The sequence below is a fragment of the Thamnophis elegans genome, chromosome 8 (genome assembly GCF_009769535.1).
Source record: "Thamnophis elegans isolate rThaEle1 chromosome 8, rThaEle1.pri, whole genome shotgun sequence".
NCBI lineage: Eukaryota > Metazoa > Chordata > Lepidosauria > Squamata > Colubridae > Thamnophis > Thamnophis elegans.
Genome location: NC_045548.1, coordinates 76,512,701 through 76,646,801, shown reverse-complemented (window position 1 = coordinate 76,646,801; position 134,101 = coordinate 76,512,701). Strand labels below are relative to the sequence as shown.

Below are 134,101 nucleotides of genomic sequence, written 5' to 3'. Positions count from 1 at the left end.
TTTCTTTGCTCTGAATCATCAATGCTTTCTTTTCCCCAAGTCCCCTTTATTGATGAGAAGTTGGCATCTCGGGTGAGCTATGGAGCTGGAAACACATAATAAATCAGGTAAACTAATTAAATTGAATGCATTTCACCTATTCCTTCAAAGTAGGAACAAGCCTGGTGAAAGGACAAGGCCATAAAAAATAGCCAGATGTTTCTGAGATGTAACAAAAAAATCTTGATGGATTGGTCTCTTCTAAAGATGAGGTGCTAAGCTGATGTTTTTCCAGCCTTTTCTGAATATTCTGGATGAGGAACCGGGGTTTTTTTGATGCAAAATATGTGCTCCTGCTAACTAGAGGAGAGGAGTAACTTAGAACTGAAGAGAAATTTCCAAACCATGAGAACAAATAATGAATGGAATGGATTTCTCCCTTCCAATTCTTCTGTTATTCTGCTGTAGGAAGTTAGCCCCCATGCCTCTCCTAGGAAAACGAGACATTTTAGGAAGTATTAAAAGGCAGAAATATTACATTTCCCTGAATTACAAATGGAGAAACGTGTTTTTAAGGCAGGAAGCAGACTCATTCTTAAGAGCCCCCACCCTCCTCAATAGCCCAATAGTGCAGGTGTCCGCACTTAAGAGATAAAGAGATAGCTAGGTCTATTCATAGGCAAATGCCCTCATTCAAGATCCAACAAAGGTAAGATTAGCCCTCTACTGATCTAGCAACAGATCTCACCACATGGCAACTGGGAAGATTACATCACCCAGCAAGATTCAACCAACCTTGGGACTCAAGACATTACAAAGTTACTCCTGCATGGTCCCATGGGAGTCTGGCAACCAATTAGAATACATTTCTTACCCAGGAATAGGAAGCTCCAAAGCGGGGCGCAAGAGGGTATAAATCTCTCTCTCTCTCTCTCTCTCTCTCTCTCTCTCTCTCTCTCTCTCTCTCCTCTCTCTCTCTCTCTCCCCCTCCCTCCCTCCCTCCCTCTCTCCCTCTCTCCCCCTCTCTCTTCTTGGCCCAAGACCTCAAGCCACGTGATCCTGTCCACCATTAAACCACCTTTCCAAGCAGCCTCCATGTTTCCAGTGTCTTTTTCCCCACTTGGAGCTGAACCCAGATGGGCATTTCTTCCAACACTGCTTAAGGCCTAAACTTTCTGCTCAGTCTTGGGGATGCAAACTGGAAGCCTACGGAGAAAATTATGGAGGTGATCTCCAATTCTCCTTCTTTCCCCCGGATCCTAAACGGTGCCTAGAGAAGGAAAAGCCATTCACGGTTTGTGTTGTTGTTGTTTTAGAGAAAGTCTCTGAGTCAGTTGTAGACAAATTATGTTGTCCAGCCAGACTCATCCTATTTTTCTTAATGATCTGGGAGTGTTTGGTTGGTTGGCTGTCTGCTTAATTTCAATTTTAAGAGTTGCCTTGGGGGATCCCCAGGAGAAAGCGGGGATTAAACCAATAACTGCGATCAATAAACAGAATAAAATGATATGAAATAAACTTCGGAAGTTGTGGAGCTTCATCCCTGGAGGCTTTCAAGAAGAGACTGGATTGCCATTGGTCAGAAATGCTGTACAGTCCCCTGCTTGAGCAGGGGGTTGGACTAGATGACCTACAAGCTCGCTCCCCACTCTGTTAATCTGTTAAATTCTTTCATGGAAGCCGCAGCAATAATTGCAACTAAAATAAAATCCCAGGTTCCTGCCATCAAAGTAAGTCTCATTAATCACCTCCCTCTGCCAAGGAATCAATCCCGACACCAAATGCTCCGCCTGGCCGCCATTCCTAGTCAGGTGATAAGGGGAAAGAAGAGGCAAAATACATTTATCTCAATTAACAGGGATGAGCTGTAAATTATAGGAATTTGCCTTCGCCCCCTCACTGGCAAGGATGTTTTCTCCCCAATTACTTTTCAAGCCGCCATTTATTCCATTAAGAGGTTGACAACAAAACCTGCCCTCTTTTGAGCAAGATTAAGCCACGGGGCATCTCAAGCCAGAGGGTGGCGTGTTTAGCCCACCCAGCCACCCCAAAGGCACCAGGCGTTGGGATTAATGATGCAGGTGACACGTCACTGGAGAAGATAGGCTCAAGAGCCAGAAAGATCGCGACAGGCGTGGACACTGGGGCCAAGGGTGGGCTGCTATGGATTCAGGAGAAACTGTAGCTAACGTTGGGGCTGGTTTGGAGAACCTCCAACTCTCACCCCTGGCTGAGAAGCAACTTAGAACTGAGGAGAAATTTCCTGACAGTTGGAACAATTAATCAATGGAACAAATTGCCTTCAGAAGTTGTAAATGCAACTTAAAAAGTTTTTAAGAAGAGAGTGGACGGCCAAGGTGGCGCAGTGGTTAAATGCAGCACTGCAGGCTACTTCAGCTGACTGAAGTTCTGCAGTTCGGCTGTTCAAATCCCACCAGGCTCAAGGTTGACTCAGCCTTCCATCCTTCCGAGGTGGGTAAAATGAGGACCCAGATTGTTGTTGGGGGCGATATGCTGACTCTGTAAACCACTTAGAGAGGGCTGAAAGCCCTATGAAGTGGTATATGTCTAACTATTGCTATTCTGTTCTATTCTATGTTCTACATTCTGTTCTATTATATTCTACTCTACTCTACTTTATTCTATTCTATTCTGTTCTACATTCTATTCCATTCTACTCTATTCTACTCTAATCTACTCTACTCTAGTCTAGTCTATTCTTCTACATTCTGTTTTATTCTGTTCTATTCTGTTCTACATTCTATTCTACTCTATTCTTCTACATTCTGTTCTAGTCTGTTCTGTTCTACATTCTATTATATTCCATTCTATTCTACTCTATTCTATTCTTCTACATTCTGTTCTATTCTGTTCTGTTCTACATTCTATTCTATTCTATTCTTCTACATTCTGTTCAATTCTATTCTGTTCTGTTCTACATTCTATTCTACTCTACTCTACTCTTCTACATTCTGTTCTATTCTACTCTATTCTATTCTTCTACATTCTGTTCTATTCTATTCTACATTCTATTCTATTCTATTCTTCTACATTCTGTTCTATTCTTTTCTACATTCTATTCTATTCTATTCTTCTACATTCTGTTCTATTCTACATTCTATTCTATTCTACTCTATTCTATTCTTCTACATTCTGTTCCCTTCTGTTCTGTTCTGTTCTACTCTATTCTATTCTACTACATTCTGTTCAATTCTATTCTATTCTGTTCTACATTCTATTCTATTCCATTCTATTCTACTCTATTCTATTCTTCTACATTCTGTTCTATTCTGTTCTGTTCTGTTCTACTCTATTCTATTCTATTCTTCTACATTCTGTTCAATTCTATTCAGTTCTACTCTATTCTATTCTTCTACATTCTGTTCTGTTCTGTTCTACTCTATTCTATTATATTCTTCTACATTCTGTTCAATTCTATTCTGTTCTGTTCTACATTCTATTCTATTCTACTCTATTCTATTCTTCTACATTCTGTTCTATTCTATTCTGTTCTGTTCTACATTCTATTCTGCTCTACTCTATTCTGTTCTAAATTGTATCGGTCTCCTGATGACTCACTTGATGAGCCACACAATTTATGGCCATAATTCGAAGCTTAATGATAGTCGTAAGCCAAGGACTGGCTATACTTGGTTATATCAGATCCCTTTCCGATGCTGTTCTGAACATCTATTCCTGGAATAATTTTAAAAAACACCAGAATTTTCAATCATGGGAAAAAAGGGACTAGAAACCCCAGGACGGAGTGAGGTGGGGTGTATTTTATGAATTTAATAAAAAGGCCAATGTGTTTGGGCTTTAATAAAAGTGCTTTTGGAGCTCTGTGAGATAATAACTTTAGCCTTTCAGTATCACTACAGAGATTGCCGTAACAGAAACAGGGAAATTATTGTCTCGAAGATCCCTGCAACCAGTTTTGTGATTAAACATTTTTGACCTCGGTGGTCCCTAAAAGAGGCTTTTATTTAGTCACAAATCTTAATAAAAGCATTTTTAATTCAGCACTGTAATTTGAAAGGGCCTCTCACAAGTTGATTTCACAGGGCTTCTGCAGGAAAAAAAAAAAGGAGAAACTCCAGCATGCAGCAACAGTAGGAAAATAGCAAAATGTCTTTCCTGTCCTTATGGAGGAGTTACAAGCGAACAGGATAATAGGGTTAGAAGGGATCTTGGAGGTCTTCTAGTCCAGCGGTCACCAACCGGTGGTCCACGAGGAAATGTTAGCAGTCCGCAGAGAAATTATTTGCATTTTTTTATATTGCACTGAATCAGGGGTCCTCATAGTACGGCCCCTAGGCTGGATACGTGCAATGAACGTTTGTGATGCTGCAGAGAGTCTCCCCCTTTGGGGTCTTTTTATGTGGGTCAGAGAGGGGGCAGAAATTCCAACTTGGGGTCTGCTTCAGCCTCCTGGTATGGGAAGCACAATTTAAGTTAAGGTAAAAGTTAGGTTCAGGGTAGGTTTAGGTTTAGGGTTAGGTTTGGGTTAGGTTTCAGGGTTAGGTGTAGGGTTAAGGTTGAGGTTAGGGTTAGGGTTAGAGTTAGGGTTAGGGTTAGGGTTAGGGTAGGGTAGGGTTGGGTTAGGTTCAGGGTTAGGTGTAGGTTAAGGTTAGGGTTAGGGTTAGGGTTAGGGTAGGTTTGGGTTAGGTTCAGGGTTAGGTGTAGGGTTAAGGTTAAGGTTAGGGTTAGGGTTAGGGGTTAGGGTTAGGGTTAGGGTAGGGTTTGGGTTAGGTTTCAGGGTTAGGTGTAGGGTTAAGGTTAAGGTTAGGGTTAGGGTTAGGGTTAGGGTTAGGGTTAGGGTTAGGTTAGGGTTAGGGTTAGGGTTTGGGTTAGGTTCAGGGTTAGGTGTAGGGTTAGGTTTAGAGCGCACTTCTGTCGGCACGCTGTTGTCGGCGCGCTTCTGCGCTCATTCGTCGGTGCGGTTTAGAACTCCCGGTTTTTTTGCCGCAGTTTCTTCAGGCGCGCTTTTGTCGGTGAACCGGAGAAGGGTGCGTGCTAACTTTTTGCTGGTGCTTTTTTCCAAAAGCAACTGGACTTCGTTTTTCCTTGAAGACATTTCACTTCTCATCCAAGAAGCATCTGAGAAACTCCGCGGTCTTCTGACAAGAACTCCATGGATGACCCATAAATCTGATGCTTCTCCAGATCGTTCCTCTCTTGTCGCGGAAAGAGCCAGCGGCCTCCCAGCTCCTGGCTTAGCCCGAGACGGACTTCTTCTTGGAAATCTTTTTTTCCCTAAAGCCCTTCCGGGTAATGAGAACATCCATTCTGCAGACAAACAGCCTTCTGACACGCTAGGAAGTATCAGAAACTCGTCTGCAACAGTAATGATGTGAGCCTCCTTTTTTTTTTTTTGGCAAGCGAGAGTTAACGGGCTTGGAAATTTACCATAAGACGATTCTTTCCTTCCTTCCTCAGGCCTGCCACCTCGACATCCCTCAAGTTTCCCTTCCAGCATCCACAGGAAAATAGGAGATATCACACGGAGCTATCCTGAACGTGGCCCACTAGCGCCCCCGAGTGGGCGAAGGGGAGAACTGGAATTCCCAGTAAGAGAATTAAATGTTCTTTTTTTCCAAGGTGGGTTTTTCTCCTCCCCAATTGGGAGGAAATTTGTAGCCGGAGAGTCAAAATTTAGCACACAGGTAGTCCTTGACTTACAACAGTCATTTAGAGACCGTTCGAAATGACAACATCCCTGGAAAAGGAAACTTACGACAATGGGGGGGCGGGCTGCTGCCAGGCATTAATGCTGATTCGGTGTGCAAAACAAAATTTTTGCACGCACAGGTTAAAAAAAGGAAGAAGAATTAATTTCTGCATTGAAGATTGTTCTGGGCATGCGCAGAACCGGAAATCAAGATGGTGCCGCCACCAATATAACCAGTTCAGGGGCGTGGCAGACCGAGTTACTACCTCCTCGGCCGACCCGGGCCAAACCGGTAGGAACCCACCTCTGCTTACGACCATTTCTCACACATACGACCATTGCAACATCCCCTACGATCAGGTGATCAATATGCAGAGGTTTGGCAACTGACTTGCACTTATGACGGTCGCAGTGTCCCGGGGTCACGCAATCCCCCTTTTGTGACCGCCGGCAAGAAAGGTTGTCAAACGGGGCAAAACTCACTTAACCAATGATGCACTTAGCGACAGAAATGTCGGGGCTGAATTGTGGTCGTAAGTGGAGGACCAGCTGTGTCTGGAAGGGACTAAATGAAGAAACCCCAGTTTGAGCACACTGATAAAGGATAAACACAACAGTTCGGTGCAAGCACTACCTCATCTTACGACCACAATGGAGCTCAACATTCCTGAGGTTAAGCGAGACATCGGTTAAGTAAATTTTGCTCCATTTTACGATCTTCTCGCGCAGAGTTGTTAAGTGAATCGCTTTGGTGGCTAAGTTACTGACCCGTTTGTGAAATGAATCTGGCTTCTCCGTTGACTTTACTTTGAGAAGGTCGCAAAAGAGGATCACGTAACCCCCCAGGACACTGCAACCGTCATAAAGTATGAACCGGTTGCCAAGTATCTGAATTTTGATCACATGACCATTGGGATTCTGCAAGGATTCTGCTTTCTGACTCATTTTAATATTCAATGTATTAAGGAAGAGAATATTTATCACTCTGGGTTAAATTATGGGGTCATTGGTGCTCTCTGAGCTTGTAGGTTCCATGCAGATGTTTCATGACCCAACTAGGTAACATCATCAGCACTTGAGGGAGTGAGGTTGATGGAGAGGAGTAGGAGGAGGAGGAGGAGGAAGAGGTGGTGGTGGTGGTGGTGGTGGTGGTGGGTGTGATGGAGGAGAAGGAGGACTATGGGGGTCCTTGGTGCTCTCTGAGCTTGGTGGTTTCCTTGCAGTCATTTCAAGACCCAACTAGTAACATCATCAGCACTTGAAGGGAGTGAGGTTGATGGAGAGGAGGGCATTAGGCACCTGTTGTGGCCCAGCAGGAGCCGTTGGAGCTGCCACAGACTCTGACAGCGAGGGGCCCTATGAGTCAGCTCTGGAGGACGTGGGAGGACCCTGGACAGGGTTTCCGACTCCGAGCAGGGCGCAGAGAGGCTGGTTGGTCATAAGGAGCGCCTGAGCCTTGGAACAGTGGGGAGGAGACAAGGGAGAGTGATCCAGACGCCAGTAGTGAGTTGTTCTGGATGCCCGGCACCGGAGAAGCTAATAGGCGTCAGGAACAATTACGCAATTACAGGAGGTAATTGCACTCAGCTGGTGGTCATTAGGCTCCTCTCCAGACTATAAAAGGAATGATTGTGCACACGCCCTTTTGCAGGAGTCAACGTAGTCACTTGAGCTGGAGAACTCTTGGGTGCTAGCTTGGCAGGTTAGATTGCTGCCAAGGCCGGGACTATGCTGGATTGCTGGCAACATCTTGCCTGTGCTGGATTGCTGCCAAGGTCCTGTCTGTGTGTCAATAAATCCTTGCAGTATCTTTGTCTCGACGTGCTTGGTGTAGGACGATGGGGGTCAGAACAGGCATTCTACCCAATTTTGTGGCATGTGCAAATTTTGAATCCATGTTCCCTCCACTTTTTTTTCTTAGTCATTTATTCAAATTTTAAAATCAGCAATGTTCCAATATTTGAGGGACTGCCAGAGAAAGGAGGGGGGTCAAACTATTTTTCAAGGCACCAGACAAGGAATAATGGATGGAAATTGACCAAGGAGAGATTCAACCTGGAAATAAGGAGGAATTTTCTGACAGTGAGAACAATCAACCGGTGGAACAGAAGTTGCCTTCGGAAGTTGTGGGAGCTCCAATAGTGGGTGTTTTAAAGAAGAGATTGAACAATCATTTGTCAGAAATGGGGTAGGGTCCTCCTGTTGGTGCAGGGAGTTGGACTAGATGACCTACAAGGTCCCTTCCAACTCTATTTCTATTCCCCGTCTCGCTATTCCGATTGTCTTTTTAAAAATGAACACTAGTGTGTCCAAGTAGATAACTTTCCACTCTCCAAAAAAACCCAACCCCCGATTATATTCTGAAATGCTACTTTTTTTCCTCCAGATCAGATTCCCCGCATTTAAATCGCACAAAGCAACATACACAGAATGAATGTTACTTTTGAGCCTCTGTGTATCAAACTCTAAATCTGCAAACCTCCAGGCTAGGATGATGTCCATTTCAAAGTTGCAAGAGTGTCTTCTCCTAGACCACAGGGCTGGAATAGACCTTGGATGTCTCTAGTCCAGCCCGCTTGTTCAAGCAAGAGAACCTATACCATTTCGGAGAAGTGACTGTCCTATCTCTTCTTTAAAACTTCCAGTGTTGGGGGCATTCACAACTTCTGGAGGCAAGTTGTTCCACTGGTTAATTGTTCTAACTGTCAGGAAGTTCTCCTCGGTTCTAATTGCTTCTCCCATGGCTGAGTTTGAGAACAAGAGAAGCAGGTTAACGCTACCCAGAAAGTTTACCTACAGAAGAAAGGACCTGAACTAAGATCTTGGAATAGTGCATTCAGTTTTGGTCACCATGATGTAGAAAAGATGTGGAGACTCCAGAAAGAGTGCAGAGAAGAGCCAACAAAGAGGATTAGAGGACTGGAGGCTAAAACATAGCAAGAACGGTTGCAGGAACTGGGTACGTCTAGTTTAATAGAAAGAAGGACTAGGGGAGACATGATAGCATCTTCCAATATCTCAGGGGCTGCCCCAAAGAAGTGGGAGTCAAACTATTATCCAAAAGAACCTGAGGTAGAACAAGAAGCAATGGGAATTCTACCAGATATGGGATAAATTGGTATAGGTGGATGAAAGAAAGAAACCAAAATCAATGAAGGAATATAACAAAACGCAAAAAATAATAGCTATGAGTAAAATAAGAGGGTTAAGAATGGTGAAATCCAAATGAAATACAATAGAAGGGAAATAATATAAGGTGAGCGGTATCGATTGGTGATTCCTATTATAAAGAACAGGAAATTCCTGTTCCTATTGTACTGTATGATTACAAGTATAGAGCCGAGGTGGCGCAGTGGGTTAAATGCAGCACTGCAGGCTACTTCAGCTGACTGCAGTTCTGCACTTCTGCTGTTCAAATCTCACCGCTCAGGGTTGACTCAGCCTTCCATCCTTCCGAGGTGGGTAAAATGATGACCCAGATTGTTGTTGGGGGCAAATATGCTGACTCTGTAAACCGCTTAGAGAGGGCTGAAAGCCCTATGAAGCGGTATATAAGTCTAACTGCTATTGCTATTGCTAGTTGTATAATGTGGGGTACGTCTAATTTTTGTGTGTGTGTGCGTGTATTTTACATGTTTGTTAATAAAAATCTTTTTTAAAAAAAAAGAAGAAGCAATGGGTGGAAACTAATCAGGAGATAAGCAACTTAGAACTTTCCTGACAGTTAGAACAATCATCATGGGACAGAAGTTGCCTCCAGAAATTGTGAATGCTCCAACAGTGGAAGGTTTTAAGAAGATGCTGGATAACCATTTGTCTGAAGTATTGGAGGGTTTCCTGCCTAAGCAAGGGGTTGGACTAGAAGACCTCCAAGGTCCCTTCCAACTCTGTTATATATTAAAAGATGGCTCCAAAATATCCATAAGGGCGTTTCGTTGGGACGGCTGAGATCACATGGCTGGGGAAGAAGCCCACTTTCTGTCGAGGGGGTCGTTAGCAACTTTCTGTGTCTCTGGCAGATTTTTTTTTATTTTTTGCAAAGGTATCTCAGGCCCCCTTGCTCATTCCAGCTTCTGCACCACCTCCGAGAGAGCGCACTGCTGTAAACAGACTCTCTCTGGGGAGCCTCGAGCCATCTCAGGCTGTGGCAGGCTGTGCTCCGGTCCAGGAATGACGTCATTCCAGGCTCCCAAGGGCTGTGCAAGGAAGACCCAGCTGCTGGCTAATCTGTCTTCCCATCCGGTGCTTTCTTGGGATAACCCACCCGAAGAATTCAGAAGGGGCCTTTAAATAAACCCCGTGTAACCTACACTGTGAGAAGCTCTTCTTTTTTTAAAAAAATTAAAAATAAAAATTAAAAAAAAGATAAAACTCTCCCTCTGCCAGCACGCAGACACTCAATACTTTCCCTGACTTAAGAAAAATCTCCTGAGCCAGGAGTTGGATCTGGTGAGAGAACGATGGGATTGGCAGGAGTCACCGGGAGGGTCATCTAGTCTGACTCTCTCTGCGGGGGTGCAGGAAAACCAGTTGAAATCATCCTTGTCCAGCCTCCTCTTAAAAACATCTCAACCAGATAAGAGTTGGAAGGGGACTTAGAGGTCTTCTAGTCCAAGCCCCCTGCTCAAGCAGGAGGCCCTATGCCAGTGATGGCTACCCTTTTTGCCATCATGTGCCAAAAGCAGAAGGAGTGCGGGGCCGTGTGCACGGGTGTGCCATCCCCCTGCGCATACGCGCATGACACACAAACATACCCCGGTGCCATAGGTTAACCATCATGGTACTCTTCCATTTCGAACAAGAGCTTGTCCAGTCTCTCCTTTAAAAAACTACAACTTCTAGAGGGAAAAAGTTCCACTGATTAATTAACAGAATAAGAGAGGTGGAAGGAACTTTGGAGATAGCAGTTAGACTTATATACCGCTTCATAGGGCTTTCAGCCCTCTCTAAGCGGTTTACAGAGTCAGCATATCACCCCCCCACAGTCTGGGTCCTCATTTCACCCACCTCGGAAGGATGGAAGGCTGAGTCAACCTTGAGCCGGTGAGATTTGAACTGCAGATAACAGTCAGCTGAAGTGGCCTGCAGTACTGCACCCTAACCACTGCGCCACCTCTTCTAGTCCAGCCCTCTAATTAAGCAGGACATCCCATACCATCCCATACCAATGGCTGTCCAATCTCTTTTTTAAAACTTCCAGTGTTGGGGCAACCACGACTTCTGGAGGCAAATAGTTTCACGGATGAATTGTTCCCACTGTCAGGAAATTTCTCCTTAGTTGCAGACTGCTTCTTTCCTTGGTTAGTTTTCCTCCATAGCTTCTTGTCCTGCCTTCAGGTGCTTTGGAGTTTGAGTTTGAGTTTTATTGACATTTATATGCCGCCCACTCCCTTGGGACTCTGGGCGAAAATAGGTGGATATTGATAATAGCCCCTTAGATATTGGAAGACTGCTATAATGTCCCCCCACCCCACCCTAGTCCTTCTTGTCTCTAAACTAGCCATACCCAATTCCTGCAACCATTCTTCATATATTTTGAATGTCCCTTCCTCCCGCTTTTTTATTGTAAGCCGCCCTGAGTCTCTTTGAGAGTGGGCAGCATACAAATTAAATAAATAAATCAATAAATCAATCATATATTTTTGTCTCTAGGCCAGTGGTGGGATTCAGCCAGTTCGCACCTATTCGGGAGAACCGGTTGGTAACTTCCTAAGCAGTTCGGAGAACCGGTTGTTGGAAGAAATCTCCTTTGTTTTTCCCCACTTTACAAGGCTAATCCTGTAAGGAAGGCAGGAAGGAAACATTCTGGTGTTGTTTCTAGCCTCATCTTTATTGCCCTGATTGCAGAAACTGCCTTTCCGGTTCACCCTTATTACCATTGTAACAACTAAAGCGAAGCGCCCATCGACCTGAGTGACATTGACTTGGCCACGCCCACATGATCACATGACCACCGAGCCCCGCCTACCCAGCTGGTCATTAGGGCAGAGAACTGGTTGGTAAATTATTTGAATCCCACCACTGCTCCAGGCCTTCCATCGTCTTAGTTGCTCTTCTTTGCACTTTTTCCTACGTCTCCTTAGGTTGGCGGCTCTCCGAGGGAGGGCCTTCTCTGTAGCTGCACCGGCCTTGTAGAACGAGCTCCCTGCAGAGATCCGGACCCTCACCACCCTCCCGGCCTTCCGTAAAGCAACCAGACTTGGCTGTTCCGGCAGGCTTGGGGCTGTTGATTAACTTCCAGCCCCATTGATGGAATGGATGTTGTGTTGATTTTAATTCTGTAATTTTAATGTTTTAAATGCTTTTACTTGTTGTGAGCCGCCCAGAGTCCCTAGGGCAGTGGTTCCCAAACTTGGCAACTTTAAGACTTGTGGACTTCAACTCCCAGAATTCTCCAGTCAGCTCTGCCAGCTCCAACGGATCCTGCCGGGCCACAACAGGATTCACACTCAGCTCAAGAGTGGATCTTCCTGCCTATGAAATGAAAATTTAAGATGCACTAATTAAAGACACGGGAACAACACAAATGGGCAAATCGGGGTTGCTGAACAACTAGGAAAAGTAAAGTTGGGTCTTGAGAAAATGCTTTTGAGATTGAAAATGCTCTGGATTGGAAAAACAGCAGGCCAAGCCTTCAACGCCCTGATACATCTGCCCCCAACTTTTTATATAAGAATATTATGGCGACTCATTAAAATTTAGCCTTCTTTTTCCAAGAATTCAGTCTTAAGAGAATTGGCATGGGATAAAGGCTCTCCAGATTTCTTCTTCAAGCAGCAAGTGATATTTTAAATCTTTGTAATGCCAATGATCTTTTTTTTTAATGTTTTAACTGTTCCCATCAAAGTCAATAGTAATGGTGCGTTTATGAGGCTCGTAAAACGTTTCTCGTTGGTTTCTCAAACTTCACTGCGTGCAAAACTAGGAAACCCCAATGCATTAAGTTACTTAGTAGAGAGAAACTGGCATTATTCATTTATCTGTTAATATACATAGGTTGTCCCTTCAGATGGAAGGGAAGGGAGCCACTTGGGAGATTTATCTGTATCCAAGTGGCCTCAATGACTCAAGGAAAAGAATGCAAATGACCAGCTGTCTGCAAGGAGTATCAATCCTCCATTCTCTACCATCCAGTCAGAGCTGAAGAAGCTTCTGGGATGAGAAAGCAAAACGCCTTCAAAAGGAAAAACCAGAAAGTCCAGTTGCCTCCTGAAAAAGCACCGTTGGGACAACCATGAGCTGGATGACTGAGAATCTCTATAGATCTTTAGCTATGCAATTTGGGATGAAGACCCTTGGAATGGTGTGGAAGTAAGAATGGATTTCCAGATGAAAAAGATTGCAGGCTACAAGAACCATTTGCGCCACTCAGGTGACCCTGAAGAAACAGATAAGACCGCCAAGTGGCCTCAGGGGCCCTCTAAAACAGTGTTTCTCAACCTTGGCAACTTGAAGATGTCCAGACTTCAACTTCCAGAATTCCCCAGCCAGCATTCGCTGGCTGGGGAATTCTGGGAGTTGAAGTCCGGACGTCTTCAAGTTGCCAAGGTTGAGAAACACTGCTCTAAAAGGATGCTAATGATCAGCTGTTTGCAAAGAGTATCAATCCTTCAAATTCCCACCATGCAGTCAGAGCTGAAGAAGCTTCTTGGATGAGAAGTGAAATGTCTTCAAAGAAAAAAAACAAAACAGAAAGTCCAGTTGCCTCTTGGGGGAAAAAAAAAGCAACCTTTTGGATTACAGCAGGCGTGGGCCCCTCTGTCCCCTTGAGGACATGCGGGCTCAGGGATTCTGGGAGTTGAAGTCCACAGGTCGACAAAGGGCCAGAGTTGCCCCATCTCTTGACCTACAGTAGGAAGTTGCCAAGAATTGACATTCAGGGGATGGCACTTAATTGATCTAATCAATTGCTATTCCTCCAGGCTGTGGAAGGAAACTTGGGTCTATGAGAACATTTAGAATAGAATGGAATGGGAATAGAATAGAAATATGGGAACAGAACAGAATAGGAATAGGATGAAGAATGGAGTGGAGTGGAAAAGAGTAGACTAGTCCAGGATATTCTATATATTCTAGAATATTTGTGGCTATTTGCATTCTTTTTAGAGTCGTTGAGGCTACTTCTTTATATTCCTTATTCTATTCTATTCCATTCTATTCCCTATTCTATTCATTTCTATTCCATTCCCAATTCTACTTTATTCATTTCTATTCTATGCTATCTAGATGTACTGTAGGACACGCGGCCCTCGTTATCCACCCAGGCTCCCTCAAGCCACGAAAAAGTCCACGCCGGACGCAAAGCTGATTTCCCCAACAGGGATCACCCGAAACGACCCCTCCCCGGCAACCCACCCGCCACAAGGAGCCCGCGAGCGCCCGGTTGCAAAAGCAGAGCCGCGCCCTGCGTTACTAGTCTAGGATATTCTATATATTCTAGAATATTGTGGTTATTTGCATTCTTTTTAGAGTCGTTGAGGCTACTTCTATTCCTTATTCTATTCTATTCCATTCTATTCCCTATTCTATTCATTTCTATTCCATTCCCAATTCTACTCTATTCATTTCTTTTTAATTTTATTTTTTATTACATAGACAACATCACATGACAATAGGAAAAAAAAAACAATGGGAAAAGGAGAAGAAAAAAAGGGGGGGGGAACCCTATCATCACATACAATATACCTGGCTCATACTACCACATGTGGTGGACTTGCACTGAAGCTAAAAGATACTGGACTAAAATCCACATGAGCCGAGGTGGCGCAGTGGTTAAATGCAGCACTGCAGGCTATTGCTAGATCAGCAGTTCAGCGGTTCAAATCTCACCGGCTCAGGGTTGACTCAGCCTTCCATCCTTCCGAGGTGGGTAAAATGAGGACCCAGATTGTTGGGGGCAATATGCTGACTCTCTGTAAAGCGCTTAGAGAGGGCTGAAAGCCCTATGAAGCGGTATATAAGTCTACTGCTGCTGAAGCGGTATATAAGTCTACTGCTATGTGGTTGGAGAAAATGACACACAAACAAATAGACTGTAAACCAGAGGTCTTTTTATTGGGAATCATACCAGAAACCTACAACAAAGACTTAAAATATCTGATTGTAAATGTGTTAACAGCAGCCAGAATTGTATTTGCAAAAAGTGGAAATACTCTATTCATTTCTATTCTATGCTATCGAGAAGTACTGTAGGGCACGTAGGACACGCGGCCCTCGTTATCCACCCAGGCTCCCTCAAGCCACGAAAAAGTCCACGCCGGAGACGCTAACCCTCTAAACCGGACGCAAAGCTGATTTCCCCAACAGGGAATCATCCGAAACGACCCTTCCCCGGCAACCCCCCCCACAAGGAGCCCGCGAGCGCCCGGTTGCAAAAGCAGAGCCGCGCCCTGCGCTTCGGGGCAACCCTGACCCCCGCCCGCCGCATCACGTGACCAGCCCGCAGCCGGACTCGCTCCCGTCTGGCAGGCAGGCAGGAGGGAAGGAAAGGGGCGTGGCCGGGGAGCCCCCCACGCCCCCTCTCTGTCTCTCGGGGCGGGACCGAGTTCCCGGACCTAAAAAGAAAGAGGCGCACTCCGATTGGCCGCTCAGGCTACGCCGGCTCTGGCGCGCGCGCCCGCGTGCGCGGGGCCCGATTGGCTGCTTCGCTCGCTGTGCTCTGGCGCCCCTCCTCCCGCGGTGGAACGCCTTTGCCTGCACGCGCTTGCGCACGCGCTCCTCCTCTCTCTCGCTCTCTGGCTTTTTTTTTTTTTTCTCCTCTCGCTCTCACTCTCTGCCCCCCCCTCTCCTCCTCCCACCTTCCGCCCGGGCTTTGCACGCGGGAGGCGCGAGGTCTGCGCTGCTGCTCCGGATTTGCAAAAAAAAAAAAAAAAAATCCCCCCAAATTTCCAAAATACGGGTAAGGCTGCTCGTGGGGAAAGGCGCGGGGAGGATGCATCCCACTCACCCACCCACCCACGCGTGGAGGGGAGGGGGCACCCCGGCTTTTCTTTTCTATCCCCCCCCCCTCCCCGAGAAGCGTGCATGGCTTCAGCTGCTTCAAGGCGGGGTGGGTGCAAGGCTGGGGTTGCAAAAGCCCGGGGTGCACCCGGGAAGAATGACCGGGGGAAATTGGGTGGGTGGGTTTTTCTTCTTCTGGGAGGTTTGCATGCATTGCACGGTTGGGGTTTTTGCTTGGGCCTCGCCCTTCTTTCTGCGGGGGGTCCGCGAACCCGGGGGGGATTTGCAAGCGGGGCGGGGGGGGTAGACTCTGCGCGGTTGCAAAATTAAATTAAATATAAAATAAACATAATCTCTTCTCCCCCCCCCTCCCTCCTTTCGATTGCACCGAAAGGCCTAACCCGGATTTTGCATTGCACCCGCCCGGTTGCTGCTTTGGCATTCTGCGGACCGATCCTTGGAGCGGCTCCTGGGTGGGGAAGGGGAAGGAAGGGCGAGAGACCCGAACCCGGGGAGGGGTGTGTGTGCAGCAAATGCCGGATTTGCAGAATCTTAATTGTGCACGTGGGTGCAAAACCTGGCCCCGGGTCTTGCAGGAAGACCCCCGATTCCAAAGCCCATCGGGCTGAGCAGCAAACCCGGTTTACAACCACCCCCCCCCCCCAGAAGCGACCCCGGCAGGCTAAGCCTGCATCCGTTGCATTCAGACTAGACGAGAAAGCTAGGATGATCGGAATCGTGGTTTATTATTTTGCATGGATTTCTTTCTTTCCTACTTTTTTTCTTCCTTCTCTCTTCTTTTTTCTTTCTTTCCTTCACCTTCCTTCCTTATTTCCTTCCTTCCCCTTTTTTCTTTTTCCTCCTTCGTCCCTCCCCATCATCTTCCTTTCTCTCTCTCTCCTTCCTTCTTTTCTCTTCCATCTCTTTTTCGTTTTCTCTTTCTTTCCTTCATCTTCCTTCCTCTTTTCTTCCTCATCCTCCTCATCCCTCTCCATCATCTTCCTTTTACTCTTTCCTTCTTTTCTCTTTTTTTTTCTTTTATTTTCTCTTTCGTTCCTGCTTTTCTTTCCCTCATCTTCCTTCTTTCTTTCCTTCCTTCCTTACTCTTTTCTTCCTCATCCTCCTTCATCCTTCCCCATCATCTTTCTTTCTCTCTCTTCCTTTCCTTCCTTGTCTTATGCCGGGTGGAGTCAACCCCGGGGCTCCAAGAGGCATTGCAGGGAACAAACCACCTTTAAGCCCACTATGGTTGTGTGAATGCATCCCATTGTGGGTCATTTTCCCCTGGGAAACCAGGGGGAAATGGCCAGATGAAGGGATTTGAATCTAAATGAGTGAGGGGTCCACCTTATTGTTGGAAAAAGAAGATGCTTGGGGGTTTCCTGGTTCTTGAGGTTGGGTCTAGAATGGAGCAGAATTTGGAAAGAAGGGTCCACCAATCAATCAGAATAGAGCTGGGAGGGATCTTGGAGGTCTTCTAATCCAGCCCCCCCTGCTCAAGCAGGAGAGCCTATATATATCATTTCAGACATGTCCAGTCTCTTCTTCCAAATCCTTCAGTGATTGGAGCACCCACAACTTCTGGTGTCAAGCTGTTCCACTGGTTAATTGTCCTCACTGTTAGGAAGTTTCTCCTTAATTCCATGTTGCTTCTCTCCTTGATTGCCCCACAGGCGCTTTTTCAAGAGGCCACTGGACTTTTTGGTTTTTTCCCCGCTTCTCATCCAAGCAGCTTCTTGGATGGGAAGGAAAACGTCTTAAGAGAAAAACCAGAAACTCCAGTGGCCTCTTGAAAAAGCATCTTTGGGACAGCTGTGATTTGAATGACGGAGAATCTCCATAGATATCTCTCTCTGATTAGTTTCCAACCATTTCTTCTTATGTTGCCTTCTGGTGCTTTGGAAAATAGGTTGACCCCCCCCCTTCTTTGTGGCAGCCCCCCAAATACTGGAATACAGCTATCATGTCCCCCCCGGTTCCACCACAAAACCGCGTTCGACTAAAGCACGCTCGATGAAACCGCGTAACTGACGTCATCACAGCGCGACAACAGCGCAGAAAAAAAAGCACGCTGTAAATGCTAAAGCTAAAATTAACCCCTAAACCTAATCCTAACCCTTAGCCTAACCTTAACCTAACCCTAAACCTAACCCTTACCTTAACTTGAATCGGCTTGCTTTTAAAGCGCTATTTAAAGCGCCCTTTTTTCTCCGCGGTCGCTGTTGTCGCCCTGCTGATGACGTCAGCGACGCGGTTTAATCGGGCGCGCTTTAGTGGAGCGCGGTTTTGTCGTGCCACGGTCCCCCCCTAGTCCTTTTCTCTAGACTAGGTACCCCCAAATCCTGCAACTGTTCATCGTATGTTTTAGCCTCCAGCCCTCTAATCATCCTGGTGGTTCTTCTCTGCACTCTTTCTAGAGTCTCAACATCATTTTTTATAGTGTGACCAAAACTGGGTGCAGTATTCTAGGTGTGGTCTTGCTAAGGCTTTATAAAGCGGTACTAAAACTTTACATGATCTTAATTCTCTCTTGTTTATACAACTGAGGATTGTATTAGTTTTGGTGGCAGCGGCTGCACACAGCTGACTCAGTTTTAAGAGCTGTCTAAATTTGGAAAACTACCAATTTCGGGGAGGCGTGAGACTTTGCTGCAACTCAAGGGCCTTTCATCATCTTAGCTGCTCCTCTCTGCACTTTTTCCAACCTCTTTTTAGTAACAAGGTGGACCAAAACTGGATGCAGGAGTGGCCTTACTTAAGGTTTTATTGAAAACCGTTGCAAAAGATGGATTTAACAACCGGGGTGTGATCTAAAACTTTACTTTGCTTAGTAGCAGTTTGTGGGAAGCCCCCTTCCGTAGAAGGATGAAATATTTTGAGGGATATTTAAAAAAAAAAAAGCATAGTGACAGTTTTGAGGTCTAAAACTGTTTTCCAAGCTTGGTTACTTTAAGATGGGTGGACTCCTGGCTGGGGGGATTCTGGGAGTGCATCTTAAAAGTAGCCAGGGTAGAAAACACTGCTTTAAAACATATATTTTTTCCAGAGTGGGTTTGCAGGATGGTCTAGAGATGGTATTATCACAGCCAATTGGCCTCGAGGCTGAGTTGAAGCTGAAGCCACGCCTCTGGGCTCCTCTCACTCCCAGTTTCAATGCAGTATGCGCTCCCGAGATCCCGAAAATGAGTCACAATGGAGACACCTCCACCCCCCAATACTGTCTATCTAACCTAGGATGGGAACTGGCCCATCCTGCAAATGCCTCTTAAAATAACAGTTCAGGTAAGACCAACTGTCATTTTCCAGAGTGAGTTTGCAGGATGGTCCAGAGATGGTATTATCACAGCCAATTGGCCTCGAGACTGAGTTGAAGCTGAAGCCACGCCTCTGGGCTCCTCTCACCCCCAGTTTCAACACAGTATGCGCTCCCGAGATCCCGAAAACGAGTCACAATGGAGACACCTCCACTCCCCAATACTGTCTATCTAACCTAGGATGGGAACTGGCCCATCCTGCAAATGCCTCTTAAAATAACAGTTCAGGTAAGACCAACTGTCATTTTCCAGAGTGGGTTTGCAGGATGGTCCAGAGATGGTATTATCACAGCCAATTGGCCTCGAGACTGAGTTGAAGCTGAAGCCACGCCTCTGGGCTCCTCTCACCCCCAGTTTCAACACAGTATGCGCTCCCGAGATCCCGAAAACGAGTCACAATGGAGACACCTCCACTCCCCAATACTGTCTATCTAACCTAGAATGGGAACTGGCCCATCCTGCAAACACCTCTTAAAATAACAGTCCAGAGATGGGACATACCCAAGTTTCGTCCCAAGGATGGGCCCTCACTGATCCGGCAGGACCTGTTGTAGGACCCTGCGGCCGAGCGCCGTGTCGGAAGATGCGAAGGCATCCAGCCTGTAGTGCCGGATGAAGGGCGACGGGGATGCCCACGTCGCTGCCCTGCAGATGTCTTCTATAGGGACCTGGGAGGCTCAGGCCACCGAGGTGGCCACACTCCTAGTGGAGTGGGCCGTGATGCCGGCCGGAACCGGCAAGTTCTGCGTCTCGTAGGTGAGGGCAATGGCCAGACGGATCCATTGGCTAATGGTGGACGGGGAGACCCTCTTCACTAGTGACGAGGGTTGGAAGGATACAGACAGAGCCTCAGACCTATGAAACTCCGCCGTCCGCCTTAGGTAAATCTGTAAGGCCCTTCTTACATCTAAATGGTGCCAACTGTGCTCCTGCTCCCTGGTCGGGTCTGGGCAGAAGTCTGGAAGAACCACCTCCTGCACCTGGTGAAAGACCATGTTTACCTTTGGCAGGAAAGCTGGGTCCAGGCACCTTTCTTGACAGTCTGACCTCCCACCCCCTCTATCTATCTTATCTATCTATCTATCTATCTATCTATCTTATCTATCTCATCTAACAATCCATTCATCTATCTATCAATCATCTATATCATCTATCTAGCTATCTATCATCTAACAATCCAGCTAGCTAGCTATCATCCATCTATCATCTAGCTAGCTATCTATCCTCTATCTAGCTATCTGTCATCTAACAATCCATTCATCCATCCATCTATCTATCTATCATCTATATCATCTATCTAACAATCCATCCGTCATCTATCTATCATCTAACAATCCATTCATCCATCTATCATCTATCTATCTATTCTCTATCATCTCACAATCCATCTATCTTATCTATCTATCTTATCTATCTCTCATCTAACAATCCATCCATCTATCTAACAATCATCTATCTATCATCTATCTAGCTATCTATCATCTAACCATCCATCCATTTAGCTATCTAGCTATCTATCAATCATCTATCTATCATCTATCTAGCTATCTATCATCTAACAATCCAGCTAGCTAGCTAGCTAGCTATCATCCATCTATCATCTAGCTAGCTAGCTATCCTCTATCTAGCTATCTATCAGCTAACAATCCATCCATCCATCCATCATCTATCTTATCTTATCTTATCTTATCTTATCTTATCTTATCTATCTATCTATCTATCTATCTATCTATCTATCTATCTATCTATCTATCTATCTATCTATCTATCTATCTATCTTGCAAGCACGAAGGCATCAGCCCTTGCAAAAGAGGCCTGTAGTTATGACATGGCATTTCGTAGAGTTGTCTGTGGCCTTTAGACATGCACAGAACGGGGCGCGCATCATGTAACTTTTTAATATGTGAATGTTGCACTACGTAACTTTTAAATACAGGAATGCACCGGATAATCTTTGCAGGCCTGTAGAGAAGGAATTCAAAACTTCCTTGGAGCTTTAGTCTTCGGCCGTTTTTTGGTCATTAAAAGAGTTTTAGGAGAGCCACGCTCTGGGATCAAAGGCAGAACATTGCTTCGGCTGTGTGTCTTCCTGGGATCAAACATCTGTTCCACATCTGTGGTGTTATCCTGGGGGGGGGGGAGACAGGTAGCGCAAAGACAGGTGGTGTGTTTACAGCTCATGCGTCTTTTTAGCCACTGAAGCTGCACTAAACAGGTCCTCAAGTTACGACTGTAATGGAGCTTGCCTAAAATGGTCAGTATTGATAGCGGTTGTTAATCGAGTCATCCAAAGGGAGTGATCTAATTTTATGAGCATTGTTTTTGACGTGGTTGTGAATTATTCGATGGTTTGCTAGGAGATGCTTGTGCAAAAAAACAAAAAGCAAATTCCTGGGGGTTGTTTGTGTTTTTTTGCAAAACCGTCATTAAATGAGATAACGTGGCCGCAGGATGCCACAAATGGCTACAGCTGTGGTCTTGGTGGCCAAAGTGCAGCCATGAAGGTGGGAATCCAGCCGTCAGAATTTTGAATCTGGGTTCTAAGGGCTCTCGGAGAGGTTGGTCGTAAGTTGAGGATTATCTGTACACGACAGGTAATCCTTGAGTTACGATCACAACGGAGCCCAAAATTTATGTCGCAAAATGAGACACCTGTTAAGTGAACCTTGTCCCATTTTACGATTTTTCTTGCTGCGGTTGTTAAATGAATCACTGCTGTTTTGTAAGTTGGGAACTCGGTTGTTAAGTGAATCTGACATTGCTCGTCGGAAGATCGCAAAAGGAGATCACACGACCATGGGAAACAGCAATGGTCATAAGTATGAACCAATTGCCGAGAGTGAGTTTTAATCATGTGACCACGGGGAGGCCGCCACGTCATAAGTGTGAAAATAGTCATGAGTCACTCCTTGCAGTGCCGTTGTAGCTTTGGACAGTCACTGAGTGAACTGTTGTAAGTGGAGGAGTTAACCTGTATTTCAAGCCCTTATTATTGGCCGGATTAAAAGTACGCCATCAAAGCAAAGTTGGATCGGTTCCACTTTAATTTGTTTTTTTATGGATCCATTCTCTGAGTTTGGAACGATAATTTAGCCGTTTAGGCTGCTTTGGGCCTTAATAGTTTGTATAAAATTCCGAATTTAATAGTGTTTAGCCCAATTCTTAGATGATACCTAAATTAAGAAAGAGGTATTAACCTGCGAGGATCTCACCATATTGATCAGGGAGATTCATTATGGCCTTCAGCTTGTTAGTCCTTGAGTTACAACCATTCATATAGAATAGACTAGAATATATTACAATGCAATACAATATAATGCAATAGAAAGGTGGGTAGGTAGGTAGGTAGGTAGATGGGTGATAGGTAGGTAGGTAGATGGGTGGTAGGTAGGTAGGTAGGTAGATAGATGATTGATTGATTGATAGATAGATAGATGATAGATAGATAGATGATAGATAGATAGATAGATAGATAGATAGATACATAGATAGATAGATGATAGATAGGATAGGATAGGATAGGATAGGGAAGAATAAAAAACAATAGAAGAGAATAAAATAGAGAAGAATAAAAACAGTAGAATTGAATGATTGATGGATGGATGGATAGGATAGGGAAGAATAAAAAAGAATAGAATAGAGAAGAATAAAAACAATTGAATGAAGGATGGATGGATAGGATAGGGAAGAATAAAAAAACAATAGAATAGAATAAAATAGAGAAGAATAAAAAACAGTAGAATTGAATGAATGATGAATGGATGGATAGATGGATAGGATAGGGAAGAATAAAAAGCAATAGAAAGAATTCAATTCTTTATTGGCCAAATGTGATTGGACACACAAGGAATTTATCTTTGGTGCATATACTCTCAATGTACATAAAAAAACAAGATACATTCGTCAAAAATCATATCCCTTAATGATAGTCAGCGGGTACAAAGAAGCAATCAGATCATACTAGGAAACTATAAATCGTAAGGATACAAGCAACAAAGTTACAGTCTGTAGTCATAAGTAGGAGGAACGATGAGAAGACTAATAGTAATAGTAATGCAGACTTATGGGGACACGGTGGCTCACTGGCTAAGATGCTGAGCTTATCAATCAAAAAGCTCGGCAGTAAGTTGAGGTCAATTGAGCCCAAAATTTCTTTGCTAAACGAGACAGTTAAGTGAGTTTTGCTCCATTTCCTGACCTTCTGTGCCACAGTTGTTAAGTGAATCACTGCAGTTAAGATAAGTTAACCTGGTGATAAAAAATTGGGCCAAAGAAACAGATGGTTAAAAAAAAAAGATGATGGTGAACATGTCGATTTTAAAGAATGAACTGTTTTTATTAGGTATAATAGCAGACCAATTAGTTAAGAAAAGTATGTATTTAATACTACATGTTGTAACAGCAGCGAGGATTATATTCGTGCAACATTGGAAAAACGAAGAAAAACCACAAGACGAGATAATTAAGATACTAGATTGTGCAGAAATGGACAGATTGACATTGAGAATTAAGCAGAAAGAAGACACAATACTATCAAACATGGAATTTCTTGTACCAGTGGTTGGGGAAAAGGGGTGGAGATTAAGAATATAATTAGCATTGTTAAGCAAATTAATAGGGGATGCAATGGCTCAGTGGCTAAGACGCTGAGCCTGTCAATCAGAATGGTCGGCAGTTTGGCTGTTCGAATCCCTAGCTCCCCCTAAGGGAGTGAGCTCCCGTTACTCGTCCCCGCTTCTGCCAACCTAGCAGTTCGAAAGCACGTAAAAAAAAATGTAAGTATAAAAATAGGAACCAGCTTTGGTGGGAAGGTAACTGAAGGTGCTAAATGTCTTGAATATGTCACATTTGCTAAGTGAATCACTGCAGTTCTTAAATGAATAACATGGTTGTTAAATGAAACTGGTTTCCCCATTAACTTTGCTTGTCAGAGGTCGCAAAAAGGGGTTAGGATACTGCAACCGTCATAAATGTTAGTTGTCAAGGGGCTGAATTTTGATCACTTAACCATGGGGATGCGGCAATGGTCATAAGTGTAAAAGACGATCATAAGTCACTTTCTTCAGTGATGTAACTTAGAACGGTCGCTAAATAAACTTGTAAGTCAAGGATTATCACTAGTTTCCAATTGGTAAATCTTAACTTTGTCAGTTGTTTATTTCGTCAGTTTCTCCGAATTTTGATCCCTTGACCGTCGGGATGGTTGTGTGAAATACGGTCATAAGTCATTTTTTTCAGTGCTGTTGTGACTCCGAACAGTCACTAAGTGAATTGCTGTAAATCAAGGACTACTTGTAAACAAGTAGGTGGCTTCTTCGAGCATTGCCACCATACTTTTTCACCAGAAAAAGTTTCTTCTCAACTGGGAAGTTGGTTTGGTGCGTCCAGATTTTCGCTCTTTAAATTACCTAGCTAAAATCTTGATTCCGATCGGCAGGAATGTTATTCCCCCCACAATTCACTTCAAATGCCGGTTTAATTGTAGTCTGTAAATTCTTAATTAGGTTTCGGGACACACCTCTGGAAATCAAGATTGAGATCTCCGTGCAGCCACCTGGAGATCCTTATTGCGGTGAAATGAATCACACAAATACAGTTTAGACTTGTGGCCCCGAACTGCACCCTCGAAAGGCCCAATTTGGAGTTAGCCTCCGGTTGTTGTCACAGCTGATGTGGGGCTTGGTGTGGCTGTTGTATCAAAAACAGCCTCCGTGGACCTAACCCATTGTGATTCACTTAACAACCAGATTCCCAATTTAGGAACTGCATTGATTCACCTAACAACTATGGGAAGAAAATTCGTAAGATTGGGGCAAGAATTCGCGGAACAACAACTATGAGGAAAAAAATTTGTCAGATGGGGCAAAATTCACTGAACCAGATGTCTCATTTAACAACAAATGGTAGTCTCATTTAACAACAAATTGTAGTGAATGGCAGCTGGTTAATTCATGATGATGTCACTAGCTGGATGTGTGATGCTTATTTATATTCTCATATAACAGATTATAATAATAGATCAAGGCAGTTCTTGAGTTATGACCAATATTGAACGCAAAATTTATGTTGCTAAGTGAAGCATTTGTTAAGTGAGTTTTGCTTCATTTTACAACCTTTCATGCCACATCTGTTAAGATTGTTACAAACGGTTGTGTCCTGCAAAAGGACTCCTCCCAAAGTTTCTTCTTATATACTCTCTTGGGAGGAGCCAAGCCACAATCACCTGGGCTTGATTATCTCTTATGAGTCTGTCTCCATAACCGCTGCCTCTGTTTCTCCACCCTATGTTGCCTGGCATCAGGGACAAACTCCCTTTGATCTTCCCCACTGCTCCATGCCTCAGGTACCTCCTGGTGGCCAACCAGCCTCTCTGGTCCCTGCTTGGAGTCTGAACCCTGCCCAGGGTCCTCCACATCTTTCAGAGCCAACTCATAGGGTCCCTCGCTATCGGAGTCCATCGGCAGTTCCACGGCTCCTGCTGGGCCACATCACATAACCATGGAACATGATGACCTTGGAGACGGTGTCTTTCTTGCGGAAGATCTCCAGATGTTCACCCTTAGGTTGGATATCTTATAGATCATCGCATATCTCACACATCACCTCTTTCCCATCTCAGATTCCATTTAACGTGGGAATTGCCTCGTGGGCGCCCATATCTGCAGTGCCGGTCACATTTCACTGAGGGCATCTCTGGATTTTAATCTAGGCTTCTTCCATGCAGAAGAATGCTGAGTATGAAGGAAAATGTCCCTCAAGGCCCAACAGCCCACATGTTTTCCAGCACCAATCTTGCAGCCAGATCACAATGCTTGGAAGATAAAAGAGTGAAAAAGCTTGTCGAATGACGCACGTCAGATTCAGAGCTGTCATATCAGGATCTAACCAAATAAAATGTTATCCATCCAACACAATTTGACTTGATGTAGAGAAAAGTAAGGTCTTGCACTTAGGGAGGGGAAAAAACCCAATGGACAGGTACAGAGGAGGTTAAATTTGACTCTAGAGTAGTAACTGCGCGAGGGATCTTCGAGTCTTAGTGGATAACCAGTTAAATATGAGCCAGCGGTGTGCGGGTGCAGCCAATGCAATCCTAGGTTGCATTAGCAGAGGGATAGTACCAAGATCACGTGAAGTGTTAATGTCAGTTTATAATGCGTTGGTAAGACCACACCTAAGAGTATTGAATCCAGTTTTGGTCACCATGCAATTAAAAACTTTGGAAAGGGTGCAGAGAAGAGCAACTAGGATGATTGGGAAGCTGAAGGTTAAAACATATGAAGAATGGTTGCAGGAATTGAATACATCTAGCTTAACGGCAAAGCTAGGCAGCATCCTAAAAAGCAGAGACATCACCCTGCCAACAAAAGTGTGTATAGTCAAGGCTGTGGTTTTCCCAGTTGCAATAGATGGCTGGGAAGGTTGGACTATAAGGAAGGCTGAGCGCCAAAGAATGGAGGCCTTTGAACTCTGGTGCTGGAGAAGACTCCTGCATTGAGTCCCTTGGACTGCAAGGCGATCCAACTGGTCAGTCCTAGAGATCAACCCTGACTGCTCTTTAGAAGGCCAGATCCTGAAGAGGAAACTCAAAGACTTTGGCCACCTAATGAGAAGGAAGGACTGACTGGAGAAGAGCCTCATGCTGGGAACAATGGAGGGCAAAAGAAGAATGGGACAACAGAGAATGAGGTGGCTGGATGGAGTCACTGAAGCAGTCGGTGTGAGCTTAAATGGACTCCAGAGGATGGTAGAGGGCAGGAAGGTCTGGAGGAACATTGTCCATGGGGTCGCAATGGGTCAGACACGACTTTGCAACTAACAACAAGAAGTTTAATGAAGACACTAGGGACAACATGATAGCAGTGTTCCAATATTTGAGGGGCTATCACAAAGAAGAGGGAGTCAACTTATTTTCCAAAGTACATGAAGGCAGGACATGAAGCATCGGATGGAAACTCACCAAGGAGAGAAGCAACTTAGAAGTAAGGAGAAATTTCCTGACAGTGAGAACAATTAGCCAATGGAACAGGTTACCTCCAGAAGTTGTGGGATGTGAAGTTACTGGAGGTTTTAAAGAAGAGATTGGACATCCATTTCTTTGAAATAAAATAAGGGTTTCCCGCTTGATCAGAGGGTTGGACTAGAGGACCTCCAAGGTCCCTTCCAGGCTTTATTCTGAAGGAATGAAGGAACGCCTCCTCTAAATTTCATGTTTTATATGGATGTCCTTTGGTACGTCCTGCTATGCGGATCAGATAAGAGAGTCTTTAATCCGTTTCAAAGGTTTTATTATCAAAGGTCTTTTCTTTCGAATGGGGAGTAGGTTTCTTTACCTATTAAACCGAGCTTCAAAATCTTCCTAGCGGGGGCCAAGAAAATGCAAATTTCAAAAGCAACCCTGCCAACTTGGCATCTGTAGCTAGTGGTAGAAAATTGGTAAGAGTGACCTTCGATCCCAATTAATACTGTCCTGCGTCTCCTATCTTCAAAAGCAGCCTTTGTGCCTTTGAACGTTCGGTCCTATAAATGTAGATTTGGGGTTTGTTCTTTAGCATCAGAGAAAGGGAGAAGAATCGTATGAATTGCTGGCAAAATTCAGATTGGAATGGCTGGTGCAAGGCTCCGAGGGAGGGAGAAATCCAGGAAGAACAAAGCTGTTTTTGTGGGACGGGAGGCGAGCTGGCAATGGCTCTGTGAATCTGAAGTTCTTCAGAAGGTGACCTCTAGGCATCAACTTCATCCCCCAAACTGGTGGGCGGGAGATTTCTGCAAGTTGGTGACATGCCAACATGCCCCTTCCCTCTTCTTAATCTCTAAAAAGTTTGCACGCATGTCTGTCTGCTCCCTTTCGATTACTCCAATTTCTGGGTTCATTTTTGTCTTGAAGGACCTCGCAAAGAGAAGCATCTTCACCAGCTGGCTCGGTTTTAGAAGAAATAACCTAATCAAGGAAATGATGCTTTTTAGTGGACGTCCCGTTGAGTTCCACAAAGGCAGAAAATACCAATGAAATATAGAATCACAAGGTTGGAAGGGACATTGGAGGTCTTCTGGTCCAACCCCCCTCCCCCCATTGAAGCAGGAGACACTATACCAGTGATGGATAACCTTTTTCCCATTGCGTGCTAAAAGCGGGGGGAGCGCGGGGTGTATGTGGGGGCGTGACCCGACAATAGCGTGCCGACAAAACCGCGCCAACAACACCGTGATGTCATAAACGTCCACAACAACGCGCCGACAAAAGCGCGATTTAAGTTAAGGTTAGGGATATTATGTTGTTTTTGTTGTTTTTTGATGGCGTGCATTTGTCGGCGCGCTTCTGGGCGCATTCGTCGGCACGATTTTGACCTCGCGGTTTTCTCACCGCGGTTTTGTCGCTTTTGTCAAGCGTGCATTTGTCGGTGAACCGCGTGGGGGTGCCCACACACATAATTCTATGCGTGTGGCCCCCGCCCTCCCCCCTGCTTTTGATGCGCGATGGACCCATTTTTTGTCCTCCCCAGGCTCCAGAGACTTTCTAGGGCAAAAACAGCCTCCCCGCCCCCAAAGGCTACATGAGACTTCCCTGAAGCCTCCGGAGTGCGAAAAATGGCTCTACGGGCAAAATGGAGCTCAGGTTTGCCCATACGGCTATTTTCTGCCTTCAGGAGGCTTCCCTAAAGCCTCCGGAGCACGAAAAATGCCAAAAAAGAAGGTTGAAGTCAGCCTTGCATTGTCCTAACAATTGTCTCCAAATGCCACCTGTGGTACGTGTGCCATAGATTTGCCGTCACGGCCCTATACCATTCTGGACAAATGGCTGTCCAATCTCTTCTTTAAAACTTCCAGTGTTGGAGCATTCACCTCCATCCAGGCCGAAAACATGGGGAGGGGCACATATGCACCTTCCTCCCCGCCGCACCCCATTTTTGCTACCAGAGGCACCGTGAGCCAGTCCTTTGCTATTTCCAGTCCGGCTGTTGTTGCCGGCAGTTTATGATTGTGTTGCGTTATTTTGAGGGGACAGCACATTTACACTGTTATACAAGCTGTATAACTCACTACTTTAATTTGTAGCCAAGTGTCGTTTCTTCAGTGTTGTCACATGAAAAGATATACGTAAATATTTACAAAATCTAAAGGGGTGTACTCACTTCTGTGATATACTGTACTGTTCTGTCCCCCCCTTCTCGGCTCGATAACAGACGACAGGCAAGCAACTTAAAAGGAACTCTCTTTATCAGTTCTCGGCTCCGACTGGCTGCGAGCCCAAAAATAACATAAATAAAATCTCTAACGAGATAACAAAATACCAAACAAAAACTCTTACAAGCAATGCACTTCTTCAAGTGTAGCCTTGAATCAGGCTTACAGGGAAACAAAGCACTTCTCCAAGTGTATCTTACATAAACCACGACCGATGATCAATCAATGTTGAACGAACCAAGGAACATTGACTCCTGCAACCAGGGCGTGGCACCATCCCTCCTTTTATCCCCAGAATATACCCCTAACAAGCCCCAGCTTGCATCCTGAAAAGACTCACAGAAGACGTCTGCTGAGTCACAACACTGTACATAGAATAGAATTGGGATGCGACGGTAGAATAGAAATAGGAACAGAACAGAATAAGAATTAGAATTCTTTATGTGTGATTAGATACACAAAAAAATTTTTCCGGTGCATAAACTCTCAATATACATACAATAATAATATACGTATATACATACATACACACAGACGCACATACATACTGTGTTTCCCCGAAAAGACAGGATCTTATTTTCTTTTGACCCCCAAAATAAGTGCTTGGCCTTATTTTGGGGGAGATCTTATTTTATTATTTTTGAAGTGCAGGAAGCGGTGATCGTGGTCGTCTCATGGCTGCTGCTGCTGTGTTGCAATATATTCGGGGAGGGCTTATATTTGGGGGAGGGTTTATTTTCAGGGAAACAAGGTGCACACACATGCATACACTAAATTTGTAGACAACATATTTAGAAAGAGTTGGAAAACTAAAATCGTACCTTTGAGGAAATATATATATATATATATATATATATATATATATATATATATATATATATATATATATATATATATATATAAGCAAACAACGTATATGTAAAACTTGTCTGCTTGCATAATGCATCTTTTGAGAATTTACCCCGAGGTGTGCTATTCGGGGATAATTTATGCGCATGTTCCCATTTTGCTTCTGCTCCTCCTTCAGATGTATTTTGGGCTTCCCAAATAAGCAAAGGAAACCCCTGGCTCCCTTCGAAATTTGGCCTCCCAGCAGTTCCAAAGAGGCCAGTTTACCGACTCCGCTGACCCCTTTCACGGGGTGTTGTCCTGAGTTTTGAGAAACTTGTCCCCTACGTACTAAATGAGAAAAAAAAACCATTGCAGCTGGGAGCGGTATTTTTGGATTCTTGTGTGAAAGGAAAAGGGCCAAGAAATCCCCTCTGCCAAATTTTCATATTCCCAGGAAATTAATTCACCCTGGTGGACACGATTCCGGTTTGGACTTTTTAACTCATCGTGATAACGTTACATCTCCTTTGTAGCCCCTCAAAAGTTTGGGTTTGATGTACATCACCATAATCGTTCCATTTTTAACCCGTTGCAGATAATCCTTGATTTACGACTATCTGTTTAGCGCCCAAAGTTACAACGGCCCTCAAAAATGTGACTTATGACCGTTGTTCGCATTTAACGACCGTCACGGCAACCCCATGAACTTGCGATAAAAATTTTTCAGGCACTATGGACCAACGGTATGTATGTACCTCATGTTTTGGAGTTGTGTGTTTGCTGTTGCGACGTTCCAACAAACAAGCCAGATCTGCTTAACGACAATATGATTCAATTAAGTGCTGTGATTTGCTTAACAAGCATGGTTTTAAAAAAAAGGTCTTACAATTGGATGTGACTCGCTTAGCAACCATTTTGCTCCAGCAAACCAAATTCTGGTTTCGCTCTTGGTCGTAAGATGAGGACTACTTGTTATAATTAGAATTGATTTGGTTATTCGTGGGCCAGGGGTCTTTCCTGTTCTCTATGTATATTGGCATATTAATTCTAAAAGTCTTTGAATGCTTTTGCTGTCCATTTTATTCTCCTCTTGAATTTTAGTTATCATTTTCTCTTGTTTTCTCAGTTTCTATATGCCAACCATCTCCCTGGTTTATTTGCATGTTCAAAAAAGCATCGTTTTGTCTTATTTCCGTTTCTTTTCAATATCCGAAACTAAGAAATTTGTTGCTGCAATCATTTTAGTTGATTAAGTATGTTAAGATCTTCCGGTGAATTCTGGAGTTTCCTCTCCTTTAGTTTAATTTTTTGTAGCACATTTTGGATTTCGTTCATCCACGTTCCTCTTAATTGCTTAATTGTATTGTATAAAAATGCCCTTGTATCACAGTCACCTTACAAGCATCCCAAACTCAAATTGGTTCCCTTACCTAGATTATCATTAGTCTTAATAGATCAACAGAGTTGGAAGGGACCTTGTAGGTCATCTAGTCCAACCCCCGCCCAAGAAGGAGACCCTACACCATTTCTGACAAATGGCAGTCCAGTCTCTTCTTGAAAGCCTCCAGTGATGAAGCTCCCACAACTTCTGAAGGCAACTTCTGTTCCATGGGTTGTGGCAGAACCAATGCATAAGATGGTTTCCAGGCCTGACAGATTGATTGTTCTCACTGTCAGAAAATTTCTCCTTATTTCCAGGTTGAATCTCTCCTTGTTCAGTTTCCATCCATTCTTCCCTGTCTGGCCTTCAGGTGCTTTGGAGAATAGCTTGATCCCCTCTTCTCTGTGGCAGCCCCTCAAATGTTGGAAGATGCTATCATGTCTCCCCTGGTCCTTCTCTTCGCTAGACTAGCCATGACCAGTTCCTGCAACCGTTCATTGTATGTTTTAACCTCCAGTCCCCTAATCATCTTGGATGCTCTTCTCTGCACTCTTTCTAGAGTCTCTGCATCTGAGAATCCTCCTCCTGAAAAACCTGCCTTTACTGGCTTATTCCTCCCTTCCATATTTAAGTCAATATTGCATAAGGCTAAAGCCTCTACCCAATTGGGTATGGTTCCACCACAAAACCGCGTTCGACTAAAGCGCGCTCGACGAAACCGCGTAGCTGACGTCATCAACAGGACTACAACAGCGCGGAGACAGAAGCACGCTGTAAACGCTAAACCTAAAATTAACCCCTAACCCTTAACCTAACCCTAACCCTAACCCTTACCTTAAGTTGAATCGGCTTGCTTTCAAAGCGCTATTTAAAACGCCCTTCGTTCTCCGCGCTCGCTGTTGTCGCCCTGTTGATGACGTCAGTGACGCGGTTTAATCGGGCGCGGCTTAGTCGAGCGCGGTTTTGTCGTGCCATGATTGGGTATTACTACCCAAGGGTCCACTAATCCCCTCTGTATCTCAAGATCCGAAGGAAGGGCTTTTTGATGAGACCACCCTGGCACAGCACATGGCCTTATTTTCGGGAGGTCTTGTTGTTTTTGAGGTGCAGGAGGCGGCGAGCGTGGTCACCTCATGGCTGCTTCTGTGTTGCAATATTTTCAGGGCAGGGCTTATTTTAGCGCATGCGCTCAAAAGCCCATTTGGGCTTATTATCCAGGGAGGTCTTATTTGAGGAGGGGCAATGTGGTAGATACATAAATATCATAACTTTTTAACATTTTGTGTGTTTCATTTTGGGGTGCTTCAACCGTCGTAACTGAAAAATGGTCATATTTTTCAGTGCTGTTGTGACAAGAACGGCCGCTAAGTGAACTGAGCCGAGGTGGCACAGTGGTTAGGGTGCAGTACTGCAAGCCACTTCAGCTGACTGTTATCTGCAGTTCAGCGGTTCAAATCTCACCGGCTCAAGGTTGACTCAGCCTTCCATCCTTCCGAGGTGGGTAAAATGAGGACCCAGATTGTTGTTGGGGGCGATATGCTGACTCTGTAAACCGCTTAGAGAGGGCTGAAAGCCCTATGAAGCGGTATATAAGTCTAACTGCTATTGCTATTGCTAACTGTTGTAAATCGAGGATTACCTTTATTTCATTTATCAAATTTACGTGCGTCTTCCAACTCTGATATTCTGGTATACTGATGACTGTTTCTCACATTTATGACTCCCGTTCATGAGCTCAATATTCAAATATGGCAACTGACTCAGATTTATGACCATTGTAGTGTCCCCGGGATCATGTAAACCCTTTTTTTTTGCGACCTTCTGAGAGGTCAAGTCAAGGGGGGCGCCAGATTCACTTAACAACCTTGTTAATAACACTCGTGTCGATCCCCTTAACAACCGGGGGAAGAAAGCTCATAAAATCGGGCAAAGCTCAACAAGTGTTTCTCTTAACAGCAGAAATGTTGGCTTCCGAGATGGTCATAAGCCAAGGACTACCTGTCAAATAATCCGATCTATTTGGGGGACTAGTGGAGAAGGGGCTGCCGGCTCCGAAGAGGTTCGTGGTCTGCTTGTCTTTGGTTAATCGAGTTTCTCCCTGTCTTGAGTGAATCTCTGCAGGGCATTTGGTAAACATGGTTTCAAATGACGGCTCCGGTTTCTTTTGCGGGGGGATTTGTAAACCGAGATGAGCTGCCCGTAGGAGTGATCCAATCACAAAATCCAATCCCTCTATGTGAATAGTGAAAGCTCACTTTGTCAACCTGGGTAGGCTGTTTATCCTGACACAAATAACAGTTCTTTTCTTTAACGTTATATCTACACGTACCGGGGATTTGTAGTAAAAATGTCTCTCTCTTTCTCCTTCACCTTGCAAATCCTTCATCATCTCAGTTCAATATTCGTTCAGGACAATAAAGGAAGTTTACTCTTAAGTTCTCAGCAACTGGTAGTAGGTGACAAGATGTTCCTTATACAAGGAGTAAGGGAACTCCTACTCAAGCCAGTGAGAAGGTTACCTGGGGACAAATCTCTCTCTCTCTCTCCATGGAGTCCAGCGAAGCTGATGGGCTCCTCAAAGGTCCTTGTGACATCCTTGTGGTTGGTTTTTAAGGACGCCCTTAAAATCCTTGCTGGTCTCTGCAAACCACGAACAAGTAAACATCTCTTTTTTTTTTATAGCAATAGCAGTGGACTTATATACCGCTTCATAGGGCTTTCAGCCCTCTCTAAGCGGTTTACAGAGAGTCAGCATATTGCCCCCAACAATCCGGGTCCTCATTTTACCCACCTCGGAAGGATGGAAGGCTGAGTCAACCCTGAGCCGGTGAGATTTGAACCGCTGAACTGCTGATCTAGCAGTAGCCTGCAGTGCTGCATTTAACCACTGCGCCACCTTGGCTCTTCAAAAGTTAGCCACACGGCTTTTTGAAAAAGCCATTGTATGCTTTGGATAAGATTGCACGATTGTAAGGGAAGGTGGGGAGAGGGGAGAGAAAAAGAAGAAGAGGAGGGAAGGAGAGAAAGAAAGAGAAGGAGAGAAGGTAGGAAGGGGAAGAAAAAGGGTAGGAGTAGGGAAGAGATAAGGGAAAGAAGAAGGGGATGGAGACTAGGAAGGAAGGAAGTAGAGAAGGAAGGGAGGGAGAAAGGAAGAGAAAACAAGGTGGTGTCTTAGCAGGTGCGAAGGATGGTAAACAAAGCATTCTAAACTATACCTTATAACCTTCCAAATGGGATAATAATAATATAAGAATGGCGAAGAAAAAGAATAATTATGTGAATGTATATCTATAATCTATATGTAAGAGAACAAATGATAGTAAAAATATATAGCATAATATAGGTAAATAATATCTGGTCATAAGTTTAAATAAATAAAGGTTCAAATCCCAGTAAGGGTATGGCTAGCTGATGAGAGCTAAATAGCTTGAAATAGATCTATACTAGTCTCCCTTTATTTATTTATCAGCACAAATAAAAAACACAAATAAAGAAATGTACATACAAATGGATAACGAATAAGGAGATTATGAATGAAAGATAGAAATGTATAGTAGGGAAAACACTAACTGCAAAGAAACTGATTTGGAACTGCTGTATGATATACGATGGAACTTATTGTTCCTATGTTGTTTTTAATGTTATGTGTTTGTTTTTGTTTATGTGTTTAAAATAAAAAAAAAATTATCCAGGAAAAAAAAAAAGATTGCATGAACTTTACGATCTTTCCAAAGGAAGAAAGCCATAAAACAGGGGTGTCAAACTGGATTAATTCGAGGGCCAGGTCAGCATTGTAGTTCCCCTCCAGGTCCTAACCGGGAGGGAGGAGGAGAACAGGGGGGAGAACAGGAGGCATGGGACGGCCTTGCACACACACACACCCCGTTCCCCGTTTTTCGGCCTGGACAGCCTCCTGCAGCACTTTGCCAGCCCAAGTGGGGTTTGGGGGGGGGGGCTCACAAAGCCCCCTCCCCTGCGGCCCATTTTCAGCCTCACAGCCCTCCTGCAGCACTGCCGACCAAAAACAGGCTGCAGATGGGTCTGGCGAGTTTCCCACACAGCCCGTTTTTGGGCCGCCAGAGTGCTGCGGGAGGCCAAAAACAGACCATGCAGGCATATCATGAGGCTATTGCGTGGCCCATTTTCATCTGGCAAGAATGCTGCAGGAGATCGTCCAGGCCGAAAACGGACCCTGCAAGGACCTTGTGACGCCCGTTTTTGGCTGCCTCCAGCGCTTTGCCAGCCAAAGTGGGGTGGGGGGGGGCTCGCACAACCCATTTACAGCCTCCCACAGTACTCCGCCAGCCAAAAGCAGGCTGAAGGTGGGTCTCGTGAGGCTCCCACGCGGCCTGCTTTTGGCTGGAGGAGGCCATGGAGGCCAAAAACTGGCCACACGAGTCCCCCCCACAGCCTGTTTTGGCCAGCAGAGGCACCACGGGCCGGTTCTTTGATATTTCCAGGCTGGCACCACGGGTAAAATCTAAGTAGCCTGCGGGCCACATCTGCCCCACAGGCCTTGACTTTTGACACCCCTGCTGTAAAATATTTTTTTTATTTCAGTGATCGATTGATTTAACAACATATCAAACCAAATTGAATACATGAAGACTTTACTGTATACAGCTGGTCCTTGACTTAACAGTTTATTTAGTGACCGTTGGAAGTTACAACGGCTATGGAAAAAAAGGGACTTGCGGCCGTTATTCGCACTTACGACCATGGAAGAAATCCCCGTGGTTATGTGATTTGAAATTCTGGTTCATATTTACGACAGATGCAATGTCCCGGGGACATGTAATGCCCTTTTGCTACCTGGCAAACAAGGTCAACGGGGAAGGGAGATGCACTCAACAACCGTGTGGCTAACTTTAACAGCTGCAGTGATTCACTTAACAACGGGCAAAAAATCTTGCAAGATGGGGCAAAACTCCCTTAACAAATGTCTCACTTTACTGGCAGAAATGTCGGGCTGAATTGTGGTCGTACGTTGGGGGCTGCCCGTTTTCCCATTGATCTAACCCTAACCCGTTGGCTCAAAACCACAATTTTGGCCCCTGAAAAATTAGCGGAGTTAAATCTTGGCTTTCGGGAACAAGAAAAAGGACCCAGGTGGCTGCAAAGATTAGATCTTCCATTTTTAGTGGACTTCCTCTGTTGATTAAATTAAAAGGAGCTTCGTTAAAAAGCAGATTTGTGCAAAAGGTTGTCGAGCTGCCAAGTAACTTTGCCCAACCGGCTTAAGAAATCATGAAGGAAGACTCTCGGTGAGTTTGGCATCCGGTTAAACTTTCCAGTTGGAAGGCTAAAAAAAAAAAAAAAAATTAGGTAATGAGCAATACTTCCTTGGAAAGATTATTTTTAAAATCCAGCGGTGATAGGTTTTAGAGTAGCATCTCGACCTGATCTGTTCCTAGTCTGAATATTATTATTGCGTTGGAAGGAAAATCCGTGGCACGACAAAACCGCGCTCGACTAAAGCGCGCCCGATTAAACCGCGTCGCTGACGTCATCAACAGGGCGACAACAGCAAGCGCGGAGAAAGAAGGGCTCTTTAAATAGCGCTTTGAAAGCAAGCCGATTCAACTTAAGGTAAGGGTTAGGTTTAGGGTTAGGTTTAGGGTTAGGTTTAGGATTAGGTTTAAGGTTAGGTTAAGGGTTAGGTTTAGGGTTAGGGTTAGGGTTAGGGTTAGGTTAAGGGTTAGCTTTAGGGTTAGGTTTAAGGTTAGGTTAAGGGTTAGGATTAGGTTTAGGGTTAGGTTAAGGGTTAGGTTTAGGATTAGGTCTCGGGGGGTTAGGTTTACGTTTAGGGGTTAATTTTAGGTTTAGCGTTTACAGCGTGCTTCTGTCTCCGCGCTGTTGTCGCCCTGTGATGACGTCAGCTACGCGGTTTCGTCGAGCGCGCTTTAGTCGAACGCGGTTTTGTGGTGGAACTGGAAAATCCATCTGGGTGTTGTGACCCAGGGGACGGACAGTGGGACAGTGAGGAGGTTGGGGAGGAACATGGGCCAGTTTTGGGGGTTTAGGAAAGCTCAGACGAGGGCTCCTGCCTCGGACGCAGAGAGGGAGTTAGACAGCAGTGAGGCAGAAGAACAGCTGGAGCCTGTTCCCAGTGTATGCATGCGCAGAAGACAAGAACAGCTAAGAAACCAGGGTCGACTTAAGAGTAAATCCACACCTTGTGGGTGATTGGCCCCTCCCAGAGGAAACGAAAGAGTTGCAAATGGGGAGTGGGCTTTTGCAGGAAACAATTTGTTCCTTCGGTCCAGAAAATTCCACTTATGAGACATTGCCAAGTTTTGCTTTGTGTTTGGAAGCTGGCAGTGCTCTCAACGAGATAAGGTGTCTGCTTTCTGCCTTTTAAGAGCATGCTGGGAAATAATACATTTAAAAAAAAATGTTTTAATATTTCCCAAAATATTTCCTCCTTCGGGGATGAGGGGAGCTTCCCACAAATGCATTGCATGGGCCCGTGATGGCAAACCGTGTGGTATGCGTGCTGCAGGTGGCATGCAGAGCCCTCTCTGTGGGCACGATGCTCCATCACCAGCTACTTCTCATGCGCCCCAGCCAGCTGGTCTTCACGACCTGAAAACGGGCCCCGTTTTCCAGGCTGCTTTGGGGCCTTTTTCGGGCTGTTTTCAGGCTGGTTTGGGGGTTGTTTTCCAGGCCTGTAAAATGGCCTGAAAACAGCCAAAAAAACAAGCATGCACCAGCCAGCCAGCTTGGTCTTTGGGTTTTGGGCGCTCCAGCATGTTCACAGGAGCACCCGTTCCAGTTTTGGGCACTCGATGCTGAAAAGGTTCTCCATCACTAGCAGTCATTTACTGCAATGCGCTCTACATGGGGCAGCCCTTGAAGAGTGTTCGGAGACTCCAGCTGGTCCAGAATGCAGCCGCGCGAGCGATTGTGGGTGCACCCCGGTACACCCACGTTACACCTATCCTCCACGAGCTGCACTGGCTGCCTATTGGTCTCCGGATACGCTTCAGGGTGCTAGTTATTACTTATAAAGCCCTACATGGTATTGGACCTGGGTACTTGAGAGACCGCCTTCTGCCGATTACCTCCCACAGACCCATTTGATCCCACAGATTAGGCCTCCTCCGTATTCCATCTGCCGGCCAATGTCGGCTGGCCACTACTTGGAGGAGGGCCTTCTCTGTGGCTGCCCTGGCCCTTTGGAACGAGCTCCCCGTGGAGATTCGGACCCTCTCCACCTTTCGGGCCTTCCGGACGGCCGTGAAGACCTGGCTGTCCCAGCAAGCCTGGGGTTGAGTTCCCCCCCCCCCTACTCGAATTTGCTGTGTCTGTTGTGCTTTTAAATTGTTCGTATCGTCTGATTGTTTTGGTCTTACTTTTTGTAATTTCCCCTCCCTTGGCTTTTGTTCAGCCGCCCTGAGTCCCTTCGGGGAATAGGGCAGCCTACAAATTGAATAAACTCCAACTCCATTTATGTTCCAGGATCCAATCTAGGTCGGTCTTTGGGTCCAAAAGTTTTGTCTTCCGCCCTTGAAGTACGATTATAATGGAGCCTTCTCACTTATAGTGGAAAAACAGTCATAAGTCACTTTTTCTCAGGGGCCGTCATTAATTCCAAACAGTCACTAAAACGAATGGTTGTAAGTTGGAGGACCGAGCCGTTTTAAGGTTCCGTTGTAGGATTTCAACCCGTCTCTTTTCCTTTCCAGGTGTGCATTGGTGCATTGTTACTTGGGAAGAAGTGCCAAGGATGGAAATCCAAGAACGGAGATGAAATTATTTGGCGCAGCGTTGGGCTATATCGGGCACTGTTCTGGAAATCTGTTCTAATTTTGGTAAGTCACACAGCGCTGAAGGATGATGGGGCGGATTGTAGCAAACAGGGGGTTTGCTGTGGCCCGCCACAGGTGTGCTCCCACCTGGCAGCAGATTCGGACAGTGGGGATGTTGGGAAGGAACACGGGCCAGTCCTGGAGTCTGGGGAAGGCTCGGAGGAGGGCTCTGTGTCGGAGGCAGAGAGGGGGCCAGAGCCGTATGCCAGTTATCAGCTGCCTTCGGAGTCAGACATCAGTGAGGCAGAGGAACAGCTGGAGCCTGTTCTCAGTGTGCGCACACGCAGAGTGGCCAGACGAAGGGAAGAACTAAAGAACAGGGGTCGACTTGGGAGTAAGGCCACAGGTGGATGGTGAATGGCCCCTCCCAGAGGAAATAAAAGAGCGAAAGGGGGTGGAGTTTGCAAGAGACAATTAGTTCGCTTCATTCGCTTTTGTGGGTGCAGTTTTGTTGGTTCGTTGTGGACGCGTTTATGACGTCGTGGTTTTCTCGCCACGGTTTTGTAGGCGCGCTTTTGTCGTGTGCGCATTTGTCAGGTCACGCCGTTTTTCGCCAATCACGGGCTTCAGGAGGTTTTCCTGGAGTCTGGGGAGGGCGAAAACAGCCTCCCCACGCCTTCCGGAAGGCCGAAAATCAGCTGGCCAGCGTGGGCATGCACGCTGGAGGGGGCATAGGGCAACGCCTCAGGTGCCCTCAGATATAGCTCCTTGTGGCACGCGTGCCATAGGTTCCCCGTCATGGACCTCAAGGGAGCCCAAACTTGGTGTTGCTAAGCAAGACCCTGGTTCAGTGAATTCTGCCCCATTTCTTGCCACCGTTGCTAAGTGAATCACTGCACTTGTTAAGTTAGGAACCCGGCCGTTAAGTGAATCTGGTGAAGCTAAGCTTTCTCATCTGGATGGTATTTTTTCTAGTCTTTTACCTCTTGCAGGTAGTCCTCAACTTACAACGGTTTGTTTAGTGCTCGTTCAAAGTTACGACAGCATTGGAAAAAAAGTGACTTACGGCCATTCTTCACACTTTGCTCACGTGATCAAAATTCAAGACCCCTGGCAACTGACTCACATTTATGACGGTTGCATTGTCCCCGGGTCACGTGATCCCCTTTTGCGACCTTCCCACGAGCAACGTCCATGCGGAAGCCAGATTCCCTTAACAACCCTGGAACTAACTTTAACAAATGCAGCAATTCGCTTTACAACGGTGGTGAGAAAGGTCGTACAGTGGGGTGTGACTCACTTAATTGTCTTGCTTAACGAAAGAGATTTGGGTCTCCGTTTTGGTCCTACGCCGAGGACTACCTGCATTTTGCTAATGAGTTACTCCAGGCTTTAATTACGTTATTTTGCTTTCATGGAGGTGGATAGCTCTCAAGATACTATTTGTATTTATATTAATTATGGCTGTTTGCAAACTCTACACCTTCCTAAGGCGTTCCTTTAAATACACGTAATGTTGCCTTTGCTTTGTTTTGATTCTGAATTATTGGTTTTTACTCGGGGGCCAATTGAGCCATGAACTTTATTTGGCCAAGCAGGATTTTGCAACAGTTCTGTTTTTCTGTTGATCTGTACCACACCTTTGTGAAGGTGTGCAATGAAGACACGTTCTTGTTGTTGTTTATATTAAAGTCTGTCTGTGCGTCGCCTTTAGATTCCAACCGAGATCCTGTAGGACAGCTTCAAATGTTGCTCCATGTCGTTGCTTCACGTTGCCCGACATGACTTAAAGCTCTTGTTGTCCCAACTTTTGGAGAACATCAAGGTTTCTTCCCTGCTTAGCAGACTCCTCATTTTTCTTAGGTCAGTGATCCTCGACCCCTAGACCGCAGCCTGTCACCACTGGTCAGTGGCCTGGCTAGCAATGGTCCACGCAAGTGCAAAACCACCATCCTTCCCAGACCATGTGAAAATAACTCTCCATGGTATCAGTCCCCAATACCCAAAAGATTGGAGGCCACTGTCTTAGGCTAATGACACAAGGACACAGCTACTTGAGGCTTCAGTGGGTTTGGTGTTAGACAGGTGGGTGGGTGAACGGATGGACGGACAGGGATGGATGGATGAATGATAGGTAGATGATAGGTAGGTAGGTAAGTGGGTGGGTAGGTAGGTAAGTGGGTGGGTGGGTAGGTAAGTGGGTGGGTGGGTGGGTGGGTGGGTAGGTAGATAGGTAGGTAGGTAGGTAGGTAGGTAGATAGATAGATAGATAGATAGATAGATAGATAGATAGATAGATAGATAGATAGATAGATATAGATACCCTGTTTCCCTGAAAATAAGCTCTCCCTGAAAATATTTCAACACAACAGCAGCCATGAGGTGACCACGCTCACTGCCTCCTGCACCTCAAAAATAATAAGACCTCCCCGAAAATAATGCCAAACACTTATTTCAGGGTTCAAAAGAAAATAAGACCCTGTCTTGTTTTTGGGGGAACACTGTGGGTAGGTAGATAGGTAGGTAGAAGATGATAGATAGATGATAGATAGATGATAGATAGATAGATAGATAGATAGATAGATAGATAGATAGATAGATAGATAGATAGATAATCATATTTTTCAGAGTATAAGACGCACTGGAGTATAAGACGCACCGGAGTATAAGACGCACCAAGGTTTTGAAGAGGCAATTTTTTTAAAAAAAGTAGGTAGGTAGGTAGGTAGAGGGAGGGAGAGAGAGAAATACAGTAGGTAGGTAGGAATAGAGAGAGTAGGGAGATAGGTAGATAGAGGGGTGGAGAGAGAAAGAAATACAGTAGGTAGGTAGGGAGAGAGAGCGTAGATAGGTAGGTTGATAGAGGGATAGAGAGAGAGTAAGTAGGTAGGTAAATAGAGGGAAAGAGAGAGAGAGAAATACAGTAGGTAGGGAGAGAGAGAAAGAGAGTAAGTAGATAGGTAGGTAGGTAGGGGGATAGAGAAAGAGAAAGAGAGAAATACAGTAGGGAGGGAGAGAGGGAGAGTAGATAGCAGAGGTGGGTTCCTGGCAGTTCTAACCTCTTCTATAGAAGAGATCTCACAAATCTACTGTGCCGTTTAGAACCGTTCCAGCTCCCTCCCCCGACCCATCATCAATCACTCTAATTAAAAAGCTTTCCAAAAGGGGGGGGAGTTTTTGCTCTCTGCAAACCTCCCCAAAACGGCCCGTTTTTTGCGAAAACGGGCCCGTTTTTTGTTTTTGTTTTTCAAATAAAAGGCATTAATAACTTGGGGGGGCTTGCAGAGTGCTGGGGGCAAAAAAACGGCCCATTTTTTGCTCATTTCTGCCCTCCCCAGCTAGCTAGATGGTTGGTTGGTTGGTTGGTTGGCTGGCTGGCTGGCTGGCTGGCAGGCAGGCAGGCAGGCAGGCAGGCAGGCAGGCAAAGGAAAGGAAGATAAAGATAAGGAATAGGGAGGGAAGGAAGAAAGGAGGGGACGGAGGGAAGCAGGCTTTCAGGAAGGAAAGGGAAGGAAGGGAAAGAAGCAGAGATAAAGAAGGGAGGGAAGAAATAAAGAAAAAGAAGGACGGACGGACACCCCTTGGAATCAGATCACTGCACACCTGGAGTAAAAACTGGAGGATCACACGGAGAGCCGTGGAGTGAACTCATATGACCTGGTTTGCCAAAGGGATGGAGATCTTTGCTAGGTCTGTGCAGTCGAAATTGTGCAAGCCTCCGCCTTGTAAGCTGGTGCCAGCTGCAGGTGCCGCCTTCCTTCTCATGCCCGTGCTGGGCGTGGCCTTGCCCTGGAGTGTAAAAAGTACCCGGGTTTTCCCCCGTGACTCCCACACGAACTCTCCCGCTCCCTTCACGCCTTCCAAGTCCTCTCTCCCTTCCGCCGTTGTAGGTTTGCAATTTTCTCATACTCGGAACTTTTATTTTCGCTGGCTTTCCATCAGTGGTATCTCTCAGATACATTGTGGTTGCAACCCTTTGGCCCCGCTTGACCCATCTGGAGGGGACACCAGTTTTATTGTCTCCATTCTCTTAAAAAACCCAGCGGAGCGGAGCTTCCTTATTTTAATTTTCAGATTAATCCCACGGATGATCTTAACACCCAGAATTCATTTTTGCTTCCCTATTGGTGGGAGGCCACCAGTAGAACGAAGGAGAGCTTTCCGCATTGAACTGCTTAACGCCAGCTCAGCTGCTTCGGATGCAAACTATGGGGAGTTAATTTCCCAAGATTTTCTGACACATCCAAACGTTACGTGAGAATATTGTCAGCTCAGGATTGAAGTCAGGGGTTCTTAGTGCTCTCTGAGCTGGGTGGTTTTCTTGCAGATGTTTCGTGACTCAACGAGGTAACAAAAGCCATGTACTCAGACAAATCAGCCATCAACTGGCACATAGAGATGAACAATGTTTACATACCTTTTACAAGAGGCAGTCAAAAAGCCGAGAGGGGAACGAAAAGACTTCTCCAGCACTCAACATCCAGATAAGCAGAGGTTAACACCAAGATTAATACTTGACCAACAATGAAGAAGTAAATAATACTCCAGTTGAGGAATTACTAACGCACACAAACAACACTCACAGTAAACAACAGCCTAATCAAGGAGGACATTTCCACCCACTCTGATAGGGTGAGCCACTAGTGTTTAAGGAAAGCAAACCCCACGCCTTTCTAGCCCTGATGATGTTCTCTAGTTGGGTCATGGAATGTCTGCAATTAAACCACCAAGCTCAGAGAGAGCACCAAGGACTCCATAGTCTTTCTCCTCTACCCTGCAAGCCCCATGGCCTTCTGACATGGATGATGTTACCTAGTTGTGTAATGAAACGTCTGCAGGAAAACAACTGATCTCGAAAGAGCATCAAAGGCCCCACATGCCACCTCCTCCACCCCGCAATCCCCATGCCCTTCTAGCATTGATGAGGTTACCTAGTTGAGTAATGAAATGTCTGCAGGGGGGGGGAATTATCCCCCTTACAAATATCAATACCCAAGCTGGAAACATCTAAGTACAATCAGTACAGTAACTTCTCCAAAGTTGGGAATCATCTGCTCTCCTTTGGCTTTGGCATTTCTCTTTCCGGTCCGTTGGATAAAGGCGTTTGTGCTCCTGGATTAAAGCTTTTGGCTTGAACTCGCACAGGACTAGAGAATGAGCAGGTTTCCTTTTTGTCTACTCATCCGTGTCCCATCTGGGTGCACATAAATCATCGGTGGGTGGGTGGGTGTATACACCATTACGTCAAGGCATTTTCTGGCTTTGTGTAAGCTTGTGGAATTAGCAGCCTGTTGACAATAGTACACTGGGCCTGTTGGCCATCATCCCAGGTTTTCTCTTCAGAGCATATCTCTAGAATTATACGTATGACGTAGGTAACGATGTTGTAATGGACAGAATTTACCAGAAGAATTTGCATTTCAGACGTCAGTTCAGTCACGGTTTACCTAAGACAATACAGAAAAACAGACTCGGAAAGGACTTCAGAGGTCTTCTAGACCAACCCCCTGCTCCAGCAGGAAATCCTACACCATTGCAGACAAATCCAATCTCTTCTTCAAAGCCTCCAGTGAAGGAGCACCCTCAGCTTCTGAAGGCAACTTCTGTCCCACTGATGAATTGTTCTCACTGTCAGGAACTTTCTCCTTAGTTCCAGGTTGCTCCTCTCCTTGATTAGTTTCCCTCCATCACTTCTTGTCCTGGTGCTTTGGAGAATAGGTTGACCCTTTTTTTTTTTCTTTGTGGCAGCTCCTCAAATATTGGAAGGCTGATAACATGTGTCAGAAATCAAAGCATCTGCCAGAAGCGGTGAAGGGTCTCCCTTCAAGGAGCAAGGGGGTTGGACTAGATGACCTACAAGGTCCCTTCCAACTCTGTTATTGTATTTTTTTCTATTCTCTGATTCACTGCCAATCACCTCCACTAGACCAGTGTTTTTCAACCTTTTTTGTGCAAAGGCACACTTTTTTCATGAAAAAAATCCCGAGGCACACCACCATTAGAAAATGTTAAAAAAAATTAACTCTGTGCCTATATTGACTATATATAAAGTAATTCTAGGGCCTAGAAGACAGAAAGGAGGACCCAAGCAGTGGGGGGGGGAGGGGAGAGTCCCCTGCCCGGTCAGCTTGGAAGGATCTTTCCCTGCCCAGTGAAGGTTGAAGGGGCTGCAGGAAGGGCCAAAGTGACATCCACGAAGCTGATCACTCCAATCAGGGAAGGGGAGCGGCACCTTTGTCCCATCCTGAGAAAACCCCTGGCAGCCTGGGCTGCCTCTGGGTTCCCCTCCACCAGGGAAGGGAGCATTGGTGATGGGCAGGCGGCTGCCCGGGGCAGTCTTGGAGAGCGAAGGTGAGGACCTCCTTTGTGCAAACGGGGATCTCTCTTCCGCTACCCACACCGCCAGTGGTCAGCCTCTACCCCCCCCCCAGCCCGCTTCCCTCCCTTTCTTCGGGTCGGGCCGTTGGAAGGGGCGGGTTGGGCTGAGCCGGGCGGCGGATGAGACTCCTTTCTCAGCCGCGCAGGGCTCCTGGCGGACCCTGGCCCCGAGGGACTGCAGCCCCCTTGGATGTTTGAGGACGAGAGGGGCGCTTTGGCCCTGGTAGCGGTCCTTCGTTTCTTCCCTGGAGCCGTCGGCCGGGCTGGGCATCTTCGGCTTGAAGCCAGCGAGAGGGCCCCTGTGCCCCAGCGGAGGGTGGGCGGGCTGTGGGCTCCCGGTCCCCGCATCAGTTTGCCTCAGTTGGCGCGGCTCCAGGGTCGCTGCCCGTCAAGCGGGACATGAGGTCGCGCGCCGCCCCTTTTGCTCCAATTCGGGGCGTCCTGTTCTGGCAAGGCTCGTGGCGAGGCGGCGCTCGAAACCTGCCACCGGCCCCGAACGGAATGCGCCACACGAAATGTCTCCCCCGCAGCTCCGGCTGTCCAGGAGGGCGGCCGGTCAGACCCAGCGCGGGCTCACGTACGGCGCGGCAGCGGGAGCGAGCAGGCGGGCGGCGATGGCGGGTGGGGGGGGTCTCCAGCCCCAGAGGCGCTCGCGGGGCAGAGCGGCATCCCAGGCGCGCCGCACGCCCCGCCCGAGCCACATGGTAGTTGGCCGGCGTGGAGGAGAGAGCCAGCGGGGCGAGGAGGCAGGAATCGCCTCCCCCGATGCGCCGCGGAGCCCTGCCGACGAAAAGGTCGGCTGGCACGGGTCATCCTGCCGCTCATCCAGCCAAGAGCTGCCGGCCCGCAGCAAGCTTGTCTCCTGCCGCTTGTCTCCTGCAGGGGTGGCGCGACGCGGGGGCGTTTCTGCTCGGCCTCCTCCTGCGACTCCGCGGGCGAGGAAGAGGTCGGTGGCTTCTCACACACACACACACATTCTCCCACGCACAGAGCGGGAAAGGCGAGCAGCGACACCGGGCTGCTTCCTCCGCCGCCGCCGCCGCCTTCATGCAACGTGCACATTCCCTCTCTCTCAATTTCTCTTGGCTTGCAGCTGCAGCTGCTCTCAGGCAGGGTCAGCCCAGAGCCTGCAATGACAAGCCCCACCCTTGCGCGGCTCTCTTCCTCGGGCTCGTCGTCCCCTGGAGAAAATAGGATCGTGCACGTGTGCAACGGCCACGGGGCTTGCCGTAGCTCTGGTTCGGGTGAAAGGGACGACGGCGGTGGGAGATTAAGCGAATTCGCCACGAAGGCTCCCAAGACAACAGAGGCATTTTAAAAATGATTTTTGGGGGGAGGGGGGGGGCGAGTGTTTTTCCCACGGCACACCTCACACTGTGCCGCGGCACACTAGTGTGCCGCGGCACAGTGGTTGAAAAACACTGCACTAGACCGATTAGATCCCCCAGATTAGGCCTCCTCCGAATTCCATCCGCCGGCCAGTGTCGACTGGCGACTACCCGGAGGAGAGCCTTCTCTGTGGCTGCTCCGACCCTCTGGAACGAACTCCCCGTGGAGATTCGAACCCTCACCACCCTCCAGGCCTTCCGAAAAGCCCTTAAAACATGGCTGTTCCGACAGGCCTGGGGCTAAAGAGCTGTTGCCCCCCGTCTCGAATGGTATGACTGTTGTGTGTTTTTAAATTATGCATTATTATGTTTTGTTTTATTTTTTGTCTGTACCCCCTTCCCTGATTTGAATTGTGAGCCGCCCTGAGTCCCCTTCGGGGGAAAAGGGCGGCATACAAATGTAATAAATCAATCAATCAATCAATCACTTAACGGCGGCAAGAAAGTTAAAATGGAGCAAAATTCACTTAACTGATGTTTCCCACTTAGCAACGGAAATTTCGGGCTCACTTGTCGTAAGTCGAGGACTACGTGTAGAGTGACAGCAACCAACCAGGCCACCTCCTGAAGCAACTGAGTCCCCCAAGGGTCACTTGCTTTTCTCTCACTTTTCCAGTTTTCGCCACTCTTCTCTAACTTGGCACGCACTTGATGTGTGTTGGCAGGCCGCCACGGAAATAGCGTGCTCCTAACTTAATCTGTAGGGCATCAGGTTGAGGAGGGTTGTGTAAAACCTCCGTGGTGTGTGTGTGAGAGGCAACGGGATTGGTTCTCCTCTCCGTCCCTGAGTTGCCACAAAGGACAAACATTTTAAAAAGGGATTTAACATCTATCAACGTACGTAAACGACTTGCGTTTAGCAATCTGGCAGGTGGAATTGTCACAAAACTCTTGGGTTGTTGTTGTTAGTTGCGAAGTCTTGTCCGACCCATCATGACCCCATGGACAATGTTCCTCCAGGCCTTCCTGTCCTCTACCATCCTCTGGAGTCCATTTAAGCTTAAAACCTACTCCTTCAGTGATTCCATCCAGCCACCTCATTCTCTGCTGTCCCCTTCTTCTTTTGCCCTCCATCATTCCCAGCATGAGGCTCTTCTCTAGGGAGTCCTTCTTCCTTCTCATTAGGTGGCCAAAGTCTTTGAGTTTCCTCTTCAGGATCTGGCCTTCTAAAGAGCAGCCAGGGCTGATCTCCTCTAGGACTGACCGGTTGGATTGCCTTGCAGTCCTTCTTCTTTTGCCCTCCATCTTTCCCAGCGTGAGGCTCTTCTCCAGGGAGTCCTTCTTCCTTCTCATCAGGTGGCCAAAGTCTTTGAGTTTCCTCTTCAGGATCTGGCCTTCTAAAGAGCAGTCAGAGTTGATCTCCTCTAGGACTGACCGGTTGGATGGCCTTGCAGTCCTTCTTCTTTTGCCCTCCATCGTTCCCAGCATGAGGCTCTTCTCCAGGGAGTCCTTCTTCCTTCTCATCAGGTGGCCAAAGTCTTTGAGTTTCCTCTTCAGGATCTGGCCTTCTAAAGAGCAGCCAGGGCTGATCTCCTCTAGGACTGACCGGTTGGATGGCCTTGCAGTCCAAGGGACTCAATGCAGGAGTCTTCTCCAGCACCAGAGTTCAAAGGCCTCCATTCTTTGGCGCTCAGCCTTCCTTATGGTCCAACCTTCACAGCCATCCATTGCAACTGGGAAAACCACAGCCTTGACTATAGGCACTTTTGTTGGCAGGGAGATGTCTCTGCTTTTTAGGATGCTGTCTAGATTTGCCATAGCTTTCCTCCGCAGGAGCAAGTGTGTTTTAATTCCTTGGCTGCAAGTCCCCCCATCTGCGGTGATCTTAGAGCCGAGGAAAATAAAATCTGTCACTTCCTCCATTTCTTCCCCATCTATTTGCCAGGACTTGAGAGGGCCGGATGCCATCATCTTAGTTTTCTTAATGTTGAGTTTCAGCATTTCAACTCCTTGGCGCCGCCGTTTAAACCAGGGATGTCCAACCTTGGCAGCTTTTGAGACTTGGGTACTACTTCTCCCAGAATTCCCCAGCCAGAATGGGTGTCCAAGGCATTCTGGGAGTTGAAGTCCAGCTATCTTCAAGCTGCCAGCCTTAAAGCATGAAAGCAGTTGGGGACTCTAGCCAAATCAGCAGTCGGTGTGAGATGGGTGGCTTTGGGCCCGTCCCTCACTCTCAGCCCAATCCGCCTCACAGAGTTGTTGTTTTGGGGGGGAAACGGGAACTTGAAGGATCAGTAGGAACATTCTCTGCCTTTACTGTGGTGGAGGTAAGACACTCGTAACACCCTCGAGGGTGTCGGTGTTCTGTTAAGAGCCTGTTGTGCCTTAAAACGGCTTCTACCATACTGCCTTAAAATGGCTTCTACTGTGCAGTGCAGTGGAGTTGCCATGGTAACGGCTTCACATGGGGGGGAAATCCAACATTGGAAATTGCGGCGACATTCATGGAAGGAGGATTGGGATGAATAAAAACTTGGGCAGTGCCGGGCTATCAGCTAGTAAATAAAATAAAAATTATATGTTCCCTGCTAGCTTTGCTTCTTCAGACCGAGAACAAAGATCCCACTTTGATACCGAGTTGCATAACGAAGAAGTAATTAACTTCTCTGGACCTGTTGAAGCTTTGGGAATTGTCAGGAGACAAGAGGCAGGACTATTTTAAAGTCTTCAGGCACGCCATGCTGAATTGTTGTGTTGGTTTTGAGGTTTGAAGCTGGAGACTGTGAACCTGTAGTATGATTAAGGTTGGAGATACCCAGCAATTAAGAAACCCTTGTGCCTCTGAGTAATCAGAAATGTCTTTCGCAACACACAACATTATTTTTTTTCTTCTTCAACTTCCTCCGTTGCAGCTTTCTAATCTGGAAGCCAAGTACAGGTAGCGTTGTGGCCTGCCAGCAGAGCTGGTAGATACTCGGACAGTGAGAAGATTTGGGAGGAACCTGGGCAGAAGTGGGTTCCTACCAGTTCGCACCTATTCGGTAGAACCGGTTCGTCAAATCTACCAGTGGACCCGGAAAGCAGGCCACACCTACCGAAGAGGTTCCAAAAATTTTTGAAACCCACCACTGCCACACACACACACAGAGAGACAGACAGACACTCTGACACACACAGAGAAAGAGAAATAAAGGAAGAAATAAATAAAGAATGAAAGAAAAAAGAAAGAAAAAGAGTAAGAGAGATGAAAGAAAAAAAGAAAAAAGGGACAGAGAGACAAAAGGAAGGGGAGAGAGAGAGAGAGAGGACACATGGCCGGCAAGCCACTCCCACCAGGTCACATGGCTGGCAAGCCACTCCCACAAAGGAGGCCACACCCACAGAGTAGGTTCCAAAAATTTTTGAAACCCATCACTGAACCTGGGCCAGTCCTGGAGTCTGGGGAAGGCTCTGATGAGGGCTCTGTGTCGGAGGCAGAGAGGGGGCCAGGGCCATCTGATAGTTATCCGCTGCCTTCAGACTCAGACATCAGAGAAGCAGAAGAACAACTGGAGCCTTTTCCCAGTGGGCGCATGCGCAGAGTTGCCAGACAAAGGGAACAGCTAAGGAACAGGAGTCGACTTGGGAGTAAGGCCACAGGTGGACGATGAATGACCCCTCCCAGAGGACATAAAAGAGGAGCAAAAGGGGAGTGGAGTTTGCAGGAGACAATTTGTTCACTTAATTGGTTCGTGACTCTCCGAGACTCCTTGCCACATTTTGCAGATATCATCCTAGCAGCTCTCTAAGCCAGATAAGGTCTGTGACTGTAAATCCTCCCTTGAAAGACTTTGCTGGATGTGAATGAGCAGAATTCACATTCAATTAATAAAAGGGGTTTTTGTCGGGATCAGGAATTTGCTTCAAGCTCTTGGGAAGTCTCGGTCAGAACAGGTAGACCTCGACATACAACCACAATTGAGCCCAACATTTATGTCGCTAACGGAGACATTGGTTAAATGAGCTTTGCCCTGTTTTTCGTTAAGTGAGTTTTGCCTCGTTTTACGATTATCCTTGCCCCTTTTGTTAAGGGAATCGCTGCGGAGGTTAAACCAGTCACACGCTTGTTAAGTAAATCCGGTTTCCCCCTTAACTTTGCTTGTCCGGGCAACTGACCACAGGACACTGCAACCGTCATAAAGGTGAGTCAGTCGTTGAGCATCCGTATGTAAATCAGGTGACCATGGAGATGCTGCAGCGGTCATAAGTGTGAAACCTGCCCATAAGTCACTTTTTCCAGTGCCGTTGTAACTTTGAATAATGGTCATTCGGAGAACTGTTATAAGTGGATTTAGTTAACACACAAGTACTCCTTGACTTAACGACCATTCATTTTAGTGACCAAACTTATAACAGCCCTAAAAAAAATCATGCTTAAAGGCCACGCTTAGTGACCAAAGTCACAGAAGCACTTAAAAAGTTACTGCCGTAGCATCCCTGGGGTCATGTGATCAAAATTCAGACCGCTGGCATGGAGTTATGACGGTTGCAGTGTTCAGGATCATGTGATCCTTTTTTGTGGCCTTCTGACAAGTTAGTAGTTTAGGAAAAAGCACCGTGCTTAGAGAGCAGTTGTTCATAATTTATTCTTTGGTGCCACTGCGACCTTTGAGACAGGTCACACTGGCCTTTCAAAATCATGAAGGTGTGTGACGCAGCTGCAGAAGGAAGATTGGCTCCTGCAGGTTGGCCAGTGTTGAAGCTGGTAATTGAGGTGGCCAAGATTTGAACAGATTAACGGAGCTGGAAGGGACCTGGTAGGGCCATCTAGTCCGGCCCTCTGCTCAAGCAGGAGACATTACACCACTTCTGACAGATAGCAGTCCAGTCTCTTCTTGAAAACCTCCAGGGATGAAGCTCCCACAACTTCTGGAGGCAACTTCTGTTCCATGGGTTGATTGTTCTCACTGTTAGAAAAGTCCTCCTTATTTCCAGGTTGAATCTCTCCTTGTTCAGTTTCCATCCATTGTTCCTTGTCTGGCCTTCAAGTGCTTTGGAGAATAGCTTGACTCCCTTCCTCCTCTCTGGGGCAGCCCCTCAAATATTGGAAGACTGCTATCATGTCTCCCCTGGTCCTTCTCTTCACTAGACTAGCCATGTCCGGTTCCTGCAACCGTCCATCATATCTTTTTGTCTCCAGCCCCCTAATCCTCTTTGTTGCTCTTCTCTGCACTTTTTCTAGAGTTTCAGCATCCTTTTTATAGTGTGGTGACCAAAACTGGATGTAGTACTCTAGGTGGTTCCACCACAAAATCGCGGAGGACAAAATCGCGCTCGACGAAAGCGCGCATTTGACGTCATCACAGCGCGACGAAAACATCGCGCTGTGATCGAAAAATGTAAAAATAAAGCTAAAACTTTACCCTAACCCCCCCAAACCTAAACCTAACCCTTAACCTAACCCTAAATCTAACCCTAAACCTAACCGTTAACGTAACGCTAAACCTAACGCTAACCCTTAACCTAACGCTAAACCTAACGCTAACGCTCTAAACCTAACCCTAACCCTTAACCTAAACCTAACCCTTACCTTTATGTGAATCGGCTTGCTTTAATTTTAATTTTATTTCAATTTTTAATTTTTTCCGTCGCGCTGTAATGATGTCACATGCGCGCTTTCGTCGAGCGCGATTTTGTCCTCCGCGCTTTTGACGGGTCACGCTCTAGGTGTGGTCTTACTAAGGCTTTATAGAGTGGTATTAGTACATCACTTGTTGTATCCCTCTGTTAATGCAGCTTAGGATTGCATTGGCTTTTTTAGCTGACGCTGCACCCTGCTTGGCTCATATTTAATTGGCTGTCCACTAAAACTCCCAAGATTCCCCTCTCACGGTCACTGCTATTAAACCTGGTTTCACCCAGTCTATATTTGTTGTTTTGTTTTTCTTGCCTAAGACTTTGCTTTTCTCTACATTGGATTTCATTTCTTGCATTCTCCTGAGAGAGCTTGCTTGAAAAACAAGAACTGGGGACAAGGAGGGAAAACCCCCAAGCTTAGAGGGCACGAAGAACCCCACACGTCTCGGTCTAGACCAGTGTTTCTCAACCTTGGCAACTTGAAGATGTCTGGACTTCAACTCCCAGAATTCCCCAGCCAGCGTTCGCTGGCTGGGGAATTCTGGGAGTTGAAGTCCAGACATCTTCAAGTTGCCAAGGTTGAGAAACACTGGTCTAGACAAACCAACGTGGATATCTCTCTAGCAACTTGCTAGTGACGGGTGATGTGGTTCCTCCTGGTTGATTGTGAGCAGTTTTCTTGCAGGTGTTCCAACACCCAACACTGATGATGTTCCCTAGTCGGGTCATGAAAGGTCTATAAGAACACCACCAAGGTTAGAAGGCACCAAGGACCCCAAACCTCTCAATCTAGGCCAGTGATGGCGAACCTTTTCAGCACCGAGGGCCCAAACTGGAACATTCATGCGTGTGTCGGAAATCTGACGACCAGCTGGCCGGCATGCACATGCTTGGGGTTTTTTTGCCTTTTGGGGGGGGGTGCATTTTCAGGCCCCTTTTTTGACCATTTTCGGGGGCATTTTAGGCTGTATGTTTGGCTGTTTTTCAGACCAAAAAAACAGCTGAAAACAGTCCCAAAAATGGCTTGAAAAGGGCCTGGAAAAACGGACTGGTTCTTTTGGCTGGTTTTTTTGGCCGTTTCCCAGCACTCCGGTGCCCATGAAGCCCAGCTGGCATTTTAGGCTGTATGTTTGACTGTTTTTCAGACCAAAAACAGCTGAAAATGATCCCAAAAATGGCTTGAAAAGGGCCTGGAAAACAACCCGAAAAACGGACTGGTTCTTTTGGCTGGTTTTTTTGGCTGTTTTCCAGCACTCCGGTGCCCATGAAGCCCAGCTGGCATTTTAGGCTGTATGTTTGGCTGTTTTTCAGGCCAAAATCAGCTGAAAACGGTCCCAAAAATGGCTTGAAAAGGGCCTGGAAAACAACCCGAAAAACGGACTGGTTCTTTTGGCTGGTTTTTTTGGCCGTTTTCCAGCAGTCCGGTGCCCATGAAGCCCAGCTGGCGGCACGCGTGCCTACAGAAAGGGAGGGCTCTGCATTCCACCTCTGGCACGCATGCCATAGATTTGCCATCACGGATCTAGGCAAGCCAACATGGATATCTCTGTAGCATGTAGGCTAGTGACTGTTCTGTAGTTCCTATCAGCGTCCTTTCTCCTCTTCTGGTTGATTGCGATCTTAGAGCTCCTCTCCGTGCAACAGTTCAATGGGAAACGTACCGGCCAGTTTCCCTGCTTTCCAGCTGCTGTCGCCACCACCCCCCTCCCTCTCTCCTCCTTCCACTACACACACTGCTTGTTGCTTGCTTTAGGCCTTGGCTTCCTGCCACCCGGGCGGGAGAAGTCCAATGCCTTGCAGAGCTGCCAGTTTAAATAATGAAATTACGATTCCCCCTGGAGTTGGTCTCTCTCTTTCTCTCTCTCCTCTTCTTCTTCTCTCTCTCTCTCTCTCTCTCTGGCATTTGAGATTTCTAATTGGAGGCAGGCAGGGTTAGTCTTGCTGCACTGTCGTTTCTCCCCCCTCTTCGCCTTCGGAAGTCAAACCAGGTGAGTCTGCAAAGCTTCTTTTCTTGAGGGAGAAAGTTTCTTTAGAAGCCCCCCTAAATATCTTATTTTGCGTTCTTCTTGGCTGAGCCTTGCATTCCCGTCATCCGTCTGCTCTCCCCCCCCCCCAATTCCTTGGAGTTCCAAAAGGATTTTCAGGAACAGGAGAAGGGAAGTTTGAAGGCTTCCAGCTGTTGCTTAAGGAGGCTGGGACGGGGCGGTTGAGCGGGGGACACCCTCGCCTGTGACGCTGTTCAATTTCGGCTGTCTCCGGCCCTTGGCAACCAGGGTGGGCTGTGGAGAAGATTTGGCCGTGGTCTTTATCCAGGGAAGCCAAGCGTTTGGGAAAATGAGGTTTTGGGGGCGAGGGGAAGACTTTGCATTCCTGAATTCCAGACAGAAATTGGGAGTGCGTCTGGCCAGATGGATCTGAATTCTTGCAAGACGAACTAATTGGAAGGATTCTGTTGTGCCTATTGGATTGAACCTTTGGGTCCAAATTGCCCTAGCAGAATAACAGAATTGGAAGAGGACTTTGGAGCAACCAGGATGATTAGGGGACTGGAGGGTAAAACACATGAAGAACGGTTGCAGGAACTGGACATGGCTAGTCTAGTGAAGAGAAGGACCAGGGGAGACATGATAGCAGTCTTCCAATATTTGAGGGGCTGCCCCAAAGCTATTCTCCAAAGCACTTGAAGGCCAGACAAGGAACAATGGATGGAAACCGAAGAAGGAGAGATTCAACCTGGAAATAAGGAGGAATTTTCTAACAGTGAGAACAATCAACCCATGGAACAGAAGTTGCCTTCAGAAGTTGTGGGAGCTTCATCCCTGGAAGCTTTCAAGAAGAGACTGGACTGCCATCTGTCAGAAATGGTGTAGGGTCTCCTGCTTGGGCAAGGGGGGGTGGGATTAGATGACCTACAAGGTCCCTTCCAACTCTGTTAATCTGTACCCTGTACCATAATGGGTCCTCTGTGCTCTCAAAGCTGGCTTGTATCCTTGAAGACATTCCATTACCTAGCATGATGATGTTACCTAGTTAGGGGTAATGAAACATCTGTAAGAAAGAAGAAAGCTTAAGAGAGCACCAAGGATCCCTCATTTTAACCCTAAGCTACAAATATTCTCCTTTATTTATACCCTAAGCCACTTCATGCAAAAGATTGTCCAACCTCCTCTTAAAGACTTCCAGTGTTGGAGCATTCACAACTTCTGGAGGCAGGTCGTTCCACTGATGAATTGTTCTAACTATCAGGAAATTTCTCCCTAGTTCTAAGTTGCTTCTCTCCTTGATTAGTTTCCACCCATTGCTTCTTGTTCTACTCTCAGGTGCCTTGGAGAATAGCTGGACTCCCTCTTCTTTGGGGGAGCCCCTGAGATATTGGAAGACTGCTATCATGTCTCCCCTGGTCCTTCTTTTCATTAAACTAGACATACCCAGTTCCTGCAACTGTAGTTTGAAACAGGTTCTTAGATGTTGGTGTATAGAATGTGTGTCACACACCAGGTTCCACCTTGGAAAAACGAAGCAAAAAAGGATGATTCTTTACTTTAAAAAAAAATAGCTGACATACTAAAGCAGATCTTGGCAAATGTGATGCAGTCACTATAAAAGACACCACTTCATTGTGAGTTCTGGACTTCCTGCATATCGTCATTGCTTGAAATCTTTAAGAAGGGCCCGATCGGAAGTCTTCTCTTGGGATGTTCAGCTTTTGAACATTTTATTTCTATTTCACCAAAAATATTAGGCTGGCTTTGGAGTGTGTTTCTGTTTCCCACCGTTAGCAAAACCTCCGTGGAAACCAGGAGAGAATTAAAAGCATGAAGGAAGAAGGAATGAAGAAAGAAGATGAAACAGTGAAGTGATTTTAAAAAAAGCCCCCAGATACCATCAGCTCACGCTTCCCCCTCCAGAGATTCTCCCGGAGAGTCTGGAATTTTGCTTCTGGAATTCCCGAAACAATAACCGTGGCTGAGAAATCTGGAGATTGAATACCCAGGCTATCTGTATAGAGCAGAGGTCGCCAACGTTTCGGACCTCAGGGTCCACTAAATTCATAATTTAAAATCCCGTGGATCACTAATATTATTTTTTTAAAGGTTTTCTCGCGGACCAGTGGTTGGTGACTGCTGGTATAAAGTACATTAAGCAAGATTCACAATGCGCAAACCGGACATCTGTTTCTGCTGGAGCTGACAGGGCAAACGCCATGCGCCCACCTATGGCACGCGTGCCATAGGTTTACCATCACGGGACTAGACATACTCAATTGAAATTCAGAATAGAGCTGGAAGAGCGTGGCACGACAAAATCGCGAAGCCCTTATCCGCGGAGACATAAGCGCGTCGCTAAAGCCGCAACGTCATCATCGCGCGGCGCCGCGGCAGAAAGCCGATTTCAATTAAGGTAAGGGTTAGGATTAGGTTTAAGGGTTTGTTTTAGGGTTAGGTTTAGGGTACTGAGTGCTTGGGAATGCGCGGATTTGCCCTCCACGATTATGTCATCGCGGTAGGGTCGCGTTTTTCCTTAGCGCTTCGAACGGGGCGAATTAGTCTTCGCGCTTATGTCTCCGCGGATAAGGGCTTCGCGGATTTGTGGTGGAACCCTGGAAGAGACCTTGGAGGTCTTCTAGTCTAACCCCCTGCTCAAGATCCTATACTATTTCAGATCGATGGCTGTCCAATCTCTCCTTAAAAGCCTCCAGTGGTGAAGAACCCACAACTTCTGGAGGCAACTTCTGTTCCACTGGTTAATTATCCTCACTTTGGGGAGGTTTCTCCTTAATTTCAGGTTGCTTCTCTCCTTGTTTAGTTTCCATCCATTGTTTCTTGTCCTGCCCTCTGGTGCTTTGGAGAATAAATTGACCCCCCTCTTCTTTGTTGCAGCCCCTCAAATACTGGAACACTGCTATCGCGTCCCCCTTAGTCCTTTTCACTAAACTAGACATACCTAATTCAAATTCAGAATAGAGCTGGAAGGGACCTTGAAGGTCTTCTAGTCCAACCCCCTGCTCAAGCATGAGACCCTATACCAGTGATGGCAAACCTTTTCGGCAGAAAGTGCCCAAACGGAATGTTTAGCAATAGCAGTTAGACTTATATACCGCTTCATAGGGCTTTCAGCCCTCTCTAAGCGGTTTACAGAGTCAGCATTTTGCCCCCAACAACAATCCGGGTCCTCATTTTACCCACCTCGGAAGGATGGAAGGCTGAGTCAACCCTGAGCCGGTGAGATTTGAACAGCCGAACTGCAGAACTGCAGTCAGCTGAAGTAGCCTGCAGTGCTGCATTTAACCACTGCGCCACCTTGGATCTTGTGTGTTTGTGTGCACGCATGCATACCGGAGCCCTGGAAGTGCTAAGACCAGCTGGTCTTCCTGTTTCTGGGACACCCATGTACACCGGCAACCTGGTTTTCAAGTTTCTGGGGCCCCGGCGCATGTGCCACCACTAGTCTAGTATCTTCTTAATTATCTCTTTATCTTGCAGTGTTTCTTCATCTTTCCAAAATTGTGTGAAGATAATCCAGAAGAGAAGCTGGTGGAAGCGCGCATGCCCACAGAGAAGGCTTTGCGTGCCACCTCTGGCACATGAGACATAGGTTTGCCATCAGGCGTGACCCGTCAAAAGCGCGAACGTCATAAGCGCGCCGACCACACCGCGGCGCTAAAACCGCGATTTCATAAGCGCGCCGACAACACCGCGGCGCTAAAACCATGATTTCATAAGCGTGCCGACAACAGCGCGCCGACAGAAGCGCGATTTCATTTAAGGTAAGATTTACAGTTAGATTTAGGGTTAGGTTGAGGGTTAGGTTGAGGGTTACGTTACAGCGCGCTTTTGTCGGCGCGCTTTAGGGCTAACTGATATTTCTTAGTCCCATATTTATTTTGAATGTAATCAATCCATCTTCTCCATTCCAACTTGTATCTCTCATCTGAATGGTCCTTGAGATATGCTGATATTTTGGCCATCTCTGCTAAGTTTGTTACTTTTAACGTCCATTCTTGAATAGTAGGCAAATCTTCCTTCTTCCAGTACTGCGCCACCAACAATCTTGCTGCCGTTGTTAAATTCAGAATCAAATTAGTCTCTATGTCCAGTCTCTTCTTAAAAACCTCCAGGGATGGAGCATGATTTCTAGTGGCAAGCTGTTCCACGGGTTAATTGTCCTCACCGTCGGGAAGTTTCTTCCTGAATTCCAGGTTGCATGTTACACCCATCCTCTGCGAGCTGCACTGGCTCCCGATTGGTCTCCGAACGCGCTTCAAGGTGCTGGTTATCACCTTTAAAGCCCTACATGGCTTAGGGCCTGGATATCTACGGGACCGTCTTCTGCCACATACCTCCCAGCGCCCAATAAGATCTCACAGGGTGGGCCTTCTCCGGGTGCCGTCAACTAGACAATGTCGTTTGGCGGCTCCGCGGGGGAGGGCCTTCTCTGTAGCTGCTCCGGCCCTATGGAATGATCTACCCCCTGAGATCCGGACCCTCCCCACTCTCTCGGCCTTCCGAAAGTCTATTAAGACCTGGCTTTTCCGGCAGGCCTGGAGCTGTTGACCTCTTGAATGAGGTCCAGCCCCACTACGGTTGAGTGCGTGTTGTGTTTTAACCTGCTTTGTCTTTTTACTTTTTAAATTTTTTAGTACTTTTTAAATTGTCTTTTATGTAAGTCGCCCGGAGTCCTTCGGGATTGGGCGGCATATACATTTATTAAACTTAAATTTGCTTCTGCATTTGCAATCAAGGCGGGAAGGAGGCCGGTGTAAGATGAAAAAGATTTTCCATTCTTTTTACTTCTTCTTGCTCGTCTTCCCAGAGGGAACAGCGACGATGCTTTAAGCATGTGCAGAGTGCCCGTCCATTCGAGCGGAAGCGCGAGTGCGAAGGAGAGGAAAGGGAAGAGCAGGGGGGTGGGGGTGGGGAGACACGGACCGGAAGAGGACATTTTTGAGAGACACGTCCATCCTTCTTTTTATAGCCACTTCCTCCTGCCTCCCAAATGCAGAAGCTTTCTTCCACGGAGGGCGGGGGGGGGGGGGGATCTGTTATCCGTCTGCAAATTCGGCCAATTTCCGGAGAAGCAACAGATGGTTGCAAACTCTCCCGGTCCCTCTGTGGCTTTTGTTCATTCAGGGAAAAAGGCGTGCACCCGTGACACCGGGTGACTTCCGCCCACCCATTTCTCCTCCTCCTCCTCCTCTTTTCCAAAGCCAAGTGCATTTCTGCAGATGTCAATCCGGCTGGGCCTTCCCCATCTCTTCCCTGCAACCTTTCGTTCTTCGCATCCTGTTTCTTTTCCGCGCCCTTCCGACCGCTGGGAAGTGGGGGGGGGGCGAGAACAGATGGACTCACACTGCCTTCCTGTGGCTTGCCTCGGATGTGGAATACGGGCAAGTCCTCGACATACGACCAGGGTTGAGCCTGACGTTTCTGTTATTGGGTTGGTTCGGTGAGTTTCAGTGGAAATCGGGGCGTCGCTGCAATGGGTAAGTTAGTAACCCGGTCGTTAAGTGAATCCCTTGGTTTGACTTCTCAGAAGGTCACAAAAGGGGGGTCACATGATCTCCCAGAACTTTGCAACCGGCCTAAGTGCGAGTCAGTGGCCAAGCGTTTGAATTTCGATCACGGGGAAGGCTGAAATGGTCGTTAAGTGTGAAAAACGGTCGTAAGTCACATTTTTTTCAGTATCGTTGCAATTTTGAATGTTCACTGTTGTAAGTCAAGGACTATCTGTGATAGGGTTGGAAGGGCTCTCAGAGATCTTCTGGTTTGACCCCTTACTCAAGGCAGGAGACTTTATTCAGGTAGTCCTCAACTTACAACAGTGACCGTTCAAAATTGCAACGATGCTGAAAAAAATGTGACTTACGACTGTTTTTCACACTTAACGACAATTTCGGCCTTCCCGCACGGTCACGCGAATCAAAATTCAGACTCTTGGCAAGTGGTTCCTATTTATGATGGTTGCAGTCTCCCAGGAGTGACGCAATATCCGTTTGTGACCTTCTGACAAGCCAAGTCAACAGGGAATCCAGATCCACTTAAGAACCATGTCCCTAACTTTTTTTAAAAAAACCTCCAATGATTCACTTAATGACGGTGGTCAGAAAAGCTGTCAAACGGGGCAAAAACTCACTTGGCCAATGCTTCGCTTAGCAACATACATTTTGGTCTCGATTGTGGTCATAACTCAAGGATTATCCATACCATCCAGGTGATGTTTGAAAACTTCCAGTGATGGAGACCCCCCCCCCCCTCCTCCTAACTCCAGGAAGCAAGATAATTTCATTGATTGTTTTCACTGGCAGGAAATGTCTGCTTATTTCTAGGTTGAATTTCTCTTTAATATACCTTCCACCCATTCCTTCTTGTCCTGCACTCAGGTGCTTTGGAGAATTAAGTGTTGACAAATCCTCAGATATTGGAAAATCATTATCATGCTCCCCTCAATCCTAAACTAGATGTAGCTCATCGTACAATTTAGCCTCCAGCCCACTAATTCTCTTTCTGGCTCTTTGTTAGCAGTTAGCAGTAGCAGTTAGACTTATATACCGCTTCATAGGACTTTCAGCCCTCTCTAAGCAGTTTATAGAGTCAGCATATTGCCCCCACAGTCTGGGTCCTCATTTTACCCACCTCGGAAGGATGGAAGGCTGAGTCAACCCTTGTTCTGTCCTAGGCTTCACTCAATCCCAAAGCAGACTCCTTGTCCTGACAAAAACTCCTTTTTATTAAGCTAATGTGAATTCGTTTCATTCACATCCAGCAAAGTCCTGGCAAAGACTCTTTCAAGGGTGAATTTACAAGCACAGACCTTATCAGGCTTGGAGAGCTGCCAGGCTGATATGTTCCAAACGTAAAGCTGTACAAGAAAATACTTGGCAAGGAATCTCTCAGAGTCACAAATATTCACAGTAATTAAGTGAACTAATTGCCTCCTGCAAACTCCACTCCCCATTCGCTCCTCTTTATTTCCTCAGGGAGGGGCCATTCACCGTCCACCTGTGGCCTTGCTCCCGAGTTGGCCCTTGTTCCTTAACTGTTCCCTTCTCCTGGCAGCTCTGCGCATGCACACATCGGGAACAGGCTCCAGCTGTTCTTCTGCCCCATTGATCTCCGACTCCGAAGGCAGCTGATAACTGTCGGACGGCCCATCTCTGCCTCCGACGCAGAGCCCTCATCAGAGTCTTCCCCAGACTCCAGGACTGGCCCATATCCCTCCCCAACCTTCTCACTCTCTGAGTCTGTCATCAGCTTTGATGGCCACCGTCCAACAACTCATTTCTCTGCACACTTTGTAGGGTATTAGCATCGTATTTTTGGAGCATGGTGTACGAGGTGTGTATCTTCCCTGTTGCATCAAAAAAACCAAAATCATTTACACCTCCAAGACACGCAACTAACCGCTTAAAGGAGGCAGGGGGCAGTTTGGGGACTAATTCAACCTTTGGGAAAAGAGATGGTGTCCAAAATACCATCATTCTCTTTCTAAGAGATTTACTATTTGGTTGATCCATGGTGAATAGCGCAATCAAATTCACTTGCTTTAGAAGTGGGATATTTTTGTAGTGATCTGTTGGGGACCAGTTTGGAGATCCCGTTGATGATGATTGGGCTTTCATATTTTTCCCAGGATGGGGCAAGGAGGCATCTCGCGGTTCATAAGTTTGCCAATTTCATAATGAGACAGGAAAAACAGTAAAAGTTTCCCAGCCCGAACAAAAACAAAATATGAATTAGATCTTCAACCAATAGGCCGATTGGGGAATTCTGGGAGTTTGGGAATTTTAAAGTGGTAGAGTTTTGCGGGGAGGGGAATCCCTTTGTTTTCTAAGAATATAATTTTCTTTCTTGGCACTTTGCAGTAGTTTTCTTCTTTTTGGTTGTTTAAGTGGGTTCTGGAAAGGAACAAATGCTGGAAATATTATAACCATTCAGAGTTACAATATAGCAATAGCAATAGCAGTTAGACTTATATACCGCTTCCTAGGGCTTTCAGCCCTCTCTAAGCGGTTTACAGAGTCAGCATATTGCCCACAACAACAATCTGGGCCCTCATTTTACCCACCTAGGAAGGATGGAAGGCTGAGTCAACCCTGAGCCGGTGAGATTTGAACAGCCGAACTGCAGAACTGCAGTCAGCTGAAGTAGCCTGCAGTGCTGCATTTAACCACTGCGCCACCTCGGCTCTACAATATCACTTTAAGAAAGTGACTTACGACTTTTCTTCACACTTACGACTGTTTGCAGCATCCCTGTGGTCATGTGATCAAAGTTAAAGCTTTGTGCAACTGAGACTCTCATATTTATGATGGTTTCACGTGATCCCCTTTTGTGGCAAAAGCAAAGTCCAGTGGGGGGAAGCCAGCTTCACTTAATGACCCTGTGACTCATTTAACAACTGGAGGGATTCCCTGAACAACGGGGGCAAGAAAGGTCGTAAAACGGAGCAACCCCCCCCCCGAACAACTGTCTTGCTTAGCAACAGGAATATTCTGCTCCATTACTGGTCGTAAGTCGAGGACTCCACCTATAAATGTTCTTAAGGCGAATTCCTGTCAGGGTAAATATGAGGAAATGAGAGAGATTTTCTTTCCCTCAGCAAAAAAAACCAAAAAACTTTTATTTAAAGCGTATGCTTGAATCGCGTCTCGATGAAGGTATTGGGAAATCTGTATTTGGCAATCTGTAAATAGTAAAAAAAAAAAGGGGGGGTTATTTCTGGCTAGCGTGGTTTATTTTTGTGCTGGAAACCATAGGAAGGGAAGTGAGTCTTATTTTACACTTTCTACAACCCACAAATCTATATATGAGGCCTGCTTAACTCTGTGGCTCTCCACCCCTCCGCCCACAGGTTCTGCATGGCATATAATAAGATAATCCAGAAATAATTCTGGTTTTAAGGGGAGAGGGGTGGGTTTTCTTCCCTCGCGACCGCGTTGCAATCCTTATGAAATCCGTGTCCGTGTGTTCTCGCTCTTTTTGTTTTAAACACCTGAGGGGATGTTAGTTTACAGGTAGAGCTCAACTTAAAACCGTTTAGTGACCGCCCAGAGCTTCAACGGCACTGAAAAACTGTATGCCGTCTAGGTTTCCAAAGGTTAAGAATGTGACAGCGTAGCATCCAAGACTTTTCGGATCCACGGCTCTCCACCAGTTATCCCCTTCTTGCTAACCTTAAAATCAAGGACATGTAATACTGTTAGGAGCAGCTGCAACATACCATCCCAGGGTTGGGAATGCTAGTTGGTGTGAAAAGACCTCCAGGAGGTCTTCTCGTCCATCTTTTTGGTCCGTGGCAGAAGAAAGGTGAAACCTTCCGGTGAAGGAACGGCAGTGCCAGTGAAGTTGACGAAAGAGATTTTGGTTTGTAGAGACACAAGTTGGCTAGATCAGTGGTCTCCAACCTTGGCAACTTTTTATTTTTTTAATTGAAAATTTTAGGGGAAAAAAAAACTTTTACAAATGTTTACCTCCTCCCCCCTACCCTCCCCATCCAAATCCTACCCCCCCCTCAACCTCCCCAGTTCCACCACAAAATCGCGGAGGACAAAATCGCGCTCGACGAAAGCGCGCATTTGACGTCATCACAGTGCGACAAAAACATCACGCTGTGATCGAAAAATGTAAAAATAAAGCTAAAACCTTACCCTAACCCCCCCAAACCTAACCCTAAACCTAACCCTAAACCTAACCCTAAATCTAACCGTTAACGTAACGCTAAACCTAACGCTAAACCTAACGCTAACCCTTAACCTAACGCTAAACCTAACGCTAATGCTAAACGTAACGCTAACGCTCTAAACCTAACCCTAACCCTTAACCTAACCCTAAACCTAAACCTAAACCTTACCTTTATGTGAATCGGCTTGCTTTAATGTTAATTTTATTTCAATTTTTAATTTTTTCCGTCACGCTGTGATGATGTCACATGCGCGCTTTCGTCGAGCACGATTTTGTCCTCCGCGCTTTTGATGGGTCACGAACCTCCCCCCCCCCCCCCCGACTTCCCAGAACCAATACAGGGTATAAATTTTTAACAAAGATGTTCTAAAATAAACTTTAAAAAAAAGTTGGTATCATCTTTCATTTGAGCTTTAACTCCTCTTTGCTAGGCTAACTCTAAACCGATTATATCATTCCTTGTTTCTTCAGTCATAAACTATCTGGAATTTCTTAGTCCCATATTTATTTCGAGTATAGTTAATCCATTTTCTCCACTCCAGTTTATATCTCTCATTTGAGTGATCTTTGAGATATGCTGATATTTTAGCCATCTCTGCTAGGTTTGTTACTTTTAATGTCCATTCTTGAATAGTAGGCAAATCTTCCTTCTTCCAGTATTGTGCCACCAACAGTCTTGCTGCCGTTATTAAATGCAAAAATCAGGTTAATCTCTATAACTGTACAATCGGTAATTATACCTAACAAGAATAATTGAGGGGTAAACTTTGCCCTTTTTTAAAGAACATTTTGCATAATCCACCATGTTTTTATCCAAAATGCTTTAACCTTTTTTACAAGTCCACCATATATGATAGTATAACCTTGGCAACTTTAAGACCTGTGGACTTCAACTCCCAGAGTTCCTCAGCCAGCTTTGCTTTGCTGGCTGAGGAACTCTGGGAGTTGAAGTCCACAAGTCTTAAAGTTGCCAAGGTTGGAGACCACTGGGCTAGATAATGGTCTGAGTTCAGGAGATCAAAATAACCCAAAGATGCTTTTTTTCTTTTTTTCAAGAGGCCTCAGGTGCTTCGGAGAATAATTTGACCTTTGTTGTGGCCTCCCCTCAAATACTGGAATGCTGCTATCCTGTCACCCCTAATTCTTCTTTTCTTTAGACTAGCCCAGGGGTCTGCAACCTTAAACACTCAAAAGAGATATTTGGACCCATTTCCCACAGAAGAGAAAACACCGGGAGTCACAAAACCTGAGTGGGCGTGGCCAACTCAACATCACTCCCTCCCACCCAGTCACATGACACACACCCCTGCCACGCCTACTCAGCCAGTCATAAGGGCAGAGAACCGGTTGTTAAAAAACACCCGGGACCACAAAAACCTTTGGACATCTCTCTCTTATCTCCATCTTTCCCCCTTTCCGTCGTCCCCTCCTCCCAGATCCCATTCCCACCCTGCTAGCCCTGGTGTTAGCAAAGTCGGTATCGGTCGTGGCTGGGTTGGGCCAGTGTCTCGGCGCGGAAAGCAGGTTGCGTGTCTCCCCAAGTGACCGAGGCACGCCCACCACCACCAAAGGCCGGAGAATCCGCCCCAGCCCTTTCTCTATCCCCCGCCGTTGCCCTTACCTTCTCAGGCCAGGCAAGGAGTGACTAGGAGGGGAGGGTGAGGGGCAGGGCCAGCCAGTAGTGGAATCACCTAACCGAGAGCCACAGCAGAGGGTGCAAAGAGCCACATGCGGCTCCGGAGCCACAGGTTGCAGACACCTGGACTAGCCAAACCCCAATCCTGCATCTGTTTTTCGTAAGCTTTTCATTAGAAGGACTTCACGTTTCATTATGTTTTAGCCTCCAGCACCCTAATCATCCTTGTTGCTCTTCTCTGCGCTCGTTCCGGAGTCTCAACAACGTTTCTTTGATGTGCTTAACGTTTTATTTTAAGGCATTGGGTGGTCCAGGCCATGTGATCAGCTGGCTCCCGTACAAGAACAGCTTTGAAACTGGAGATTACTGGTGTGTCATTCTTGGATCCGACCAAATGTCCTGGCTCACTGGTTTTGACTGCCTTAGACTTAGAATAACCTTATTGTCACTTTGAAATGTACCCTAATCGGCATACATTAAAATGAAATGTCATTGCGTACAGCTCTTCAGTGCTGTTTATCTCAGTTCTCTACAATATTTGTGGAAAATATTCCACTGGTCTTTTTTTTCCCCCTCCCTGTAAAGATTTTTTAAAATAATCTTAAGTGCTTCATTTATCTGTGGAAAATTTTCCATTTCACAAGTTCATTTATAATAAATTGGTGCCAGGCTGACTTGGCAGCTTAAGCGTTTCAACAATTATCCCGAATAAACGCACGTAAAAGTAAAACGTTTAAGATCGAGGTGTGGGGTTTTTTTTTTTTTAGAAGTTTGAATTCAGGATCTTTTTTTCATCTCGTCAAAATGAATTTGTGGAGGATTTTTTTTTCCTTGGGTCTGGGAAACTCACAACTGTCTTCCCCATTTTTAGAATAGATTAGAGTAGAATAGAATAGAATAGAATAGAATAGAGAATGGAATGGAGTAGAGAATGGAATGGAGTAGAGAATGGAATAGAATAGAATAGAATAGGGAATGGAATAGAATAGAATAGAGAATGGAATAGAATAGAGAATGGAATGGAGTAGAGAATGGAATGGAGTAGAGAATGGAATAGAATAGACTAGGGAAAGGAATGGAGTAGAGAATGGAATAGAATAGAGAATGGAATAGAATAGAAAATGGAATAGAATAAAGAATGGAATGGAGTAGAATAGAATAGAGAATAGAATAGAATAGAGAATGGAATAGAATAGAGAATGGAATGGAGTAGAGAATGGAATGGAGTAGAGAATGGAATAGAATAGACTAGGGAAAGGAATGGAGTAGAGAATGGAATAGAATAGAGAATGGAATAGAATAGAAAATGGAATAGAATAGAATAGAGAATGGAATGGAGGAGAATAGAATAGAGAATGGAATGGAGTAGAGAATGGAGTAGAATAGACTAGGGAAAGGAATGGAGTAGAGAATGGAATAGAATAGAGAATGGAATGGAATGGAGTAGAGAATGGAGTAGAGAATGGAATAGAATAGACTAGGGAAAGGAATGGAGTAGAGAATGGAATAGAATAGAGAATGGAATAGAATAGAAAATGGAATAGAATAGAGAATGGAATGGAGTAGAGAATGGAATGGAGTAGAGAATGGAATAGAATAGACTAGGGAAAGGAATGGAGTAGAGAATGGAATAGAATAGAGAATGGAATAGAATAGAAAATGGAATAGAATAGAATAGAGAATGGAATGGAGGAGAATAGAATAGAGAATGGAATGGAGTAGAGAATGGAGTAGAATAGACTAGGGAAAGGAATGGAGTAGAGAATGGAATAGAATAGAGAATGGAATGGAATGGAGTAGAGAATGGAATAGAATAGAATAGAATAGGGAATGGAATAGAATAGAATAGAGAATGGAATAGAATAGAATAGAGAATGGAATGGAGTAGAATAGAATAGAGAATGGAATGGAGTAGAGTAGAATAGAATACAGAATTGAATGGAATAGAATAAAATAAAATAGCGAATGGAATGGAGCAGAATAGAATAGAGAATGAAATGGAGTAGAATAGAATGGAATAGAGAATAGAATACAATAGAGAATGGAATAGAATAGAATAGAGAATGGAGTAGAGTAGAGTAGAATAGAATTCTTTATTGGCCAAGTGTGATTGGGCACACAAGGAATTTGTCTTTGGTGCTCTCAGTGTACATAAAAAGACAAGATACATTCATCAAGCATCATAAGGTACAACACTTAATGATAGTCATAGGACACAAATAAGCAGTCAGGAAACAATCAATATAAATCATAAGGATACAAGCAACAAAGTTACAGTCCTGCAGTCATAAGTGGGAGGAGATGGGTGATAGGAACGATGAGAAGACTAATAGGAATAGCAATGCAGCCTTAGTGAATAGTTTGGCAGTGGGGAGGGAATTATTTGTGTAGCAAAGTGATGGCTTTCGGGGGGAAACCGCACCCCCGCGCTCCACCCTGAGCATGCGCATGTGACCCGCTGTGCATGCATGCACATCGCCCACATGCGCCCCCCCCCGCATGAGAGAGAGACCCAAAAATCAGCTGGTTGGGGAGGCATGCACACATCCATGGGGGAACTGGCTGGAGTGACAGCTGATGTGCCGACAGAGAGGGCTACGCATGTCACAGGTTTGCCATCACATATCTAGACTCTTCTTAAAAGCCTCCAGTGATGGAGCACCCACGATTTCTGGAGGCAAGCTGTTCCACCGGTTAATTGTTCTCACTGCTAGGAAGTTTCTCCTTAATTCCAGGTTGCTCTTCTCCTTGATTCGTTTCCATCGGTTGCTTCTCGTCTTGCCTTCTGTTGAATCCCTCTTCTTTGATGTTGCTAGACGTGGTTGGCGGTGCAGCGCCCCAGATTCTGCTCAGAAGGTGGCCTTCACCACTTCAAGCTGAAAAAAAGGATGCTCCATAAGACATGTCATATGTGTGTGGCCAACAGAAATGGCATGTGTTGAACAGGCCGAGCGAGGAATTCTTACCACGCTAGGCTTCTGGAACAAAACTTTACGAGGAGTGACACGCAAAGATCTCCCAGCCTCAAGTTGAAGAGGCACAAGACTATCATGAAGGTTGGGTTTGCCAAGTAGGGAGTCCTCTTTTACACAGAAGGTTTGGGAAGTATTCTAAATCAGAGGTCTCCAATCTTGGCAACTCTTAAGACTTGTGGACTTCAACCCCCAGAATTCCTCAGCCAGCTTTTGCTGAATTCTGGGAGTTGAAGTTCACAAGTCTTAAAAGTTGCCAAGGTTGGAGAGCCCTGTTCTAAATAGAATGTGGTTCTTAGGTTGGGAAGATTCTACAAGGCAGAGAAGCATCTCCTTCAAGTTGACTTGATGGTCACATCAGAGGTGGGTTCCTACCAGTTCGCACCTATTCGGTAGAACCGGTTTGTCAAATCTACCGAACCGGTTAGAAGAGATTCTACCAGTGGACCCGGAAAGCAGACCACACCTATAGAAGAGGTTCCAAACTTTTTTGAAACCCACCACTCACACACACAAACACACACAAACACACAAACACACACACACACACACAGACTGACACAGAGAGAGAGAGAGAGAAAGAGAAAGAAAGGAAGAAATAAAGAAAGAAAAAGAGTGAGAGATGAAAGAAAAAAAGGAGAGAGAGAGAGAGAGAGAGAGAAAACACATGGCCAGCAAGCCACTCCCACCAGGTCACATGGCCGGCAAGCCACTCCCACAAAGGAGGCCACACTCACAGAGTAGGTTCCAAAAATGTTCGAAACCCACCACTGGGTCACATCCACAGTGTCCACCTGCCATGGCCTTCTTCCTGGATGTTTTTCCTGGTCTTAACCTCCACCCTTGTGGTTCTCTGAGGTTTCCTACTCAAGAGTTGAGTATAATTATTTCCAAGCTAAAGGAGGAAGGTCTTCAAGACATGCTGATCGAAAATTTAAAGTTAGTGCAACAGAAAGAAGCTGAGTTTAATGCAGAGATGTTATTAACTTTTTTTTTTATTTCCTTTGTCTTAATATATTTTAGACTGTATTTGTTAAAAACCTATACCGTGTACGGGCTCTGGGAAGTCAGGGGGGGGAAGGGAGGTGGGGTGTTAGGGGGGGAGGGGGGATATATAGTATGTGTTAGATTTTATAGTAACGCGATTGCACTTGTATACTGTTGCTCTTTACTTTCACTGTAAAAATAGGACAAGCTGAATATATTAATAGATAGTAGAAATACACCGAAGGGAGGAGTAGAGGGCTAGAAGAAAGAGGGGTAGAGAGGGTGGGAGAGAGGACGGGAGGGAGGGTGAGAAGGAAGGGAGGGAGTGTACTGGGAGAGAGGAGTGGTAGAGGGGGAGGGGAAGTAGGGTAGAGGGGAATGTTGGAGGGAAGAAGGAAAGTTGGAGGGGGGGGGGCGAAAGAAAGGGTGTATGGAGGGTCGAAGTGGTACATTGGGTTTGTATTTTGGGGGGTATTGTTGACAAGAGGAATGGCTGTGTTTATTGTTTAATGTTATATGGCCCCGGTTATGCACAGTATATATGTGACTGTACGAAATGAAAAGGGAAAATAAAAACACATTATCAAAAAAAAAAAAAAGACATGCTGATCGGGCACTCAAGTATTTATTTATTTTATTTATAAAATGTATATGCTGCCCAATCCCGAAGGACTCCGGGCGGCTTACAAAAAAAGAGGGAAAAAAAACAGTTTAAAATCACAACACCACATACATTTATTCTAATCGGGGCTGGACCTCAACAGTGAGGTCAACAGCTCCAGGCCTGCCGGAACAGCCAAGTTTTTACAGCTTTCCTGAAGGCCATGAGAGTGGGTATGGTCCGGATCTCTGGGGGTAGCTGATTCCAAAGAGTCGGGGCAGCCTCAGAGAAGGCCCGCCAGCCGACACTGTCTGGCTGACGGCATCTGAAGGAGGCCCAATCTGTGGGATCTTACTGGCCGCTGGGAGGTACATGGCAGCAGGCGGTCTCAAAGGTACTCTGGCCCTAAGTCATGTAGGGCTTTAAAGGTGATAACCAACAACTTGAATTGTGTCCGGAGACCAATTGGTAGCCATTGCAGCTCACGGAGGACAGGTGTAACGTGGGTGTACCTCGGTGCACCCAATATCGCTCGCGCGGCCGCATTCTGGACTAACTGCAGTCTCCGAACGCTTTTCACGGGTAGCCCCATGTAGAGTGCGTTGCAATCATCCAGCCTTGAGGTGCCAGGGGCGTGAGTAATCAAGTAGACTTGATCTGATCAAAGAAGCTTTCTCAGCAAGTTGCTTTATAGTTCACGCCAGAAACCTTCTGGTCTTCTCTCTTTAGTTGTTGTCTTCCTACTGTGGAGTCCAGACAGACTTGTAGTGGGTTAGTTGTGTTACTGATGTTTTGAGGATATATGGACATCTGCGGTTGCCTGTCAGATGATTAACTTCCTGGTAGCCCTTGGAAAGGGCTCAGTGGCTTAGAGGCTGAGCTTGTCGATCAGAAAGGTCGGCGGTTCGAAACCCTAGTGCCACGTAACGGAGTGAGCTCCCGTTACTTGTCCTAGCTTTTGCCAACCTAGCAGTTTGAAAGCATGTAAAAAAATGCAAGTAGAAAAATAGGGACCACCTTTGGTGGGAAGGGAACAACATTCCATGCGCCTTCGGCGTTGAGCCATGCCAGCCCAGATTGTTGTAAGCTAGATGCTGACTCTAAACTGCTTAGAGAGGGCTGTAAAGCACTGTGAAGTAGTATAGAGGTCTTAAGTGCTGTTGCCATTGCTACTCGAGGAGCAAAGCTTTTGTTTCCCAGGTGGAAAGCTAAAACGTTGAACCCGGGTTGCAAACCTCATGTTGGGAGCCAGCAAGGGCAACGTTGCTACATTAACGGGACAGGAGGAAAGGATGAGGAAAGGATGCAGCGAGGTGGGTTGGGCTGAGAGTGATTGGCCCAGAGTTACTTAGCAACTGAATGGAGCTGAATATTTACTGGCCAGATGCCTTTCCTGTTGCCAGTCCAGAGTTGTTGCTTTTTTTCAGCAGATATATATTCAGTGGACCCAGAGAGAGAAATATTTGAGTTTGAGTTTATTGGTCTTGTATGCCGCCCGCTCCCGAAGGACTCCGGGCGGCTTACAATAAACAAGGGAAGGGGATAAATAAACAAAACAACACTTTAAAATACACAACATTCACAGTTACCGTGGGGCTGGATATTTCACAAGCCCCCCCCGGCCTGCTGGAGCAGCCAGGACTTGGTGGCTTTGCGGAAGGCCGGGAGGGTAGTAAGGGTCTGGATCTCCACGGGGAGGTCGTTCCAAAGGGCTGGAGCTGCGACAGAGAAGGCTCTCCCCCGGGGAGTCGCCAGCCGACATTGGCTGGCAGATGGAATCCGGAGGAGACCTAACCTGTGAGATCTAATCAGTCTATGGGAGGTAATCGGCCTCTCCTGAGGATCAAACTCACAGCCATTGGGACATGAATGTACCCTGTGCAGGGGAAGGACCAAGGGTTAGCAGCTTGCTTCCTTGCCCCGTCTCTTCCACACAGATTCTAATCTCTAGGGGCGCATAATGCATCGCAGATTTGAAAGTGACAAGGCATCATGGAGCTCAAGAGAGCAAAAGCAGCTCTCAGCGTCTCCTTAAAGCAAATCCCCTCTATTCCTGGGCACGCACGGGCACCTACAGAGATCAGCCACGTGACCTGAAAACTTAGCAGCTCTCAGGAGTTGCAAGCAGGTGTTACATCTCACACCGCCGTTGTCCTCAATTGCAAATCTCTCTTAATCCGATCCGGAAAGCAGGGAAAAATTACCACACAACAAGGTGTGGCTTTCTTAGTTCGAAGTATGAAAAAAGCAAATTAAATGCAGGTCGTCCTTAAGCTAACAATAATTTGTTTAGTGACCCTTTCAGAGTGATAACAAAACTTGCAGGGGGTGGGGGGAGTGACCTACTATCATTTTTCACACTTAACGACTGTTGCAGTCTCCCATGATCGAAATTCAGATGCTTGGCTTCAAATGCTTCATACAGGTAGACCTCGGGTTATGGATGGATAATAGATTGGATACCAATAGATACATAGGGAGAGAGGGAGAGAGAGACAGAGGTGAGAAAAAGAGATCAGATACTCATGGATGCATGGAGAGAAATGAGATGATGGATGGATAGGAAAGAAGGAAGGATATCAATAGATATATAGGGAGGGAGGGAGATGATAAAGATAGACATGTAGACAGACAGACAGACAGGATACAGACAGACAGATAGACAGATAGAGTACTCACATGCATGGAGAGAGAAATTAGATGATGGATGGATAGGAAGGAAGGAAGGAAGGAAGGAAGGAAGGATACCGATAGATACATAGGGAGGGAGGAATGAGATGATGCATGGATAGGAAAGAAGGAAGGATATCAATAGATATATAGGGAGGGAGGGAGATGATAAAGATAGACATGTAGGCAGGCAGACAGGATACAGACAGACAGACAGACAGATAGATAGATAGATAGATAGATAAGGTACTCACATATGCATGGAGAGAGAAATTAGATGATGGATGGATAGATAGGAAGGAAGGAAGGAAGGATACCGATAGATACATAGGGAGGGAGGAAGACAGACAGATAGATAGGATACCTATAGATACAGAGGGAGGGAGAGATGATGGAGATACACCGACAGACAGGATACCAATAGATACAGAGGGGAGGGAGGGGGAGATGATAGAGATGGACACAAGACAGAATACCAAAAGATACACAGGGGAGGGATATGATAGGATACCAATAGAACATAGGGGAGGGAGAGAGAGATGAGAAAGATAGAAATGTAGGCAGGCAGACAGACAGGATACCAATAGATACATAGAGAGGGGGGGATGAGAAAGAGAGATAAGGTACCGCATGGAGAGAGAAATTAGATGCTGGATGGACAGGAAGGAAGGAAGGAAGGAGGAAGGAAGGAAGGATGGATGGATGGATGGATGGATACCGATAGATACATAGGGGGGTAGGAAGACAGATAGATAGGATATCTATAGATACAGAGGGGGGGAGAGATGGTAGAGATAGACAGACAGACAGACAGGATACCAATAGATACATAGGGGAGGGAGGGAGGGATGATAGAGATAGACACAAGACAGAATACCAATAGATACACGGGAGGGAGACGATAAGCTACCAATAGAAGATAGGGGAGGGAGAGAGAGAGATGATAGAGATAGATGTGAATATAGAGATTGATAGATAATAAATATGCATGAAAGGAAGAGATGAATACGGATGATAGATTGATAGATGAGCATAGTCACATATCAAAGAAACAGAGAGAGGGGGGGGCAAATAGATGTTCTGGAGGAGACAAAACTTGTCAAGTCCCACACCCTTTGTTATGCAACACAGTCATCTCTTTGTGTTGCGTTGGGCATGACTAGAAATGTCTGCCAAGCTGCTGCCATTCTGCATGCAAATGTGGGGCAGACCCGGCCTTTCTCCCCTTCCTCCCTTCCTCTCTCAATCCCCGAGGATTTCCATATTGGCACCTTCCTCTCCTCTCACCTGCATTCAAATCTGTCCCCCCCTCCACCAGCCAAGAGTTCAGTTCTCAGCCCCACCTGCCTTTGCTTTTCGGAGCTGCTGGGAAGAGCCTGGACTCGGACAGGTTCTCCCAACTCTTCAGGATATAAACACTTGGAGACTGAGGTGGCATGGCCGCAGAATCTTCTTTCTCGGTACAGTAGTCCTCAAATGAATGACTGTTTTGAAGTTACGACGCTAACCGGAAACTGACTTAGGACTTCTCCTCACATTTAGCATGGTCGCAGCATCCCCACAGTCAAAATTTGGGCATTTGGTAATCCCGGCATTATTTACCGGGTGTTCTGACCTAGGATTCCTGAAACAGTAAAAAAAAATCACCTGCTTAAAACCCTCTTTTTATTTAAACGGCTGTGAATTATGTTTATTCACAGCCCGTAATGATTGACAACCAGTCTGTGAAGAGTCCGACAGAAGTCTGTCACAGTCTTTCAGATTAAGGCTGCTAAGCACCCATCTTTCTCTCCCTTGAAACGCTGCCAGAGACCTAAATTGCCAATTAGTTTTGCAAGGCCAAACGGAGCACAGAGTCCAACAGAGCTTCAGAGTTTAAACCGACCACAACGAACAAAATTGCTTCCTGCAAAGGCTCACATTGGTTTGCTCCTCTTTTATGTCTTATTGGGGGGGGGGGGGCAATCATCTCCAAGCCTTACTCCTGAGTCAGCCCTTTTGTCTTAATTGTTCTTGCCTTCTGGCAGCTTTGCGCATGCGCGCACTGGGAACAGGCTCACACAGTTCTTCTGCCTCGCTGATGTCAGACCCAGCACATCACTAGCAGATGGCCCTGGCCCCCCTCTCTGCCTCACGACCTTCCTTGCCACCGTTGTTAAGTGAATCACTGCAGCTGTTCAGCTAGTAACCCTGATGAGAAGTGAATCTGGTTTCTCCATTGTCTTTGCTTGTCAAACGGTCACAAAAGGGGATCCATGATCCCTGGGGCATTGCAACCATCATCAATTTATTTATTTTATTTATTTATTTATTAGACTTCTATACCGCTTCATAGGGCTTTCAGCCCTCTCTAAGCGGTTTACAATTTTTTTTAGCAAATTGAGTCAGCAACTTGCCCCCACAGTCTGGGTCCTCATTTCACCCACCTCGGAAGGATGAAAGGCTGAGTCGACCTTGAGCCAGTGAGATTTGAACCGCTGAACTGCAGATCACAGTCAGCTGAAGTGGCCTGCAGTACTGCACCCTAACCACTGCGCCACCTCGGCTCTTATGAGACAGTTGCCGAGGGTCTTAATTTTGATTATGTGACCTTGGGGATGCTACAGCCCTCGTGTAAGTATGAAAAGTGGTCCTACGTCAGGTTTTTTTTTCAGGGCCGTTGTAACTTCAGACGGCCACTAAATGAAACATTGCAAGTCGAGGACTGTCTAGTTTTAAACTCGATGACATCTGATGTGTTGAAGCTTGTAAAGAGCTAGAAATCATGTTCACAAAACAAGTCCTTTAAGAGTTCTTATTTGAAGTATAAAATGACCAGGGCTGGCTGAGGAATTCTGGGAATTGAAGTCCACAGGTCTTAAAGTTGTCAAGTTGTCAAATACTTATAGACATGGATGGCACTGTTGGATGCCATACATTCTCCTCTTGTTTGTTCCTCCCTCTTCTGCTTCTCCTATTCTCTGTACTGGCTGACTCTGATAGAATATAGAATCATAGGGTTGGAGGGGACCCTGGGGGTCTTCTAGTCCAGTGTTTCCCAACCTTGGCAACTTGAAGATGTCTGGACTTCAACTCCCAGAATTCCCCAGCCAGCATTCGCTGGCTGGGGTATTCTGGGAGTTGAAGTCCAGACATCTTCAAGTTGCCAAGGTTGAGAAACACTGTTCTAGTCCAGTGGGCACCAACTGGTGGTCCATGAACCAGTTCTTGGTCCATGAACCAGTTGGTCATGAAACTGGTGGTCCATGAACCAGTTCTTGGTCCATGAACTTGGTCCATGAACCACCAGTGGTCCATAAGAAAATTTTGGTGAAAATTTGGGGGGAAATGCAAACATTATTTGCATTTTTTATATTGCACTAAATCAGGGGGCCTCAAACTATGCCCCCTAACCCAGATACATGCAATGAACACTTGTGTTGCTGCAGAGAGTCTCCCCCTTTGGGGTTTTTTTATGTGGGTCAGAGGGGGGGCAGAAATTCCAACTTGGGGTCTGCTTCAGCCTCCTGGTGGGGGGCTTTGGGCGAAGGCTGTAGGGAAGGGCCGCTGGTGGCGAAGAGCCGGAGTGGGGCTTGTTCCAGTGGGACTGCATCATGGCCTGGAACTAGCTGACCATCTCAGCCCGCTGAGCCTCCAGGCCCCGGCATCTGGCCTTGCACTCCCTCTCTGCTTGGAAAGCCTATCCTCCTAGTCCTCAGTGAGGTGCTTCTGCTGAGCACCTCCTTCTTGGTCCGATCCAATTTGAACTGAGCTGTTTTGCAAACTCTTTCTCGTGGTGGCTGCTTAACTCCAGCAACTGCTTTCTATTCGTGCTTTAAGGAGCCCGGATGGGCAGGCGAGGAGTAGCTGGGAGGGGAGGAGCGAGAAGAGGGGGGCGAGGCGCCCCTTGACAGGACTGGCATCGAGTTGGCCACACCTACCCAGTCACATGACCACCTAGCCACACCCACCCAGCCAGTTATTAGCAGATCATATTAGTGGTCTGCGGGATTTCAAATTATGAATTCAGAGGTCCCGGAAGTCCAAAAGTTTGGGGACCCCTGGCCTAGGTGTTCATTAAACGTTGCCCCTGACTCGGTCGCACCTGCTCAGACTGGCCCTACCAAACGGCTTTCTATTCTTGAGTCCTGGTGTGAATCTCTTACACAAGGGGGGGGGGGGGGGAATAATCTAACCACACCCCCAACTGTTGCGTGCTGTGGTTTGTGTCTTGAAAACAGAAAGCAGGTGCAGCAAAACAGCCCCCCAAAACATTGCACAGGAAATGTCTTTCAAAGCAACCTCAGCTAAGAAGCTGCATCCTCATTGCAGACGGAGGGGGATTCCTGTGTAATGTGATTTTTCGGTTATAAATAGAGCCCGAGGCAAGGAGCTCTTTTTTCCTGCCGTCTAAATAGCCCCCCCCCCCCCGGTCCTTCTCTCTCAGCTAGCTTTCCTCCTGGATCTGCGGTTGAAGGGATCACTCGAGCCAAGTGAGCATTTGTGCAGTTTTGAAAAGATGTGGAAGAACGCAAAACCGAGCCCCTTGCAGCAAAGATATTATGGCATCCTCTTCCGATCGTGGCCAGCGGCTCAAGGCATAGCCTGAAATTGGTAGAGGTTTATGTAATAAAAGCCAAGGGGGACGACCTGTTCTCCGTCATTCCAGAGATACACACACACACACACATACAAAAGCAACTTCACACAGGAGAGAAGGGAAAGGAGAGGAGGAAGGAAGGAAGGAGAGAAGAAAGGGGGGAAGGAGGGAGGGAGGGAAGGAGGGAGGGAAGGAAGGAGAGAAGGAGAGAAGAAAGGAGGGAAGGAAGGAGGGAATGTAGGAGAGAAGGAAGGGGGAAGGAAGGGGGAAAGGAAGGAGAGAAGGAGAAAAGAAAGGAGGGAAGGGGAGGAGGGAGGGAAGGAAGGAGGGAATGTAGGAGAGAAGGGAGGAAGGAAGGGGGAAAGGAAGGAGAGAAGGAGAAAAGGAAGGAAGGAAGGAGGGAAGGGGAAGGAGGGAGGGAAGCAAGGAGAGAAGAAAGGAGGGAAGGAAGGAGAGAAGAAAGGAGGGAATGTAAGAGAAGGAAGGGAAGGAAGGAGGAAAGGAAGGGAGAAAGGAAGGAGAGAAGGAGAAAAGAAAGGGAAGGGGGAAGGAAGGAGGAAAGGAAGGGGGAAAGGAAGGAGAGAAGGAGAAAAGAAAGGAGGGAAGGGGAAGGAAGGAGGGAAGGAAGGGGAGTAGGGGAGAAGAAACGAGGGAAGGAAAGAGGGAGGGAGGGAAGAAGAAGTAGGACCGTTGTAAGATAAGATGGATCTATGGGATGTTAAGAAAGCAATCTTCAAATAGAAAAGAAATTTTTTTTAAAAAAAATAGCAACTTCACACGTGTTGGATTGAAAAAGGCCGGTTGTGTAAAAAGAAAAGGCAGTGGGCCAGAACCATCCACTTGACCCAAATGTAGACTTAAGCGGAGAATAATCTGCAGCATTAAGTCAACAAAATGATTGATTTGGTTGTTTTTCCAAACTGGATTTTGTTTGTTTTTTTCTTCGAAGATGTTTTGCCTCTCTCATTTTAACATTTTTATTAAGTTATGAGAAAAAAAAAATAAGATACAAAAGTAAGGAGGAAAACAGTGGGGAGGAAGAGGGGGACGAGAAGGGTGGGGAAAAGAAAAAGAAGCATTGATTGACTTCCGACTCTCCTTTGCAGTAAAACAAACCACGTTTGCGTTAACATCAAATCACAACTTTTTGCTTTTCCGTAAGAATAAGAGCAAGCCATTTCTATAAAGATCAATCAATCAATCATGTTTTGCTTCTCATCCAAACAGCTTATTGAGCTTGATTTGGTTCTTTTTTTGTGTGTGTGTTGTTGTGGTTTGTAAATTCTGCTTCACAACTTGGGTGTCTGGATTTACGCAACGGGGTATTGAAATGGGGTGCAAAGTTGCGTCCAGGACTCAGCATTTGGTGGGAATCTCAACTATTATCTAGACTTCTTGTTTCTCAACCTTAATAACGTTACTGTATATGCGGACTTCAACTCCCAGAATTCCACAGCCAGCACTAGGGAATTCTGGGAGTTGAAGTCTACACCTCATACCTTTGCTGAGGTTTTTTTCTTTTTCATGTTTTATTCATTTTATTTCTCTTACTTCCCATTTCCACCGAACAGTGTAGGTTTTGGACAATCAAAATCGACATATTTGTTATAATATTCATCACAATGCTATTAATAAATGTAACTATATAGCAATACAATTACAATAGTACATAACATCATCATCATCATCATCATCAACTTCTCTCCACATTAATATTTCTTCCTTTTTTGTATCTCCTTTTTTCTAACTTCTGTTTCTATTGTCTAACCATTGGTAGAATACACCCCACATCAGGAAATACTCTTCTTTATCCTTAATAATGAATATTAATCTGTACATTTCTGCACATTCTAATATTTTCTTATTTACACTCTCATCTGATGGTATTTCATCATTTTTCCATTGTTGCGCAAATGCAATTCTAGATGCAGTTAATATATGTAAAACCAGATATGTAGTCTTTTTGTCATGTTTTTTTCCGGTAGAATGCCCCCCCCTCCCCCCCCCAAAAAATCTCAGGTTTCAAATCAATATACTGCGTTATCATTTTTTCCAACCAAGTATGTAATTTCATCCAGAATTGTTTAACTTTTGGGCAGGTCCACCACATATGCTAGTATGAACCTAGTGAAGGAAGGAGGGAAGGAAGGAGAGAAGGAGAGAAGAAAGGAGGGAAGGAAGGAGGGAATGTAGGAGAGAAGGAATGGGGGAAGGAAGGAGGAAAAGAAGGGGGAAAGGAAGGAGAGAAGAAAGGAGGGAAGGAGAGAAGAAAGGAGGGAGGGAAGGAAGGAGAGAAGAAACGAGGGAAGGAAAGAGGGAGGGAGGGAAGAAGAAGTAGGACCGTTGTAAGATAAGATGGATCTATGGGATGGTAAGAAAGCAATTTTCAAGTATATTGTCAACTGTAGGGAAAAAATTGTTATAAATACATATTATTAACAACAGTGATGAGATCATATAATTGTGAATGTATATATGAAATTGATAAAATAAAAAATTTATTAAAAAATAATGATTACATTTCCAACATTTAACCTATTTTAACATTTAACCTATTCCAACCTGAACCTATTTTATACATTTTGGTCAATCTTGCTGGTGCAAAGTGCCATCCTTAAAGCATTTTGTACAAATTTTCTTTCTATGCAGTTGACATTATATGCAATTTAACATTTCGGTCCCGTAGTTTCTGCCACTTATCTAGCTCTTTTGCACAGCCAAAGTTTTTAGCCCAGACTGAGGTTTTTGAAATGCTGGCCTAGCCCCCCCTTGTTAAAACCCTATAGCAGTGGGTCTCAACCTTCCTAATGCCACGACCCTTTAATACAGTTCCTCATGTGGTGGTGACCCCCCAACCATAAAATTATTTTACATTTTCCGTATTTTTTCAAAAATATGTGTTTTCCAATGGTTTTAGGCGACCTGTGAAAGGGTCCCGTCCCCCCCAGGGGTCCCGACCCACAGGTTGAGAACCACTGCACTATAGGATTCATTTAAGCATCATTTAATTCCTGAACATAGCAATTTTGTTAACTCACAGTAAGAATATTGTGTGAACCCAGACAATATCCTGCATCATATAAATCTAGGCTGGGTTTTTGTATAGGGTTGCTAGGAAGCTAGGAAGACATTTAACAAAAGTCAGTGGCTGCCCCCAATGTGGCTTGAATCAAGCGGAAAAGTTACAGGACATATACAACCTTTTTTTTAGTCTGGTGTAGGTGTTGATGCACACCTGTGTAAACATCCTAATAGCCCAAGAGACATAAGATTTCTTGTTTTGCTCTATTTTTACACACCCCAAAGTTGCTCCGTGAGGCAGGCGAGCGCTTCCTAAATATGAAACCTAAATATAAGTCTTACGTGGAGGAATAATGGTGGGCTTTTTTTTTTAAAGGCAAACCTTATACTGAATCCATACAGTATAAGAGAGTTGGAAGGGACCTTGGAGGTCTTCTAGTCCACCCCCTGCTCAGGCAGGAAATCCTACACCATTTCAGAGGAATGGTTGTTCAACATCTTCTTTTAACACTTCCAGTGTTGGAGCATTCACAACTTCTGGAGACAAGTTGTTCCACTGATTGTTCCAACGATGAGGAAATTTCTCCTTAATTCTAGGTGGCTTCTCTCCTTGATTAGTTTCCATCCATGACGTCTTCCCTTGTCCTCAGGTGCTTTGAAGGAACAGATTGGGACCACTGGTATCTTTTATTGCTGATTTGGGCTTCTGATAGGACTCACTAAGACTAAATGCCATTGTCTTACAGCTGCAGTTCCCAAGCTGCATGGCCAGGACCCTTGGGTAATTTTACTCCTTCATAAACATAATAGTCCTAACTATTCCTGGCGTGCCACTGGGCAGGGTTTGTCACACTAGGAGTGACACAAAAACAAAAGTGCTGAGATGTTGAGGATCCCGTCAACCCAGAAAGTTTGGGAACCTAAAGGTCTTTATTAAATCAATATTTTTCTCTTTTCTTTCTTTCTCACTCTCTCTCTCCCTCCCTTCCTTTTCTCTTTCTCTCTCTCTCTCTCTCTCCTTTCCTTCTTTCTCTTTCTCTTATTTTTCTTTCTTTCTCTTCCCACTTTCTTATTTAGTCTCTCCCCCTTTTCCTTTCTTTCTCTTTCTCTCCTTCCTTCCTTCCTTCCTTCCTCTTTTCTTCTTTTTTCTTTCTTTTTTCCTTTTCCTTTTTTCTTTCTTTCCCTCCCTTCCTTCTCTCTCTCTCTCCCTCTTCCTTCCTTTGTCTTTTCTTCTTTTTTCTTTCTTTTTTCCTTTTCCTTTTTTCTTTCTTTCTTTCCCTCCCTCCCTTCTCTCTCTCTCCCTCTTCCTTCCTTCCTTTCTCTTTTCTTCTTTTTTCCTTTTCCTTTTTTCTTTCTTTCCCTCCCTTCCTTCTCTCTCTCTCTCTTCCTTCCTTTTCTCTTTCTCTCTCTCTCTCCTTTCTTTCCTTCTTTTTCTCTTCTTTTTCTTTCTTTCTCTTTCTGCCCACTTTCTTATTTAGTCTCTCCCCCTTTTCCTTTCTTTCGCTCTCTTTCTCTCCTTCCTTCCTTTCTCTTTTCTTCTTTTTTCTTTCTTTTTTCCTTCTCCTTTTTTCTTTCTTTCCCTCCCTTCCTTCTCTCTCTCTCTCCCTCTTCCTTCCTTCCTTTCTCTTTTCTTTTTTTTTCTTTTTTCCTTTTCCTTTTTTCTTTCTTTCCCTTCCTTCCTTCTCTCTCTCTCTCCCTCTTCCTTCCTTCCTTTCTCTTTTCTTCTTTTTTCCTTTTCCTTTTTTCTTTCTTTCCCTCCCTTCCTTCTCTCTCTCTCTCTTCCTTCCTTCCTTTTCTCTTTCTCTCTCTCTCCTTTCTTTCCTTCTTTTTCTCTTATTTTTCTTTCTCTTTCTGCCCACTTTCTTATTTAGTCTCTCCCCCTTTCCCTTTCTTTCTTTCTCTTTCTCTCCTTCCTTCCTTCCCTCCTTTCTCTTTTCTTCTTTTTTCCTTTTCCTTGTTTCTTTCTTTCCCTCCCTTCCTTCTCTCTCTCTCTCTCTCTCTCTCTCTCTCTCTCTCTCTCTTCCTTCCTTGCTTTCTCTCACTCTTTCATGCCACCCACTGAAGAAAGTGACACTTCTTCAGTTTCGTAAAGGACCCTCTAAGCTAAAACACGTCCGACTGGTTCGTGATTCAGTTGTGTGGCATACACAGTTGCGACGACGGCTTCCCTGCGCATCCCCTTTGCTTCATCAGCTTGCCAAAAACCTGCCCTCTCCTGCATATATTTACATGCGTATGTTCTATTTTGAGGCCGCGGCCACATAGCGCTTAGCAGCCTGTGACCCAGAGGAAGGTAGGCATTGCAAAACGAGCTTTTGAGCAGATCACACCAGCAGCTTGGCTTCTCGGAAGGGAATCCAGCCAGGGGGAACAGCTGAAAAGCTGGCTGCGAAAGGCGCTCGGCCGAGCAGGAAGTTCTTTTCTTCATGCAAAAGGTAAAACCGAGGCAGGGGAGACTGAAGGTGGCCCAGATGTTTAGCAAGCTCGTTTTCTACAGGGATTCCTTTTGAGGGGGTTTTTTTGTGTGTGGGGGGGGTGGATTTCACTTGCAACCACAATTTAGCTCAAAATTTCTCTTGCTAAGGAAGACAGTTGTTAAGTAACTTTTGTCCCCGTTTACAATCTGTTCAGTGCATCACTGCAGTTGTTTGGAAACTCTTTCTGGACTTTATGCATGAGATAGAGAAAACGAAGCTTTGGGGTTTGCCAGGTAGGTTTATGTTCTACAAATGGTTGTCCCAAAAGAGGCAACTGGAGTTGTTTTCTTCTCCTCCTCCTCCTCCTCCTCCTCCTCCTCCTCCTTCTTCTTCCTAACCTCCTTCTTTCTCCTCCTCCTCCTCCACTTTCTCTTCCTTCTCTTCCTCTTCCTCCTCTTTCTCCTCCTCTTTCTCTTCCTCTTCCTCCTCCTGTTTTCTTCTTCTTCTTCTCCTCCTCCTCCTCCTTCTTCTTCTTCTTCCTAACCTCCTTCTCCTTCTTTCTCCTCCTCCTCCTCCACTTTCTCTTCCTTCTCTTCCTCTTCCTCCTCTTTCTCCTCCTCTTTCTCTTCCTCTTCCTCCTCCTGTTTTCTTCTTCTCCTCCTCCTCCTCCTTCTTCTTCTTCCTAACCTCCTTCTCCTTCTTTCTCCTCCTCCTCCTCCTCCACTTTCTCTTCCTTCTCTTCCTCTTCCTCCTCTTTCTCTTCCTTCTCTTCCTCTTCCTCCTCCTTTCCTTCTCTTCCTCCTTTTCCTCCTCCTCCTTTCGCTTCTCATCCAAGAAGTTTCTTCAGCTTGGATGGTGAGGGATTTTCACAGATTGGACGATGGGTGTGGAATCTCCACGGACATACAGAAACGATTAATATATATTAACTATTGTTAATTTTTTGAGAGCTATACGAAACAAAAATTCATTTTAATGAATGCCAATTAGTTTACATTCAAAAGTCCCCTTTTTTTTCACCGCGTTGTAACTTCAAACATTCCCTAAACAGATGGTTGTAAGTGACAACTACCTGTAGTTATTTATCCGAAACTAAAATATTCCTCTGTCTTTTTGACTGCCTCGTCTGACAGTTCAAGGCATTGTCGTTCAAGGAACATCCTGTGTTGTGCCTCATGGTTCCTTTGGTCAGCCAGCTTCTCACGTGGGTTTTGGCTAAAGCCTCTTTTTGATTTTATTAGCTTTCTGATGTGCGGACGTCTGTCTCTCTGTCAGCGTGACACTTTCAGGGTGGAAAAGAAGAGGAAATTGTCCGCTGACGATGCCCGGCACACCCATCCCTTTCTGGAGGAGGGATCTCCCCAACTCTCGTGCTTGCTTCTGGCTTGCCTCCTTTAAGTGTGTCGAAAGCTTTCGGGAGTTTGCACACGCAGGCATATTCTAGTCCGTCCTGGTGTCACGCACAGACAGGTTTTCGGTTGCAACCGAGAGCGTCCCTCCGCTATCAGAAGGAAAGTTAAAAACCCAGAAGGAGAAAGACGCGTTCCTCCTCCGAGGAAATGACCAAACCAGCTTGGCAGGAAGGAGGAAGGTGACCTCAGAAGTTTTAAGAATAGTCTGTCCATAACAATTGTGCTCCTTGGAAGCACGAGGAATTGCAGCTCATTCTGCTTTTCTTTATTTTATTACCCACCCCACCCACCCCCAAAAAAACCCTGGATGGTATTGTGTGCTTTTAGATCTGTCGCCTGGGAAACTCTGGACATTCAGGTAAGGCGTAGAGAGATTTCTCTTCTCCCCCCCCCTCCTTTCTTGCTTGCACATTCTGGTTATTCAATCTCTAGTTCTTAATCTCGTACCTGCTTTGCCAAGTGAGAATATTGTGCCCAAAATAGCACAATCGTTTTAGAGGGATTTTCTCCCAACGCTCGGAGATGAAGTTTCTTTCTGGAGTTCTTTCCCAGTCCTTGAAAGTTGATCGTTTCGCTCCTAAATTTGGTGTTCTCTTGGCAGGAAAGTCCTCAACTTACGGCCGCGGCTGAGGGCAGGATTTATGTCGCTAAGTGAGAAATCGGTTAAGCGAGTTTCTCTCCCTCCTCCCCCATTTGACGGCGTTTCTCGACACGCTTAAGGGATTCACTGCAGTTGCTAAATTTGTAGGTTGTTCCCTCGAAAATGAGCTGTTCTGTTCAAAAAGATGTTTGGAGAATTGGATCCACAAATGGCAGCAGATAGAAGACTGTTCTGTTATTGGAGAGATACAGGTTGATAGATGGAAGAGTATAATTTAAAATTAAGCTAAACTTAGTTAAATCCATTGGTAATAGGTATAGTTAAATAAAAATTGATAATGATAGTAATGTATATAATGTTGAGGTGTTATGATAAGTAATAATCGGATATGAGAAGGGAAGGTTAGAAATATTTTTGGACTATATATAAAGATTATTAATAATAATTATTATAATTAAAAAAACAAAAACTATATACAGTTAGATTTTAACTAATAGGGGGAAAATGCTATGATATAGGATATAGTTAAATAAAGAAAGGATAATGATAATAAATTATATACATGGAGGATTAGAAAACTTTGGTATTAAATATTATGGATGTTTAGCTAAAACAGGATATGAGGACTTAATGTTAATGGAGGATTTTATAAATAAGTAAATGAAATGCCAGCATGTGGTTATGGATTGAATCTTGGTATATACTTAAGGATGAAGGATGTTTAAATAACTGTAGTCAAATAAAAGTGGAGGTATGATGATGTCAGTATAGTAAATATTTGAGTTAAGATATTTGAATTAATATGAATTATATTTGATGACAGTGGAAGAGATGCACAAAAGCTTTTTGTAACCAGCTGATATACTTTTTACAATATATGTTTGTTTTGAAAATAAATAAATAAATAAATAAATAATTTATTTTTTTAAAAAAAGAAATGAGCTGTTCTCTTAACAGGAAGTCCTTGATTTATGACCACAGTTGAGCCCCAGAATTTAGGTTACTAAGGGATCAACTGGTTAAGTGAGTTTCCCTCCCCCGGTTTTATGACTTTTCTTGACACGCTGGTGAAGAGATTCACTGCAGTTGTTAAGCTGGTGACTCGGTTGTTAAGCGAATCGGGATTCCCCGTTGCTTGTGAGAAGGTCGTAAAAGGGGATTGCATGATTCATAAGTGTGGAAAATGGTCGTCTGTCTCTTTTCTCAGTGCCGTTGTAACTTTGAACTGTCACTAAATGAATTGTTGTAAGTACTAGTGAGGAAATGCGTAGGGCAGCCAAGTTTGCATCCAAAATAAAACCCCTTTATTGAAAATAAAACTGTGCTTAGAAGGTACACATAGTCCTCGCCTTACGACCACAACAGAGCCCAGAATTTATGTTGCTAAGCGAGAAATTTGTTAAGTGAGTTTTGAGCCCCCCATTTTACAACGTTTTCTGTCATGTTTGTTAGGCGAATCCCTGCAGTTGTTAAATTAGCCACACGGTTGTTAAGTGAATCTGGCTCTCTTTCCCCCCCCCCCCTCCCATCCCCGGTTGACTTTGCTTGTCTGAAGGTCGCTAACGGGGGGGGGTCACGTGACACACACCCCCGGGACACTGCGACCGTCATAAATACGAGTCAGCTGCCAACCATCCAAATTTTGGTCACATCACTGTGGGGATGATGCAGCGGTGATAAGGGTGAAAAATGGTCATAAGTCCCTTTTTTTCAGTGCCGTTGTAATTTCGAACGGTTGTAAGTCGAGGACTATCTGTATGCCTTCTTGGTGGTCTTCTGGAAGGGATTCACGGATTCGCCTTCGTATTTTGGAGGTCTTGTGAATGGAAGCAACTGTAATACAGGATCAAATCTTGAATGGGTTTGAGAAGTTTTGTTCTTTCAAGCTTTCGGACTCCATGTTGGAGCCATTCCTCGGGGAACTTCTTGGTCTTCAAGGATATGTTTTTGGGGTCTTGATACAGCTAAAAGTCTGTAGAGATTGTCTTTTGGACAACCATGACCTGGATGACTGAGAATCTCCACAGAATTTTAGGAAGTATACAATTTGGGATGAAGACCGTTCGAACGGTGTGGGAGTAGGAATGGATTTCCTGAGGGAAAGCAACTGCAGACTACAGGAACCATTTGCACCACTCAGGTGACCCTGAGGACAGAGATAAACCTCCCAAGTGCTTCAACGAACCTCTAAAACAAGGGTGTGGCATTCAAGGCCCGTGGGCCAGATGCGGCCCACAAGGTGCTTAGATCCGGCCCGCGGGCCAGGCCTGGAAATATCAGGGGGTTGGCCCGCTGTGCCAAAACGGGCCACGAGAGGGGCGGAGGGCATGAGGCCTTCCAAAGGCCCGTTTTCAGCCAGCAGAGTGCTGCAGGAGGCCATGGACGTGGCATGACATAAGCGCGAACATCAAAAGCGCGCCGACAAAACTGCGGCGCTAAAACCGCGATGTCAAAAGCGCGCCGACAAGCGCACCGACAGAAGCGCGATTTAAGTTAGGGTTAGGTTTAGGGTTATTTTTAGGGTTATGTTACAGCGCGCTTCTGTCGGCACGCTGTTGTCGGCACGCTTCAGCGCTCATTTGTCGCCACGGTTTTGTCACCGCGGTTTAGTCAGACGCTTTTGTCATTCGCGCATTTGTGGTGGAACCGGCCATGGAGGCAGAAAACCGGCTGTGGGAGGACGTCCATCCCATCTCCCCATCATCCCCCACGGCTGGCCCACGGAGAAGAACTACAATGCTGATCTGGCCCTCAAAGAAATCCAGTTTGACACCCCTGCGCTCAAAGGATGCAAATGACCAGCTGTCTGCAAGGAATATCAATCCTTCTGTTCCCCACAGTCCAGTCAGAGCCGAAATTGGATGAGAAGCAAAATGTCTTCAAAAGAAAAAGGAAAAACAAGAAAGTCCCATTGTCTCCTGAAAAAAAAAAACACCTTTTGGGCTAAGCCCTCAACTTAACAAGCATTCATTTAACAACCGGGTGACTTTGGGCCAGTCGCTCTCAGCCAAAGCCACCTCACAGGGTTGTTGTCGTGAGGAAAACAAGCAGAGAGGGGAGGAATGTTTTTACAAGATTTGGGTAGGAAAGCTGGGTGATTTTTGGGGCCATTTATTAGGCGACTGAGTTCTAGTCTTCCCTGAGGCGTGAAAACAGGTTGAATTTTTGACCCGTCACTAGGCGATTTGAATTATACTCCCGCCTTAGGCAGGAAAGCTTGGTTGGGTGACTTTGGAGGCCATTTATCAGGCAACTGTGAGTTCTAGTCTTTCCTGAGGCGTGAAAACTGGTTGAATTTTTGACCCGTCACTAGGCGACTATGAATTATAGTCCCGCCTTAGGCAGGAAAGCTGGTTGGGTGACTTTGGAGGCCATTCATCAGGCAACTGTGAGTTCTAGTCTTTCCTGAGGCGTGAAAACTGGTTGAGTTTTTGACCCGTCACTAGGCGATTTGAATTATAGTCCCGCCTTAGGCAGGAAAGCTTGGTTGGGTGACTTTGGAGGCCATTCATCAGGCAACTGTGAGTTCTAGTCTTTCCTGAGGCGTGAAAACTGGTTGAATTTTTGACCCGTCACTAGGCGACTGTGAATTCTAGTCCCGCTTTAGGCAGGAAAGCTGGTTGGGTGACTTTTTGGGCCAATCACCAGGCAGCTGTGAGTTCTAGTCTTTCCTGAGGCGTGAAAACTGGTTGAATTTTTGACCTGTCGCTAGGCGACTGTGAATTCTAGTACCGCTTTAGGCAGGAAAGCTGGTTGGGTGACTTTTTGGGCCAATCACCAGGCAGCTGTGAGTTCTAGTCTTTCCTGAGGCGTGAAAACTGGTTGAATTTTTGACCCGTCGCTAGGCGACTGTGAATTCTAGTACCGCTTTAGGCAGGAAAGCTGGTTGGGTGACTTTTTGGGCCAATCACCAGGCTGCTGTGAGTTCTAGTCTTTCCTGAGGCATGAAAACTGGTTGAATTTTTGACCCGTCACTAGGCGATTGTGAATTCTAGTCCCGCTTTAGGCAGGTCACAAAAGTGGATCGTGTGACCCCCGGGACTCTACAGCGGTCATAAATATGAGTCAGTTCCCAAGGCTCTGAATTTGGATCAGTGACCATGGGATTGCTGCAACGGTCGTAAGTGTGAAAAATGGTCATGTCACATCTTTCAAGGCTGTTGTAAGTTTGAACGGAAGACTACCGAAGGGAGGGAGGGAGAAAAGAGAGAGAAGGAAGGGAGAGAGAGAGGGAAGGAAGGAAGAGGGGGGCAGGAAGGAGACATGAGAGGAGAGAGAGAGAAGGAACAGCGGGAGAGGGGAAGGAAGAGGGAGAGATGGAGGGAGGGAGGAGACATGAGAGAGAGAAGGAACAGGGAGGGAGAGAAGAGGGAAGGAAGGAACAGGGAGGAGGAAAGAAGGAAAAATGAGAGGAGAGAGAGAAGGAATAGAGGGAGGGAGAGGAGAGACAGGGAGGGAAGGAAGGAAGCCAATCTCAGTTAAATTTGGGGTTCCACCAAGTTTAGGCCAAACAGCCAAAAGTTCAAAGTTGTGTTGATAAATCCTTGATAAATTCCCGTAATGAGCCTTCCTTGCGATGCTGTTAAGCGTATTACAGAGTTCGTGCTGCGTTCCCTTTTGGGCCGCCTCGTGCCTTGGGTTCAGAACAGGATGAGAAGAGACTTTTTAATACCAGATTAAGTCATGTGCTCCTCAGGGATTATCAGTCGCAGTGGAAATATCTTTGTGTCTGCAGAGTGAGATTTCTCCACTACCTCTGTAATCTCTCCTTGCTGGCTAGGTACATAACTGAAAACTGTAGACAGGTAGCCCCGGACCACAATTTATTTCATTTTTTAAATTTGCTCATCAAACAAAAATTACACATTCTCGTGATTCTTGACAGCTCCCTCTCCTTAAGGCATGGATTTCCAAGCTTGGCAACTTTTAAGACCAGTGGACTTCAACTCCCAGAATTCCCCAGCCAGCCATGCTTGGCTGTTTGCCTGCAGACATTTCATCACCCAACTAGGTAACCTCATCAGTGTACTCCAAGTACATAAACTAAAGACTCAGAAATCGCCCCAAATGCCACAATTCAACCCTGTGCTCCATATATTCTGTTCTATTCCTTAATGATCTGCATCTGCTTCTGTTGTTGATGTCCCCACCCCCACCCCCCAAAGCTGTGGGATATTTTTTTCTAGGGTACCTTTTTAACGTAGATTTCAATGCCATGTTTCCCCGAAAATATGACCTGTCCCGGAACTAACGCCTTGCCACATTTTTCGTGTGGGCCCTCACCTCTCTCCAGGCCTTCCGAAAAGCCGTCAAAACCTGGCTTTGCCGGCAGGCCTGGGGTTGATGAGTTCCCCTCCCCTCTCGACCTGTGTGGTTGTGTGATTCTTGGCTATTTTAACTATTTGTATTGTGTTCTATGTTTCCCCTTTCCCCTTTTGAGTTGTTCGCCACCCTGAGTCCCTCCCGGAAAAGGGCGGCATATAAATAAAACAAATCTAATCTAATATAAGCCCCCCCCGAAAATAACCCCCCCCTCCGGCCAGGCAGAGCACCGCTCACCGACCTAGCGGTATCCCGAAGAAGCCAAGCCATGGGAGGGGGGGAGGGAAAGGCGCTCACATTGCTTGCCGCCTTCGGGATACCGCTAGATTGGGGAGTGGTGTTCTGCTTGGCCAGAGGGGGGGAGTTGCTGGGTGGCTTCTCCCTTGCGAGCGGGCTCCCGAAGAGCCGGGCACAGCCTCAGGGCCGAAGCAGCCATGAGGTGGCCACGCAAGCCCTTGTGCAGCTCTACCAGGGCACCGCCACGCTCCGAGCATAACTTCCAAACTCCAAAACTCCGCTGCCGAGTCCTCCAGCATCGGCCGCTCTAGGAGTGCTCTCTATGGTGGGCCGGCTGCTGGAAGACTCTCTGTCCAGAAGACTCTCTGTCCGGAAGCCGGCCCACCATAGAGAGCACTCCTAGAGCAGCCAATGCTGGAAGACTCAGTAGCAGAGTTTTGGAGTTTGGAAGTTATGCTCAGAGCATGACGGCAGTGGCAGCGGCGCCTTGGTAGAGCTGCGCAAGGGCTTGGTGAGGCTGGGGGCGGAACATGCCCTCGCGCAACCCTCCTCTCCAGCTGGACAAAGCTCCATGCACTGACCTAGGGGGTATCCCGAATGTGCCAAGCCGCGGGAGCTGGGGGGTGGGCAGAGTGCCACGTGGTTTGGCGCCTTAGTGATACCCCCTAGGTCAGTGAATGGCACTCTGCCCGGCTGGAGAGGGGGTTTGCCAGGCGGCTGCTCGTGAGCGTGGTTACCTCATGGCTGCTTCGCCTCTGAGGCTGTGCCCGGCTCTTCGGGAGTCCACTCGCAAGGGAGCGGCCGCCCAGCAACCCCAAAACAATAAGCCCTCCCTGATAATAAGCCCAAGGCCATATTTTGTGGGGCAAAAGAAAATAAGACCCTGTCGTATTTTCAGGGAAACACGGTAGGACTTTGGAAGCTTTTCTCTTTTGCAAAGTCAACGTCATTTGCATCATTTAACGACTCCATAATGCCTTGCGGAATGGAATCTGGGCAACTGAATGGAGCTAACACAGCGTTTAATGGCCGGATGCCCTTCCTCTGGCCGATGCGGAGTTTTGTTCAGCAAATATATTCCCATTGTGCTCAGAGAGAGAGCTATCTGCTTCTACCTAGGATTGAACTCACAGACTCCTGATAGTGAGGCAAGAGCTCCACCTCTAGGCCACCGCACCACTCTTCTCTTTTGCAAAGATCTTCATCGTATTTGGTTTAGACACTATTTTTCCCTCTCCTTAAGGCAAGAATGTCTAACCGTGGCAACTTTAAGACTTGTGGACTTCAACTCCCAGAATTCCCCAGCCAGCTTGGGAAATTGGAGGAAACCTGGAGGTCTTCTAGTCCAACCCCCTGCCTAGGCAGGGAACTCTATATCATTCCAGGGAAATGGCTGTCTAGTCTCTCCTTAAAAACCTCCAGTGCTGGAGCACCCACAACTTCTGGTGGCAAGCTGTTCCGGTGGTTAATTGTCCTCCCTATTAGGAAGTTTCTCCTTAATTCCAAGTTGCTTCTCTCCTGGATTAGTTTCCACCCATCGTGCCCTGCCTTCAGGTAGAGAAATAACAATCTCAGCTCTCTGTTCCTGGTTTATCCCTACAATTGCATTAACGCTTTTGGCTGAAACTCTTTTATGTCAGATTTGCTGGAAATATGGGGGTACCTCAAGCCTTTCTGTAATTAGGGGCCCCTGGTGCTCTCCGAGCTGGCTTGTTTTGTTGCAGACGTTTCATTACCCAACTAGGTAACATCTGTGCTAGCAAGGAGTAGTGTTTGTTACCAGATTTATATTCTGGTGTCTTGCCTCTCTTGGTGGCTTAGGGATTCTTTGGTTGGGCCAAAGAATTTCCTGTGGCAATTTCGTGGTTGGGGAATCGCTTACTTGATAGTTGGTCTTTCTGTAATTCTTTGCAGAGCAGGTGCTGGTAATTTTCCAGGACTTAAAGTCAACATCTGGCAGTCCTGAATCTGTGGCTGAGTTGCGCATTCCAGCTGTGAAGACCGGTTAACCAGCTGTATGAAAAGAAAGGCCCTCTGAGGTCTTAATAACATGGGCTGGTTTGATCTAAGGGAGCTTCTAATGTTCCTCCAAGACCTGGCCAGCTCTAAGGCTCATTTACACAATCAAATTAAAGAGGACCCAAATCACTAGGCTTTCTAAAAGGTCAACTTTAACCTTCAGTCATGTTTCTAGTCCCTTTGGACCGCCTTGGTTTTAAAAGGACCCGGACTGTGGGGGCAAGTTGCTGACTCAATTTGCTAAAAAAAATTGTAAACCGCTTAGAGAGGGCTGAAAGCTCTATGAAGTGGTATATTAGAGAGTTTTTTATTTATTTAGAGAGTTTTATTAGAATTTGTAGGCCGCCCTTTTCCCTGAGGGGACTCAGGGCGGCTCACATAAAACTGGGAAGGGGGGAACACAAACATCAAGATGGAAGACATGTAATAAAATAGCAAGCAACATACATTCATCATTCGGGAGGGGTAACTATCCTTATCCCCAGGCCTGACGGGCGAGCCAGTTCTTCAAGGCTATGCGGAAGGCTTGGACGGTGGAGAGGGTACGAATCTCCACGGGGAGCTCGTTCCAAAGGGCCGGGGCTACTGCTGAGAAGGCCCTCCTCCTTGTGGTTGCCAGCCGGCACTGGCTGGCCGATGGAATACGGAGGAGGCCTAGTCTATGGGATCTTATTGGTCGCGGGGATGTAATTGGCAGAAGGCGGTCTCTCAAGTACGTAGATCCACTACCATGAAGGGCTTTATGGGTGACTAATAGCACCTTGAAGCGCACCCGGAGATCGACAGGCAGCCAGCGCAGCTCGCGGAGGATAGGTGTTATGCGGGTGAATCGAGGTGCACCCGCAATCACTCGCGCGGCTGCGTTCTGCACTAGCTGAAGTCGCCGGATGCTCTTCAAGGGCAGCCCCATGTAGAGCACATTGCAGTATTCCAGCCTAGAGATCACAAGGGCCCGAGTGACTGTTGTGAGAGCCTCCCGATTCAGGTAGGGTCGCAACTGGCGCACCAGGCGAACCTGGGCGAATGCCCCCCTGGTCACAGCCGTTAGGTGGTGGTCAAATGACAGCTGTGGATCCAGGAGGACTCCCAAGTTGCGAACCCTCTCTGAGGGGTGTAAAATTTGACCCCCCAGCCTGAGTGGTGGAATATTAGTCAAATCTTTGGGAGGAAAACACAACAGCCACTCGGTCTTTTCTGGGTTGAGCACAAGCTTGTTAACCCTCATCCAGTCCATAACGGCCTCAAGGCCCCGGCCCATCACATCTACCGCTTCATTGAGTTGGCACGGGGCGGACAGATACAATTGAGTATCGTCCGCATATTGATGGTATCTAATCCCGTGCCTGCGGATGATCTCTCCCAGCGGTTTCATGTAGATGTTGAATAGTAGGGGGGATAAGACCGAACCCTGAGGCACCCCATAATTTAGGGGCCTAGGGGACGATCTCTGCCCCCCCACTAACACCGACTGCGACCTGTCCGAGAGGTAGGAGGAGAACCACCGTAACACGGTGCCTCCCACTCCCACCTCCCGCAGTCGTCGCAGAAGGATACCATGGTCGATGGTATCGAAAGCCGCTGAGAGGTCAAGGAGGACCAGGATGGAGGGATGTCCTTCATCTCTGGCTCTCCAGAGATCATCAATCAATGCGACCAAAGCGGTTTCTGTGCTGTAACCGGGTCTGAAGCCTGACTGGAAGGGGTCTAGGTAGTTTGCTTCCTCCAAGGACCGTTGGAGCTGGAAGGCCACCACCTTCTCAACAACCTTCCCCAAAAAGGGAAGGTTGGAGACTGGGCGATAGCTATTAAGAACAGCTGGATCCAAGGATGATTTCTTCAGGAGGGGTCTCACCACCGCCGCTTTCAGTGCGGCGGGGAAGTTCCCCTCCCGAAGGGAGGCGGTTACAACCGCCTGGATCCAGCCTCGTGTCACCTCACTGCAGTTCGTGACCAGCCATGAGGGACACGGATCCAGAACACAGGTGGAGGAACTTACAGCTCTCATGGCCTTGTCCACATCCCCGGGGGTAACGTCCTGAAACTCAACCCAGAGCTGTTCTACTTGGTCCCCCTGTGCCTCGGCTGGAACTGCGGGGGTGGAGTCCAAGTCCGACCGAAACCGAGCAATTTTGTCCGCTAAGAATTGGGCATACTCTTCAGCTCTGCCCTGCAAGGGTTCCCCCGCCTCCCTTTTGTTCAGTAGGGAGCGGGTTATCCTAAACAGGGCGGCTGGACGGGACTCAGCGGATGCAACCAGGGTGGCTATGTGGGATCTTTTTGCTGCCCTGAGTGCCCTGGTGTATTCCCTGGTGCAGGTGGTTACCATTGCTCGGTTCGATTCGGACTTATCGGACCTCCAACGGTGCTCTAGGCATCTCCTCCGGCGCTTCATCTCCCGGAGTTCCTCGGTGAACCAAGGGGGTCTCCGGGATCCGCTGCCTCGGAGGAGCCGCAGTGGCGCAATCCGGTCGAGGGCCTCCGACGCTGCCGAGTGCCACGCAGCAGCCAGAGTCTCCACCGGACTGTGGGCGAGAGTGTCAGGAATAACCCCAAGCTCTGTCTGGAACCTTGACGGCTCCATAAGGCGCCTGGGGCGGAACCACCTGGTCGGTTCCTCCTCCCTACAGTGGGGGTTTGGCCTCCGGAAGTCGAGCCTCAGTAGGCAGTGGTCTGACCACGACAGGGGTATGATGTCACTCCCCCTCAGACCAAGTTCACAAATCCACTGCTCTGAGAGAAATACAAGGTCAAGCATGTGTCCCGCTGAATGGGTTGGGCCTCGAATTACTTGGGTCAAGCCCATGGCTGTCATGGAAGCCATGAACTCCTGCGCCCCATCAGAGTTTTCACCGAGCGACGGCAAATTAAAGTCCCCCAGGACCATCAACCTAGGGAACTCAATTGCCAGCTCGGCTACCGACTCGAGGAGCGAGGGGAGGGCTGCTGCAACGCTGTTGGGAGGCAGGTACGTTAGCAGCAGACCCACTTGACCCTTGAGGTCCAACTTTAACAGCAAAGACTCACACCCGACAATCTCCGGGGCAGGGACCCTACGAGGAACTAACGACTCCCGGATGACAGCGGCCACACCCCCACCCCTTCCCTGGGCTCTCGGCTGATGCAGCACCTGAAATCCTTCTGGGCACAGCTCTACAAGGGGGACTCCTCCCTCTGGGCCCAGCCAGGTTTCAGTAATACATGCCAGGTCTGCCCTCTCATCTAAAATTAAGTCCCGGACGAGAGGAGCTTTATGAACAACAGACCTGGCATTTAGCGACAACAGCCTGAGACCAGGGTCCTGACTACTTACGCCATCTGGTCTTGGAGTGGGACTCCTAGGGCCGGAAGGAGGGATCTCTGCAATGTAGCGAACCCTCCTTCCCCGGTAATGGCCTGCCCTAAAGTCCCCGCCGTATCTGCCCCTCCCTGTTACGACCGCAATACCCCGACCCTCTCCCGTGTCTCTGGTCCCCTCAACCACCCCCATGGCCCCCGCAACTCCCGGCAGGTCCTCCGAATCACACATACTCAAACACTCCCCCAAACAGTCCCCACGTAAAAGTTAAAAAACACAAAAATTTTACAACAATATGATCATAAAAGTGGGACATTCATTCATCTCATGCGTACCTCATACATAGCCCATGCAAAGAGAGAAGAAAAAGATGAAAGAAAAGAAAGAAATTATAATTGCGCAAAATTAATTAATTTAAGGTGCGAGTTCAGGCAGTAAAAGATTGGCTCTCAATGTTCAGAATTGAAATGGCTAAGGACCAGTTATAGTTCAGATAATATCTGTGGGGAAGTGTCTTATAACCCCTCTCTTTTTCTATAACTTTGTTAGTCAGGGGGTCCTGTGGGGGTTCAAAACACACACGCAGTGCAGTCATCATCTGTCCACCCGCAGAACAAGTCCAGAGTCTTCCTTCTGGTGGAAAAACCATTCCAAGAAGTTCCCAGAGGCACACCATTAAAAATAAATGGGAAAAGATGGAACAGGCGCTGTAATTGCCTAGAGACCCCGTCGTTATTCCCAAGATGGCGCTTGCTCCCTCGATGTTAGATAGGCAAGGCAGTCCAAAAAGCACCGGAGACTCTGAGGCCAGTGGGATCGTCCAGGTCTGCAAATTCCAGGGGTGGTCTCCCCAGTTCCACAATCCCCCTGTAGGCAAACGGGGGGCAGGGGTGGGGGAGGCGATGGAGATGCCAAAATACGATGCCACTGCCACCAAATTGATATTCCCCCCCTCGCCGCCGAACAGCTGATGCAAATGAAGCAGCACGGAAACCGCCAGAATCGCCCAAACCTCCGCAATCCGCAGCTGCAGCGTCCTGACGGCCCGGAGATGGTCCTGGGGGTGGATGCACAGTCGTGGGTCGCTCCCGTCGCAAGCCAGCATAGCTAGAAGATGAAACAGGCGACGGAGCCCCCGAAGAACGCCGCCGCCATTTCCAACCCGAAATTCTCTTCCGCGCTGCCGAATGGCCCGACCAGCATGGAGATCGCTAAAGACGCTGGAGCCCTTGCGGTTCGGGGCTATCTCCAAAGAGGTAGTCCCTGCCGTCAACTGATCTTTTTGGGCTCCCTGGGTCTTAGGCTTCCCGGGTGAGCTGTTTATATTATATTTTAAAGATGTTACTCGCGGTTTCTCCAGCATTTCGTCGGGTAGATTTTAGAGCGGACGGAGCCTTGCAGCCATCTTAATCCTCGCACATGCGCACTCCTCCTAACTAATAGGTTAGTTAGTTAGTATATAAGTCTAATTAATAAATAATAAATAAATAAAAATCGTTGACCCATTCCTTGAGTTACCTTGGTTTGCCCGGGGAGGGGGGGGATCCTTGAGGGTTAGAGGGAGGGTGCACCTTTCCCTGTTCTCCATTATGACCTCACGTGTCCCATACTGTGGTGGCAATGTCCAGACCTAGGCTTCCCCAAAAAGCATGAAGCAGATTTCCTGGTCCCGACAAAACCCCTTTTATTAAACGAATGTGAATTCCTCTCATTCACATTCAACAAAGGCCTGGCAAACAGTCTTTCAAAGGTGAATTTATGACCACAGACCTAATCTAGCTGGGAAAGCTGCCATGTAAACATTTGCCAAATGAGGTGCTGTGCAAGGAAAGACTTGGCACAGAGTCTCTGAGATTCATGGACAGATCTTCACACTCCTGAAACGAATGAACGAATTGTTTCCTGCAAAAGGCCACTCCCCTTTCGCTCCTCTTTTATTTCCTATGGGAGGGGCCATTCACCGTCCATCTGTGGCTTTACTCCCAAGTCGACCCTGATTTCTATGCTGTTCTTTTCTTCTGGCAGCTCTGCGCATGCGCACACTGGGAACAGGCTCCAGCTGTTCCTCTGCCTCATTGCTGTCTAGCTTTGAAGGCAGTTGAGAACTGCCAGATGGCCTCCATCCCTTCTCTACCTCCAACGCAGCGCCCTTGTATGAACCTTCCCCAGCCTCCAGGACTGGCCCATGTTCCTCCCCAACTTCCTCGCTGCCCGAAACTGCTACCAGCTCTGCTGGCCACTGACGGACCACAACAGGTAGAACCAGTGACATGCGGTGAGGTTTACGGCTGGTGAGGCAGCAATGTTTTTAGACTTGTGGACTTCAACTCCCAGAATCCCACAGCCAGGCATGCTCAGTTCCGATTTAAAACGACAGCATTTGTTTTTCTCCTTTGCTAAATAAGCTTCCTTCTTTCTTTTTCTTCTCCCTTCCCCTCCTTTCTCCCTCCCTCCCCCCTCTCTCTCTCACACATACACACAAAGTTGCACCAGGAGGATGAAGTTTGAATTCCTCCCTCCGACCCACACGTACCTTTTCCAGCTGTTTCAGAGAGGATTTCAACTCTGCTCTTGCCTGCCATCATGAAAAGAAAAAAAAAAATGTAAAAGGAAAAAGGCAAGAGCTGAGGTCAGGCTGGGCTAGTTGCTGCCAGAGTCACCGTGGATGACTCTGCTTAACTGTTTAAAAAAGCCTCTAAAAAAGCGCCCTCTACAGGAGGAGGCAGGAGAATTCTCCAATATTGGAAGTTTTTTAAGGAGAGATTGGATAACCATTTGTCTGAAGTGGAGGAGAATTTCCTGTCTAGGCAGGAGGTTGGACTAGAAGACCTCCAAGGTCCCTTCCAACTCTTTTATTCTATTCTGAGTTATGCATTTTCTGTTGTTGTTATTGTTTTTGACACACAGGTCCTAAATGTATACGATTGTCTGCTTCAACCCCTTTCGCAACCTAGAAACCATTGGGTGGAATCCTGGTGCTGACCGAAATGTCTCTTTTTGTCCTTCCAGATCATCCTGCATGCTGATCGCCTGTGGATTTATGGAGGGGGCTGGGCGCACTTTTGAGCACTGCCACGCACAGCATCCCTCCCGTTGAAAGAGGACAGTGTCCCGCCCAAACCTGGCCTCCTAGAGCCCCTTGGGCTTCACCATTCAGAGACCCCGTGGATGGCTGTTGCAGTCCGCGGGAAGCTTTTACCTGCAGTTCCCCAATTCTGAGCTGCCCCGGGCTCCTCTCGCTGCCCCCAAATATTTCACATATCCAGATGGGGTAACGTGAAAGCCTGCGAGATAACACCAGCGTGTTCGCTGAATGCAGAGGCCTTTGTGAGGAAGAGGAGGAGGAGGAGAAGAAGTGGAGAACTAAGAAGGGAAGTTGGGCGGCACTGAAGGACGACTACTTAAAATTGCACACTACGGATTTTTTTTTTTAAAAAAAAGGAAAACAAAGTATTACTCAGTCTCAAGCACAGGGTCCCTTTTTTAAAAAAATTCGAGGATTTTAGAGAATCCAGCGTTATCCTATTTGCACAACGTTTGTGTTGATTGTGAAGGCGGGAAAGGAGAGAGTCTGGTCCGGCTCTCGTCACGTGGTCCCGTTTTGGATTTGCAATTGGTTTTTTTTCTCAAGAGGCCACCTCGGCTTGTCTCCACCATGGCGCGCATGAACAGGCCTGCCCCTGTGGAAGTGTGCTACAAGAACATGAGGTTCCTGATAACCCACAACCCAACGAACGCCACACTGAACACTTTCATTGAGGTAAGATACCAGTGAGAGAGAGCATCTCCCGCCACTGGATGTAAATAAAAGTCAGAGAGATTCTTGGTCTTGTGAAATTTCAGGACAAACCAGGTTCTGGCCTGGTTAGAACTTAATGAAAGACCACCCAACCACCCCTACATTGTAGGCAAGTTTTATAGGTAGTCCTTGACGTACAACCACAATTGAGCCCCACATTTATGTTGTTAAGTGAGGATGTATTGAATTTTGCACCATTTTATGACATTTGTGGCCACATTTGTTGAGTGAATCACTGTGGTGGGTAAGTTAGTAAAAGCTGGTTGTTAAGTGAATCGGGCTTCCCTGTTGACTTTGCTTATTAGAAGGTCGCAAAAAAAAACCCCTGATGACATGATTGCGGGACGCTGCAACCGTCATAAGTATGAACCAGTTGCCAAGGCTCTGAATTTTGATCACATAATGGTGGGGGGTGCTGCAAAGATCATAACTGCGGAAAAATGGTCGTAAGTTACATTTTTCAATGCTGTTCTAACTGAACAGTCATTAAATAAACTGTCGTAAGTGGAGGACAATCTGCAGTCTGGAACGAGTGCAGAAAAGAGCAAGAAAGAGGATTAGGGGACTGGAGGCTAAAACATATGAAGAACGGTTGCAGGAACTGGGTATCTCTAGTTTAATGAAAAGAAGGACTAGGGGAGACATGATAGCAGTCTTCCAATATCTCAGGGGTTGCCACAAAGAAGAGGGAGTCAAACTATTCTCCAAGGCATCTGAGGGCAGGACAAGCAACAATGGATGGAGACTAATTAAGGAGGGAAGCAACCTCAAGTCAAGTCAAGTTTTATTGTCATTTCGACAATATGCAGTATAGTACACAGTGAAACGAAAGAACGTTTCCCCAGGACCAAGGTGCTACATCAGACAACATAGATAAAAAATTTAAAAATAAAAAAGCAGGACACAGAGCAACATATAGCTCTAAATCTAAGAACTTAAAAGAGAGAAAAATTAATAAAAAAATACACAAGCTAAATACACAAATGTTTATGGTTCCAGTTTCTTTGCTTTGGGGAGTCTGATGGCTTGTGGAAAGAAACTGTTACACGGTCCGTTTGTGAAGGCCCAAAAGCTTCTGTACCTTTTCCCAGGTGGCGGGAGAGTAAAGTGCGTGTATGATGGGTTTGTGTGTGGTCAGCCACAATGTTTCTGGCTTTACGGATGCATTGTGCGGTGTACATGTCCATGACAGAGGGAAGAAGAACAATCCCGATGATCTTCTCTGCCGTCCTCACTATTCGCTGTAGGGTCTTGCGATCCAAAACGGTGCAATTCCCAAATCAGGTGGCAAGGCAGCTGCTCAGGGGGCTCTTAGTGGTCCCTCCGTAGAAGGTTGTGAGGATGTGTGGTGGAAGCTGCGCCTTCCTCGGCTTCCTAAGGAAGTAAAGGCGCTGCTGGGCCTTCCTTGTTATGGAACCGGTGTCGAGGGACCAGGTGAGATTCTCCGCCAGCTGAACACCAAGGAATTTGGTGCTCTCTACGATCTCCACGGAGGAGCCATTGATGTTCAGCGGGGAGCCGCCGTGTTGTGTCCTCCTGAAGTCAACAACCATCTCTTTTGTTCTCCATAGTGAGGGGGGAGGAGTATCCAGAATGGGTTGACTTTGTCCTCTCATGATTGGATGAGTCAGATAAGCTCTTTGGGCAACACCCCCTGGCCAGCAGGACTACCCATTCTTCTGACTCATCCTCCTCAGGAAAGGATGCACCACTCTGGACCTCCAGTAATTTACAAAGGATTAAGGAAAATAAACTTGGACCCGGCGAATCCTGCCTCCCTTCATCGCACACAGCCTCCTCCTGCAAGGACTGGACTGCCACAAGCCCCCTGGGGCGGCACGCTGCCCTGGCCACTGAGTGAGACGGAGTCACTCAGGGAGGACCCTTGCCGGGCAGGCAGGAGAAGAGGGCATATATGCTTCCTAGAGGCAGCCCTTGATGCAGAGGCTAATCGGGAGCAGAAGCGGTCCTCTGCTCCCCTCAGGGGTTGAGCCACGAGGGTTGTTAAAATACCCTGGAAAACCTGTGCTGGCAGCCATCACCAGTGGACAAGGTGAGAGCCGGAAAGGCTCAGAAAGAGCTGCGGGAGGCAGGGGGGGCGAGCTGCAGCCGCATGGCAAGCCTGCAAAGGCTAAAGCCATTTCCATGTGCTCCACCTCCTCTCTGTGTGCTGTCTCGTCATTCTTGCTGATAAGACGCACCACTGTCGTGTCATCGGCGAACTTTATGATGTGATTCGAACTGTGCATTGCTACACCGTCGTGTGTCAGCAGGGTGAACAACAGGGGGCTGAGCACACAGCCCTGAGGGGCTCTAGGGCTCAGTATGATGGTGTTAGAAGTGTTGTTCGCGATCCGGACTCTCTGAAGTCTTCCAGTCCAAAAGTCCAGGATCCAGTTACGGAGGGAAGCATTCAGGCCCAACAGGGTCAGCTTCCCCATCAGGTGTTGAGGAATGATAGTGTTGAATGCTGAACTAAAGTCTATGAAGAGCATTCGTACAGATGAGTCTTTGTTTTCTAGGTTAGTAAGGGCTAGATGGAGCCTAGTGGAGATGGCGTCGTCGGTGGAGCGATTCGAGCGGTATTCAAACTGCCGTGGATCCAATGTTACGGGCAACGGGGTCTTTGTGTGCCTCAGGATGAGCCTCTCGAAGCCCTTCATGATGACGGGAGTAAATGCAGTGGGATGGTAATCATCGAGGCAGGACACTGATGGTTTCTTCGGCACGGAGACGATGGTCGTTGTCTTGAAGCGCTTTGGGGCAACAGTGGTGCTCTGAGAGATGGTGAAGATGTCAGTGAACACATTTGCTGGTTGGTCTGCACATCCTCTGAGCACTCTGCCAGGAATATTGCCTGGTCCCGCAGCTTTCCGTGGGTTGACACTGCTTAGAGCTAGAACTAAGGAGGAATTCCCTGACAGTGAGAACAATTAGCCAGTGGAACAGCTTGCCACCAGAAGTTGTGGATACTCCATGACTGGAGAGATTGGACAACCATTTCTTTGAAATGGTATAGGGCTGTGATGGTGAACCTGTGGCACACGTGCCGGAAGTGGCATGCAGAGTCATCTTGGGGCACGCGAGCCGTTGCCTGTTGCTCTTCCGGGTTCTGGTGCGCCAACCAGCTGGTCTTCACGGGAACGGCAGAAACTGGAAGAACAGTCGCCGGCGCGCATGCACACTGAGAAGATGATCTTCCTGTTTCTGGCATGTGCGTGCATACCAACTAGCTGGTCTTCGTGTACACATGCGTGCCAGAAACGGGAAGAGCAGCCACCTGGTGTGCGTGCGCAGGCTGGAAACCAAAAGATATTCCCAGTGCGCAGCTGCTCTTCCAGTTTCTGGCACACACGCCCATGTGCGTTCCCATTTTGGCATTCGGTGCCGAAAAGGTTCGCCGTCCCTGGTACAGGGTTTCCTGCCTAAACAGGGTTGGACTAGAAGACCTCCAAGGTCCCTTCCAACTCTGACAATGTTCTCTGTGGGTATGAGATGTCTGTATCTCTGACATAGATAGTAGCCAACCTTCTCAAGGCTCACCCAGAAAACACACCTGTGAATCCTGAAGAACCGAGCAGTTGTGTATGCTCCATCACAGGAGGTTTTTTTTTTTAAAAAGATTGGATACCCATTTGTCCGAGATGGTCTAAAGCAGTGGTCTCCAACCTTAGCAGCTTTAAGACATGTGGACTTCAACTCCCAGAGTTCCTCAGCCAGCTTCTGGTGTAAAATAGTGATGGCTAACCTTTTTGTGGCTGAGTGCCAAAAGCGTCTGCGCGCACCCATAATGCAGCGTGTGAACGGCACCACTTCCGTGCGCCCTTTCCCCCCACGTGCACCTCACCCCTGCATGCACACGCATCTCCCACATGCGCCCCCACCCACCCCCTCAACATGCGTGGCAGAGACCCGAAAACTAGCCAGGAGGCATGCGCGCATGTGCCGTGGAGCGGAGCTGGGGCGACAGCTTGCATACCCGTACAGAGGGCTCTCGGCGTGCCAACTGTGGCAATCGTGGCATAGGTCCGCCATCACAGGTCTAAAGTCTTCTACCTTGGTCAAAGATTTGGTCTCCGAAGATTCCTTCCGGCCCTATGATTCCAAGAAGGTTCTCTCCAACTACCTTCATACCTGATCCTTTTGATGGAGATTATCTCAATATCTACAGGGACGTTTGCAGAGAGGCAGGGCTATGGCTATAACTCTTCTGGCTTGGATCTCTTTGTGGTACCTTCTCCGTCTTGGAAACCATATTCAAGATGGAACATCGAAACAAACCATGAGAGAGAGAGAGAGAGTTTTTCCGAGGCAAGGTAGTCCTCCACGTACGACCATAATGGAAACCAACATTTCTGTGGTTAAGCGAGCCTTACCCCGTCTTTCTTGCCCCAGTTCTGTTAAACGACTCACCGCCATTGTGAAGTAACGCGGTTGCCAAGTGTTATCTGGCTTCCCGTTTTGCGACCTTCTGACTTCGCTTGCCACGTTGACCCCGGGACGTTTCAACCGTCGTTAGTCCATGCCAGCTGCCAAGCCTCTGGATTTTGATCCCACGGCCACAGGGGGATGCTGCGAAGGTCATCAGCGCGAGAAAGAGCCGTAAGTCCCTTTTTTCGCCCCCCCAGTGGCCGTTGTATCTTTGAACAGTCCACTAAACAAACGGTTGTAAGTCAAGGACGGGCTGAATCTTCAAGAAAGGCTCCTGATTTGAGAAGGTTTACATGGGGCCCACTTGAGATCCTTCAAAGCAACTCTTATTTTGGGAAAACGGTTGCAAAGTTTTCCCCCTCAGCTGAACTGAGCTTGTTCAGACAGGTTTAGGTGTGCAGTGTGATCACCTGGGCCAGGTGTGTTGGTGGTTTCTTCTTCTTCTTCTCCTTTTCCAAGTGCCTGTACAGAGATTTCACGCAATAGCCGTCATAAACCCTCGGTGCTTTGCAGATTAACAGAGTTGGGAAGGGACCTTGTAGGTCATCTAGTCCAACCCCTCCCATCCAAGCAGGAGACCTTACGCCATTTCTGACAGACGGCAGTCCAGTCTCTTCTTGAAAGCTTCCAGGGATGAAGCTCCCACAACTTCCGAAGGCAACTTCTGTTCCGCGGGTTGATTGTCCTCGCTGTTAGAAAATCTCTCCTTATTTCTAGGTTGAATCTCTCCTTGTTCGGTTTCCATCCATTATTCCTTGTCTGGCCTTGAGGTGCTTTGGAAAATAGTTTGACCCCCTTCCTCTCAAATATTGGAAGACTGCTATCATGTCTCCCCTGGTCCTTCTCTTCACTAGAATAGCCCATGCCCAGTTCCTGCAACCCTTCTTCATATGTTTTAGTCTCCAGTCCCCTAATCATCCTGGTTGCTCTTCTCTGCACTTTTTTTTTCTAGAGTTTCAACATCCTTTTTATAGTGTGGTGACCAAAACTGGATGCATAGAGCCGAGGTGGCGCAGTGGTTAAATGCAGCACTGCAGGCTACTGTTCGGCTGTTCAAATCTCACCGGCTCAGGGTTGACTCAGCCTTCCATCCTTCCGAGGTGGGTAAAATGAGGACCCGGATTGTTGTTGGGGGCGATATGCTGACTCTGTAAACCGCTTAGAGAGGGCTGAAAGCCCTATGAAGCGGTATATAAGTCTAACTGCTATTGCTATGCAGTACTCTAGGTGTGGTCTTACTAAGGCTTTATGCAGTGGTATTAGTACCTCCCTGGATCTTGATCGTATCCTCCTGTTAATGCAATTTAGGATTGCAGTGGGCTTTTTTTTGGCTAGAACTGCACACGGCTGGCTCATATTTAAGCGGTTGTCCACTAAGACTCCCAAGATACCTATCACAGTTCCTGTTATTAAGCCTGGTTTCACCCAGACTATATGTGTCCTTTTGGTTTTTCCTGCCTAAGTTTTAAGGCTTGACTTTTCTCTACATCGAATTTCATTTTGTTAGATAGGGCCCAGGGTTCAAGTCTGCCAAGATCTTATCCCAAACGATGCCTTCCCCTTTTGTGAGTCTTTGGCACTTTTCCACCCATCTGTTCCCTTCCTGATCTTCTCTTCCTTTTTAGCGTGCGCAGAGCGCATAGATATGTAAGAGGTTGTTGGTTTTTGCTGTGATACATGGCTCTTAGCCAAGGTGTGTGCTGTTTATAGCCGTACCTTCCCCTGCCTTCCCTCCAATGAGGCTGCGTTGTCCACAGAGGTTGCTCTGGGTTACAACTTGCCAAAATTGTTGCATACCTGGGAGGATTAAAAATAAATACCCTTGTTTACTCTTTGGATCAGCGAGAGATGGACAGGCTGGGATAGATTTTCACTGAAAATTCACTACGAAAATTCACTGCGGGACAAGAGGTACACCAATATCAAACCAGGGAAGGGGATAGAATCATTAAAGAAAGGAAGGTGGGTGGCCAAAATTCCGATGAATTTTTAGCTATTGTAAATCATTACGGGGACGCGGTAGCTAAGACGCTGAGCTTGTCGATCAGAAAGTTCGGCGGTTCGAATCCCCAGCGCCGCGTAACGGAGCGAGCTCCCATTACGTGTCCCAGCTTCTGCCAACCTAGCAGTTCGAAAGCATGTAAAAAGGCAAGTAGAAAAATAGGAACCACCTTTGGTGGGAAGGTAACAGCCTTCCGTGCACCTTTGGCGTTGAGTCAGGCCGGCCACATGACCACGGAGACGTCTTCGGACAGCGCTGGCTCTTTGGCTTTGAAACGGAGATGAGCACCGCCCCCTAGAGTCGGGAACGACTAGCACATATGTGCGAGGGCAACCTTTACCTTAAATAATTACATTGAATTGATCAATTGTCCTGCAGTTGTCCATGGGCAGTTGACATAGTGAGGTGGCCAGAGCAAGTTGTCTGTGGCAAGTTGTCCCATTCCAAGAGCTGCAATTCTTCAGGGTGTCCCCAAAGATCTCCCAAAAACAATTATTGGCTCTTCTCCTCTCCATACACCATATTTGAACCTTATCCATCACTTTCTTCTCCCTCTCTCCTTCCCCTCCCTACCTCCTTTTTTCCCTTTGTCATCCTTCTCTTCTCTACTTCCCCTTCCTCTCTCCTTCTCCTCTCTCCCCTTTCCACTCCTCATTTCTCTCCTCCTCTCCCCCTGCCCCCGGCCTCTCTCCTATCCCTCTCTTCTTCCCTTACCTCTCTCCTCTACTTCACACTCTTCATCTCATTGACTTGGTGTATTTTACAGAGCTCCATTTTATGTTGATGGTATTTATAATTTCATTTCAATAGACATCTTTAGTTTTAACATATATCCTCCTTTTTTTGAAAGGGGAAAAAAAGTATACATATATAGCAATTATATTTTCAAGCCAATATGACATCTCTAATAAAATGGAACTTTGAGGGACTTCTAGCCTCAGAGTTAATTAATTGGAACTGTGGCACAACCAACATTTTGGCTCAATTGTAATCATAAGTTGAGGGCTACCCCCCATATTGTCTAAATTATTTCCAAAATTGGCAGATGCGCCACAGAAAACCAGTCTCGATAGGCATTGGAACTGTCCTAACTTGACCCAACTTTATAGAAATCAAGGGGATTCAGATAATGACCTCGAGACCTTCAAGTCCTCAAGTCTTCTGACTTAAGATCGCTAAGAATCTGACAACAGCAACTGCTCGGGGCCGTCTCAAGAGGAGATGGCCAAGGAGAGGATGTGTAAGCACTAAACTGAGCATGAGATGTTCGAAAACAACATTCTTCCAGCCCAAGAAACCTGAGAGCATTGGCCACGCTCCTTCCTCCCGTGGTCAACATTTCCACCAACATAGCTTGCTAGCCATGTTTTGGCCATTAAGAAGAATTAGTGCAGTCCTCAGGTACCGAAAATAGCTCTAAAATCTTATCTCGGCCAAAGGGACCATGGTTGGCAGGACTTTAAGGTCAGGGTATCAATAGATCTTGCATTTCCGTGTTTAACAACAATATACAAGGAGTGGTGTGTGGTGGCCTAGGGGTGGAGTTCTCGCCTCACAATCGGGGGGCTGTGAGTTCGATCCTAGGTAGATGCAAATATTTCTTCTCTCTCTCAGGATGCTGAGAATGTATCTGCTGAACAAAACTCCTCATCGGCAACAGGAAAGGCATCTGGCCATTCAAACACTGCTAGCTAGCTCCATTCAGTTGCCTAGACTTTGCCCCTCAGGGGTCAGTAAGATGAGTCCTCGGATTGCGAAAGTTTAGTTAGTGATCGTTCAAAGGGATTTTTTTTCACAACAACGGCCTCTGAAGCATCCCCAGGATCCTGAGATCAAAATTCATGCTTTAATGGCCATTGCCGTGTCCCGAGGTCACCTGAGCCCGTTTTGCGACATTCCGACAAGCAAAGTGGGCCAGTCTAGTGAAGAGAAGGACCAGGGGAGACATGATAGTAGTCTTCCAATATTTGAGGGGCTGCCAGAGAGAGGAGGGGGGTCAAGCTATTTTCCAAAGCACCCAAAGGCCAGACAAGGAATAATGGATGGAAATTGGTCAAGGAGAGAGATTCAACCTAGAAATAAGGAGGAATTTCCTAACAGTGATCAGAATTAACCAGCGGAGTGGCTTGTCTTCAGAAGTTGTGGTTGCTCCAACAGGGGCGGCTTTTAAGAAGAAACTGAACTGACCCTTGTCTGAAATGGTGTAGGGTCTCCTGCTTGCGTGGGGGTGGGGGTGGACTAGATGACCTACAAGGTCCCTTCCAACTCTGTTAATCGGTTAAAGTCGGTGGGGAAGCCAGATTCGCTTAACAAGTGGATTACGAACTTAGCGGCTGCAGGGATTCACCGAACAGGAAGGTCATAAAGTGAGACAAAACTCACTTAATGACAGAAATTCTGGCCTCTGGTGGTCGTAAGCCGAGGACTACCTGTATACCTCTCTCTAGTGCTTTACAGTGCTCTCTTGAGAGATTTACGAATGTGGGCCTATTGCCTTCAACAATCTTGAGTTCTCATTGTACTGAGCTCGGAAGGACAGAAGGCTAAGTCAATCTTGAGCCCGGTCAGGATCGAACTCCTGGCTGTGGGCAGAATTTTTCTGCAGTACTCCATTCTAACCAATGTGCCATCAGGGCTCCTTTCATTCTGCCTTACTGCATAGTTAATGTTAGCTGTCATCCTCGCTGGGTATAAGACCGTAATTATTTTCAGCTACAGATCGTCCTCGGCTTACGACCACCATTCAGCCCAACGTTTCCGTTGCTAAGCAAAACAATTGTCAAGGGAGTTTTGCCCTTTCTTGCCACCGTCATTAAGTGATTTCCCCATTTAACAAGGTTGCTCAGTGAATCCAGTTTCCCCCTTGACTTGGCTTCTCCAAAGGTTACAAAAGGCGATCGCATGACCCCGAGACCCTGAAACAGGCATAAGTACATGCCAGTTGCCAAGCCATTTGAATTTTGATCACGTGACCACAATAGTAAGTGTGAACAAGGGGTCCTAAGTCACTTTTTTCAGGTCTGTCATGACTCAGAACAGTCAGCAAAACAAACTGTTGTGAGTCGAGGCCTACCTGTAGTTGAGAAGCCTGAAGCCAAGAACAGAATAGAATAGAATAACAAGAGTTGGAAGGGACCTTGGAGGTCTTCTAGTCCAACCCCCTGCCTAGGCAGGAAACCCTATACCATTTCAGACAAATGATTATCCAGCATCTTCTTAAAGACTTCCAGTGTTGGGGCATTCACAATGTCTGGAGGCAATTTCTGTTCCACCGATTGATTGTTCTTAACTGTCAGGAAATTTCTTCTCAGTTCTAAGTTGCTTCTCTCCTTGATTAGTTTCCACCCATTGCTTCTTGTTCTACCCTCAGGTGCCCTGGAGAATAGTTTGGCTCCCTCTCTATTGTGGCAATCCCTGAGATATTGGAAGACTGCTATCATGTCTCCCCTGGTCCTTCTTTCTATTAAACTAGACATCCCCAGTTCCTGCAACCGTTCTTCATATGTTTTAGCCTCCAGTCCACTAATCATCTTTGTTGCTCTTCTCTGCACTCTTTCCAGAGTCTCCACATCTTTTCTACATCGTGGTGACCAAAACTGGATTAAAATATTCCAAGTGTGGCCTTACCAAGGCATTATAAAGTGGTACTAACACTTCCACGTGATCTTGATTCTTATAGAGAATTGCTACGACGGCAATCTAAGCCAGAGAGTAGGTAATAATAATATTAAAATATTTTCTCCTTTTTTTTCCTCCCTCTCCGACAGGACCTGAAGAAATACGGCGCAACCACAGTTGTGAGAGTGTGTGAAGTGACCTATGACAAGACTCCCCTGGAAAAGGATGGCATAAAAGTGATGGTGAGTCTCCTGCTTTGAAATTTTTTTTTATTTTTTTTTAATCTCTGCTGAAGCCGCCGGGAAGAACAGGCATCACGAATGGGAAGAAATGGATCGTTACAGGGAGTCCTCGACTTAACAACAGTAGTGACCATTTGGAGTTACAACGGCGCTAGGGAAAGTGGCATTTTTCATACCTAACGACCGCAGCAGCATCCCCATGGTCGTGTGATCGAAATTCAGACCCCCGGCAACTGGTTCCTATTTACGACAGTCGCACCATCCCCCGGGTGTCATGCCATCCCCTTTAGCAACCTTCGGACAAGGGATGTGGTTCCTATTTACGACGGTCGCACCATCCCCCGGGTGTCATGTCATCCCCTTTAGCAACCTTCGGACAAGGGATGTGGTTCCTATTTACGACGGTCGCACCATCCCCCAGGGGTCATGTCATCCCCTTTAGCAACCTTCGGACAAGCGATGTCGATGGAGGGAAAGGAACCCAGATTTATTTAACGACCATGGGGCTAATTTAACAACTTGCAGGGATTCACCTACCAAATGGGGCGATAAATGTTGTAGAATGGGGGCAAAACTCACTTAACCAATTTCTCACATAGCGAGAACCACGTTGTGGTCGTAAGTTGAGGACTACCTGTACTTCTAAGCACAGTTGTAGGGTTTTATTTCGGATGCAAACTTTGCTGCCTTATACATTTCCTCACAAGTACTCGCCATAGTTCTCTTAGTGACCGCTCAGAGTTACAACGGCACTGGAAAAAAGGGTCTTATGGCCATTTTTCACACTTAACGTCCATCGCAACTCCCCACGATTGAAATTCAGACACTTGACAACCAGTTCATACATACATACCTTGGGACCGTTTGATTTCCCCTTTGAAAACCGTGCGCATGTGTGCAAGCAAAGTGCATGCGCAGAAGGCACGCACGCCCGCGAAGAAAGTGTGCATGCACATGGCGAATCGGGGGTAAACCTCTGCGAGGTTGTGGGTCCATCTCCCATCGGAAGATCTCCCACCAGGTCCCCCCAGTTTTGGCTTCAGGGAGTTGTGTTGTACGGTTTGTGAGGCAAGGGAGGACTTAGGGAGCCTCTCCGCGGTGGTTTCCTGCCCGCGGCCGAGAGCCAATCCTGAGCTGCAGGTGCAGGATGGGATCAAAGGACCCCTCGGATGCAGGTGTTCTAAACTTAACCTTCTGGGCTTTCCGTTTTAAAACGGGGGGGGAGGATAACAGTGTAAAAAAAACCCTCATCTTTTGATTGAAAAAACACAAGCCGCTTCATGTATCCTGCTTCGTCCTCATCCCAGCTGTCAGTCTGGAACGTTACCACTTCTTCATTCATTACGCAACTTCCTTCGTTTCCGAAATCCCTCCCCCCCCCCAGGATTCTTTTCCGGGGTCCAGAGGTATCTTTCCTGGCTGTGTGAATGTGGGGTTTCAAGCGCTTCCTGACCGAGGCTTCCCCAGCAGCACGAAGCCGAGTCCTCGTCCCGATAAACCTCTTTTATTTAATGTACAGCGAATCCCTCTCCAGTAAAGTCTTTCCTCTCCCACAGTCTTTCCAGATAGTTCACAATTTCCGACCTTTTTCAGGCTTTGAGAGCCGCCGGGCCGATATCTTTTCAGACGCCGCAATGCTTGGCAAGAATGCAGGAATGAACTAATTGTCTCCTGCAAGTTCCACTCCCCTTTGGCTCCTCTTTTATTCCCTCTGGGAGGGGTCATTCACCGTCCACCTGTGGCCTTACTTTCAAGTCGACTTCTGTTCCTTAGTTGTTCCCTTTGTCTGGCCGCTCTGTGCATGCGCACACTGGGAACAGGCTCCAGCTGTTCTTCTGCCTTACTGATGTCTGACTCCGAAGGCAGCTGATAACTGTCGGACGGCCCTGGCCCCCTCTCTGCCTCCGACACAGAGCCCTCATTCAGAGCCTTCCCCAGACTCCAGGACTGGCCCAGGTTCCTCCCCAACCCTCCCCACTGTCCGAATCTGCTGCCAGCTCCACTGGTGGGCCACAACACGTGTGACCCTGGGATGCTGAAACTGTCATAAATACAACCTAGGTGACAAGCACCTGACCTTTGGTCACATGACCACGGGGATGCTGCAACCGTCATAAGTGCGATAAACGGTCATAAGTCACTTTTTTCCAGTACCATTTTAACTTCAAACAGTCACTTAATGAATGTAATATGAGGACAGCCCGTACTCCCATTTTGAGGACTTATTTAACAAACAAGTTAAAATATTCTCTTAACCCTCTTCCTGTTAGTTGAAAATGTCCCCCTTGATCTCTGGTCTTCTCCTCCAGGATTGGCCCTTTGACGATGGAGCGCCACCACCCAACAAAATTGTGGACGACTGGCTCAACCTGCTGAAAACCAAATTCTGCGAGGACCCCGGGTGCTGCGTTGCTGTCCATTGTGTAGCTGGCCTGGGACGGTGAGTGCCATCCCTGATGGGCACAGCAGTGGTGGGGGTACAGGCGTACCGGTGCTTACCGGGAGCCCCGGGTACCATTCCGGTACGGTGCTCCAGAGGGCCCGCCCACCTTCCTGACCTATATTTGAGCTCTTCGGCGCTTCCATGCATGTGGAGGGAGCGTACGGTGCCTGCGCAGCACTCCGCCGAGCAGCTGGAGAGTCGCAGAGGCATCGCGGGAGGTAAGGGTGCAAGTGCTGGGCGCATGTATGTGGTGGACGCCAGGCCCCATTGCACCGTACAGGTTGCACCGGGATTCGGAACCCACCACTGGGGCACAGATAACAATAAAAACAATGGTGTTTTTGTCGTGGGTGTTTCTCTTTGGAATTGGAATTTATTCGATTTGTAAGCCGCCCTATTCAGACTCAGGGCAGCTGAACAAAAGCCAAGGGAATGGGAACAAATACAGAAAAGTAAGACAAAAACAGGACAACGATACAAACGATTTAAAAAACACAGCAAGCACAGCAAATTCGAGTAGTGGGGGAACTCAACCCCAGGCTTGCTGGGACAGCCAGGTCTTAACGGCTGTCCGGAAGGCCTGAAGGGTGGCGAGGGTCCGAATCTCCACGGGGAGCTCGTTCCAAAGGTAGGTTTTTTTTGCACAAAACTACGCAATTATCCATGGCCAAGGGAAGGACTGCCATCCCTGGTTTAAGATGTATGTGATGGAGAAACATTTGTCGACTGGCACTTGGTCTAGATGCAACTTGAGGGCGGGGGACTTCAGCTTCCAGAATTCCCCAGCCTTGGCTGGGGAATTCTGGAAGTTGAAGTTCCCCCCCCCCCCATCTTAAAGTTGCCAAGTTTGAAAAACGCAAGCCTAGAGGTTCAATTTTTGTGCCCAACAAGAACGTAACATGGAATTTTTCAACCAGGATTCCCCCACCACCACCACCCTTTTCAACCTTGGCATCCTGAATTATTATTCTTCATCTGTTTTGCTTTTTTTCTTTTGACTTCTCTTTAAAAAAAAAAAATAGAGCTTTTTTAAACATTAAAAAACAAAACACAAATTTTCACTCATTACAGCCAGCCCCTATCAGTATCTTTGATATCATTTGTATTTACGTAAGCTCTATTTCCGTATTCTCGAATATATTCTATGTTGTGTAATGTATCATGTAATCACTTAAAATATATTAATAATTACAGGTTTAGACAGTGTCATCGTATTTGTCGTAAATAATACTTAGTTCTTATACAGCATCTCACTTCTATCGTCCAAACATTTATACCATCTGTTTCACACTTTATAGTATTTTGATTTTTCTCTATCCTTCAGTTCCATGGTCAACTTATCCATCTCTGCACATTCTTTATATATGAGTGTGTGTTTTATTTTTCCATTTTCATAACATATAAATCACACGTATACTATTACATAGTCAACATTGTTGTATTGTATTATTAAATGTTTTCATCAGTTCATCTTGCCATCAACTCCCAAAAACAATTATTGGCTCTTCTGCTCTCCATACACCATATTTGTACCTTATCCATCACTTTCTTCTCCCTCTCTCCTCCCCCTCCCTACCTCCTTTCTTCCCTCTGTCATCCTTCTCTTCTCTACTTCCCCTTCCTCTCTCCTTCTCCTCTCTCCCCTTTCCACTCCTCATTTCTCTCCTCCTCTTCCCCCCCTTGCCCTCCTATCCCTCTCTTCTCCCTCTCTCCTATCCCTCCGTACCTCCTTTCTTCCCTCTGTCTTCCTTCTCTTCTCTACTTCCCCTTCCTCTCCTTCTCTCTCCCCTTTCCACTCCTCATTTCTCTCCTCCTCTTCCCCCCCTTGCCCTCTCTCCTATCCCTCTCTTCTCCCTCTCTCCTCTCCCTCCGTACCTCCTTTCTTCCTTCTATCATCCTTCTCTTCTCTACTTCCCCTTCCTCTCTCCTTCTCCTCTCTCCCCTTTCCACTCCTCATTTCTCTCCTCCTCTTCCCCCCCTTGCCCTCTCTCCTATCCCTCTCTTCGCCCTCTCTCCTCTCCCTCCGTACCTCCTTTCTTCCCTCTATCATCCTTCTCTTCTCTACTTCCCCTTCCTCTCCTTCTCCTCTCTCCCCTTTCCACTCCTCATTTCTCTCCTCCTCTCCCCCCCCCCGCCCTCTCTCCTATCCCTCTCTTCTTCCCTTACCTCTCTCCTCTACTTCACACTCTCCATCTCATCTACTTGGTGTATTTCAGCTTCTGAGCGAGCTCCGTTTTATGTTGATGGTATTTATAATTCCATTTCTGCACATTCACGTATCATTCTTTTTTTTTTCAGTTTTGAATTTTTACAGATTGGACTACTAACATCACTTTGTGGGCCTGATCTCACTTCTGTCTTTTTATGTTTAGGGCTCCAGTTCTGGTTGCGCTGGCCCTAATTGAGAGCGGGATGAAATACGAAGACGCCATCCAGTTCATTAGACAGTAAGTGCTCCTCTGGAAACCCTCTGCGCCACCTGTTCTGGTGGAGGTGAATGACCCCAGGTCAATGGCCAACTACTGGCACATCCCAAAGGAACAGACAGTTGATAGGAAGCTGCCCTGCTGAGATGTACCACTTCGGGGTATAAATGGGGAGGTGCTTGAAATACCCCCTCCCCAATCCATAACAAAACTGTAATCCATGCATTATTTTAAGCATGAGAAACTGCTTACAATCTACCGTATTTTTCAGAGTGACTTTTCCAAAGTCAACCAGCTGGCTTTCATGCCTAAGACGGGACTAGAACTCACCATCTCCTGGTGATTGGCCCAAAGTCACCTAGCTGACTTTCATGCCTAAGGCAGGACTAGAACTCCCCATATCCTGGTGGTTGGCCCAAAGTCACCCAGCTGGCTTTCATGCCTAATACAGAACTAGAACTCGCTGTCTCCTGGTGATTGGCCCAAAGTCACCCAGCCGGCTTTCATGCCTAAGACGGAACTAGAACTCACTGTCTCATGGTGATTGGCCCAAAGTCACCCAGCTGGCTTTCATGCCTAAGGCAGGACTAGAACTCCCCATCTCCTGGTGGTTGGTTCAAAGTCACCCAGCCGGCTTTCATGCCTAAGACAGAACTAGAACTCACTGTCTCCTGATGATTAGCCCAATGTCACCCACCCAGCTGTCATGCCTAAGGTGATACTAGAACTCCCCATCTCCTGATGATTAGCCCAATGTCACCCACCCAGCTGTCATGTCTAAGGCAGGACTAGAACTCCCCCATCTCCTGGCGATTGACTCAAAGTCTCCCAACCAGTTTTCATGCCTAAGGCAGGACTAGAACTCACCATCTCCCTGTTTCTAGCCTTAACCACCAAGCCAGAATGTCTCATCCGTACATTGGAAAGATGCTCTTCGCTTTCAGACATTTTGAGCAGCACCCAACATGCCTTTCTCCTCCTCCTGCAGGAAACGCCGAGGAGCCATCAACAGCAAACAGCTGACCTACTTGGAGAAATACCGCCCCAAGCAGCGCCTGCGTTTCAAGGACCCCCAGAACCACAAGAATAAATGCTGCATCATGTAACCTCCGTGGTGTCTCTTGCCCGGAATCCCACCCGAGGAAGACGAACCATGCCACACTCAAAATGCACAGGGCTTGTACTTCTGACGTTTGCAGAGGACATTTTTGTCACAACTCCCCCCCCCTTTTTTTTTGAGTCGTTCCCAGGCAAGGAGAACGCTGGTTTGCCCCTCCCTTGTTTGGTTTCAAAGCCTTGAAATAACGCTGGTTTTTCCTCCCCCCCACCCCCTTCCCTCTCTCCTCCTTTTCCCGAATATTTTGTCCTGCCGAAAAGCTCTTTGTATAACGACATCAACTTTCAATGCAATAACTCCGGAGCGTTCTCTTTTCCTCCGGAGAACTTGATGAGATGGGTTAAGGAATGAATTAGCTAAAGTAGAAGGCCGTAGGGATTGGACAGGCCTGTAGTTGAAGCCCATTTATGTCTGGGCCGAGATAAACCTAGATACACCGTGGAAGCTGAGTTAGTTGGGGGATACAAGTGGGTGTTGTGCTGTGCTGTGCTTGGTTCATTGGCTCCCTGGCTTTCGTGTTTGAACAGATTGCTGGGTCATCCTCTCCTGCCAGGGTTGAGAACCATCCCCTTGAATAGGAGACCATCTAGTCGGTAGAGATGAATCCCTTGATCCCGAGGTGTCTTCCACTCCCCCTCACCTCCAACGGTATGCCGTTTCCCTTTATGCCCATGAAGTCATAAAACTCCCCATCGATCGGATAAGTGTTGCTACTTTTGGATGTTCTTGGAGAAGAAAGGGGTTGAGGTTGGAGAGAGGAAAGGTGGCCTGTGTTGAAGAGAGAGAGAACCGAAGGATTTGGGCAGGTGGGAAAGAAGGTTGGGGGAATTGGGAGGTGGGAATTATTGATCGTACGGAGTGGCACTTGTTTTTGGGGTGGGGTCTCGGTATCATTGGTCACAATAGGTTCAGAGGTTTTGAGGAGGAAGCTGAGAACATCCCTTTTCTGAAGGGTTAGGGTTTTTTTTTTCTTTTTGTCTTGTGGAAGTAGCTGGCCGAGAATCATTTTTCGTAAACATTCAGTATTGACTTTGTGGAATTGATGTTTTTTTTAAAAAAAATAAAGCCTCTTCACATCCCCCCTGTGATTTTATGGATCCTAGAGCTGTGATGGCAAACCTTTTGAGTGCCCAAACCGGATCAGCTGGCCAGCTGATCTTTGCATGAGCCAGAGCACTGGAAACACCAAAGACCAGCTGGCCAGCACACAGATGCCTGTTTTTTGCCCATTTTGGAGGGTCTTTTCCGGCGCAGAAAATGGCCCAGAAAAGGCCCAAAAACAACCAGAAAATGGCCTGTTTTGGGGCGGCCATTTCCAGGCCATTTTTCAGACTGTTTTTGGCCTAAAAAGCAGCCTGGAAAAGGTCGGAAAATGCCCCCCAAAAGGTCTGGTTTTTTGGACATTTTTGGGCACCCGCAAAGACCAGCTGGCACACAGGAAAGCAGAAGAGCAGCTGGCAATGGCACACATGCCCCCAGGTTCACCATCACAGCCCTAGAGCAAGGATGGGGAACGGGGGCTCTTTTATGTGGACTTCAACTCCCAGAATTCCTCAGCCAGGCTCAGGAATTGTGGGAGTTGAAGTCCACAAGTCATAAAAGGGCCCTAGTTTCCCCCCCCCCCCCCTCCGACCCTAGAGCAAGACTGGGCAATTAGGGTCCCTTCACGACATTTAGACTTCAACTCCCAGAATCCTTGAGCCAACATGGCTACTAGCTCAGGAATTCTGGGAGTGGAAGTCCACAGAGGGTAGAAGGAACTCTTGAGTTTTACAGTTTTCTCCAATGTGTGTGCAATGCACTTTTGTACATACTTCCTCACCTGACACTCCTTGTGAGGAGACTTGTGTCCTCACAAATCACCAGGACTATATCTATTTCAGTCCTGGTTACTCAGGAGAACCGATTACAGCCTCTCGTGTAGTTCTTTGATATCTCCAACTGCCAGTTGTCTTTTATCCATAGAAACACAGGTTCCTGCGTAGATCTGGGGGCATCACCTGCTTCCCCAAAACTTCTTTCTGTTAATCCAGAAAAATCTCCTGAGTCAACCCAGCCTGTCAACTCCAGTTGAACTCATGAAGGAGTTGAGACTTTTTAATCTGTCCTCCTGTTTATATATATTTATATATATATATATATATTTTAATCGCTGACTTGTTTCTTTTTTTTTAATGCGGGTGGATATGAGAATCTTGAGGGCTGGGATTTGAAACGTAGAAATGACAAATAAGAAAGGTTTCACACCAAGACGCCTGAAATAAATCCCGGCTGGTAAAAGTTCAAGATGGACAAGGACATTGGTGGCCTTCTCCCTTTCTTGAACCGCTGGGTTTTGTGTCTGCGTCCTCTGTTAGCATGTGGTTGGAAGGATATTACGGCAGAAACTTCCCTGCTGTTCTAAAGTCCTGAACCTCCCCGCTCCTCCCTCTTGAAGCAGAGCCATTTTTAGTTCCTTTTATAACATAAGTCTTCCTGCCCCGGGCTTAAATCCCAATTTTGTCAGTCGCTATGATGTGCCTCCACAATCATTTCTGAGGTTCTCCGTGGAGAGAGAAAAGGAATCACGAGGTTGAAAATCAGAGGTGGTATTCACTTAACTTTCCTTACCAGTTCGCAAATGTGAGCGCCACCATCCGCGCACGCACTCAGCCTCCCGCGCATGCCCTTTGGCAGGGCCTAGAGCCTAGTCGGGTGGGCCTACCCGCGATTTCCACTACCGATTCAAGGGAACCGGTCCAAAGTGGCGGAATACCACCTCTGTTGAAAACGGAGAACCTTAAATGGATGAAATAAGATGTCATCCGTCGGCTTTATTTAGGGATGATCCAATTCTCCCAGAAAGAGACTTAATGAGCTTAGATTCTGGACGCTGGTATGGTTGGTGGTATTAGGAGACCAGTGAATAAGTGACATTTTGCCACCTGCCTTGATACCTACGGAGGACTTATGATTTTGTGGGGGAGACAAGGATTCAGCAGTTAGGCAGAGGAGAACTTGGATCATAGTTTGATTTAGCTCTTTGTAGATTGGGAGACATTCTAGGACCCCCCAAAGGGGCGTGTTGCTTTCCCTTGTGTGAGCATCACTGCATAAACCAGAGGTTGGCAACCTTAAACACTCAAAGAGCCATTTGGACCCCCAAAAAGGAAAACACCGGGAGCCGCAAAGGTCTTAACCAGAAACCCTCCCATTCAATTCTGGAGCCAACCTGGAAGTCCAGTTCCCCCATCATAGAGTCTCTTCCTAGCAGAGTGTCCTTTTTCCTCTACCTGTTCTAACCAAAAGTCCTATCAATTGTGGAGCCGACTGGAAAACCCACCCCTTGCCATAGAGTCTCCTCCTGGCCGTCCGTGCTTCCACCCCCCCCAAAAAAACCTGGAAGCTGCTCTCAAAATTGAGGCACCAACCGGCGACACGGAGCCGCAGCAGAGGGATGAAAAAACCACACGCAGCTCCAGACATCTGGCATAAACTCTCGGCTGATGTTTCAAGGGACTTTCTAGATTTTGGAGAGTCCTTATCTTTGCAGAGCTGCTTCATGTGGTCTCTCTCTCTCTCTCTCTCTCTCTCTCTCTCTCTCTCTCTCTCTCTCTCTCTCTCTCTCTCTCTCTCTCTCTCCCTCCCTCCCTCCCTCCCTCCCTCCCTCCCTCCCTCCCTCCCTCCCTCCCTCTCTCTCTCTCTCTCTCTCTCAGCTCCTACCAAGATACAAACTGTCTTACTAAGTACTGTAATCTCTCGGCCGTTATCCAGACGCTTCCTTCAAGATCATGAGATCTAGAAACTTTCCTCTCTTTTTTTAAAAAAAAAAATGAAATTTTAGAGACAGTCCTGGTGGCCTGCAGTCTGCTCCTCATTCTAACTAGGGAGATAAAGCTTGACTAAGCGTGTTCTCCCTGCAAGGTTTTGATGCGTGTCTCTTTCAATCCACTGGTGCTGTTCCTGGCATGGGTGATCCAGTTGATTCTGGCTTGATTCATTGCTTGGAAAGACTCTTTTTTTTTTCCTGGGTCCTTCACAAGAACAGCCTCCGTGTCTCTTTGTGGCTGTTTAAAAAGTTGTGTAAGTTCGAGAGGTGCAGAGTGCAGGCTATTCTTACCTCTGGCAAATGCTGGATCACTCAGGTCCCCTTTGTGAGAGTAGGACGTTTGGAAATAGCTCCCCATCCCCCCACCCCAAAAAAGAATGATAGTGATTTTTGAAATTGGCCTGTTTTGGGATGAATATATTTTGCACACTCCCCTGTTCTTGGCTGTTTTGTGTATCAGCATCGGATTAAATAGGAGGCAGGCAGATTCTGTAGCATCTCTGGAAGCAGTGATTGCATAAGAAGCAATTTTGTGCAGGTTAGAAAGGAGCTAAAATAACGGATAAATGCTCTTTTTCTTTTCCAAAAAAAAAAAGTGTTGCTATTTGGAGAAAGATATTTGGCAGGCTGAATTAGCGGCTAAATTTGAGCAACGCAAAAAGGAGTGAAATTCTATTTATTGCCATGAAATCGCAGAGCGACGCGCTTCCGCTTTTTAAAAAAATAAAAGCTTCCATATATTTTTTTTCTGGAATAGCTGGAGACGGACCTTGACGTCTCTCGGCCAACTGAGGCTTAGGGATTTAGTGTTTCTGGTACTTTGGTTCTGTTTGGGAGTTGAGTGTAAAGTAGGCAGTCATCTCTGGTGTTTTTGGATTTGAGGAATGTGCTCTTCTGGGTGGAGAGCTTCAGTGTGGGTGTGATGGACACCAGAAGGTCTCAAAAGAAGGCACATCGGCTTCTTGAGTTGACTTGCCCAAATTTGGACTTCTCCTGAAAATTTAAACAAAAACGGGGAAGAAAATAACGCCCCACATTGAATAGTGTGGATCTCAAATTACAATCCGGTTTGGTCCTCTTTTGCTTCTGAACCAGAACTGGTGCCGAATTGGAGTAGGAACATGAAAGGGTTTGAATTATTTCAGACTGATGATCTGGACTTGGTGGAGACATCCAGCTTGTTGGAAGGAGAGGAACCTTTTTCTGACTCACTGCTTCCTCTCCTTTTCCCATCGAGGCAGTCCAACCTTGGCAACTTTTAAGACTTGTGGGGGCTTTCAACAATCAGAATTCCCCAGGCAGCTGGGAGTTGAAGTCCACAAATCTCAAGAGTAGCCAAGATTGGACCCTCCCTCTGTAGATGGTAAGAATGTTCACGCCTAGTTCCCTTCCCAAAACCAGCTGATGAAGCACAGCTTCCACTGGCCTTAGGATCAGGTGGAGACTCCAGGACAATTAATTCAGAAGATTGTGGTCCACCCAAATTCAGTCATGGTACAGCTTTATTCCCAGAGAGTGATTTTTGGCTGATGGAGGACATCTTCCAGGGCAAGTCCATTCCCACATGTGCCTCCTTCCACCAAGCCCATTACCTCATGGCGTAGGAGCAACTGATGTATGGACAGACACATGGGCCACTCATGCATGAACGCACGCACACGCACACACACACACACAAAATGAAGGACACTCATATCTTGATACCCTCCGTTGGGTATTGAAGAGAGAGAAGGTGGAAGAGACAGACAGCTTCTCACGTTGTAGATCAAGAATGTCTTTTCAAAGGCGCAACTCCAAAAGTTTTATAAAATAGATCATAGTGGGGTTTTTTTCTTAATGGCGATGGATCTTCTTCCTCTCATCCTGCGGTCCCTTTGCAAAAACATTCTTGGGGGGCGGGGGGGGAGAAAAATGTCCAGAGCACGTAGAAGGTTTTCAGAGATGATTTCAGAATTAGTCATTTACAAACATACCAGCATTTTTAATAGCCTTATAGTGTGAAAAAGTTTTGAATATTAAAAAAAAATAAAAGCGTGTGTGTAATCTTAGCTGGAAGAAGTATGTATAGAAATGAACAAAAAGAAAATTAACTGCAACGCCTCTGTGTTTTTGGGGTGGGGGGGTGGGGGGGACGGGGTGTCTTCACAACTGTTGCAAAGGAAGACACGTTATATAGCCTTTGTACGTGGTTATTGGAATCAAACCCTGGGAGAGAGAAAGAAAAACACATCCCTAATCTATTCTCGATGCTTTCGGCGCAGCTTCTAAGAATGTGAAATGTGTATGTCGCAAAAGACAACAGTGAGAATTATGGGTCTTGTGTTGGGGTCCCTGCTACTTTGGATGCCAGAAATTCAGTGCAATCTTTTCCAGAAAGGTTCCATGCTCCACTCATGCACAAACGTACCTGAGGTATAAAACCCAGGGGTTTTCCCAGAAGCATGGACTTTGGAATCCCAGAAATTGAATTGAAGTTCACCCATCTGGAGCAGGGGTCTCCAACCTTGGGAATTTTAAGACTTGGCGGCCAAGGCTTAAAAGTTGCCAAGGTTGGAGACCCTGATCCGGAGGATCTTCAGGGTGGAGACAGTTGACAAGCTCAAAAGGCAACATCCCAGGAGAACATCTAGGCCTTCTTCTCCGGGGCACGTGCCCAAAATCAGTTGATTAAAGAGCCAATTCCAGTGGCATCTGAAGTGGGTTTAGGAGGAACAGTGAGGAAACTGAAAAATGTCCATCTCTTTTCTTAACACCAGCATCTCCTGTCCTCTTGGCCATCCATAGAAACTGCTTTTCCCGTTGACTTCCCTACCTCTTGATTGAAAATCCGGAACACTGAAGGTGTGGTTGGCCTGTGACACATTCACACGTTCCGTTTTCTGGCCAGCTGAGAGAAATACCGAGGCAGGAAAGGCACGGGATGGTTGGTGCCAAATTTGCGTTTTGAAAAGGAGGGCCTTCACGTGGTTGACGGTCTCCTAAAAAGTACGATTCAATGAATTGTAAGGTTTCGTGTCCGTAAGTCATCCAGCAATCAACACCTGGCAGTAAATCGGAGGAAGAATTAGTAGCTAATATAATGTGCAATTAGTAGCTAATATAATGTGCGAGGAGAATTGTGATGGTTATTTTTATTGTTCTTAATTGGAAAAGGATCACGGATCGCAATGGCCGTTATTTATTTCCGGGACAGCCCCCGTTAGTTGACTTCATCAGCCGCACAACTCCGTGAATCTTGGTAGTTCACAAAAAAAAAAGGAATTGATGCTGAGGCTTTTAAAGCAGGGGTGTGCAGCCTTGGCTGCTTTTAAGGCGTGTGGACTTCAACTCCCACAATTCCCCAGTCAGCCATGTTGGCTGGGGAATTCTGGGAGTGGAAGTCCACAGGTCCTAAAAGTGGCAAAGTCTTGGTAGTTCACAAAATGAGAAATGGATGCTGTGACTTTAAAGTGGGCGGGTCCAACGTTGGCGACTTTTCAGACCTGTGGACTTCAACTCCCAGAATCCCCCAGCCAGCTATGCTGGCTGGGGAATTCTGGGAATTGAAGTCCATGGGTTTTAACGTCGCCAAGGTTGACACACACCCCTGTTCTATTCCGAGCCCTGCTTAATTACGATGGGGATGACTTTTCCGGTGCTCTTTTTATCAGGTAAAACATTGATGTTGAGGTCTGCCAATGAGATCTAGAATCTTGACACTTTATAATCATGACAAACAACTTCCCCTCCCCCTTACAAATAAAATAAGATGTACCTGTTTTTTGCTCAAGTCCTGTGAAAAACAAAACTATGTCTTTTTTAATAATCCTTTTGTTTCTGAGTGGTGAGAGAATTCTTGGGGAAAAAAACATCCTAAGGCAATTTTTTTTTTTGGCCTCCAACCACAACAAAATGAAATAAAATAAAAGGCTTCACTGTTTTATATGAGACTCTTGTGTGGCAGTGGGTTTTTCTCATTGGGGGTGTGTGTTGTCGGATGGGACACACAATAATTGTGTAATTTGTTTATCAAATGTTTACCGCTTAACAGTGGTGAAATCCAAAAGTTTTCCCTACGGTTTGGTGGGTGTGGCTTGGTCATGTGGCCGGGTGGGCGTGGTTTGGTGGTCATGTGACTGGATGGGCGTGGCTTGGTGGTCATGTGGCCGGGTGGGCGTGGCTGCACAGCTGACTCACAATGCAAAAGCAGCTGGACTTTGCACAAAATGGCCCCTGCAACCAGCAGGAACCTCACGGAGTCTCAGAGCTCAAAAACCAATTATCGCACTTCACACAAAAATAACACAAAAGCTGCACAACTGACACACACAATGCAAAAGCAGCTGGACTTCACACAAAATGGCCCCTGCAACAAGCAGGAAAAGTTTTTTTTTTTAACAAACAGTCAAGCAATCTCCAATTAGAGATTGGACAGCCACTTGTCTGAAATGGCATAAGGTTTCCTGCCTTGAGTAGGGAGGAGGGTTGAACTAGAAAAAGGGTCCTCAATCTTTCGGACCACAGGGACCACTGAATTCATAATTTTAAATCCCACGGACCACTAATAATACATGGGGGGAAGTATGCAGTGGAGAACGCCGAGGCTCTGTTTTGGGCCCAGTACTCTTCAACATCGTCATCAATGATTTGGATGAGGGAATAAATGAGGAACTCATCAAATTTGCAGATGACACCAAGCTGGCAGGAATAGCCAACACTCCAGAAGACAGGCTCAAGATACAGAAGGATCTTGGCAAACTTGAACATTGAGCACTATCTAATAAAATGAAATTCAATGGTGAAAAGAGTAAGGTTCTACATTTACGCAAGAAAAACGAAATGCACAGGTACAGTATAGGTGGTACATTGCTCAATAGTAGTAACTGTGAGAGGGATCTTGGAGTCCTAGTGGACAACCATTTAAATATGAGCCAGCCGTGTGCAGCAGCTGCCAAAAAAGCCAACACAGTTCTAGGCTACATAAACAGAGGGATAGAATCAAGATTGCGTTAAGTGTTAATACCACTTTATAAGGCCTTGGTAAGGCCATACTTGGAATACTGTGTTCAGTTTTGGTCACCACGATGTAGAAAAGATGTGGAGACACTAGAAAAAATGCAGAGAAGAGCAATCAGGATGATTAGGGGACTGGAGACTAAAACATGAAGAACGGTTGCAGGAACTGGGTATGTCTAGTTCAGTGTTTTTCAACCACTGTGCCGTGGCACACTAGTGTGCCGTGACATAGTGTAAGGTGTGCCGTGGGAAAAACACTTTATATATAGTCAATATAGGCACAGAGTTAAATTTTTTTAACATTTTCTAATGGTGGTGTGCCTCGTGATTTTTTTCATGAAAAAAGTGTGCCTTTGCACAAAAAAGGTTGAAAAACACTGATCTAGTTTAATGAAAAGCAGGACCAGGGGAAACATGATAGCAGTCTTCCAATATCTCAGGGGTTGCCCCAAAGAAAAGGAGTCAAGCTATTCTCCAAGGCACCTGAGGGTAGAACAAGAAGCAATGGGTGGAAACTAATCAAGGAGAGAAGCAACTTAGAACTGAGGAGAAATTTCCTGACAGAACAATTAATCAGTGGAACAGAAGTTGTGAATGCCCTAACACTGGAAGTCTTTAAGAAGATGTTGGATAGGCATTTGTCTGAAACGGTATAGGGTTTCCTGCCTAGGCAAGGGGTTGGACTAGAAGACCTCCAAGGTCCCTTCCAACTCTGCTATTGTACTGAGTGCAAGGCCAGGTACTGGCGCCTGGAGGTTCAGCGGGCTGAGATAGTCAGCCAGTTCCAGGCCACTCTTTGCCACCAACCTTCGCCCAAAGCCCCCCACCAGGAGGCTGAAGCAGACCCCAAGTCAGAATTTCTGCCCCCCTCCGACCCTCACAAAAAGACCTCGAAGCGGGAGAGACTGCAGCAACACAAACGTTCATTGCACATGCCCGTCCCAGGGGCCGTGGTTTTGAGGACCCCCCAATTTAGTGCAATATAAAAAAATAATTTTTCTGCGGACCACCAAAATTTTCTCACAGACCACCAGTTGGTGACTGCTGGACTAGAAAACCTCCAAGGTCCCTTCCACCTCCTCTGTTATCTTAGAACAGCATCCTAGCATAGGCGGGGAGGGGGGCGCACAGCCGCTGAGCATAACACCCCACTGACTGAAATGCAGATCAGTGTAGCAGTTAAATTGCATTGATGAACTGCGTGTGAACTTGGCTGTGGGCTTAACCAGATGCACGGTGATTAAAAGGGTAGGAGGAAGTGAGAAAGCTGGCCGGTTGCAGCTTGTTGTGGAGCGCAGCTAAGCATCACGTTCTGAAGAAGCAGAAGCACCTGAAATGGCACCTGGGAGACAAAGCCCACTGCTTTGAATGGTAAATGTTATGAGTAACTTCAAGGCGGGCGTGGGCGGCTTGCAAAGAGCCTCGTAGGAAAGTAGTAGAGCAATTACTCAGCCCTTGCTCATTTGGGAAGTTCTGCTGCTACCTCCCCGAAACGTGGTGTAATTAAGTTGAGTTATTTAGCCAACTGAATCTAGACGTTGGGTGAGACCCAGATTTTGAAGGAAAAAAAAACATGGATGGATGGATGGACGGATGGATGGACGGACGGACGTTAGATAGATTGGATTGGATAGATGGACAGACAGACAGACAGGACAAATAGATGAATGGATGATAGGAGATGGATGAATGGCGCGCTCGAGGAAAGCGCGTACCTGACGTCATCACAGCGCGACGAAAACATCACGCTGTGAGCGGTAAAGTTAAAATTAACGCGAAAACCTTACCCTAACCCCCCCAAACCTAACCCCAAACCTAACCCTAAACCTAACCCTTAACCTAAACCTAACCCTAACCCTTAACCTAACGCTAAACCTAACCCTAACCCTAACCCTTAACCTAACCCTAAACCTAACCCTTACCTTTACGTGAATCGGCTTGCTTTAAAAGCGCTTTTTAAAGCGTCCTTTTTTCTCCACGGTCATATTTGTCGCGCTGATGATGATGTCAGGTACGCGCTTTAATCGGGCGCGCTTTAGTGGACCGCGGTTTTGTCGTGCCACGCTAGTCCAACCCCCTGCCTAGGCAGGAAACCCTATACCGTTTCAGACAAATGGCTATCCAACATCTTCTTAAAGACTTCCAGTGTTGGGGCATTCACAACTTCTGGAGGCAACTTCTGTTCCACCAATTAATTGTTTTTATATTGCACTAAATTGGGGGTTCCTCAAAACTACGACCCCTGGGTAGGACATGTGCAATGAATGTTTGTGTTGCTGCAGAGTCTCCCCCTTTGGGGTCTTTTTGTGTGGGTCGGAGGGGGTCAGAAATTCTGACTTGGGATCTGCTTCAGCCTCCTGGTGGGGGGCTTTGGGCAAAGGCTCGTGGCAAAGAGGGCCTCGTTCCAGTGGCCTGGAACTGGCTGACCATCTCAACCCGCTGAACCTCTAGGTGCCAGTACCTGGCCTTGCACTCAATACAATAGCAGAGTTGGAAGGGACCTTGGAGGTCTTCTAGTCCAACCCCCTGCTTAGGCAGGAAACCCTATACCATTGCAGACAAATGGCTATCCAACATCTTCTTAAAGACTTGCAGTGTTAGATCATTCACAATCTATGGAGGCAAGTTGTTCCACTGATTAATTGTTTTAACTGTCAGGAAACTTCTCCCCCGTTCTAAGTTGCTTCTCTCCTTGATTAGTTTCCACCCATTGCTAGATAGATAGGATACTGATAGATGGATAGGTAGGACGGATAGAGATGGATGGATGATAGCGAGATCACGTACGCATGTGCAGGAGGCGGGAGGTGTCGCGCACACATCGCATTGTGCAATGTGATGACAAAAAAAGATTAGCCATCATTGGTATAGGGTCTCCTGCTTGAGCTGGGGGCTGGACTAGAAGACCTCGAAGGACCCTTCCAGCTCGATTCTGATTCTCAGTTGTAATCCAAGCCCATTTCCTGCTTCCTCCATATCTTAGGAATCGGATTCTTTCAGTGTTATTGTTCCCGTGCATTCGTGGAACAGCTGTTTTCTCCCTATCCCGGCTTCCACAGATGTTTGGCTGGATGTGGTTTGCTTAGCCGTTGGAAGACCTGGATTTCCCAGGTGATAAGACACACCTCCAGTGAGGGGTGGCAGATTGTGCCCGTCTCAAGGTGTGCTGTGGCTTGTGGTGCGTGTGAGTTGTTGGGTTGTTTCACCGAACCCTTTTACCCAGCCGAAACAGACTTCACGCTTTGATTGTTATGTTGGCGGGGGAATACGGCTACATTTCCTACCAAGAGTGTGTTAACATTTATACAACACCTGCAGATACAATAAACAACATTGTTTACTCTAAACCACAGAGTGAAGGGAAGGACAGCTGTCTGGTTTTTTTTTTTTTCTTATTTGTCTCTATTCCATGAAAACACAAGTTTTTCAATACTTAAGCTAAGAGAATGTGTGGGTTATTTCTGAAGTATAACAATGAATAAAGGAATTAGACTTTCCCATTATGATGTCATTCTATTCCCTTTTAGAGTAAGCAAGATCATTAACAACTCTCTCCTTTTTCTTTTTCTTCTTCTCCTCCTCCTTCCTCCTCCTCTTTTTCCACTTCCGTTTCTTCTTCTCCTCTCCTCCTTCTCTTTATCCTCTTCTTCTACTTCCATTTCTCCTTCTCCTGCTTCTCATCCTCTCCTTCCACTTCCATTTCTTCTTCTCCTTCTCCTTCCTTCTCCTCCTCCTCTTCCTTTTCTTCCTCTTCCTCCTCTTCTCCTCCTTCCCCTTCTCCTCTCCTCCTTCTCTTCCTCCCCCTTTTCTTCCACTTCCATTTCTTCTTCTCTCCCTACTCCTCAATTTTTCCTTCCCCTCCATCTCTTTTATTTCTACTTCCTTCTTTTCTTCCGCCTTTATTTCTACTTCCTTCTCCTCCTCCTCCTTCCTCTTCTCCTCTTTTTCTTCCTCTTCCTTCTCTTCTTCCTCCTCCTCTGCCTTCCCTTCCCTCCTCCTTCTTTTCTCCTCCTTCTCCATCTACTTCCTCTTCTCCTCCTCTTTTTCTTCCTCTTCCTTCTCTTCTTCCTCCTCCTCTGCCTTCCCTCCTCCTTCTTTTCTCCTCCTTCTCCATCTACTTCCTCTTCTCCTCCTCTTCTCCCCCTCCTCCCCCTTCTCTTCCTCCTCCTCTTTTTCTGCTTCCGTTTCTTCTTCTCCTCCTCTCCTCCTCCACGCGGCCTCCTCCTTCCTCTTCTTCTCCTCTTTTTCTTCCTCTTCCTTCTTCTTCTTCTTATTCCTCCTCCTTCTCCATCACTCCGAAGATCATCTGCGTAGGACCTAGTGCGAGATGCGAGTGAGGAAGGGTGACCTCCCCGAGACATCAAACACATTTTCTACCCTCTTTCCATGCAAACGATAGATGTCCTCCTGAATGCAATGCTGATTAGGTGACCCCCCTCAGCCTTCCTTGGGACCGAATCTTGACCGACTCTTCCTCACGTGAAGAGTCTGGGCACGCTGACTCTTGGGGGGGGGGGGCTTCCCATGTTCTTCTGTGCAACCCACTGCAGATAGGAAAACTTCCAAGTGGAAGAGAGGCAGCTCCCCTGAGGATATGGAGCCGTGCTTCTGATGGGAGAGAAAGCGTTGACTTTTAACCTCGGCTTGTTCTGCCACGGCTGCCAAAATAAACTGGTTCTCCGAGATGCAATCTGCTCCTTCCAATCCATGTCCCAAAGATGCTTTTTTTCCCCCCTCCCTCCTCATTCAGAGCCCAGAAGCTGAAACTTTTAACAAGTCCTTTACGGGACTTTACTTGTTACTTGTCTAATCTGTAGGCTGCTCTCTTCCCATCCGTTAAGGAAGGCGGTGAGACAATACCAGATTTCCTGCCCTTCCTGATTTATTTTTTTCTCCGTAAGACAGCTTGGATAGAGAAACTGACATCTGCCCAAGCCATCAAAAAAGTCAAACGGAGGCTAAACCTCTGAAGGGGGAAACATGGAAACAAACTCCATCATCTCAAGAGCCTCGGTGGCGCAGTGGTTAAATGCAGCACTGCAGGCTACTTCAGCTGACTGCAGTTCTGCAGTTCGGCTGTTCAAATCTCACCGGCTCAAGGTTGACTCAGCCTTCCATCCTTCCAAGGTGGGTAAAATGAGGACCCGGATTGTTGTTGGGGGCGATATGCTGACTCTGTAAACCACTTAGAGAGGGCTGAAAGCCCTATGAAGCGGTATATAAGTCTAACTGCTATTGCTATTGCTAGAGTGCACTACTACAGGCTACTTCTGCTGACTGCCGGCTGCCTGCAATTTGAGAGTTCGAATCTCACCAGGCTCAAGCATGACTCCACCTTCCATCCTTCTGACTTATAATTCCCACATGGCGACTCAAGGGTGGCTTACGGAATATAAAACCTCATATAAAGACAATAAAACTAGCAAAAGAAGAGTCATAAATGAATATAATAAAATCACACGCACACACACACACCGGCAACAGCACTTCACACAAGACATTTAATGGGCTCCATCCAGCTTTGGGTTCCCCAGGCCTGCTGGCAGAACCAGCACTTTCTGAAACTGTCTAAATGAATGGAAAGTTGTGGTTATTGGTATCAATAAAAAAAAATGTGTAATGATTTTCCTGGGCTCCAAGATCATTGCAGATGGGGACCACAGCCAAGAAATTAAAAGTGATTTGCTCCTGGGGAGGAAAGCTATGGCAAATCTAGACAGCATACTAAAAAGCAGAGACATCACCCTGCCAACAAAAGTGCCTATAGTCAAGGCTGTGGTTTTCCCAGTTGCAATGGATGGCTGTGAAGGTTGGACCATAAGGAAGGCTGAGCAACAAAGAATGGAGGCCTTTGAACTCTGGTGCTGGAGAAGAAGACTCCTGCATTGAGTCCCTTGGACTACAAGGCCATCAAACTGGTCAGTCCTAGAGGAGATCCACCCTGACTGCTCTTTAGAAGGCCAGATCCTGAAGAGGAAACTCCAATACTTTGGCTACCTAATGAGAAGGAAGGACTCCCTGGAGAAGAGCCTCATGCTGGGAACGTTTTGAGGGCAAAAGAAGAAGGGGATGACAGAGAATGAGGTGGCTGGATGGAGTCCCTGAAGCAGCAGCCATGAGCTTAAATGGACTCCAGAGGATGGTAGAGGACAGGAAGGCCTGGAGGAACGTTGTCCATGGGGTCGCAATGGGTCGGACATGACTTCGCAACTAACAACAACATAATGATTCGTGTGACACCATTCTCATTGCTATATCACATTTTGCAGAGAAGTTAGGGAGCATAATCATGCACGTTTCTGCTCATAATTTTGAATTATTTTAATGCCATTTTTGACGTGAAGCTGTATCTCGGAACCTGGAGTCAATTCATAATCAGAACTTAATTTTGCTTTATTAATGACCCAATTCTGGTAAACTTAAGCTATTTTCGTTACCGAGTTTCCTCCTTGTAGATCAGTGATATCATAGCCTGGACTTTTAACTGATTTGTCCGTCCTCAATTGATCCCAGAGAGATGCATTTTCAAGATTGTGGTGCTGTACAGGTAGTCCTCAACATACGGCCACAATTGAACCCAAAATTTCTGTCACTAACCAAGTTAAGTGGACTTTGCCCCATTTTACAACCTTTCTTGCCACCGTTGTTGAGTGAATTACCTCAGATAGTAACATGGTTGTGAAGTGAATCTGGCTTCCCCATTGACTTTGTCAGAAGATCGCAAAAGATGATCACATGACCACGGGACACTGCAACTGTCATAAGTCCATGCCAGTTGCCAAGAGTCCCAATTTTGATCATGTGACCATGGGGATGTTACAGTGGTCACCAGTGCGAAAAATCATGCTAAGTCAGTCAGTCCGTTGTAACTTTGAACAGTCACTAAATCAATAACTATCATTCGAGGAATATCTATATTTGAGAAATACACCATTTCAATACAACACAACATTTCAACACAATATTTGAAATTCTGAACAACCTGCATGAGGAATTCTGTATATATATATCACTCATCACAAAATCTCCAGAACCATAAAGCCTACGAAATTTGGCACATATGTTCCTCTTGGCTTCTAGGTGCTCGCTAAGAAAGGGTTTTCGAAATGACCATCAGATTAGTAATTCTTATACAGTAATTAATCTGCTCTGATGCTAAGGAGTTCTACTCCCCCTCCCCACCTGAAAAGAACTCTGTTCCAACTGCCAGTCACCTCACATTCTGTTACCACAACCTGTTACCTCAGGTTAAACTGGCAAACATTCCACTCCTTCACTCAGGAGCGGCCTGGTACTCCTTACATTACTAAATGTCAGTACCTCATCGAACCCTTCCACCTATGGAACTGCTTCCAGACTCAAGGCGGCGGGAACGATATTCCCTTATGTGTTTCAATCACTGACCACTATTGAGCCAATGGATTGTGAACCAAATTTTTCCTGCATAGCCCAATCACATAGTTTCGTCGTGAAGCCCGGGTATCCAGCTAGTACACCTATATAGACATTCAATGCAACTGACTAAGGGAGCAGCGGCTCACAAAAATGTCTCTCTTGCAATAAAAGGGATCGCAGGTAGTTCTCGACTTACAACAGTTTGTTTAGTAACCATTCAAAGTTACGATGGCACTGAGAAAAGAGAGATTGTTTTCGGCACTTACAACCGTTGCCGCATCCCCATGGTCGAAATTCAGGCATTTGGCAACTGATTCATATTTATGACGGTTGCAGTGTCCCCGGGGTCATCTGATCCCCTTTTGCCACCTTCCCACAATGGGGAAGATTCATTTTACAACGGTTGGTCACTAACTTAGCAACTGCGTTGATTCACTGGATAGACGCGGCCAGGAAGGTCGTAAAATGTGGCAAAACTCACTGAACAAATGTCTCACTTAGCCACCGAAATTTGGGGCTCCATTGTGGTCGTAAGTCGAGGACTGCCTGTAGTTACAAAAGGGATCTCAAGATTTATGATGATTTTGGACAGATGGTTGAGTGATGCCACCTTCTGGCTGTGTTGAATGGTTGCACACAATTTCTCCATGTGAAATCTAACAAATAGAGAATAGAGTAGAGTAGAGTAGAATAGAATAGAATAGAATAGAATAATAAAATAAAATAAAATAAATAAATAAAATAAATAAATAAATAAAATAAATAAAATAAATAAAATAAATAAAATAAATAAATAAATAAATAAATAAATAAATAAATAAATAAATAATAAATAAATAAATAAAATAAATAAAATAAATAAAATAAATAAAATAAATAAAATAAATAAAATAAATAAAATAATAAATAAAATAAATAATAGAATAGAATAGAATAGAATAGAATAGAATAGAATAGAATAGAATAGAATAGTTTATTGGCCAAGTGTGATTGGACACACAAGGAATTTGTCTTTGGTGCAGATGCTCTCAGTGTACAAAAGAAGACAAGATACGTTCGTCAAGCATCATAATGTACAACACTTAATGATAGTCATAGCGTACAAATAAGCAATCAAATCATACTAGGAAACAATCGATATAAATCGTAAGGATACAAGCCGCAAAGTTACAGTCCTGCGGTCATAAGTGGGAGGAGATGGATGATAGGAACGATGAGAAGACTAATAGGAATAGTAAGGCAGCCTTGGTGAATGATTTGACAGTGGTGAGGGAATTAGTTGTTTAGCAGAGGGATGGCATTCGGGGAAAAACTGTCTGTGTGTCTAGTTGTTCTGGTGTGCAGTGCCCTATAGTGTCGTTTTGAGGGTAGGAGTTGCAACAATTTATGTCCAGGATGCGAGGGGTCTGTAGATATTTTCTCAGCCCTCTTTTTGACTCCTGCAGTGTGCAGGTCCTCAATGGAAGGCAGGTTGGTAGCAATAATTTTTCTGCAGTTCTGATTATCCTCTGAAGTCTCCGTCTGTCTTGTTGGGTTGCAGAGCCAAACCAGACCGTTATGGAGCTGCAGCTGACAGACTCAATGATTCCTCTGTAGAACTATATCAGCGGCTCCTTGGGCAGTTTGAGCTTGGAGGATGGAGAAGGTGAGAACTTGATGCCTTCTGGACTCTTGATTCTTTTTGCGAGCCAATGAAAAGTTGGAAAGAAATTCCACCAGAACTCCAGGTTCCATCCTTTAATTTTACCCCTGCGAGGAAAAACCAAAGTTATAAGTACAGATTGGGTGAAACCCAGCTCAAAAACAGTAACTGTGAGAGGGACCTTGGCACCTTAGTGAACGATCACTTAAAACTGAGCCAGCAGTGTGTGGCAGCAGCCAAAAAAGCTAATATAATCCTTCGTTGTATAAACAGAGGCATAGAATCAAAACCACGTGAAGTATTAGTACCGCTTTATAAAGCCTTAGTAAGGCCACCCCTGGAATCCTGCATCCAGTTTTG

At 46.5% G+C, this 134,101-nt stretch overlaps 1 protein-coding gene across 3 annotated transcripts; it reads left to right on the top strand.

Moving 5' to 3' along the window:
- Positions 1-15,440: 15,440 nt before the first annotated feature.
- PTP4A3 (protein tyrosine phosphatase 4A3) lies at positions 15,441-117,072 on the top strand. Of its 3 annotated transcripts, XM_032223463.1 has the most exons (7): positions 15,441-15,548; positions 38,989-39,114; positions 98,833-99,583; positions 109,823-109,915; positions 112,225-112,355; positions 114,731-114,805; positions 115,773-117,072. In XM_032223463.1, exons 3-7 carry the CDS (start codon positions 99,479-99,481, stop codon positions 115,888-115,890), a joined length of 522 nt encoding a protein of 173 aa, XP_032079354.1. In that variant the 5' UTR covers positions 15,441-15,548; positions 38,989-39,114; positions 98,833-99,478; the 3' UTR covers positions 115,891-117,072. The 3 variants fall into 3 exon arrangements, with proteins under 3 accessions (XP_032079354.1, XP_032079355.1, XP_032079356.1); XM_032223464.1 differs by lacking the exons at positions 15,441-15,548; positions 38,989-39,114 and adding an exon at positions 82,874-82,955; XM_032223465.1 differs by lacking the exons at positions 15,441-15,548; positions 38,989-39,114 and adding an exon at positions 84,620-84,707.
- Positions 117,073-134,101: the final 17,029 nt, after the last annotated feature.

Excerpts from the sequence above, each read along its gene's own strand:
- PTP4A3 (XM_032223463.1), top strand. The coding sequence starts at position 99,479 with ATGGCGCGCATGAACAGGCCTGCCCCTGTGGAAGTGTGCTACAAGAAC. Across the intron at positions 109,916-112,224 it reads AGGATGGCATAAAAGTGATG|GATTGGCCCTTTGACGATGG; the intron begins GTGAGTCTCCTG and ends CTTCTCCTCCAG. Across the intron at positions 112,356-114,730 it reads TGTGTAGCTGGCCTGGGACG|GGCTCCAGTTCTGGTTGCGC; the intron begins GTGAGTGCCATC and ends TTTTATGTTTAG.